The following is a 141,275-nucleotide window of genomic DNA, read 5'->3' as shown; positions in this document are numbered from 1 at the left end:
CTCGCGGCGGGTTCCGTTTCTCGCGGAGGGGTTCCGTTTCTCGCGGCGGCCGGTTAACGTGTCTGGGGTGGGACGCGGAGACAGTTTGTTATGAATGGGGTCCGCAGGTGTCGCTCGTTACATGCGGTTTCCTGTAGAGGTCGCGTTGCTGTTCATACAACAAACATCAAAGAGAGAATTTCTACGCGTTCCGTAACACGCAACGTATCTTTATCTCGAGTGATCCGAGTGCCGTTCCACTATATTCAGCATCGCACAAAAGTGTGGAATTTTCATTTATTTTATTAAGATAGAACCACAAGCACAAATAAAATATATATATATATATATATATTTTTTTATGTTTCAGAAAAGATCCCTTTTATACGACTGATCCAGTTTAAAACACAAGACATTAGGAGGCTCATTCCCTTATATGTAGACAAATTCCTGGTTCCCTGTATAAAACAGAATAAAGGTGGGGGGGCGGGGGTCACAGAAACTTTTTGGGGGGGGGTAGTAAAAATATTAATAAAAAAATTATAATTCATTTTTTACTATTCCATTAGCTTTGCTTTCTAATGAAATGTAAAGCTTCAGAAATATTATATATATATATATTTTTTTTAGCACAGACTGTGTCTGCATGAATCAGTGCCTATTTTTACCACGCAGGAGACGAACGTCTCAATACTCATCAAATGTCACCCAAATGTCACCATATACCAAAAACATCAACTGCTAAAACTTATTTTCGTCTGCTGACATGCGCGTGAGCCCTCGTCGTATGAATACTATATATATAAAGTAATTCCTTGGTACCAACGACGCGTACGTTCTTCATGTTTATATAAAGAACAGTTTTGTACCGTCCCAACATAATCAGCGTTATAATAAAATAAAAATAATAACATTTTATTAAAATAAAAAAATAAAAACAGGAAGCACAAGCTGTGACAAAATGAGGATATCTGTTCATTTATTTTCTAATGATGCCGTTGGAAAGAAATCCTCTCCGTGATGAGTCCTGCAAATGCTTCTCCCACCAAAGAAATGACCCCTGATTAACACTGAAGGGGCAGGTTATTGCATCAGAGAGCAGGTCGTTTCTCCCGTGGTTATGGCGTTGGAGAAGCGAGCGCGTAAGACGTAGAGGGTAAATGTCAGCGCGCTGGTGTGCATGGATCAGTACCGGTGCCTTCGTCCCGGTGAGTCTTATTCCTGTAACGCTTCTCGTCGTTTCCAGGGTGGACCGGAACAAAGACAAACAGATCAGCGCTCAGGAAATGCAGCGCTGGATAATGGAGAAGACCGAGGAACACTTCCAAGAAGCCGTTAAGGAAAATAAGATGCATTTCCGCGCCGTGGATCCGGATGGTGACGGTAAGCAGAGCACCGGTCGTCGTGGACGGAGCGCCGGCGGTCGGGTGTGGGGGTCGTTATTCATTTATCACGCAGGGAGATGTTTTGGGGGGCTGGAATAATATCCCACAAATGTTTTTGGGGGTTTTTGTATAATTTGATGCCGGGGCGAGTGTTGCATCATACGTTCCGAGTGGCCACTCTTTAGGGACCGTTGGAAGCGCCCAGAGATGCTCATGCATGTAAACACCCCTGACTTGGACATCAAACACCTGAACATGGACCCTCTTCCCCCTCTTCCCCCACAGGGCACGTGTCTTGGGACGAATACAAGATCAAGTTCCTGGCCAGCAAAGGCTTCAATGAAAAGGAAGTGGCGGAAAAACTGAAGAACAACGAGGAGCTGAAGATCGACGAAGAAAGTAAGTCCCCAGCGCACAATATTACTGGGCGTTCGCCCGCTGTACGGGTATACGATGGGTCCCCCTAGGGCGAGAACCCGTCCCGTCGTATGCATTAGGCTAGCCTGGTGGTAAGCTCCCGAAGCGCATGCGGATTACCGACAGGTACACCATGTCACCAACTTCTTCCGTGCCCGGATTGAGTGGCGGCAGGAAAACGAAGGTGTATCGCAAAATCTCTGAGTGTCTATTTTAAGAGCGTAAGAAAAAAACTTGCGGTTTTGAGAGAATAGTAAAAAAAAAAAAAAAAAAAAAAGACTAGATGAATTGGTTTCTCGTAGATTCGCCGCTAATGCAAACGGCAGCATTTCTTTTTTTGTCGATAAACGTTTTCTGTGGTTTAAAAACTACAGAAGAGGTGCTTTTTTTTTTTTTTGTAGCTGGGATCCTTAAAGATTACTTTTTTTTTTATATTCACATCCCCAGCTGCGTTCTTAAGACTTTGCAAAGCCTTTCTGTAACAAAATGTGTTCTTTTCAGATGCATTAGCCCAATAATTTTCGTATCTCCTCCGTGTCCATCCCTGCGCCCCCCCAACATTTTTACTGCTTTAACTTAAATTTAGTAAGCATAGTTTTGTTTTTTTACGTTGTGTAATTAATACTTTATCTTCTTTATGCATGCACTGCAAGAATGGCAGTATTGCTTGAAATACAAAAAATAATGGCCAAACGTAGGGGAAAACTTTAAAAGTTTGAGGTCACTAAGCGTTTTGTCAACTAAAATATGAAACGGATCAGAAATACAGCACATGATATTGCGTCAAACCCTGAGCGCTCCTGGGTTATAACCTGATTGGGCTGGAAAAGACGCAATCCCGTCAAGTTCCGTTTAGTCTTTTGAACTTTGCCCCCAAAATTGCGATCAGTAAAAACAGTCCTTTTGGTTTCCATGGTTCTACGTTTAGAACTTTTGCCCCAGAATGGCCCGAAGTAGTTTTGACTCGTAGTCGGTTGCTACGTGGATCTCGTCTGTTGAAATAACACTTTTTTTTTTTTTATCCCTCAGCGCAAGAAGTGTTGGAGAACCTGAAGGACCGATGGTTTCAGGCGGACAACCCCCCAGCGGACCAGCTTCTGAACGAAGATGAGTTTCTGTCCTTCCTGCACCCCGAGCACAGTCGAGGGATGCTCAAGTTCATGGTGAAGGAGATCGTCCGGGACCTGGGTGAGTAAAGAACCGTCCGTCCCCAATAGGGAGAAACATAATGTATTCTTATTTAGTGAGATCAAGAACTTGCATGGTCAATGGATATTCACGATGAAGTGCGGTGCTCCCTCTAAGGCGACTGTCCTCAGCTGGAGTCATTGGCGCATGGCTGGATAAATCAAGAAAGCTACTCCCATAATATATTTAACTTCCAACATGTGCTGCAGCTCTCATATAGATTTTATATATATATCTTACTATTAATGATAATGGGAACCTCGGCGGTCGCTCCCTTCCCTCCATTACTCGGCTCGCTCGCTTCTGAGCGCTTTGAATGAGTCATTTTACTGGAAGCCGAGCGTTTGCCCCGCTGTATGATAAACCCGTACATAAGGTGCATATTACACGCCGCACAGCTGCCGATGTGGTGAATTCACGTACGTCTCTACATACGCCTCGGCTTTCTAGGCTCATGCAAATATGTGACTGTAAAAAAAAAAATAACAATAAAAAAAACAGAAATGGGTTAAAATTGCTGACGCAACAGATGTTTGAAAAGCTCTGGTTTTTATGGCTTGATAGACAAACAAGATAGTTTTAAGAGCTACGTTACTGTATGAAGGTTTATCGGGGATGTTACACCTGCGCTGCAGCTTCCCACCTCGTTTGTGGTCTAAGAAAGAGACTGGGAATAATAACAATCTGCCCTGTGTATTTGTTCATTAAAGCTCCCTCTCTCATATAGAAATATTATATATATATATATTATGTATTTTAAAATATAGATCAGAATGGAGACAAAAAGCTGACGCTTTCCGAGTTCATTTCTCTGCCCGTGGGGACCGTTGAAAACCAGCAGGCCCAAGACATTGACGACGATTGGGTGCGAGACCGCAAGAAGGAGTTTGAAGAAGTTATCGACGCAAATCACGATGGAATTGTAACTATGGACGAGCTGGAGGTGAGGAGGTGGCCGGTGACGTGTGTGCACATAGAACATCACATATATATATGTGTGTGTGTGTGTGTGTGTGTGTGTGTATATATATTACACACACACACACACACACACACAAATATATTAGTATTCAGAAGGCTTCACGTGATCTAAGATGCAAACTCGTCATTTTCTAACGCTTCTGTTAAGCTAGAAACTTTGACCTTTTTCTAGTTGGGCCTTTTCACTGTTTATTGTGATTTGAGCGAGAGGGGTAACTCCACGCGTCCCGAATGAGATATCTTCACCATAAGAGCGGATGAGGCTGTACCCCGGGAGGTCCCTCGGCGAGTCTTGCCTTTTCTAATACGAGCGTTCTTTCGCTTTCTAGGAGTACATGGATCCCATGAATGAATACAACGCTCTGAATGAAGCCAAGCAGATGATTGCCGTGGCGGATGAAAACCAGGACCACCATTTGGGTCAGGATGAAATGCTGAAGTACAGCGAATATTTCACCGGCAGCAAGTTGATGGATTACGCGCGCAACGTCCACGAGGAGTTTTGAGCCCCCCCTGACCGCGCTCCCTAAGAGATGCCCCTCTCTTCCCCGTCCGCTGGAGGAGTCCCGGGAATGTATCGAGGACGACTCCTGTAGCCGATCGGGAAGAGCGATAACACCCGTTTTGCTGCTACTCTGCCTGTGTGTTCTTCGTGTGCGTTATTGAGTGGGACCCTCGCCTTCCCCACCATGGCAGGATTTGCACATAAGTACTGGCTTTTGTTTGCTTCGGCCAATTCCTCCCCTCTGGTCTCCAGCGATACGGGGAGAGCCCGCGGGGGTCCGATCACTCTCCGTTATTCCTACACTCTCAGTGTTCAGAAAGGGTCTTGGATCTCTTATGGAAATGACTTCGGCCGGAGGCTGGTGATTAGGGAGCCGTCCGTGTAACATGTATCACGTTAACGTTCAGTTCCTAACACGGGCTGATCTGTGCGTTTTGCTTTATGTAAAAGATGTCATATTATCCAATGGCTGTGAATGTCAGAGTCCCGAGCGTCCTGCGGGACGCCGTATCCAGATCCTGTAAGGATAAATCTCTATCGATGGAATCTTCGAGGAAAGATTTGCAAGAATTCTAAATTTGGGACAGTCTGCAAAAAAAACAGATTATTCCAGAATCACAGCTGTTCTTATTATCGATTTAAACATTTTCTGGGGCGTAGAAACCAGCGGCGCAACTGTTGGCTGCTTCGCTTTTACGAGTTTGCCACAGGCTTTTTTTTTCCATTAATATAAATATTAATAATCGGTTGTCAGCCGGCTTCTGGCCGTCGGTTACCACAAAGTTTCCGAGCGATACGTACGGATCTTTCCCGTCATCCATTGCCCTTTGTTGCGTAACGTTGAGCTCTGAAGCAAATGTTTTTTTCCCCTCCGATGATCTGACCACATGGGATTTTTTTTCCTGAGATGTGAGTAAAATGGAAGTTTAATATTTTCCCCCCCCTAACTGGTCAGACAGAGGTGGTGATCTGACAGACGGGGGCCGATCGTCTTCATAAAGCTTTGTGTATTAAATGTGTTCACGGGGTATTCACAGGGAAGTCGAATTACAGAACCAAACCTTCGTGCGATATTAGAATTCCGGCAGTTAGCCTTTTAACTGCAAAATAAACTACAAAGGTCCTCGTGAACCAACCGGTGACATCATCACGGAACGAGGAAGTAATCGGAGTTCTACAAAAAGCCGAAAACACAATCATGAACCACGCAATCCTCTCAATATGGAGTTTTTAATCAATGTAGATACTTTTTATTGGACCGATTGTAGGAAAAGATGTCAAATAAGCTTTCAGGGCTTCGGAGGTCTCTTGTTCAGATGGAAAATATTTCTAACCGAAGAAGAGACCTCTGAGGTCCTGGAAACGCACGAGGCTTTCTCTTTTTGACGCTGACTACAGATTCCATCTTGTTTTGGACCAATACCACTCTATACGTCTATTGATAATTAATCCGCCTGATGAGCAGAAATATCAGCTTCTCGAGCAGAAAGAAAATTTGTGGTTTTTGTCCTTTAATTTTATTTTTTTGACTTTTTTTTATGTGTAATATGTCATTCATATTAATAAAAATATATATATTGTATATCTGTGTCTGTGAAAGCAGAAACCTGTATTACCGAGACGTTACGGAGCAGCTGCCGGTACAAACTTTTTTTTTTGTTTGATTTTGTGTGATTTTTATTTTTTATTTTTTTTTAAATTCTTATCTTGATGTGCGTATTGTCGACCTCAAACACTAAATTATATGTAAAAACCCTGTCCAGATTGTGTCCGGATTATTATTGTTGGTTTTTATAGCACCATCATATTCTGCGGCGCTGTACAATTTATCACAGCATCTCTCACGGCAACAGATGCTTCTTAAAAAGATTCTCTGATGTTTTAATGTTTAACCTTTTGTTTACTAAAATCTGTAAAATTTAAAATCAGATTTTTGTCCATCTGTCCCCCCCCAAAAAAAGAGGAAATATTGTCTTTAGGAAGTTTATTTCAATGGAGTTTATTCACTATTCATTATGAAGGATCCGTTCATTTTGCTGCTTTTTACAGATTGAGCCTCAGCCGGCCACTTCTCACAAAATTTTAGATTTTTAAAGAATTGATTTTATTTATTAATAACACCTACTAAAACTTAAGATCATTTAACCAGTCCACTACTATCATTAACCCTATAACTCTAAGCTAATTTTGACCCTCTTTCTACCATCCGTTGGTCTCAAATTCCCTATTCAACTTCTTCTACCCGTTTATTTCTTGTTCCCGTGGCAACCGGACGGACGAAAAATTTAAAATGCTGGGCAAATTCCGCCCGGAGACTGACAGATTTTGGTGAATATAAAGAAAATTTGCCGTAACGCTTTCTTCAAGGAAAATTTTGCAAGAATTCTAGATTTAGGAAAGTCTGCAAAAAAAAAAGCAGAAAAAAAATATATCCCGGAATTACAGCTGTAATTACCAATTAAACATTTTCTGGGGTCTAGCAACCAGCGACCGAGTCTATCATTTTCCGATACTTCTCGTTTCAGGGTTCTTTTCCCGTTTTCTGGGTTTTTTTTAGGGGGGTTAGGAATAATTGGGTTCGGTTGCATGAATGCTGCAAATTACGGCGTGAGAGCTTTGTAAATGACGCTCGCTGCTCCTCATACCGGCTTTACGCTGAGAATCACCGTCTGTCACACCTGGAACCAGATATTAGTAATTTCCTCTCTAACTGCTGAGAAAGCACTTTTGAAATGTCAAGATTTTAACCGCCGTACGGGGCTGCATATTTCTGCAAATACCAGCGGAATGCAAACTATCGCACGTCGACGTCCGTCTTTCCATCGTCTCCGCCGTCCAGCAACATCGTTGCCAATTCTTACAAACGCAGATCGTCTCAAGCAGACGAGAGTCTGAAAGGTGAGCTTTTATGTTAATCAGGAATACCGGGTTTCTACCTTTATGCCTAATTATTCTTTTTATTTCTCGTTGAGTTTAACCTACACTTTATCCTTTGTGTTCCAAACCTCCAGTGACTATGTTGTCATAGACGAAGCCTCCTTAACAATCTGTTTTCCTATAAATAGATACAAGCGTAAGGCTTGATATTTTTTTTCCTTTTATCTCCTTTCTGGCATTTTGATACGATTTATTTCTAAGAATAAAGATTACGTCACTTCTAACGATCCTGACTTTGCTACTTAGTTAACGAACCCCCCCAGTACCCAATAATCTATTCATAAATTTACATTTAATTTATTTTTCTATCCAAGAAATGTTTAAAGAAAAAAATCCCCAAATGCAAATAAGATGAATACGTTGTAAGGAGTCGAGACGTAAAGAAGTATAAATGAACATTGTGGGATTGTAGCACGAAAGCCCTGCCTCCTCATTTGCATATCCCGCAGCCACTCCCCCCCAAAAAGGTTTATGAATGAAATGTCATCGACGTGTCACTTCTGCGATTGTCAGTTCCTCTTCACTAACGAACCTCATCCAACAAGAGAGAGATGCCGGGTATCTACCTGCTATCAACCATCTTGTTGGCCGTCCCGCTCGCCACCTGGGCATCCTGCCCCGGTCACCAATACCCCATACAACGATCCGGGAGAGAGATCTGCTGCGACTACTGCGGTGCAGGTAAGACGGTGATTTTATGGGGAAAAATCATTTTAAAAATATTATTTTAATAAATTTTTTTTAAAAAAGCTTGAAATTTTTTTAAAAAAATTCTGTAGCCTTCTATAGGAGAAAGAGAGGGATGCCGGAATATTTTTCTTCCTATAAATTTATATATAAACCTATGAAGGTTTATTTTTTAAATCGAATATTTTTTGAAGCACTCGATACTTTGTTACCCATCGTTGGTTCTAAAGATGCGGTCAGAAAACCACCAGCGGAACCTTAAAGGAGAAACGGGAGAAAACGTTACTCAACTAGATTTTTAGGCTTTTATATGAGCTTTTAGGTATTGTGTAAAAATTTTATTTTATTTTTTATGCCCATTTTCAATTTGCAATTGGCATAAAGTGGGGGAGGAGATCCTTTGGGGGTAACACCTTTTAATGTGGTCTCCAGCCATCCCAGCCATCCTATGCATGTTTAAATCCCCTCACTGTATTACCCTCTACCACTTCTGCTGGGAGGCTGTGCCACCTATCTACCACTCTCTCATTAAAGTAAAATTTACTTTTATTCCATCTCAGTCTCTGATCCTCTAGTGTTAGATTCCGGTCTCTTGTTGTAATCTTTCTCCTCCTTTGAAATAAACTTCCCTCCCGTACTTTGTTAAATCCCTTTATATATTTAAATGGTTCTCTCCCATCCCCTCTCTCTCTTCTCTCCCCGTCTCTCTCTCCCATCCCTTCTCTCTTTTCTCTCTCATCCCCTGTAGATGATATCATTTCTAACATAACTTTTATTTTTTTCACGAATAATTCGGATTGTTGCAGAGTGGGGAATGTATTTATGAATGTTCCTAATCCACTCATTATTTCAAGATTAATTACGGTAATAAAAAGTGCTACTTTTGATCTATACATTCTGCTGACCAAGTTCTATTTTTATTATGTTAGCGAGCCTTAAGCGCATTGAAAAACCTAGACCTAAAGTTAGTAAAAACCTTAAATATTGAAAAAAAATCTATTAATAATTAAATATATTATATAAATAATTAAAACTCCGATTCCAATCAGAATTTTACTAAAATAACATCTCGAGCCTTGCTTTATGACTTGGCATCTGCAGAGTTTTTGGGAAGAGGATGACGTTTCAGGTCATTCTTGCCCCTCCCCCGCCTCCGGGTATTATTGTACGTTGAATACATAGCGATATAAAATATAATATGAAAATAGCGTTTTTGGAGCATTCGCTAAATTCTGCTCCAAATTTTGGGGAAACTCCATTAGAAAAAATGATGGCGGCGAGCGAGAGAATGAAGGAATTTTGTACCTGCGGCAAAAAACAGCGAAAACGATTTAATCCATCTTAGTAAATGTCTTCTCAGCCCACGAGTTCTTGCTCCTCGACACGTGAATCATTTTAGCCGTTACCGTCGCCCTGGGAAACGCTCCTGCAGATAAAAACCAAAAAGTTCCACTTCCTGCTTACCAGATTCTGTTTCCATAACGTGAAAAAAACCCGCCGTGATACAAGTGATACAACGTTATCAGAAGTCCCGAAAACCCCTTTTTTTAAACTTATTTTATGTTTTAAGATTCAGAATCAGGCAAGTTTTCTCACCACTTTCTCACATTTTTGGGGTTTTTGCACCTTTTTTTAGGGTTTCGCCCATTTTTTAGGTTTTAGCACATTTTTTTAGGTTTTTACATTTTTTTTAGGTTTTCGCACCACTTTCGTGTTTTCGCACCACTTTTGACAAGCAGGAGATGTATTTGGCTGAACGCAGCTCCTGAAGGCCAGCCAGAAGGGGCCGGGGGGCAAGGAATGAGGCAAATGGATAGAGGGGGGGGGATGAAAATGTTTTACATATACTGTAAAGTACATAGGATGGCTGGAGTGTCCCTTTAACATGATGAACAGATCTTGGAACGAAAGGTTTTTACCTCAGTCTCAGGGTCTCGGGGTCTCAGGGTCTCGGGGTGAATGGACGGGTTCTCAGGGTACATCACCATGAGAATATAGCATGTGGCTGCGCATATCCAGCCGCCGGCCACCGGCCTTAAAGTGCCAGGTTAAGATATAACCCAGCTGATTGCGTGAATGATAGCGGCGGGGGATTAGTGATGTCATATGCCTGACGCATCATAACTACCAGTTATAATTATAACTATATTCCAGTTAGATAACTCGCCATTTCTAACCTCACAGATATCAGCGACGGCGACTAACAATATATATATTTGTGTTTTTTTTCATCTCCAGGAGAGTATATTCTCAAGGACTGCACGGAAAAGAACTCAAAGCCCAAGTGTCTTCCTTGTCCTCAGGGGCATTATAACCCCCCCAACACGAGAAACCCATGTCTGCAGTGCTACTACTGTGACGCCGGTAAGCTGGAAGCGATAGATGATCTGCAGCGTGTATCACTTCCGTTCACTTCCACCATTACTGGTATCAGCAAATCTGTTTCCTAAAATATCACGCTGCTGATACACCCTTTATCATACTATCTGCGGTAAGCAATAGAATGACTCAGTCTTAATCACCCAGCCAGAATCTCTGATTTTTATCACCAAAGAATTCCCCGTTTTCTTGCTTTAATAGCCAAGCTGCAGAAGCCTTTTCTTGGGCATCGGTTCTCGCGTTCTCAGTTAAAATGATTTGTTGGCAGGACCTCCAAGGTTTATTCAAAATGTTTTCCAGGTTCGAACTCTGCTTCCGTGTATCATTTCACCGCTACCAGCGTTATGAGCTCTTCTGTTCAAAAACAATGCGATGACATACTGTGTTACCCGGATACTTAGTCACCCAAGTCTGTCTTATTATAGAGATAGATATTTTCATACTTTCAGATCGATGTTGTTGGGGTGCTGGCTGATCGACTACATACAGCCCTGTATCAGTTATATTACTCTATACAGCACTGGGGGTTATATTACTGTATACAGCCCTGTATCAGTTATATTACTCTATACAGTGCTGGGGGTTATATTACTGTATACAGTGCTGGGGGTTATATTACTGTATACAGCGCTGGGGGGTTATATTACTGTATACAGCGCAGGGGGTTATATTACTGTATACAGCGCTGGGGGGTATATTACTGTATGCAGCGCTGGGGGTTATATTACTGTATACAGCGCTGGGGGTTATATTACTGTATACAGCGCTGGAGGTTATATTACTGTATACAGCGCTGGGGGGTTATATTACTGTATACAGTGCTGGGGGTATATTACTGTATACAGCGCTGGGGGTTATTACTGTATACAGCGCTGGGGGGTTATATTACTGTATACAGCGCTGGGGGGTTATATTACTGTACACAGCGCTGGGGGGTTATATTACTGTATACAGCGCTGGGGGTTATATTACTGTATACAGCGCTGGGGGTTATATTACTGTATACAGCGCTGGGGGGTTATTACTGTATACAGCGCTGGGGGTTATATTACTGTATACAGTGCTGGGGGTTATATTACTGTATACAGCGCTGGGGGGTTATATTACTGTATATAGTGCTGGGGGTTATATTACTGTATACAGCGCTGGGGGTTATATTACTGTATACAGCGCTGGGGGTTATATTACTGTATACAGCGCTGGGGGTTATATTACTGTATATAGTGCTGGGGGTTATATTACTGTATACAGCGCTGGGGGTTATATTACTGTATACAGCGCTGGGGGTTATATTACTGTATACAGCGCTGGGGGGTTATATTACTGTATACAGCGCTGGGGGGTTATATTACTGTATACAGCGCTGGGGGTTATATTACTGTATACAGCGCTGGGGGTTATATTACTGTATACAGCGCTGGGGGGTTATTACTGTATCCAGCGCTGGGGGTTTCTATTACTGTATACAGCGCTGGGGGTTATATTACTGTATACAGCGCTGGGGGTTATATTACTGTATACAGCGCTGGGGGGTTATATTACTGTATACAGCGCTGGGGGTTATATTACTGTATACAGCGCTGGGGGTTATATTACTGTATACAGCGCTGGGGGGTTATATTACTGTATACAGCGCTGGGGGTTATATTACTGTATACAGCGCTGGGGGTTATATTACTGTATACAGCGCTGGGGGTTATATTACTGTATACAGTGCTGGGGGGTTATTACTTTATACAGCGCTGGGGGGTTATATTACTGTATACAGCGCTGGGGGTTATATTACTGTATACAGTCCTGGGGGGTATATTACTGTATACAGTGCTGGGGGGGTTTTTACTGTATACAGAATATTTATTTCTGTGGTACTTCCCCTTTAATTTCTCACTTGTAAATATAATATAATAATAATAATAATAATAATAAATATGTTAGTGATGGTGAAACCATTTGGGGAAATATGGAGGTTGTGGCATTTTCACTAAGTTTAAATCCTGGTTCAAAGTCTCCGTTGGTCGCTGAGCGCAGATCTCCGCTGGCGGATCCGATGTTTTCGTGATATTTTATCAGAGACTAAACAGAAAATCTTACAAATAAACATTTTCAAGGACAATAAAATTTGACATGATAAATAAAAAAAATTACCATGTTCCTCCAAGTGATAATGCCGTCTGTATTTGTCGCGGATGTTCTGCAGCGACGGGGAGCATCGAGGAGAAGCCGTGTGACAAAAGCTCCGGGGTGGTGTGTCGCTGCCCAAAGGGAAGCTCCAAGAAGAACGAGAGGGAGACGGCCTGCCGGTGCGCCAGAGGACGGCAACTGGCAGCAAAAGGCAAGTTTGGTGAATCTGGCCACCAACAAGCTGGGCAACAAAGTATCCGCCACCATCCGTGTTACATGTCGTATGTCGCTGTCTTTATTACAGAATGCGTGCCGTGCCCGCAAGGACATTTCTCCAGCCAAGAGAACAGCGTATGTCAGCCGTGGACCAAGTAAGTGTGACGGGAACCGCGGAACCTTCCGATTATCTTTAAACGGAGACAGTTGCCCCCCGCACCTCTGATCTGATTTAAAGTTTTTGAACCTCTGTAGCACGCTTTAGGGCATATGGATTAAAGAGAACCTTCTGTGACATTTACACGCTGACTGGGTCCATTGTGGGCTCCATTCCTTTTCTGTGCGGTCCATTTTGGTGAATGTCTATTGAGCAAGATTGGTTAATGTGAGCTGATTTTTGGGGCCACCCTATTCCTGGGCCATATTGGCTGCCCCCCCCAGTCTAAAGGCTGACAATCCTCCTCTGCAATTATAATTCAGCCAAAAAATATGAAAAAATATAACCCAAAGCTAATGATGAAGATGTTGAGCCATTTGGTTCACGTTTCCCATCAGATAATGGAAACAAAGTTACTAACTGTATCTTAGAACAATCAATTATAAGAATAAATAATGAATTAATAATAAATCAGGATAATAAAATGGAATTGTTTCATTTTTTTAACACAAACTTAACATTATAATTGTATAAAAAAAAAAATCTGCCAAAAAAAATAAAAAGGTAGACAGTTGTGGTTTCGCCCCTCGATTTCCGCGAGACTCCGCCGTTACACGCATCATTTCCCTTTCAATTTTTTTTTCATCCTGTAACAGCTGCAGCGCTGGAGGTGCAGAGATACAGACGCCGGGGACAGACGTTTCAGATGCGATATGTACTAAACCCACCAGCCACCAATGGACCTCCGCGGCCCAGCTCTCCAACCACAGGACCACGGGAACGGCTTCCAGCAGCTCCAAAAGAAACTCTTCCCACGCCAGCGTCCTCAACAAGGAGGACCACACAACCCTCACCAAAAACAATGACGTATCGATTAAGGACGGCAATGTTCCTGGACCATTTATGAATTGGGGTCAGTAAAATCCACAAGAGGTCCTTGGTCTCCACCGGAGATTCCACCAGATGTTTCTAGATGATCGCTCGTTCCTCCAGCAAAGTTCCTCTAATTTGCCATTTAGAACTCCATGATTAGGATCTCTGGACGGACTGCGGGCCGTCAAAACCTAAAAGGGACAAATGTTTTAGATGACAATTTTGTTTCCATTTCTGTTGATAAGGGGGGGGGCGACGACTCTTTCTTTAAACCACGACCCCCTCTTTATTTTGTGTAACTGTTTTTTTATTTTGCCATCACAGGTACCCTGTGGTTAATTCTCGTTGGACTCCTTCTGCTTTTCGTCTCTGGGGGAATCACCATAATGATGGCCATACGGTTAAAACCCAAAAAGGGGAACAGAAGATTGTATGTTAGTAAGTGTAACGTGTAACGTGACCAATGTAATACAGAGGGCCTTGTGTTAGATGCCGGTGGCTGCTCTAAGCTACAATGTGAACTCGATCAATAGAATTATTTAAAAGGTTTTCAGGGTGTAGTCTATTTATTGCCCCTTCCTCGCATTCTCTCTGTGGTAGAGCATAGAGATACAGGGACCTTACACTCCCAACCAAGCAACTCTTACATGCGCCTCTCATTTTTTTCTCTTGAATTTGCTTTGTTGCTTTTTTCCCCCCTTTCCCCCCCTTTTTTCCCCACTCACTCACCCTCTCTACGCTGTAAACCATAGGCTCAGCTTTCTCAGTTGCAACCAATGCGATGCCATACTGTGTTACTCACTTAGTTACCCAAGTCTGTCTTGTCCCTGCGTAACCAGCGGCCTCTAGTGGCTGAAGAATGAATTGCTGCCCTACTGAAGTCTGTCTTATTATAGAGATGCATACATACAAGTGTCTCTTATGGCTCCCTAATGTGCCATATGGAAATCTTTTTCTGTCCAACATACACATTAACAACTCTGCAACATGTTATAGATACAGAACTGTAAGAGGAGATGGTAAAACCCCAGTTTTTCCCAGTTTATGGATTTTAATGGGTTAACTCTATCACACTTGCTTCTAAGACATTTCTTTTTCTCCTCTTTATTAATTCAGGAAGGTGCAGACTCCCTGTACAGGAAGAAAGCTCCAGCTCCGATTCCAGCCTTGCCAAGCAGTGCTCGGTGTGATTGGGAATCTTGCGCATGGATATAATCACTGGTATCCAGTGAGCCTTTATGGACTAAGCAACGCAAAGATCAAGATGACCGCTTTGTGACATGTTCTCCCGGAGTCATCGTTGACACATCGCCATGTTGCAAGCGGTTGCTTTTCTATGATGTTTGCAGCTTCCTTGGCATGTGCCGATGGGTGCAAAAGACTTCAAATCTGTAAAATGGCAATTTTTTAAGGGCATAGAGGAAAAACGATCAAATTAAAGGGCATTATACAAGGAAGGGGCGTCAGACAGTGCTGTCCTGGATCTGGCCTAGGGCAACACCAAAGATAAATATGTCGCTGACTCCACGCGTGTGATTTTCTTGCCTTCTTGGGAATTGCCCAAAATTTCTCTTTTTTTTCTGGTTTTTGATGAGAACTTGAAAAATATTGTAGATATATAAATATATAAGTAGATACTGAATAACTTCCTAGTACACGTAACACGTTTATGACATGTAAAAGGTGCCCGTGTAGATTAGTAAATGCAGCGTCTCTGTCACCAAGACAACCCCAACAACTACCTGTATGATGTCATGTATGACAGATTGACATTTAATCACCAGAATGTGGATGCAGAAATATAACTTTTTTTATATAACTGCCAGCATTTCAAATTACCAAAAAAGGGCACTTTTGTAAAAGGGGTGTGGTTAGGAGAGAGCGTGCAGGGGGAGGGGCTTTACATGACTTTTTATGTGATGTTGTGACCTTTATATTGCTATTTATGCAATAAAAAGTATTAGAAAAATAATGTATCTTATTTTATTTTGCTCTCTGGAATTTTTGATCACTAATGAAAATGTACGAGCTTTGTGTCAGAGCTCCTTCAACAAGAAAAATGTATATTATTATGTATTGATTTATATGGTGCCATCATATTCCGCAGCCTTGTACAAAGAGATATAACCGTATTAGTGCAACACAAAATAGAATAGCTGTCGGGACCTCTGAGGTCGTTCATTACATTTCATGAAGAAACCTCTAAGGTCTCCAAAGCTTATGTGACCACATATTTTCTCAAGATGGTCCAAAAACGGGCAAGAATACAAAACACTAATATAACATCATGTTAAAAAAAAAACGGAATAAGGACAATAGAAATAAGGACAGTATAATAATGGAGTATAATAAAAGCAATTATGTAATTCAGATATGTAATTTGACATAAAAAGACTAGAAAATAAAGGGTGCAGAAAATAATGTATTTATGAAATGTATGATGTATCATCTAATAACATAAATATAGCAGGAGATGTCTGATAAACAGCAATAAATTGATAATAAGCTCTAAAGAGATTTTAGTTAAAATAATTGTCATCACTGTAGGGAATACTATTATGGGGGCTTTGGGTGAGACACAAAAGCTGCCGAAACCCGGGATCGAACCAGGGACCTTTAGATCTTCAGTCTAACGCTCTCCCAACTGAGCTATTTCGGCAGTGATAGGTAAGCTGCAATGTAAGGATGATGTCAATTATGTTATTATAATTGTTAACTTATTGTTAGTAATGCTTTCAGTACATTATCTGATAGTTCGAAGCTTTTTTATCTTATAAGGTTTGTCAAATAAATGAAAAAAAATAAATTCGATCACACCCCAGATGGGACTCGAACCCACAATCCCTGGCTTAGGAGGCCAGTGCCTTATCCATTAGGCCACTGGGGCACATGTTGAAGATGTCTTCTCATCCGTGTTGCATTAACATTCAAACCCTGCCTCCTGAATACAATTAAAACAATATTCTGCTTCGGTTGGATTAGTGTGTAACAGCTCGTGATGTCATTTGTTTAGCGGAAATAAGATAATTATTATAACCTGATTGGTTACTGATTATTACGATTTCAGAATTAATCACACAAGAGACACTCTGCTGATGCAGAATTATTCATTCTACGACGCAAGAACACCACTGGTAGCGTGGCCGAGCGGTCTAAGGCGCTGGATTTAGGCTCCAGTCTCTCTGGAGGCGTGGGTTCGAATCCCACCGCTGCCATTATGCAAACTGCTGCTTTTGCAATGACATCCTATTTCCCATAGATGGCGCTGTCCCCACACCGGCTAACCACTAGCTCAGTAAATAATTGTCAGAGTGTAATTATGAAATAAAACGCTCCAAATTATGAGCTCCAAATTAAATCGTAGAAATTAATTAAACTATGAACAGCTAAGCGCTTCTGTTCTCTCCATTTCCACCCAAAAAGCTGATTTTGACTATTACCAGCCCAGGCAGTGGCGCAACCTTGTATCGCTCATAAACATGACATTATATTTTATATTTCTTGAAAATTGATGTATATTACCTTGCCTTCTTGCTCTAGTGGCGGCGGGTGAGCTTAATTATGCTTTGGCCAATTCATATAACCAAAACCTCTCATTTATATTATGTTTATGTATTTGTTGCCAACTTTATTAGGGTAAGAAGCGCAGACAGTTTTTGTTTCTTGCTCTAGTGCCTACCTCAAGGAGGGTCTTTTTCATACGCACACAGGGCATCCTGTGTTCATTGCTAAAACATGATGTCATATCCTGGCACTTCACAACTGAAAATACCCCCCCAAGTGTCAAAACAGGACATGTGGTTGCACCCCTTCTGGAACCAGTTTCACCACCTGACACCTCCTAAACAGACTGGGTGTAAATGTATTAAAAACCAAGGGCTTAGGTGCGTCTCATGGAAACGCTATGATAGATGAAGATAGATGATGTGATTTGGAGAACATGACTTAACATAGATTGCATTTGGAAATAAAAAGTTCTGGATCACACATCAACATATTTACTAAGAAATCCCTGCTCGGCTATATCTGGAACATTGAAGGGATCCCTACTACCCCCAACTGCCGAAATAGCTCAGTTGGGAGAGCGTTAGACTGAAGATCTAAAGGTCCCTGGTTCGATCCCGGGTTTCGGCAAACATTTTTTACTTTTATTTTTTTCACAGCATATAAGACAATATTTCTTTGTAAATAAAGAATAACATAGGAGATACTACATTTTTATCTGCAGGCAAAGTATGCCTATATTTAAGGGAATTACCTAGAAATGGAAATATCTGAAAAGTTGGTAAGTTGCCATCTAAGTTAGAATAATACCGGTATTTATTTATATAATTATTTTTTTCATTTTTCTTTCTTTCTTTCTTTCTTTCTTTCTTTCTTTCTTTCTTTCTTTCTTTCTTTCTTTCGTTCTTTCTTTCTTACTTTCTTTCTTTCTTTTGAAAGGCTGTATAAAGCTGTATACTGTATATTTTTAGAACAAATCAGTTACACACAAATACTGCCACCTGCTGGCAATATTGCAAGTTTGCAACAGCAGGGATCGAAAGATCAGCAAAAAATACATTTCGATTATTGAAACTGTTATTGAAAGAATAGTTGAAAGTTGAAATGTGTTCTGTTTGTTGTAAACACTGTCTTGCTTTCATATTAATAATTAACTTAAAATATTAATCATACACATTAAAAAAATGATATTCTCTCCCATTCAAACCTGATTTGTCAGTGTTGCATGTATGGGGAGGGGGACTCCTCCAGGACAATATGGCTGAAAAAATACATGTTTCACAGCATTCCACACCTGACACATTTCACAATAATTGTAACCCTTTGAGTCCATCGACCGCACAAGTGCACCCTTTTCACGCTATTAACCCACGCTAGTGTATGAGGTTAGAGAGTGTGTACTAGTGTATGGCATTAGAGTGAGTATTGGATCCACTTTCCCTGGTGAGTAATTTAAGCAGGAATATGGCCCAGAATATGAATTAACCGCGTCCACCACAAAAATCAAATTTGGTTTAGCAACATAATGAGTCAACTTAATATTCATCTGATTTGCATGCATTAGTGCGTGTGATCAGTCTGTTACGTGATGGTGAAGATCCTTCTTCTCAAATCTCCTGTGATGAGGAAGAATCCACCTTTATTGAGAAAGAAAGAAAAAAAAAAAGCAAAAGATTAATTCCCAGGATTCCCAAGAGTCGTTTCACAGTTAAAGGGGCCGTTCCGGTGTCCCAGGCAGCCCTTTAAACAAGGAATGCTGAGAAGTAAAAAGGACCTTCTGGGGGAAGCTGCAGCTTCACATCTCTTCCATGGACCAATGATCTGCCCCACTAATTGGATGGAAGCAGCCAATCAGTTGCAAGAAAGCCTCCCATTGAATTTAAGGTGGGGGGGGCACTTAAAGCCCTGGACAAGAAACGGAATAATCCTAGATAATGTTAGTTTTGACACAAATCTCAGCTTCCCTTAAGTAAAAGAAGCTCTCGTTAAATGGAATCTGGTAATTAGGCATAAAGCTGACACTCTGGCAGTTTCCAGTTAAGCTTTTAGAATGTTAATTGGTTTCGCATACGGCCCCGGTCGCTAGCGATGGTAAGATTTATAATAACAGAGAACGTGTGGACCACCGCCGTATGATTTAATGACAAACCGAAATAGGTGAAGCAAATTTGGTTCATGGGAAAAATCTTCACTCAACAACCCACGGTGTCTGTAATCGCAGAATGCCGCTGGTTTTGGCATTTCTTATGTATTTTCCCCCAACGTGAAGCACAAAGAAAGAACATTTTAATGAGTTTGAGTCGGAATTCTCTCCAAGAACCTTGGGTCACACCTAGATAGAGCTGCCAAACCTTACTGAAACATCTGTCTATCCATCTATCCGACACTTACTCTGTAATTAATGATTACAGAAATACCCAGCCCATATGACCCAATACAATTCATCAATTGTGCTCTTATGATTTTATATTAACAAATAAACACTAAAAAAACTGGGGCATGAATTGTAGGAGCGTTTCTTAACCCGATGCGCCGGAGGGGAAGCAGCTCAATCGGCTGGGCATTGGCTTCCTGCACTGGCTGACCCGATCCTGCATCCAGGTGGGTAACGCCTGCAGTTAGCGGCACAGAGAGTGTAGAGATCATTTCTCGCGCTCTATCCCTGCACGCTGTCTGATCCAGCATGCAGGAACAAACATCACATCCATTCCTTACATGCTGGATCAGTCTGCAAGGAGGGAGAGAGAGAGAGACAGGTAAACTGCTGGGGACACAGATAGCACAGGAAAGCTGTTTGGGGGCTAAGATGGCTCATGCAAGCTGTTTGGGGGCGAGGATGGCACAGACAGGCTGTTTGGGAACAAATATGGCTCAGACAAGCTGGAGACAAAGGTGGCACAGACAGGCTGTCCGGGGGACTAAGATAGCAAAGACCAACTGTTTGAGGACAAAGTTGGCACTGACAAACTGTTTGGTGGCAAACCTGGCACTCTGGGACATGTTGGAGAAGTCGAAGGGGGCCTGGGGGAATTTTTGCACCAGGGCATTATGGTTCTAGCTATGCTGTCTGTCAATGGCTATATGTGAATCCATAGAACATGGACTTTTCTAATGAATCAGAAAATTAAATTTCTGTCTCTCTTTCCTCCTCCCCTACTTTTCTCTACAGGAAGCAGGAAGCATGTATATATATATATATATATATATACGTGGGCCTCCTATATATCGGAGTAGGTGCTTTTAGAACACCGACATTCCGCAAGCTCAGCTCCCATTGACTTAAATAGGATCCATACTTGCTAAAGATGATACCTTTATTGGCTAACTGAATTACTGAATTAGAGCGCAAGCCTGAAGAAGAGAGCCGAGTAGTCCCGTAAGCTTGCAATCCGATGCAATTCAGTCAGTTAATAAACCGTCATCTTCAGGAAACGTCTTTCCACGGCTACCACGATGCATTCTATTCCTGTTCATGCTTTCAAAGGAGACAAACTGGGGGAGCAGAAACCCGAGGCAGAGATCTCATTTTCTGACTCCAATCCAAAAATTACCACCGTTTTGCTTGTAGTAAGATGCATTACAGCCCATGCAAAATGGTTGGTATTTACACCATATCTGGATCCTTTCTATGCTCATATGATGGGACCCTTATGCTTTACAGCCTTCTTTTGATGGCTTCGTCCTGTACCTCATATATGATCTGCTGCGTTAAAGGGACATCCCAGCCATCATTTGCACTTTATGAACGTATATGATAGATGCGTATCGATGCGCTGGTAAGAATCTTCAGACCTCGGAGAAGGAGGACAGTTGCAAAGCTGCAGCTTCTACCTCAGGTAGTTACGTTCAACGGGTAGTTACCTTTTAAAGAATGCATATTAAAGCAGTCACAGTGAGTTGGGGTTATTCACGGAGTACTTTAACATGCGTTCGCCTATAGTAGGGGCATCAGGGGCGGGAAACATTCCGTTTAATGGACCACTTGGCCGGACCTCCCCTGCTGGACAATCAGACCTCCTGGAACGCTGCTGCTGGGATGTCCCTTTACGTGACGGAGGTCTGCATCTGGCCTTACATACCCTCCCGCGCAGGCATAGCCCCGGGCTATGATGTCATCTTAACACAGAGGACGTGCTTCGCGATAGAAGAGACTTCCTACTTGTCTCCGCTTTTATAGGCTGTAATTAGACGGAGCGTATCTGACAATTCCGGGCAGACGAGTCCATCAAACACGTTCTTTGGGAAAACGCTCCTCGCTGCTCGCCGGACCGGAAACCTCTGGCGGGGCAAAAGACATCATTTTGCAACATTGATTTGTTTTATGCTATTATGAAACTGCCGAGCACCCCAAAGCCTGTAAAACCCGTTTTCGTTATTAAATTCTGGTAAGTGTTTCACCATTTCCCCAAAGGTTTGTCGCAAATAGAGTCACAAAGTAACTGGGTGTAGCGTCGGACGGATCACGCAGACGGCAATTACAAGTCTCGCCCTCAGTTTCAAAGCATTTGGAAATAGGAAATTTGCATTCGGGTTCGATGGATTCATGACTGGAATCTGCACATTTATTTACAGATCGATAAGTATTAACCCTTTAATAATCCATCACTGAGATTCTATTGTAGTCGCTAAAGGAGGAAACCGAATAACCAGATATATCGACCCTTGGCGCTCCCCTAGTCCTAAACCAGGGCAGATCACCTTGCCGCCCCCTCCGCATCATGGTCCGTTACTTCAGTATATGACATCATATCCTGGCGCCCAACTTCTAAACCAAGCGTGGTGGGGAAGGACTGTGCTGACTCGGCACAGCCCACCATAGTGAACTCCCTTTTAAGCAGCCCCCCTGAGTGTTAATGTTGCAGGCCACTCGAGGGTCCCTCTATCACTGCTAGTAATGGTCCTACCTTATTAGGAGGTGTTCTGAATTCTATCACCTGTAGTCAAGCAGGCAGGGTTTAAACCGGCCACATTAACCTCCCGGCACCCTGCGCAGACCCAAGATAACTCCCAAAGGAGCCGTAACTCTTCTATTTCCTCCTTATGTTCCACACCAACCTCTTTGTGCAGATCCCAGGAGGAATGGCTGTCCTCATTCGCACGGATTAAGGGGTTCCCGAGCTGTATAGACCATGTTTAGATATTATGAGTGTTAACCGATAGCCCGATCACCCTGCCAGGCTAGATAGCCGGTGGACTTGTTGGGCCGACCGCTTCTTAGTTGTCATCAAACTCTTCTTTTTAAGGCGTTCTGTAGATTTGCTGCCCCGGGGATGTTAATTATAAATTATTACGTGCAGAACATGCTGTGGGAACGATGCTCACATTGACTCCAACCCCAGAGCTACTACACATTATGTACGTCGTTGGACGACCAAGAACGTCTAGCCATATAGCCATGGAAGACCACAGACAATGGTCACGACGACGTTCAACCTTGGGCTTTACAACAACGACAGAGTTGGCCAATAATGACCCCAACATGGACCTTTACTATATTCTCTAAAAGCTCTCCTAGACCAACTTTGGAGGATTAAATCGTAAAGTAGGGCATCGTCGAGCCCGTTGGGAATTGCATTTCTTCGTGTTGCTCAACCTGGAGAAGTCACCGGTAAATCAGCTTCTGCGAGTTTTGTGCAATAAATTTTTTTAGGCTGAATGTGCCAAACCCTTCGATTTGCATGAAGGCTGAGTTGCTCAGAGTTGTAGCCATGATCACCCCGTGCTCATCCTCCTTGTCGCAAGAACTAACAGCCCTTCCCTCCGTGTTCAGAATTCCGTTACAATCAGGGCCATCTGGTACTTGAGGCAAAGGCCCAGCGGGCCACTGGCCAACATTGCCACATGCCAGGGGCTGGATATGGCCGACCGTTTTGGCCCGTCAGAGAAATGGAAATAGTGAAAAAGAGCCGTTCCAGAGGCAAATGAATTAGTGCTGCCGACTTAAAGATGGAGGGGAAGAACTTGGCTTGACGGCCACTAGAAAAGACTTCGGCGCGTTGGGGGCATCAGGCGGCACTGACCTGGGTCAGGCTTAGGGCAACGCCAAAGATAACTACCCCGCTGCTTCTATTTGTGATAAAATATATTATGGATGCCATTTATTAAGATTTCCTTGTAAATAGGGGTTGGGGAATAAAGTGCATGCCCCACATTCATTTAGAAGCCGCAACTAATAAACCCACAGCCATATTCCAGGTTTTACTAAATAGCATAAAATATGAGCATTTCTTTACTGCTAAATATCTAAAAAAAAAAAGTTTTAAAGTGGACTTTTTTCAAACAGTTGCATTGTCACCGCTATAACCGGGTACGAGGTCAGAAACGGGAACAAAGGACTGACACGCAATTCACGATCTCGATCTAATGCGATTAACCTAATTAACGTATTTATGCCTTCGCAGCAAGGGGCTATATCGTGTTACATCACAATACCTCACACAAATCAACACATTTATCCGTCCCGGACTGCGGCCGGTTGGTTTAATTTGTCCCGCAGCTTCAAAATAGAGGAAATGAATTCATGACCAACAGTTTGTGCTTTTTGTTTGGCAATCAGTCTAATTGGAGAAATTCACATTAATCGAGGAGATTGGCAGATTTATGTCTCACAACGACGGAGCCAGAATTATCTAATCAGTTTCGTGGCCTTCATGTCTCTCCATCTCTTCCTCGAGCTTTATAAGGGTTTTTCTCAGCATCTTCACAAAAGACCCCATGGCATACATATTAAGTGGATTATATATATATATATATATATATATATATATATATATATATGTGTGTGTGTGTGAGTGTGTTATATTAAATTATGTTATTATTGTATATTTTATAATAATATAATTTAATAATAATATATTACATAATATTATGAAAAATATAATATGAAATAAATGAAATATCAATAAATCAATAAATGCAATAAATCAAATATCTTTATATTATTTAATATTATATATATGTGTGTGTGTGTATTATATTGTATAATTATTATATTATATATTATAAAATAAATGAAATAAAATGCAATAAATCAAATATCTTTATATTATTTAATATTATATATATATATATGTGTGTATTATATTATATAATTATTATATTATATATTACAAAATAAATGAAATAAAATGCAATAAATCAAATATCTTTATATTATTTAATATCATATATATATATATATATATATATATATATAATGTCTGTTTTAACTATTACATATGATTTGTTTTTACTGTATACAACTGTAAAGTGTAGAATACGGAAAAGGGAACAACCCATTTTTAAAAAGTAAAACACATAAAAGAATCTTAGTAATTCACATATGGAATTGTTAAAACAATAAAAAAAAGGTTAAAACATCAGATTGCGTGTTTTTAATGCATTATCTCAATATCTCCTTAAAACAGATGATTTTTGGATGTTTAAAAAATTATATTTAGAATAAATTATTATTGAGGGGTAACTTTTTGTACCTAAGCTTACAAATCCTAAAAAATAAATGTAAAAAAAAATATATTATTATTATTTATATATCAATTATTGCCTAACTATTTCAAGGTAACATTAGTATCACGCGCTGATGTCAATATGTCGCTGCTGGCTGGATCCAGTCGGCGGCCCCACTTACATCATTTGGTGGCTGATGGCCTTAAAGTGCCAGGGCCGGCTAGTTTTCCCCAGTCCTCCTCTGCATGTATATCTTTTTTGCCCCTTTCCAAGTAATTATATTAATTCACCCTTTGACACTGTATCCAAATATATGATATATGTAGCCCTGTAGATAGTTTTGACCCTTTCTTAGATGGAATGTAAGGAGGTTTTACTTTACTGAGAGGGTGGTAGATAAGTGGAACAGCTTCCAGGCAGAAGTGGTAGAGGCTAATACAGCGAGGGGATTTAAACGTGCATGAGGTAGGCATACGGCTCCTGAATCTAAGACGAGAATAATGACCGATTAAGGCTTGAGTCTTTGCAGCAGGAGAAATGGGCGACTAGACGGGGGCCGAATGGGGCCGATCTGCAGGCAAATTGTATGTTTCTGTGTTACTATTGTCTAGTAAATTAGGCATACACACAGATACTGGCTGCATTATTTCCATGCACCCCGGTGGTTAATTTGATGAGATTAACTATTTTATCGCACTGCAATTCATGGTTTAGTGAATAAACTTAATATTATTAGACTATGAACTCCATCAGGAGCCGGTATGTGTGATGTCCCTCATAGCACCACCTGCTGGTCAGAGTCTGCAACTGCCACTCTTTTCCTCTATAGGGCAAACCTTGCCTTTGGGTCAATGAGATCTTGTAATTCTGTCTACATTGTTAACTGGCAGATAATGACATCTCTTTAAATTAACATATTTTCTTTAGTATACAATGAACTAAATGGCACGCCTTTGTGTTCCTGAGGTGCTTTTGTTAGGTAATAGCGTACAAGCCCTTCCCATTCCTGTGACAGGTAAGATATAAATACCTAGGACATGAGAAGGATGCACATAGGACGAGGACCTGGCCTTCGGAGTCATGGACACCTTCAGTAAGCAATTTTATTCATTTTTCTTTATTCTTTTTTTTTTTTTTTTGTTAACTTGGTCATGGACGGCTTCACTATGTGGTTTCATTGGGTTTTTTTCAATTTAGATTTCATCGTGTTTATTATTAATATTGTTATTTTTGTTATAATTGTTGTTATTAACCTGGTCATGGACACCATCATTAGGTATTTTTTATTTTGTATTTATATGTTATTAGTATTGTGAACTTGGTCATGGACACTTTTATTAAGTATTTTTTTATTTTTATATAATTATTGCCAGAAGCTTTTCCTGCAAAACTGCAGCTTTCTTGCAGAGAGACGTTGTATGTTATTAGTCCTTGAACTTCTAGTTATTTCCGCTATGCTTGCTCTTAGCTGGTCTTAGACTAACCAGCAAGCAGAAGCCGGCAGATCAGACCCATCAAGTACATCAAACGTTTGGGGTCACTTTCCTTGTTTACGAAAGAAACCCACTTTTTTCTAATAAAATGACATGAAATGGATCAGAAATCCAGCGCAGACGGGGTTAATGTTGTAAATGACTATTGTAGCTGGAAGCGACTGATTTTTAATGGAATCTCTTCATAGGCGTACAGAGGCCCTTTATCACTCCCATCACTCCTATGTTCCAATGGCCCTTTATCACTCCCATCACTCCTATGTTCCAATGGCCCTTTATCACTCCCATCACTCCTATGTTCCAATGGCCCTTTATCACTCCCATCACTCCTATGTTCCAATGGCCCTTTATCACTCCCATCACTCCTATGTTCCAATGGCCCTTTATCACTCCCATCACTCCTGTGTTCCAATGGCCCTTTATCACTCCCATCACTCCTGTGTTCCAATGGCCCTTTATCACTCCCATCACTCCTGTGTCCCAATGGCCCTTTATCACTCCCATCACTCCTGTGTCCCAATGGCCCTTTATCACTCCCATCACTCCTGTGTTCCAATGGCCCTTTATCACTCCCATCACTCCTGTGTTCCAATGGCCCTTTATCACTCCCATCACTCCTGTGTTCCAATGGCCCTTTATCACTCCCATCACTCCTGTCTTCCAATGGCCCTTTATCACTCCCATCACTCCTGTGTTCCAATAAACATTCTAGACTTCTCTGAGTCATGGACACATTGAAGGTAGTGGATGAGTAGAACAGCCTTTCAACAGAAATGGTAGCGGTAAATACATTAAGGGGACTTCTTAAACGTATGTGCCACCGGATCCTGTTTGTATAAAATGTACTCACGGTTTTGTGTTCCTTTGGCAGGATATCTCTCGCTCATCCTTTTAGCCGCAATATGCCAAGTAAAAGGGGATTTAAGTGAACTGGAGGAATGCTTTGAAGACCCTGAGTATGAAGAGTTATTTAATATTGCCAAGTATGGCCTCCCCAGGAGCAAGACGGTTCGCCATAAGAAAAGCATTATTATCGTCGGCGCAGGAATGGCCGGGCTGAGCGCGGCGAAAGCGTTGCAGGACGCCGGTCACACGGTAAGTACCGCCGGGTCAGTCCCACCGCCTGCCTGTCCTGATACATTTATAAGGAGTCATGTTCTTTGCATCAGAAGCTGCTTAGAAATAAGAGAATTATAAATAATTATAAATTTCCTAAATAATTATTAAAAAAATAAATGCATAAAAACAGAAGAATCCAAATCCAAAGAAACGGCTCCGTTTTTCAAGACCCAGTTACTCTGCGTTCTCTGCGGTTTCGCTCTGAGAAGACGAGCGAGGTTCACTTTGCTTTGTTTAAAAAAAAAATTTTTTTATAAAAAAATCCCTATTTTAAACGTGAAAATGAAGGGATTAGGAGGTTGTCCCGCGAGTCCTCTGCTCACCGTAAACCACGTTCTCTTTACTTAGGTGACGGTGTTGGAGGCCAGTAACCGCATCGGAGGTCGGGTGGAGACATACAGAGATCCAGAAGGATGGTACGCCGAACTGGGACCCATGCGTCTGCCCACCCCACACAGGTACCGGTATAAACCATTTGGTTGCCCATCTCTTTTTACAACTCCTTTCCATCCCTTTCTGGTCCAAGAGGAGATCTCTACGGGCTTTATGGTGGACATTTGACCCCAAAGTCCCATGGTCTTCCATAAGAATTGCTGTGGACCCTGGTGCCCCTGTCACCTCTTTCTCTACCCCTGATTCCTTGAAGTCCCTCTTTCATGCAATTCTTCGTTGGTTATTCTATTCATTAAATGCTTCCTCTTACAGGATCGTGCGGGAATACATTCAGCAACTTGGACTAAAACTCAATCCCTTTATTACGTCGGACGTGGACAACCTGTATTTGTTTAACAACATAAGGAGGACCCAGAAGCAAGTCATGGACAGGCCGAACGAGTTTCAGTTTGATCTCACGCCCGCAGAAGAACAAAAATCGGTTGCCGCGTTGTATGCAGAATCAGTAGAAAGGGTGAGTGACATCATACTTTAACTCACTAGAAATGCCAAAAAAAAAAAATCTTTAAACTTTTGGGAACCCTTGGGCTGAAAAGCAAGTTGGGCTTCATGGGACGCAAATCCGTATTTTGGCAAAAAGTTGAAATATCGCTAAAGAGTAAGGTTGGGGCAGACGTCCGTGGCCAATATTACCTTATATGGAGCTGCTGGCCGGACTCCGCAGCGCCTGATCTGCTGCAGGTCGCCTGAGTGTACGGGATTCTAATTACTGCAATTACTTTGCTTGCCGTGAGAAAGTAGGTCTTTATTATACAATCCTTGCGCAACATCGCATTTGCGCAATAGCATCACACCCAACGTTTCAAATTGCCAATCGATACTTTTGTTTTGGGGGGTGTGGTTAGAGGTGTGTCCAGGGGTGGGGCTTTACAGATGCTCTAAATAAAGATTTATGACCCATTGTCTAATGACTGATTGATACTTTTACTGGTTAAAGTACTTAAAGTATTCAGAAGAAGAATAATGGGGTTTATTTACCCCGTTTAATTTATAAACCCATTTCCTGCTGTTTCTATACACATTATCGGGGCTTTTAGGGCTGTAGAACCCTGCGATCCCCTCATACCCAGCAAACATTCCGAGCTCCTAGAAAAGAGAGGGGCATCAGGGGAGGAAAGGGGGGCATCAGGGTTTGGGGATTCTTGTGGAAAATTAGCCATGCCCAGGCCCGGACTAGCCATCTGACACACTGGGCAAGCGGCCACATGCTACGTGAGCACAAAAACGTTAAGTTTGGGCCGTCGTATGCGGCCAACACCTGCGCTCTCGCCATGAGACAGCCGCCGGCCTTAAAGTGCCAGCACTGCCTCATTATCCCCAGTCCGACCCTGACCACGCCATAAAAATACACGACATTAACACAATCACCCAGAATAGTCGTACATTTAGTCTCCTTGCCCAAGTATCTAATAACGCTTATTTTTCTATCACTCAGCTTCTCAATCAGATGAATGGAAAAGATTGCTCTGAAATACTGGACAGATTTGATGAAACTTCCAAACAGGTAACGTACCTACCTGAGTGCGACGTATGGGATTTATATGCTGGGAAATTCTATGGTTCTGTTAATATTTTAGATTAATGGTAACTTTGACCCTGATTTGATGATTTTTTTTTTGGTAAAACAGGGATTTCTGGTCGAAGAAGGGAGTCTAAGCAGGGGCGCAATCCAAATGCTGGGAAATTACATGAATATGAACGGTCAATATTACGTCTCATTCATCGAATCGATTATGGGAGAAATCATTTTCAACAACAGCAGGTAGAGTAAAGAACAGGACGTCGATGGACTGGAAATGATCTATGAATTGAAATTGAAATGATCTCAATGCTTCCGCGTGTTTAGTAGTCATTACCATATCTACCTGACGGCTTTGAGGTTCTGCTGGCTTCCTCTTTATAAAGATAAGAGAGCCGAGATGGACTGGAAAGTACTGAATACAGTTGGGCGCTTCCATAGACCTGAGCTAGAATGTCACCCACCAGGACATAGACTCATTCTGCCCGTCTAGTCGCCCGTTTCTCCTGCTGTAAAGACTCAAACCTTAATCAGTCGTCGGTCTCGTCTTAGATTCAGGAGCCGTATGTCTATCCCGCGCATGTTTAATTCCCTCGCTGTATTAGCCTCACTGTGTTACTGGAACGCATTGCACATTCCAAGCCGCCATTATAGAAGGACAGCGAGGTCGGAGAAAGGACCTAAGGGGCTTGTTGCCAAAAGATCAACAACTTTGAGTTATGATGTTTTTCAGTAGAATTACCGTATTGTTGAGTTTTTTGGTTTTTTTTTAATATGTCAATTTCCTACGCAGATTCGATGAAATCACCGGCGGTTTCGATCAGCTGCCCTTGGAGCTGTACCGCCGCCTTGGCCAAAACGTCGTTCATCTGAACGCCACGGTGGAGAGAATCACGCAAAGGCAGAAAACGGTCATCGTCCAGTATCGCAAAAACAATTCCTCCTTCCTCACAAGTTTAGCCGCTGACTATGTGATCGTCACCGCCACGGCAAAAGCCGCAAGACGGATCAATTTCACCCCACCTCTCAGTCACAGCAAGAACGACGCTATGAGCTTCGTCCACTACGTCAGCGCCACAAAAATCTTACTCGTTTGCAACGAGCGATTTTGGGAGCGGGATGAAATAGTCGGTGGAAGGTCCTCCACTGACCGTCCCGCGCGATACGTCTTTTACCCAAGTCACAACTTCACCGGTGGAAAAGACGTCCTGCTGGCTTCCTATACTTTAGCAGACGATTCCATGTACTTTGCGTCTCTCAGTGATGAAGAATGTTTCAAGGAGATGCTTGAAGACTTGGAGGCTCTCCACAAAATACCTAAAGAAGAAATCAGAAAAATGTGTCCAAGGGTCCTGGTCAAGAAATGGAGTCTGGACCCTTATTCCATGGGTGGCTTTGCCTACTTCACTCCTTACCAGTTTGGTGACCTTTATGACGCATTATCAAAGCCCGAGGGTAGAATATTTTTTGGCGGGGAACATGCATCCATTCCTCATGGCTGGATAGACACAGCTATAAAAAGTGGCTTGAAAGCCGCCAGGGAAATCCACAAAGATGCTAATATGATGTTCCATGGGTAAATTCAGAAGGATATGATGAGGTATCTTGGGATTCAAGTCATTTTTATGCAAAGTAGCCCTGCAATTATAACCCCCCTCTTAAGATCACTCTAATCAGGGCCGGGCTGGGGGTAACAAGACACTTTAAGGCCAGCGGCCACCTAATGACGTAAGCTCAACTGTCCGCTGGATATGACCGGCCACACGGTATGCTCATGTACCGTGCAGCCAGCCATATCCAGCCAATGGCCACCCAATCTGCTGCTGGAGCGGCAGGTCGGGGGCAAATGGAGCAATGCAGGGCAGTGGCCCACTGGGTGTTTGCCCTTTGTGCCAGATGGCCAACATACCTGGGAACTTTTTAAGTGAGCTGACCCTAAGGCTCTTACAATATTAACCCTCTAATAGCCTATTGGGAAGATTGTGTGGCCCTAGTAAAGGTCCTCATGGAAACCTTGACTTGTCATTACTTAAAGAGACACTTGATTCACCTGCAATCAAGCAGGAATATCAACCATAACGTACTGGGAGTCTTATATAGGATCACAGCAGGGTGGAATAGGAAAACGTCAGCTATAGACTGTATGACCCTGAGAATTTGCCTCTTCACCCTGAGACTGGGGCAAAAGAGTTTCCAGGTATGATGGTCGGTCCAAGCCTGCCTCTAATGCTCTGTTACTCATAAAGGACTACTTCAGTGTACATTTCCCTATCACATTTAACATGGTTAACATAGATATCCCAATAAAATGGTAAATCGGTCCACTCTTACACATTTTAGATACATTTATAGTTCTCCTTCAAATTTTATCCAATGAAAAGTCAGTTAATATCTATGTTTAATTTTTCATGTTTTTGTTTATTTTAAATGCTACATATTTCTAAATTGGAAATGTATTGACCAAGAGAATATGTGCTTTTGAAACTAATCTATGTACAAAAGAACAAATTGTCCATTCTTAGTCTTATTTTTTTAAAGAAATATCATGTTTGGCTATTCTTGTATTAAAAAGAGTTATAGAAAAACATTAAACCTGTATGTATGTATGAGTAATTCTGCACGGGTTATAGGCATAGTCCATGTTTTTAAATATATATATATATTCTGCACAGAGTTGTTTTATCTGAAAAATATTAAAAAATATTAAAAAGAACCACATGTTGTGCCTTACATGTTGTTAAATGTTACAAATATGATACGGTATGGTACATGGATATATGCTTTTGTTTTATACAGTTTTAATTTACAAGATATATAAAGTGATATTTTATGAGTTTCTATTATTCTCTAATATTTCTTTATTATAAAAGAAAATATTAAAACATTAATATTTTTAAATTTATTTTTAATGCAATTTATATGATTTTTTTACATAAATATATTTATTTTGTTTTACATTTTCATACAGATACAGCGAAATATAAAATTACATTACATTTTATTGAGACATCATGGAGCAATCTGATTATCAGGCAGCAGGGGGCACCGCATACCTGCTCAGGTCTTTTGCTTTTTTTTGTAGATCCCATACCTTGAAGCTACTGATCATCAGACCAGACACTATACCGGTATTTTATTATAATAATAATAATGGACGATGCGTAGTTAAGAATTACACATTTATGACCTCATTTGTTTCCTGTGCATTTGTAAATTAAGGAAGTAAAAAAAAAAAATAACCATGCACCCCAGATGGGACTCGAACCCACAATCCCTGGCTTAGGAGGCCAGTGCCTTATCCATTAGGCCACTGGGGCTTGTGTGTATTAAATGCATTGGTGACTCAGTACTATCTGTATAGGGAAGGTTTTGGTTTTTTTTTTTTCATAAAAATAATAAAAATCTGTAGTTAATATGATATACTAACTTTATGAAAGCTACAAATATGTGTTGAGGATCAGGAAATTACGTCATATTCTTATAGTATTATTTTCCTACAACAGGAGCACAAATTAGCAGTGTCATATCGAAAACATGTTATAAAATTGGCATCACATATAATTACAGCCTATGACGTCACAGGATGTTCATGTAAGATTGTTGACAAATTTGGTACAAATACAGCATGTAAGTCAGGATGGCCGAGCGGTCTAAGGCGCTGCGTTCAGGTCGCAGTCTCCTCTGGAGGCGTGGGTTCGAATCCCACTTCTGACAACACTGTTTTTTTCCCCTTTATATTTATTTTGGGCGTTTAGCATGGACACAGAAAACGTGGAGCTGTCACCATGACAACCCACAGAATGTTCTTCCTTATTCCCCAGTTCAGGGTTTGTATTGCCTTTTTAATACATAAACCACAATGGGTTTTATATTAAAAAAAAAAAAAAACAAGATTCCAATGTAATAAAATTGCAACAAAGTAATAACTTAAGGCAAAGTTTCCAACATAATGTAATGTTAATTATATACATTAGAGACATAATTTATATGGTATATTGTACAAAGATTTCTAAATCACAGGAAAATTCCACATTGTAGATCGGGGGAGTGTGTGGCATTTGCCTGGTGTGCCAGTCTGGGTCAGATTATTACTATGAATAATAATTGTATTGTAGTCAAGCTTGAGAATTAACCCTTTTGATGCCCCTTACTCTGTACTGCCCAATGGTTGTCCTGTAAGCAGCGGAGAGTGGGTTTGGGAACGAGAGAACAAAACCTCGTTCTATTCCCAGTGCCCCCCCCCCCCCCCGGGACAGTGGGAGATGTACACAGAGAGGGCTATTGTGTGCTCATTGCCCCACCCAAAGTATGTGGGTGCTTCGCCAAAGTGGTCTACTGGTATACAGCACACAGTCTGTAGGTTCTGTCCAGGCCCTGAATGGCCATCTGGCCCGGTGGGCCATTGGCCAACAGCAACACACACTGACCAGATCCGCCACTCCAGCAGCAGGTTGGGTGTTACAGCGTACATATCCATCCATCAGCCGCACCGCCGCCATCAGGCAGACGCTGGTCGTAAAGTGCCAGGGCTGCACCGTCATCCCCAGTCCGGCCCTGATCTCTCTGTTAAATATCTGCCACCATTAAAGTGTCCTAAAGCATATTAACAACCTCTACGAGAGACAACATGTAAGGAAGAAATCAGATAGATGGAATTTCCAACAGTCCCGGTGCTCCTGAACGTGGTTCCAACCACTGGCTGAACTGCTGCCAACAAAGAGTATGGTACCATAACCGATCAAAGTGCTGGGGGTTATTAATGTATACAGAGCCGGGGGTTATTACTGTATACAGCGCTGGGGGTTATTACTGTATACAGAGCTGGGGGTTATTACTGTATACAGTGCTGGGGGTTATATTACTGTATACAGTGCTGGGGGTTATATTACTTTATACAGTGCCAGGGGTTATTACTGTATACAGCGCTGGAGGTTATTACTGTATACAGCGCTGGGGGTTATATTACTGTATACAGTGCTGGGGTTATATTACTGTATACAGCGCTGGGGGTTATTTTACTGTATACAGCGCTGGGGGTATTACTGTATACAGTGCTGGGGGTTATATTACTGTATACAGCGCTGGGGGTTATATTACTGTATACAGTGCTGGGGGTTATATTACTGTATACAGCGCTGGGGGTTATATTACTGTATACAGCACTGAAGGTTATTACTGTATACAGCGCTGGGGGTTATATTACTGTATACAACGCTGGGGGTTATATTACTGTATACAGCGCTGGGGGTTACATTACTGTATACAGCGCTGGGGGTTATATTACTGTATACAGTGCTGGGGGTTATTATTACTGTATACAGTGCTGGGGGGTTATATTACTGTATACAGCACTGGGGGTTATATTACTGTATACAGCACTGAAGGTTATTACTGTATACAGCGCTGGGGGTTATATTACTGTATACAACGCTGGGGGTTATATTACTGTATACAGCGCTGGGGGTTACATTACTGTATACAGCGCTGGGGGTTATATTACTGTATACAGTGCTGGGGGTTATTATTACTATATACAGTGCTGGGGGGTTATATTACTGTATACAGCGCTGCGGGTTATATTACTGTATACAGCGTTGGGGGCTATATTATTGTATACAGCGCTGGGGGTTATATTACTGTATACAGCGCTGGGGGTTATATTACTGTATACAGCGCTAGCTTAATTATTGTTAATTACATAAATGTCAGTTTGGCGTTTAATGAAGTAGGCTGTAGAATGTTTTTACAAGTGAATGAGGTTTACGCACATATTGTTTCTAAATTGATGGAATAGTGATAATGTATGCGGATAAACGTAAATGAAGACAGTAAGCTCTTTTGCTCAGGCCCCCGGGCCTTTTTTATTACTATACATTAGGTACATAGCGCTTCGCAGAGAATGAGCTGGGCCTGCAGCCATCTTCCCAGCATCCCTGTCGGCAGGCCCTGTGGCTGCCATGTTGTCATAGGAACTAGACTCTCCCCTTGTTACCAGGCGGCCCCCACCATTCTCTGCCGTTTCTGACGGCAGCACCTAGTCCCACCCCTGCCCGCTTGTAGTCACGCCCTACGAGTGCGTTGATTGGTCCGTTTTCTCGATCTGTGTCTAGGCCTTCCTGATGTCACGTGAGCACTTTCCCAAGATGGCCGCCCGGTTGTTTTGATGAATAATCCTGTGTGAGGCGGCAGGTTTCGGGCAGGCTCCGGTTTACTCGCTGTGAGGCTCGGTGTGTATCGGGTTTACGTTTTTGCCGGTGTTCCTGTGAGTGCTGGAGAAGCGGGCCGGTCGCAGGAAGTTCTTTGTGTCGTTTCTCACGGGCTATCATTACAGACAATGCAGCTGTGAGCCCCGAGGCCCCTGTCTGTCCCTGACCGCCCCCCTGTCGCCCCCTGTCCCGTGTACGGACCCCTCGCTTCTGCCACCATTAAAAGAAAAAATATGGAGGAGCTGAGCGCTGACGAGGTGAGCATTGGGAGTATTAAGTCGTTTGCACCCCATCTTAATGTCTTCTGATCCATCTATCGTAACCCCACAGTAACCTTTATAAGCCCTAGCCACCCAGGCTTTGTGCTTGCCAGTCATTAATATCCTTAAGAGTTGCATCTTGAGCTCCAACTCCCATAATCCGCAGGCAGCAGCCCCTTGCTTGTGCTCCTGCTTAGTCATCATTAATGCCTTTGTAACAGGAGGTAAGTCTGCTGCTGAAACTCTCATAAATCGCAGGCAGCCCCTGGCCCCTCTTCTATGTACATATCGTTAAAAAAGCTAAACTCTAGATGTGTTACTGCATCTCCTATTACTGTGAGGCAGCCACGTACTACGTACACCCCTGCTTACACATCGCAGGTACATCACCCTTTTACCAGAGGGAGATCATCTGCTACTCACATAATACTCAGCCAGTCAATGGCTATCTGAATCTCATCTTCATTACCGCTCGTAATTACCCATGCCCCTAAGCGAGGGCTTCCTCGTTGCCCCGCTACCCCCATGATGAGTTAATATTAGTGCCGTTGACCTAGTTTTGGGTTTGTAGCTTTATTTTTGCTCTCCAGCTAAGCAGTCAAATGTTACGTGATGACCGCGTCACGCCGATCCTCGTTAGTAACTCATTGCTCTAAAGAGGTAATTAGATGTCCCGCATCTGCCCGGAATTTGGCTGCGCAGGAAAAGTGGAGGTTTGTTGAGCGGATCTCTGGGAATCCGTCAAGAAGGTTCTGAGAATCCCGGACAGAGCGCCAGAGTATAATATCCCGGAGGGCTGCGTGGGGAAGCTCCGTAACCGTCGGTGTAATCAAATGTAATTATTCCTCTGCGGACGCCGTCGCCCTGATTTTCAATAAGTGTAATAACTTAGAACCTGCCGGCAGATCGGCCCCATCCGGCCCCCGTCTAGTCGCCCGTTTCTCCTGCTGTAAAGACTCAAACCTTAATCAGTCATTGTTGTCGTCTTAAATTCAGAAGCCACATGTCTATCCCATGCATGTTTAATACCCTCACTGTATTACCCTCTACCACCTCTGCTGGGACGCTGTTCCACTAACCTGCCAACCTAATATATATATATTTATACTTCTTGAGTAGTGACAAGTTCATCTTGGATTGCTTTTCTGTTCTTTAAGCAAACGAGGTACCAGGACGAGGTATCAGAATCTATACGGGACGATATAGGCGATGCGTTCCTCGTGCTCTCTAAATGTCCGAGATCTGCCACACGTTAACAGGACTTCTTGTCTCGTAACCAGCGGTGCTGCTTGAGATGAGGAAGGATCCTTTGTGTGTCGGTGCCTGATGAGGTTTCTGTAAGCAGAGTACCTGCTGTGATGTCGGATCTTTTCCGCTTCTCCCTGTCCTACTTTTCTCTTTCTCTGCTTCTTACGTGTCCTAATTTTCAGGGACCGGGACACAGAGTCCTATATAGGACGTGGAACGCGTCGGTATCATGCGGCTGTGCCGGCGCTGTACATCACAACGTGTGCCACACAATAGACTATCTATAAAGAAGCGGAGTCTTATTGACATAATAGGCAAACCGCTGTTAGAGAGACATAACCAATGTACTTCGATGACCCCGTCTCGCTGCAGTCGCCACCTAAATAATTGTATGGATTCCTTAATTTGTGTGCCGTCTTTCCAAAAAAAAATAAATAAATCCCTGTTAGATCTTTGTCTTTTTAGGCCGTTACCCAAAGAAACCATTAAAATGTTATCACATTTAAACAATAGCAAGTTGGTGGGTCCTATCACCCTGTCTGTTTGATACATTGTGTGTGGGTCTCCTATACCATGAACCTCTGCAGGAGCCAAACCATAAAATTGGGGGTCTTAGATGACTATTGTAGCTGGAAATGGCTGATTTTTTATGGAATCTCTTCATAGGCGTACAGAGGCCCTTTATCACTCCCATCACTCCTGGGTTCCAATGGCCCTTTATCACTCCTGGGTTCCAATGGCCCTTTATCACTCCCATCACTCCTTTGTTCCAGTGGCCCTTTATCACTCCCATCACTCCTGTGTTCCAATGGCACGTTGTGTTAGCTGATCTGAGTTTAAGTTTACAAGGCTAATTGATGGTTAGACCCTTTTGTCATTTGGTTACAGTTAGAAACGTCCTTGTTTTCCATGAAAACAGCTGAGTGACCCCAAACCTTTGAGCGGTAGTGTAATTTATACTGGTCATGATAAATGCTCTAAAAGTTACAATTTCCTTTAAAAGGAGTTAAAAATCACTACTTTTATTTACTTCATCTTTTTTGAGTCTCCCTCATTAAACGGACAGTCTGTCAATGACTCCCTTTAGAAAAAACACATATTAACCCCCCCCATGTATTTGCAGAACGCACCACATGACAATTTAAAGGGACCCCTCAGCCATCACATTCCTTAAAGTGTCTTGCGATGGCTGCTGTGTCCCTTTAGTATTTGAATTATCCGATGACGGCGCTCGAGCCGTATGAACTCGTTCGCTTGAACGTTAAGTGACAGCTTGTTTATCCCAAAATATAAATAGTTTAACGGATCCTACGCGCCGGTCACATGTTTTTCCGTGGAACTCGGGCCTGAGGTCCCGGCTATACCTCTTGTGCAACCCAGCAGCTGACTGTATGGTGAATGCTGTTTACAGTAACGTTGGACTATAGAAAAGATTTCAATAAAAATGCATTTGTAGCGGTTTTTTTTCATTCCAGAAGCAATTCGCTGTTAGTCTATACGCTAAGAATGTCCTGTTACTGGCAACGTACATTGATCTGGAATTTCTCACTCTTTTCCCTAAAATTAACCCTTCTCGTTCCAGAATCTATAGGGTGTAGTGTTCATGTTTCGATGGCCTGAAGGTACATCAAAGATAAGATCTTTTTGTCATTTCATGTAAAACGTAACGTAATTTCCTGATTAATGGTAAATTTTGGCCAAACTCATCTATATATTTAATATGCAGCCCTCGTTCATTAAAGGAAGAATATGCATGAGAAATCAGATGCATTTATCAATTAGAAATCTGAAATCTCAAATGACAATTTATACTACTTTAATACAGTGATTGGTAGTACCCCTAACGTTCTGGAAGTGGATGTAACCTTGTCCTACTTTGTAAATGAGCGGAGTCTGAGACTTTTTAAATATTAACCCTTTAATGGCCCACCATGCAGATTCTATGTAGCGACTCGTCAGATGTGTTACCCGAATGCCTGTAATGCCCGTCCTCATGGAAATATTGACTTGCCATTATATGAAGGGATATCCGCCATAACATAATAGGAGCGTTGCATATGATGGCAGTGGTGTGCTATAGGAAGGAGGTGGCTGCGGTCTGTATGACCCTGACAATCTACCCCTTCACCCTGAGAGTTCCCAGGTGTGCCCGTTGTAAATTATATTGTGCCGGATTAGCGTCCTTGGATAGCTGGCCCGTTCTACCCAAGCCAGTCAAGGGCTGTGAGATTAAAGGAGGGCCTTGCCGCTTAGTTTAACCACGCTTACCATCTTCTCTTTGCCTCTTATTAAAAATACTACAAATTCTAGACCGAAGCTATGTACGCGGAACCTATTCACTAAGCTAGGATATGAACATAACCATTCGCGTGGATGTCCCTTAGTTCCTGTTGTGCCATTTGTACCTCCAGTAAATCCATTTTTCCCAGCTGGACTTTGGACGCACACTGGGACGCTGTCCTGTGAAGTATTGATAGACGGACAATAGAAAGCTAGAAATCGATTGCGTTTGTACCATCTCAAAACTTACATGGAGGTGAAAAGAACTGATGTGTCGTTTCCGGTAAAAGTTTCTGGAGGAGAAGATTAGAATAGAACGAGGGATCTGTTGAGATTCGTTTGCTTAACATACTCGATATTGCGATTCATAGTTTGGTTAACGATGCTGTTCCACTTAGACAAACTGTGCGGTTTGGGCAGTTCATGGTATTGCTTTCCTGTGTGTTTTCCCCTTCCTGTGTTTTTGGCACCCATCTCCTGCATTGCGCAATATAAATTATATGTTTTTAAATGCAGCGCCCCTTTCCATTTTTTTTTATATGGTCCCCCCCCCCCCATTTTTTTTACAAATATAAGTCCTTGCAGAGTTGAAAACAGTTTCAAGTCCTTGAAAATAACACAGACCCTTGGATGAAATGTTCCAGAAGGGAGCTGGAATGTATTCCCGAGCTGAGCCGTGGCCGCCCTGTTCACAGCGTTTGCAGCAACCCAAGAACTCTTGACTATTGTAAAATCATAACTCCCTTTACATTCGTCCATGCTGTTGGGGAGGAAAAAAGGCTTAATATGTAACTTTACCTCTTCCTGAGCCTGTGGTTGAGCCGTGCGCTTTAAATAAAATGTATCGCACTTCGGTGTTTTTTAAACTGAGCCCTCGAAGCCAAACCACTGAATTTATACCGAGGTTTCGGAAGCACCTTGCTGTCCTGCGTCTCTGCCACCCAAAACCATTTTGTGGAGCAAATCTAGGAGGAGGTCCACCAAGCCGGTGAAACTCTCTGCGAGTTATGAATATGAAGAAGTGTTTTTATTGTAGTAGTTACGTTTTTCAGCCTTGGGCGTATAGAAAGGGCTTTTCCGAGACTTTCTTTGAACCATGGATAATGGCGCTTGGCTCCTTGCCGCTGCAGCCCTGTTTCAGGGCACCATTATTATTGAGCTGCCTTGCTGAGGTCAGTCAGCCCCCCTGGGATGTGATGTAGAGTACTGGAAATTTCCAGTTAGAAGAAAAAAAAACCCCAGCAAATATTACATCAGGAAAACCTATAATCCGCTCGTTCGGCAGTATTCAGAAGAACGCGTATCGGGTGACCTGCTCTGCAGACGCTGGGTAGGGAAATGGTTTAGAAGAGTTCCTTTTTTGCCTCCGGGGTTTTTAAATGCACCCCCTACTGTGTAAATACAATATTCCAAATATTTCAAAGAGTTCTTTCATGGTTTCATTTTTCATAAAGGTATACTTTTTATTAGTTTTGCGTTTACATACAAGGTCTCTTCTTATTGATTCATATTCTATGTGGTTTCCACCAAACTCCACTGTGCCCAAACCTTAAGTGTAAGTGTATATTTTGATTTTTTTTCATTTTATTTTTCAGATTAGGAGACGGCGCCTTGCTCGGCTAGCTGGTGGGCCGTCCTCGCAGCCTACAACTCCGCTTACTTCACCACAAAGAGAGAATCCCCCTGGACCACCAGCAGCAGCCGCCCCGGGCACATCCCAACAACTTGGCTTGAATGTTCAGGGAGTAACCCCTGCTACCTCACCCATAGGGGCATCAGGTAGGGATTAATCTATGCCGTGAGCCAGATCTTTCATGGTGCCAAGATTTCTGGGTCTATCACTGGTGGGTTTCTCCAGCAAGAAACTGAAACGCTGCTCTCCCTTTGTGAAAAGTGTTTTGTGTGCATTGGATTTAAATGTGCATGGGTCAGGGTAAGTATAGTGCACAACAAGACTATGGTTATATCAGGTTGTGCTGTATATAAGACGCAACCAAGAAAAAGAAATGAGGCTTCTGCAACAAGAAAGGACATGGGAAAAACGAGAGTGAGTCCTTTGAGTATTTGCAATCGGTTAGTTTGTAAGGTTTTAATTCTTTTTGTAGCTTTTTCTGTATATCCTCCTCCGTTTTTGGTGCAAATACCTTAACGTTAAGAGAGCGGTTTGTTCCGCCTTCCACCCTTTGGAGACGTCGAGGTCTCTGCTGGGTGTTACGCAGCCCGGCGACATAAACAAAAGCGTGTTTCGTAAGTCAGATGTTCAGAGAAATCGCAGGTCGGGAAATGTTTTTTTTTTTTTCCTGTCTGGTTCAGATTTGATTAGACCGCCTCGGCTAATTTACATCTCATAAGGATTTCACCGTTCCTCTTAATGACTCCAATTGAATTAAACAGGCTCCTCCGCTCCGACGTGACGTAGAACGCCCTGTAACCATTTAACCAGATTCTTCTCGCCGGTTCAGTCTACGTTCCTGCTAATCTAATTGCTACGCGTTTGTTTATCCGCGGGAAAGCTGATTGCCTGTGACACAGATGTGTAACCTAAATGTCCCTATAGTTTTTAACCCACATTCCTGCTTATTTTATGCATCACCCAGTCTTTAATCGATTGCCATCTGCAGGGTAATCTCTCCAGGTATGCCTGTAATTATTGGGAGTGCCAGACAAGCAAGCAGATCCTGCTTCAAAGGGTTAAACTGCGATAATTGTAAAGGCAGCTAGTGTTTTTCTTTAGTAGATCATAGGGTGTGTTTATAGGGAATGCCGATGAGGTGAGTTTGGGAACCCGAGCTGTCAGTCACCGTTCATTTTCCTGTATAATGTGACAGATACAGTATCTCGGTTGGGCGACCGGTCCTTTTCTCGCGCTGCTCTGGGCATCGTTGGCCCCCATTGCAGAGCGTCGGCGAGCGGTGTGCATCAACCGTATAAGCGAGCTGTAAATCTTGTTTTATTGGGCTGCCTAAATAGAGGAAAGTGCGCTGGTGGACGTGCCTGTTCTGGATTCCCGTGCCAAGAAGGCAACCCTTCCGGCTTCACAGGGAACATTTTACCTCTCGATAAGAAAAGGGTTAGTCCAGGGATCTAGTCCCCCAATAACCTAGCATCGCCGCCATCCTATCTTAGCTTTTGGGGGACATTAAACCTAACTTTTTTTTTAAAGTGTGCAAGAGTGTAAATCACCCCCCAAAAAACCTGATTTAAATGTTTGTCTGTTATATTTTGATGTTGCAGTCCGGCGCTATGCGCAGGTTAAATATGCGTTGAAGGAGCTCGTTTAAATAACATTTAGCCAACAAATCTTACACATTTTATTCGTACAGTTGGAATATTTCTGCTCGTGTTTGATAACCGAAGGCTGTTTGGTTTATTTTCTTTCTGTGTTTTTCCGCAGGGGTGGCTCATGGAAGTCAGAGTAGTGAAGGCGTCAGCTCGCTCAGCAGTTCCCCATCGAATAGCCTTGAAACGCAATCTCAGTCTCTTTCTCGCTCCCAAAGCATGGACATTGACAGTGTAGCTTGTGAAAAAAGGTAACGCTTCCAAGGCAAAACTGCAAAGAGTTAACGGGTACGGGGGGGGGGTTTATCATATCAGATGTAGGAGATCGGCTTATTGAAATGTAGTTTAAAAGTGTATGAGACAATCACTGCTGATTAATTTAAAGGTAGTAAACCCAGCGTACTTTGATTTAGGTGTTTTTAACCAATATGTTACTTACAGCATGTCCCAGGTGGATGTGGACTCGGGAATTGAGAACATGGAAGTAGATGAAAATGATCGCAGGGAAAAAAGAAGCCTCACAGATAAGGTATCTGTAACGTGTTTTTTTTTGGGGGGGGTAATCATTTGGTTTGTGCACCGACTTGGAGCTCACTAAATCATTTCCCACTTAGGGAGGAATGCTCAAGACTGTTGTGAAAAGATTAGTGTCGGGAAATGTCATTCATCCAATATTTTCTGGGGGTTTCAGGAACCGTCCGCCGGATCCGAGGTTTCTGAGGAACAGTCTTTGCAGCTGGTCTGTAAAATCTTCAGAGTTTCCTGGAAGGACCGGGATAGAGATGTTATTTTCCTGAGGTCGCTGTCGGCTCAGTTTAGACAGAATCCAAAAGAAGGTGATTTTTTTCCACTCGCTCTCTCACGCTTCTGTGGAGGTTATCTGCATGATGTGTATTATGATTATTATTATTATTATTTGAACTCTTCCTCTTTTCTCCATTTTTCAGTGTACTCCAATTTTAAAGACTTAATTGGGCAGATTTTGATGGAAGTCTTGATGATGTCCACTCAGACAAAAGACGATAACCCGTTTGCCAGCCTCACCGCCACGTCGCAGCCCATTGCAGCCACTCGGCTACCTGAGCGGACTCTCGTGCTGAATTCTGCATCGAATCCTGGCACCAGCCCCATGTTCTGCAACGCCGGCTCCTTCAGTGCCAGCTCGGCGTCCAGGCAAGTCTTTTGCTTAGCGTGCTAAATGTTTGTCCTTGTTGAGGAACACTTTAAAAGAAAAAAGCTGTAGACCATTTCTGTTTAAATATCAGCGCTGTTGTCCTCTGTAGACCTTTTACCTGATACTGGGCTGTGAGTAAGACTTTCACTGACTTTACCACCAACCGGATATACTGAATGTCGCTGGGGGGCACTTCCCTGTGATGTTGGATATTGAGGAGAAGCTCTAAGTCTTAAGTCTGTTTTTTGTCGCACGCGGTATACTCTGAGTTCCTGCCTCTCTGTTTTTTTTCTTCTAATTTCCTGTTTTATTCTTCTTTCTTTTTCTCTACGATCTAGTCTGTATGGTTCTAGTCCAGATGTTATCCCCAGGTTTCCCGCTGGTATACCACTGGCTGTTTCACCCATCCTCCCAATCCCCACTTCCAGTCCGTCCACAGCGAGGCAATCTCTGCCCAGTGGCATTCGGCTCATTCAGTCAAGCCCACCAGAAGCTCAGACGTCCTCTCCACCCAACAGCCCGTGTACGCTCTCCCGATCAAGGCCCTTGCCCATTCCTGCCAGACAAAGATCGCCCAACGTCTCTCCTGTGGCTTATCTGTCACCGAGCCCTCGAGTGCTGTCTCCCAGCGCTCAATCTTTTCCACCCTCCTCTCCTAGACAGCGAGCCTCAGGCATCCGTCTTTACTCGTTATCTCCTAGACTGTCCCCGAGGCAGGCGAGGATTCCTGTTAGGTATTTCATGCATGGTGTGATTCCTTTACTGATCTGTTTTTAGCAGCATGCTTACTAGATCCCATAACAGATCACTTCTTTGGGCATTGGCTGCGGGGTTTTGATGTTAGAAGACCACGTAACATCCACACCTTCTTTCTTGAGTTGTAGAATATTCCGCTTTGGCTTTTGTCTTTGCTCACTGATTTATAAATGTATACTCCGTAGAGTAAGGGTGAGTATCGGTTCATACTGATAGACATGAAGCCTTTATTAAAGACTTGCTATGCCCGTTTCTCTGTAGTTCTCCTGGGTTTTGAGTTCTGATACTGAATCTATAGATATTCCGCCGTTCCTACCATTTCAACCCTTGAACCATTTTACTTTAACAATTAACTTTTAAGCCCAGCTGTTTTGGGTGAAGTGGGCCGCTTATTAGTCGCGTGAAAGTAGTAATAATTTGTACACGAGTCGTAGAAGCTAGCAGTGATCACCCACCATGATTGTACGGGGTGAAGGACCAGCCATTTGTGCTGCTGGGGTATAAGCTGAGCAGTAACTAGAGGTTATTTCTGACCCAGGGGCTTGCCTGCCAGCGTCCCGCGTCCTTACGTATCGCATGCTATTACGTCTTTGTATAGCGCCGTCATATTCCGCCTGTTGTGCTCTTAAGAACCGTTCCAATTGTGTGTGGAGTGTTTTGTGGGTCAGGAGTGACTATTCACGGCAAATAGGGCTTTATTCATAAACGTGTCTTTCTAACTCTGTTCTTTTGAATGTGTTTCTGTAACCTACTTCTGCAATTGAGGCGCCCACCATGTGTCCCCCTAACTCATCCCTTCTTTACGTTTTCTTTATATGTAACAAATATTTGTTATATTTTAATTATAGACAGAAATACACATTTGTGAAGCTGTGTCCACTGCCCTCTTTTTTTTTTTTTTTTTTTGACCCAATTATACCTTTTCCATGTTAACCCTTTGTTCTTATGTTGTGGTAGTATGTACGACAACCCTCTGTCCCTCCTTCCCGCCCGTTCTGATGAGGGTGAGGACAGCAGCGATGATGAAAACGAAGAGGATTTTGCTAGCGTCCAGTTTGGGGGCAGGTATTGGTGGAACGCAGTGATTATGGCACGCTTCAACGCTCGGCCTTGAAACTAGATCTTTAACCCGCTGAATAAAAATGCATTGGAGATTTACCCAACACTTAAGCCTCCGCTCCGCCACTTCACTCTTTTACTTGGTCCGTTAGTGTCGCTGAGAGCTTTACGGAGCTACACGCTTGTGTTGGTTAAATGGCGGATACTTGGGGTGACCCTGATGGCAGCGGGTACCCTGTTGGTACCGACCCGTGCTGTGGGCATTTGCTGCATCGGTTTTTGTGTGTCGGACGTTACGACGCATGTTCTGCTTTTCTTGTTGTTGACTAACCCGCGAGTTCCGTAAGGAAAATAAAAATCACAGGATACCCTTGGAGATGTCTCTCAAGATGGCGCATGTGGTGGGTGCGTTGAATGAATGGTCGTATATTAAACTGTTTCTCATGTGCTGTGTGGTAGGAATGTACTAATCGGATGCTCTGATGACCAGGGATTTCAGCACTACGTGTAAATCGGTACTTTCAGTGAACTGTATGACACGGTCACTAAATTGCAATTAAGAAGAAATAACTAACTTGTGGCGTTGCGATCCATAGATGGTTAAAGGAGATATTTTAATAATATGCGTTATTACTCCCGTCCGCTACCACACACTAAATGCAGTTTCCTTGTGCCGCTGTTTTGTGATGATTTGGATAATCCTAGAGGTCCGGCTGCAATGACCTCCAGCACAACCCACGATTTAAATCCTAACTCTGGATGCTGATTGGTTGTTTTCCGCACACCAATTGTCTATTAATCGCCCTGACGTTTTGTGGACTGCTCACCAACTAACCCGTTTGCTTTTTTCTTGCATATTTTTTTAATACACACATGTATATATTTAATGTTCCCGTAGTGGAGCCAGCAGCATGGAATCCTGCAGTGACCATTTCACGATTGACACGTGCAAAGAAACCGAGATGCTCAACTACCTCATCGAGTGCTTTGACAGAGTGGGGATAGAGGAGCGGAAAGCACCGAAGGTAAGCGCTTGCCCTCTCACTCCCCCAGCTGATGAAACGCCGGATACGTGTACGGATATATACGTCGTGTGTTTGCGGTGTGTATGTTTGCTGGGCATTGGTGCGCTGCCTGCATTGTCTCCAGAAATATAACACAAGCGCTTACTTTGCAGCTGTGCAGCCAGCCAGATGTGAGCCTGCTCCTGAGCAACCTCCGATCGCAGTGCATCTGCCATGCTGCCCTGGTGTTACAGGGTGCGCTGACACAGCCAAGGTAATTCGGCCCCATTCCTGCTGCCATGGCAGACGTGCCATTATTCTGTGTTATGTTACTGTTTGTTAATTTGCCTGCCGACCCACAGGATCAGGTTTAAGTAAAAAAATGGACACAATGCCCTTGCTCCTAATTGTTCTGATGCCAAGGTTTTGGGAAAGTGGCTTTTCCACTTTGCCCCGGTTCTTTGAGTCCCGTTTATCACAGTTTCTCTTTTATTATGTTTTTAATACTTCTCATTTTCATAATTTGTTTTATTAATACTGGAGATGCACCAGAAGTCTGCAGAAGCCGATGTCCATATATTTCATTTTATACAAAATCAAATTGTTTGTGTAACTATGGTTATGTCCTATAACGCCCCATAAAGGGCCATCAGTGACACCCTTGGACGGCCGCAGTTTTTTCTCCACTCAGTGCATTTCGTGTTTCTCCCCCTCTTCCGTAGGCCTGCGCAGCAACCCTCTCTCCTGGTGCCCTACATGCTCTGCCGAAACCTGCCGTTTGGGTTCATCCAAGAACTTGTGAGGTCCACGTATCAGGATGAAGAGGTCTTCAAACAGGTGCAGACCAGACTTTGGCTCTTTATTATGCTTTAGAAAAACAGACATTCTCTATGTGAAAATATTTCACTGAGCGGTGGCTGCATATCAGATACACCTAAATGTTATAGTTTAGATATTTAAGAGCACAGGTGAAAGATTTAGGAAATGTTTAGCATTAAAGTTTTCTTTTTTTCCCCTTTCATACAGATTTTTATCCCCGTTCTTCAAGGATTAGCTCAGGCTGCAAAAGAGTGTTCTCTGGACAGCGACAACTTCAAATACCCTCTCATGGTGAGCGTCCCACGTTTTGCAAGTTAAACTGTTAAATCCCATTTAAATCTGTCCCACGCCAGGCCTGGATCTCTCCACACATTTGATTTAATGATGGAGAGCTCTAATTTTACCAATAAAGAGATTGTGGATATCATTTTATTGTGATTCCAGCCAGTAATGATAACATTAGCCGGCCACTGCGTCATTGGGTAGGCTGTGGTATAAATGGGTATAATCCCAAAATATATTGGCACTTAAAATAACATGAAGCAGTTTATATAATAGTTACACATACATTACGTTAACTTAATCTCTTGTATTTTATCATGACGAAAGGTCTAATTTTGATCAGCACGATTACGAGCTGTTTTATCGGTATATCTGTTACTTAAAGGAACATTTTATTGTCCCCGACACTCCTTCTAAAGAATAATGTATATTAAAGTACTCTGAGTAACCCTAACGTTACTTTAAAATGCATTTGTCCAAAATAAAAAATAAAATCAAAGCTTTTATCTGACACAGAAGTCGTGCAGCAGCCCTCATACATGCATAGGGGTGGGGGTTCTGCAAAATGATCCGCATGTCTGTGTCTGTGTGTGTATATATATATATATATATATATATATATATATATATATATATATATATATATATATATATATAAACACACTAATGCCAGTGTACATATTAAGAAATGATTTCAATTTCCTTGTAACTTCTAGGCTTTAGGTGAACTCTGTGAAATGAAGTTTGGGAAGACGCACCCTGTTTGCAGCTTGGTAAGCTAAACGGCACTGTACAGATCTAAGAGTTTCTTTTTTGCACGGTCTGGCTCTCGGCTCCCAAATCTTAAATTTTTTTAATGTTTTGGGCACTAAACCAATTCATGTGATGATGAATATGTGTTCTAGAATCGCATTGTGCGATCAGTCATGTCCTGGTTTTGGAATCTTCGTGGTCGTTTCTCTCCGTTAAGTTCCCCATCCTCTGTAAAGTTGCTGATTGTTTCAGCAGCTCCTGTAAGGGCATTCATTGAATGTTTTCCTTTTTCTTTGCTATTTTAGGTAGCCTCGCTTCCATTCTGGTTGCCCAAATCTCTAAGCCCTGCCACAGGACGGGAGCTTCAGCGGCTTTCGTATCTTGGTTCCTTTTTCAGCCTTTCTGTTTTTGCCGAGGACGACGTAAGTCTTTAGTTGAAGTCGTCTTTGGTGCTTTCTAGCAAACCTATACTGTTTGTTTTCCTAATTAGTTTTTTTTATCATCTCTCCAGAATAAAGTTGTAGAGAAATATTTCTCTGGGCCGGCTATAACTCTAGAAAACACAAGAGTGGTCAACCAGTCATTACAGCATTATTTGGAGTCCGCACGGGTACGTCACCTCCCAAAGCTGCTTTTAATAGAAGAAGATATAGAGCAATGTTACTGTGACAAAAGTGATCTAATATCTATGTTTGAAAACTTTATTTTCTTAACAGCAAGACTTATTCAAGATTCTGCACAGTATCCTACTGAATGGAGAGACCAGAGAAGCTGCTCTTAACTACATGGCTGCCATAGTGACTGGTAACATGAAGAAAGCACAGATGCAGGTAACCTCCTTCCCCAGAGAGATCTTCATATCAACAAAAAATGGACAACTTTTTAAAACACACATTTTATTCTTAACCAGCTATGTATTTGCAAGGGCCGTTGCGGCACCCCTAGTCCTACTTTTCCAAGAGTCCCCCCACCTGTTGATATAAATAGGGTTTGTTGGAAAAGATGATCTCTGAACAAACGTTTCTTTTTATTTCTTTCGTATTGCAGACGGACGACAGGCTTGTTTCCACAGATGGGTTCATGCTAAATTTCCTTTGGGTGCTTCAGCAACTCAGCACCAAGATCAAGCTAGAGACTGTGGATCCCATGTACATTTTCCACCCCAAATGTCGCATAGCACTGCCGACCGATGAGACTCGTATCAAAGCCTCGATGGAAGAAGTGAGCAGCTGGATATCCGAACTGAGTATGTGTTTCTATATACAAAGCGTCCGATATAAAAGGGCTCTAAAAATGTATATCCTGTTAACATCTGACATGTCTAGAGGGATTTCTGAGGCATGGAATATACTTTAGCTATATATTCATTATATTCATAATCAATGTCTTCTGTAGATCAAGACCCATCTTTATTTTCCGAGCCTAAATTCCCAACTGAATGCTTCTTCCTGACCCTGCACGCCCACCATCTTGCCATTCTCCCGAGCTGCAGGCGATACGTCCGTCGCCTGAGAGCCATACGAGAGCTGAACAGGTGAGTGGCACGGCTCCCGCGCCATGTTTAATCTCAGGCCGGTAAAGCTGTGCGGTGGGTGAGAAAAGGCGCATGGAAGTTGAGGGTGCGCTTGCATTTGGACAGCATTACAACATTTTAAAACTTTTTCTTTTCCTTTTCAGGACCGTGGAAGAGCTAAAGAACAACGAGAGTCAGTGGAAAGATTCCCCTCTAGCGGCTCGGCACAGAGAGATGTTAAAACGCTGCAAAACACAACTTAAGGTCGGTGCGGATATCAGCCTGTTTTGTGAATATCATTTTTTGGTTGAAGATTTTTACGTTCATGATGAACTTCATTTAATTTTTTTGTATTTGTGTCCGTTGTTACCAATTTGCTTACATGGCTACATGGCATATTGCAGAAGCTGGTGCGCTGCAAGGCCTGTGCCGATGCTGGTTTGTTGGATGAAAACTTCCTTAGAAGATGTCTCAATTTCTATGGAATGGTGATCCAACTGATACTGCGCATCATGGATCCTTCCTTCCCAAAGTGAGCCCTGCTTTTTCTACTTAATGCCTATTTCATTTATTTTGTTCTGATCATGCATCGTGTCTCAACCACAGTTCATTTAGTGATTGTGTAGCTCATTGCCAACCCAGCAATCTGTAATCCAAATCTCCCACTGGAAGCCAGATCCTACTGTGTTCTTTACATTAATACAAATCATTTCTTAGTTTTTTAATTCTGCCTTATGTTAACATAATGTTTTTCCTTCCTTTAGTACGACGTTGCCTTTAAACCCAGAGGTCCCCAAAATGTTTGCAGCCTTGCCAGAGTTTTATGTAGAAGATGTAGCGGAGTTTCTCTTTTTTATTGTGCAGTAAGTAAACCATATGTTTTATATATATATATATATATATATATATATATATATATATATATATATATATTATAATATATATATATATTATAATATATATATATATTATAATATATATATATTATAATATATATATATATATTATAATATATATATATATATATATATATATATATATATTATAATATATATATATATATATTATAATATAATATATTATATTAAAAAAATCAATTGCATGAGACCTTTCCCAGGAACACTGATGACAAAGCTCCACTTTGTGTTTGCCTCTCCTCTCAGATATGCTCCTCAGGTTCTCTTTGAGCCCTGTACACAAGATGTTGCGACGTTCTTGGTTGTGCTGCTGTGCAGCCAGAATTATGTCCGGAATCCTTACCTTGTGGCCAAGTTGGTGGAGGTCATGTACGTTACCAACCCCGCCATCCAGCATAGAACTCAGAAGTTCTTCGAAATGATTGAAGGACACCCTTTGTCCATAAAACTCCTTGTACCATCGCTGATGAAATTCTACACTGGTACGTAGCAAAATGTGGGGTAACAAACACAAAAATTACTTGTTTTTCCGGAACAATTCTGTGAGCTTCCCTTTTAAAATCAAGTGGTGAGACTAAGCAGATGGTGTTGCTAAAAAAAAAATGAAACGCTGGTTGCGTCCAAGTTGATTATAATTATTATAACTGCTGTTCCACTTGGGAAGCCATGGGCTGTACTTGGGTATGTTAAGTAAACCTTGGCCTGTCTTTTTATTCTTTCCTTTGAATTTTCTATCGCATAAAACACACACGTTTTTTAGTTTCTACGGTAACATCCTATCAGTAGCTGCTTTTGCTTGTCATTGCAATTCAAACTGAATAGGCCAATTTTTACTGATCAAAATAACTATTTCTGGGATGGCTTTTGGCATTTAATTTGGCGTTTAGTTACAAAAGTGTTAAATTCACCAGAGGTGGAACAACATCTTTAAAACATCAAAATGTTCCCAGGTTTCTTTTTTTTCTCGTTAAGCACTGAAAGCTCGTCGTCGGGATAACATTCCTTTTGATTGTGGCGTTTGGTAACTCATTTCTAGACTTTTTTTTTTAATATTTCAAAAGATTGTTCTTGGAAATGCATCTGAGAGAAAGTAACTCCTTTGTCCGAACCAATAAGTTCAAATCTGTGCGAGGAAATCTTGAAAGTCTGCTTTTTACAGAGAGTGGGTAAATAACGTGACCTCGTGTCGCGAGCAAGCATTGCTTGCAGGTCTTCTGCAGCAGCGATTGCTTTCATTAATTACGCCACGTCGAGTTGTGTAAAATCAGATGATCGCTCGGTCAGAGGGTTGCCAGTTTCTCGCGTTTCTGGAGCCGGATAAAACTGCCGCCGGGGGAAATCCGTGTATTTTTACTGAACGTCGGACTCGCTCGTCTTCGCTTACCGGGCAGATCGTTAAGAGGCCGCCGTTTTCTCTTCCGCAGACGTTGAACACACCGGTGCCACCAGCGAGTTCTACGATAAGTTCACCATTCGCTACCACATCAGCACAATTTTCAAGAACCTTTGGCAGAATCCGGCTCATCACGGCACGTTTATGGAAGAATTTAAGTGAGTTATAAATAATTTCAGTCGAATGGAGAATCCGCTCTAGATTACAAATTAGGAAAGTGTGTGTCTGCCCATCGTAAATCTCAATTAAAGGACAAACATTGCGATACATGCATGTCTCTATATGCACATATATGTGTAAAGGCACAAAAAAAACTTAAACTGTACTTTCTATAAAGACTTCACGTGGACTGATGTTCCCATCTGTGTGTTTGCAGCTCGGGGAAGCAATTTGTGCGCTACATAAACATGCTGATTAATGACACCACGTTCCTGTTGGATGAGAGTTTGGAGTCTCTGAAACGGATCCATGAGATACAGGAGGAGATGAGGAATAAGGATCACTGGGATCAGCTTCCTCGGGTGAGATACCTTGACTCAAACCCCGGTGGGATCCTTGGGGAAGCTGCCCGCGACATCACAATTAAACATTAAAATGTGGCTGAATTTATCAGCTGAGACTTGATTTACAGATTATGTCCTCAAGTGGGGCGGGCTTACTTTTTTTTCCTTTCCTGGTTCCAATGTGTAGAAAAATTACATGACTGTTTAAAAGCAAAGACACTCTCTCTCTCCATCACCAAAATACGTGCCACAGACACTCCCAAGTTACCGCACTGAAAGTGCTTTAGGGTCTGTTTATAAACAACTGAGTCGGTTTCTGTCCGGTCGAGCTGCATGCTGCTTGTTAGCGAAATTCTGTCTATCGTCATTAGGATCAGCAGCAAACTCGACAGTCCCAGCTGGCGCAGGACGAACGCGTGTCCCGCTCTTACCTCGCACTGGCTACTGAAACCGTGGAAATGTTCCATATCCTTACCAAGCAAGTGCAGAAGCCGTTCCTGCGGCCCGTGAGTACCCGGTTACCTTTTGTTTCCCGGTGGAAGGCCTTCTTGCTATGTTCTGTTCTGACCGTGGCGGGTTTTCTTTTTCTTTCTTGCAGGAGCTGGGCCCTCGGCTGGCAGCCATGCTCAACTTCAACCTGCAGCAGTTGTGTGGCCCCAAGTGCAGAGACCTGAAGGTGGAGAACCCAGAAAAATACGGGTTTGAACCAAAAAAACTTCTGGACCAGCTCACAGACATTTACCTACAGCTAGACTGCGCCCGGTTCGCAAAAGCAATCGCAGACGATCAGGTTTGTCATCCACCCCCCAAAAAAAATGAATGGATAACAACAAATAATTAAATTTGATCGTTTCAATCTTTGATCACTTCCAGAGGTCCTACAGCAAAGAACTTTTTGAGGAAGTCATTACCAAAATGAAGAAAGCTGGAATCAAGTCTACGATTGCCATTGAGAAGTTCAAGCTTCTGGCGGAAAAGGTGGAGGAAATTGTGGCTCGAAATGCTCGGGCAGAAATAGATTACAGCGATGCTCCAGATGAATTCAGAGGTACAATGCCCGACGTTATTTCATGCGTCAATGAATGGGTTCCTTGAACACCCATCTAATTGACAAGCCATAGAGCGTGTAGTAATATTACAGCAGCTTCTTGCTAATTAAGGGTCTCCACCTATTGTGTTTTTTTTTTTTTCGTTTTTTTTTTGTTGTGCCACTCAGATCCACTGATGGACACATTGATGACGGAGCCAGTGAGACTTCCTTCTGGAACGATCATGGACAGATCCATTATTCTGCGGCATCTTCTGAATTCTTCCACCGATCCCTTTAACAGACAAACGCTCACGGAGAGCATGCTCGAGCCAGGTATACCCCAAACGCAGGCGTACAGGCACCGATTACGAGTGTCATCTATTGCTTATCCAGCATATGTATTTGAATCCGTGATCGGACCGTAGGAATACTTTTCCCACGTTTTTCATTGTACTGTCCCTTTAATTGCCTTTCGTGTCTGTTACATTAACAGGATTGTATAAGTTTTGAAGGCATTCGGCCCCTAGCAGGCTCTTTCCTGTGTACTGGTTAAAAGCGAAGCCGTTTTATCTTATTCCTTGTGTTTTTTCTTCTTTTAGTGCCAGAATTAAAGGAAAAGATTCAGGCGTGGATGCGCGACAAGCAAAACACGGATCCTTGAACGGGTTAATCGTCTTGGGCTGCCCACTCTGGAAGAAGAGGAACCCTGTACATATATTTAAATAATACAAGAAATTACGCGATCACTTAAAAGATGGAGGAGGGTATATTTTCTTAAATTGGGGCCAGCACTACAGTTCCGTAAGCAGAAACCATTTTTTTTCTGTGCGTTAAAAGGACAAAAAAAACACAAAAAAAACATCAACAAACTGATCACGAGCCAAACCGCACCGAGGTGTCAGTTATCTGTTATCCTAAGAGTTCCCCCTTTTCCTCCGTCATGCTGCGGCAAGCTTGGCTCTCCTTTCATTATTGCGTCCCCCCCTGTTTTGTTTTTTTTTGTCCTTCTCTTAACCCTTTATTAGATTTGGAAAGTTTTTGAAAACATAATAATGAGTTGAAATCACCTTTTTTCCACCCATCCGTAGGACATGGCAGTCACTGTACACATGGCAGTACACAATTGAGATTCTGGATATATATATATATATATATATATATATATTACACACATTTCTCTGTGTTCAGTGAGAGAAAATAGTATACAACACTATAGCACGGGGCTTGCTTGTATACTTTTTTATTTTTCTAGACGATATACAGATTTTTTTTTTTTTATTTGTCTTGAAAGTTTTTTTCTTTTTACGCTTCTGGCTCATTGTGGTTTGGTAAGTAATCGGACCCGCCAAGCAGAATTACCCCCTCACAGCTACAAGTACCCCGGTCTGTCTGGATGAAGACAATATCTGGCCTCCGGCGTACGGAGTATTATCGGCTTGCAATCCATTCGTTTAGCCTTACCAAAGCAAATGTTGGTGCCGGGCGGCCCGGCACGCGCAAAGATGCTTTTTGCTTTTTTTACGACACCTTTTTTTGTATTACTGCCCTCCACGTCATACTTGAATTCCTGCGCTATCCTTATGTGGAAAGGCAGGAGGTTTTAAAATTAAGTCTGTTTAAAAAAAATAAAAAATGAAATAAATAAATAAAAGAAGTGTTCTTGCCCCCTCCCGATATTTCCAGCTCCTCGCAGAGTTCACCCTCTTCATTTTCTGTTCCAGGCTCTGGAAATACAATAAATGATGACAACAAAAAACTGCATTTTATTTATTTTTGTTCTTTAAGGGCATTAATTACTGTAGGTTAAGACATTCCGCTCTTTGAAAGTTATCTCTTCCTATTATGTCACTGATTGCTCCTAAACGATATATAGTAAGCGTGCGCGTCTATGTGTTATTCCCTGTTTTGGGTCCGTCTGGGTTTGGTGGGCACCTGATCCTCCTCAGGTTAAGGTAGAGGTGGGACATGGTACACCCGTCAGCACGTTAAGGGGAGAGGCAGGCATGGGAGTGTACAGGGTGTTAATGGAGAGGTGGGAAGGGGCTGTTGGCAAGATGGTGAAGTAGGGATGGGGGTAAATAAGTGGGGAAAGACGTAGGGAAGGGGGCAGGCATGGACAGGTGGGCTGTTGGAGGTGAGGTATAGTGGGAAGGAGAAAATAGGAAAAGGAGATGAAGGTTGGGAGGAAAAGTGGGAAGAAGAGGAAAAGGTAGGCGAAGAAGAGAAATAAGGGAGGAGGCAGAGGGTGGGCATGGAAAAGTGGGGGGTTAAGAAAGGTGAGGGAGGAATAGATGGATTTTAAGAAAAGGTTTTTTGGCCGCCTAACAATGGGCCCCATACACGAGTTAATAAATACATTTTTGGTGTTTTTGTGGCTGAATAGTTCAAATTCCACTCTTTTAAGCCCTTAAGGACCATGGACTGTCCTTAAAACCATAAAAAACAATGCATTGTGAGCCCGTACATATACGCGCTTTGTCATGAAGGGGTTCAATTTCCATTTTCACTTTATTCTCTTGTGAAGTTAATACTTTAAGTTTTAACCCAATTGAAAGTTTACCTTGTTTGTTAGATGTTAAATTCGTTGTGGAAACGCCTCTGTCCTGGTTAGGAAAACCTGTAGCTTAATGCGGGCGACAAAATGAGGTGAGACCGCGAAGGATTCTGATTTACTCGGAGCTGTGGAACATAAGTAATTCCCCGTGAAAACCGATTAAATGTATCTCCACGCCAGAGGGGGGTGTAATCCCTGTTAATGGCTCCTGGTCGTAACAAACATAATCTGCTCAGCCGGCGCAGGGCAGACTCTTATTCCATTTAGTCTCTGGCTCTTTCGAGGGTTTGCCAGTGAACGCTCCAGCCAGAGGACCCTTCACTAAAAATACATGCGTCCGTTCTGTGTCCTTCTGTGACCTCTAAAAATGTGATCCCAGTAGCTTGTTCAGGAGCACGCTGGTACTCTGTGCTCTGATACGCTAGGAGTGTAAGTGTACACAGGTGTATGGTGTATAATTATTGCTGCTTAGACTACAATCTTGGGACCGGTTTCCTCGGCTCGCGCAAGTCTAGAAATTCTCAGGATATAGCGAGAGAGAGGGAAGGGAGGAAAACATAAGAAAAAAAAAAGTAACCGTTATTTATATAATTCTATCTAGTTCAATCCTACCGATCCTTCCTGCTTTTGATCCAAAAGAAGGCAAAACAAAACCCTAATTAACCCTAATTTTTTTTTTTTTAATTTTGGGGAAAATATTCATTCTTGACTCCAAAAGGTAATCTGATTTCTCCTATGATCAAGAAGCTCTAAAATATGAATGTTTTTTCTATCGTTTATATCCCTGTATGTTGTTGAAGGCATCCGATGTATCTGATAGAACCTCCTCTGTTTGCAGTGGATTCCGTACCATTACTGCCCTCACTGTAAAGAATCCCTTTCTTTGTTGCGTCTGAAATCTCCGCTCTTCCCGTCTCAGGGGCCAACCTCTTGTTCATTTCTGTTAATGAACCGGTCTCTGGTCTGGAGAGCTCTTTATTTCGTCCTGCATGTATTTATACGTTATAATTATCCCCTCTAAGACTGTTTTTTTTTTTATCAGAAAACCTTCTTGGCCTTTGCAGCTGCTGACTGGCATTGAGAACCGTTGTGAAGTCTGTTGTTTTTCTTTCTCCTTAGTAGTTTTTCCTAGGAGAGTAACTATTTATATGTTGCATTGTTATTGTTCCCATAATGCATAACCTTATATTTGTCTGTACTGAACCTCATTTCCCATGCGCCTGCCTGCCCCCCCCCCCCGATTCAAGATGTATTCTTGAATGTATAACTTTAACGACCCTTCAAATAATTTTCCTACTACAGATGTCAAGCTCACTGGCCTGTAGTTGCCTGGCTGGGATTTTGATCCCTTTTTAAGCATTGGCGCCACATCTTCCCCACACCAGTCTATTGGAAACAATGGTCTGGCCAGAATTGGGCTTCGCTCCGTCCCTCCGACCCTGGGGTCTTGTCTACCTTAACTGCGTTTAATTAATTAAGCACTTTTTCTTTTGTCAGCCAATCCCAAGTTCCTTAAAATCAACCAGCAGTTCAGCCGCTTTCTCTTGGTCATCAATAACCAAATTTCCCATTTCTGATAGGAAAAAAACTAGCCCCCCCCCATTTACATACTTCAAAATTAAAAGAAAAAAAAACACCAATTCTCCTTAGCAACCAGTTTCTCGTTTTCCAATTTAGCCATTTTTAATCGCTTTTTTTTTTCCAGGCTTTGTTGGCATCTTTGTACTCTATAAAGGATGCTGCTGCTGATCGCTCGCTTTTATAATGTTTGAATGTAAATTATATTTATGGTTATCTTGTTAACCCTTTGCTGGCTCTCCAGGGGGAAACCTGCCTGCTAGGGAAATGGACGTTTGTCTAAGGGGAGAAGTTGAGCCACCAAGGAAGTCTCGAATTATTTTGAATGACTTTGAGTCAATAAATATTTAATAAAAATTGTAAATTAGTGCATTGTCATTGGTTTAGCAAAATAAGAAGGAATGGGGGAGGGGTAAACTGTAAAGTAAAAAAAAAAGAGTAAGGACTGCTTCTGGAAGGCGAAGACAGTTGGCAGCAATGCTTTTTTTAGGAGTCAAAATAAAGACGTGATGTTTTCAGTACAAGGTGCTTATTATGGTATATAATTAGCGTTTAATATAAAACAATAATAATAGTTTTATTGGGAATGCACGAGTGGTTGCTATGGCATCACCGACTCATTTGGGAAGCGCAGACGCCGGCTACGCAGAGCCGATTGTGGGAATTGAGTCACGGCGTGACGTCAGCTGCAGCCGACAGACTTTATTAAAAGAAATGTCTAACGTCAGTAATAAGTAATTACCAGAAGTGCAGCTCCGTCCATCGCTCGTCAGGATTTTAGACCTACGCTCTAAATATACCGTCTTTCCTTTAGAATCTTGCCTGTTACTTTTCCCTTTTGTACATCGCTGTGGCATTTGTTGTTGCTATATGTATATATTGACTAGAGAGAGAGTATAGATGGATATGATATGATATATATATATATATAATGTGTACCACGGTAGAGTGGAGGTGAAACGTTGATATTTCTAATGGATTCCGCGTTGGGAGGTGAATCCGGGATTTTGTTTTTAGTTACTCCTCGGAGCGGCAGCCGCCGGGTGTCATACAGACCGCCGGCTATTTATGGCCCACCAGCTGTTAAAGCGGATTTAAACGGCCCTTGTGCTATTCCGGTGTTTCCAGGTTTCTATAGATATTTTCACAGCTCGCTCTCTCATCTGGGAAACACAAACTGCTTGGTCAGTAAAAGGGATTTCGTTTCACATCCCTGCCCCAAAGTACAGCAGGGGCCACGCGTTACTTTCTAGGCAGCGAAGATGTTACCTGGGATGACTACAGCTCACGGGGTTCTAGAGAAATAACCAAAGCTGCGTAAAATATAAATTTAAATAAAAACGGGGTTTTATCTCATTCCCCCTCCATAAACTCCCTTTATTTGCAGACCTGGGGGCCGCCATTGTGGGCAGTAATGTCATTATTTTGGGTGATACTTTATGCTAATAAAGTTCTTTTTCTAATGAAGTCCTTTCCTCCATAGACTTTAATGAGCTATAGAGTCCCTTTGGGTTATTGAGACTGTGCCATTCTATTGTTTAACTCACAGCAGTAGGATACCGAGGCTTTGTGTTTGCTTAGTAGATCGAGCACAAATATGCAGCTGTCTAAAAACATATGGAAATAAAAATGTTTTTTTTGTATTTATTGGTCGTTATTATTAGAGCAGTGACCTGGGGATCCGAATATCTATGCCTTTTAGGTTTTACGCTCCCCTATTTTTGTATTTTTTTTTCGCTGTGCATATCTGCAGGTTCTGAGCCAACCTCGTCCCCTCCCGTCACGCAGATCCTCGTTAACGGAGTCCGGGGACGGCGTTACTTCATGTCTAGTCTGCAGAAAAAAAAAATCAAAACTATAAATCAACAAAATGGTTAAAAAGTATCAACGCCCTAAAATGATACTTTTTAATACAATCTATCGGGAACTTGTTTATCTTTCATTAAATGCTACACGCAATCCGTTGACTATTTATTCTCTTGATTACCCCCTGAATCCGCTCACCGTTGTCATTCCTTTACTCTCTGCTTCACATCCATCGTCCCGTCGCCTACCAGGAGGGAATACGACGTCCGATTAGACCAAACACTGGATATATGATCCGGGAACATCGATTCAATCAAAAAACATGGTCACAAAAACAATCTGGAACCGGGACCCCCCCCACACACACACACGGAACAGCCAGATCTAGAACGTAGAAAGCATGCGCAAGGTGACTGCACTAAATTTACAAGGAAAATAAGTGATGAGAATATCGCGTTATAGAGACAGTCAGAGGTAAACGGGCCCAAAATAATAAAAAAGGTGCGGATCAGGCGGTTTTATTGGCTGCATGGTGATGAGCTACTCTTTAAACGCCACGTAGTTATCGTTGCAAGAAAAAAAAATGCAGATTCATATTTTTGGCAACTTTCTCCCGACCTTTGTGTATCTGCGCCCCCCCCTCCGCGGAAGACTGCGTCACTTAAACTTTATTTCATCTCGTCCCACGTCAGCCGACAGCTCTCTGATTTCACGGGGTTAATACTGATCCCAGGGTCAGGTGACCTCCATGCAATGACACCGACGGGGGACGTAAGAGCGTGCCGGTGATGTCATATTCCCACCTACAGTAAATCACATAGGATGATGTCATATACACCGTAATACTAATGTATAGAGGATGCTACGTGACCCAATCCCAGAACGGTCGATGACGTCGCCCTGCTATAGGCGGGGAAGCATTAGAGTGTTACGCATGCCGTTTTATGATTCTATTTACAAACCGCAAAACGAATGCAGGCAGAGGTCGGTTACTGGAGACCGGCAGCCATGGGCTTATTATAATCCTTATGTTTGGACGCCAGCCCAGGCCCTCCATGTTTATTCTAGAATAACCCAGTAATTTGCACCTTTTATGAGGAGACACAAAAACTACCCCCCCCCCATGTGTGATACAAACTCCTCTTGTCTGTTTATTCATTGAAACAACTCCCAGCACGTTTAGCCAGCCACAGACTGGCTGAGCACACTAGAGGTTGTAGTTCGCAGTTATCCGGCATCAGATTGCTCTTTCTCGGTGGAGCGTGGAGGGGGAAGCCGGGAAGCTGCAGCCTCGGCCATAGACGCCCTTATCCCAGCCCTGGGGTCCATGGTGCTGATGCTGCAGCTGAGGCCTCAAACTGCGCGTGCACATCACCTCGTGAACACTAGGGGGAGCCAATCACAGCTCGTCATTCGCAATCCCTAATCTCCTCAACTCATCCTTCAATCCCCGCCCACCTCAACCTCTGCATCTCGGATTGGTTTAGGATTTCTTGTGCGAAGCCGCCATTGGCCGGCAGTGCTGCCGTTCTGTAGTGACGCACGACGTGGGAGCCGGCGCAGGCTGCGCTAGGTTGTGTGGACTCAGACTGAGACAGACGGCGGAGGAGGCAGCATCAGCCCAACAGCGCAGCGCACCCACCCGGCCACCCTTCCTCACACGACCGCCAGCCCGCACTCCGCACAACTCCATGGCGGGGCTTCCCTCCGCTGGTTAACCTGGCCACCCGCCACTGCGCAAGGTAAGGCTTCCTAGCCTGTCGCGATATGGAGAGGGCGGGGCTTCGTATCGGGACAGTGGATGGGTGTGGCGTAAATCGCAGTGACATCAGATTACATCATCGCCCCTCCTGGGTGAGATGAATAGTGATAAATATTAGTACATGTCGGTATGGATAGCGCTCGCACTGCGATCAGCTGTTTAGGTAAATCCCCGCAGGAAGATCAGCAGATGAAAAAAGTATATTCTTATATGGTGCGTCCCTATATATATAAATAAAGAAATTGTACTAGTGTGCATATAGTCATGAGTTATGTGTTTATGTGTGTGTGATATATGTGTTTGTGTTTCTATGTGTATATATTTATATATTTATAGTATATGTGTGTATATAATATATAATGTGTGTGTGTGCTTCTATGGATGTATGTATGTATATATATATATATATATATATATAATATAGTATGTGTATATACCATACATATAATATGTAGACAAATATATGACTGTTTGGAAATCTATGTGACGGTTTTGCGGTTTTATTAGAAATGCCCATAAATATTGTCATCTCCCTGATCCATTAATCCGGCCTCATCCTCACTGCCTATTTAACCCTTTAGACCCTCTGGACAATCAGTGTTGTTGCATATGACGCTATGGCCTAGTATAAAGGGGGGGGGTCAGCATTCAGTGCAGCAAACCCCGGGACGGTTCCTAGAATTAATAAATCACTGCGCTCCTCCTCAGAGGGTTTGCTCGTTGTGATTCGGTTCCGCCGGAGACTTGCTCTGGAAAATATGTGTTTAATTAAGTGCAGTCGCCCAGGGTGACGGCTCGGCATGCACTGTGGTCAGGCTGCAGACACGACAGGGCGTGAGCGAAGCTGCAGTCCTGTCTTGAATTTATTAACAATGCTGCTCTGGAGGTCTGTTTTCTCCTTTTTCGCGGTGGAATTCTCCGCGCTCTCCCCCGCCCCAATTATTTCTGCCTTCTCGGGAAGCGATGGCTTTTCCGGCCGCTCTGTCCGTAGAAAGATCCATAACTTCGTTTCATCTATCGGAGGCGCTGCAAACTATTTTATTCGACAGCCGCTGCGTTTTCCGCTTCTGGATGAGACTCCTGCCCCCCCCCCTTTTTTCCATATCTATATTTTATTCCGTCATAAGCGGATATTTGATCCCGTGTTCCGTGTCCAGATGAGCGTTCCAGATGTTTGCCGGCTTCACTAGCTGTAGCAGCCATATTAAGTGAAAGCCCAAGATGGCAGCACACAGCATCTCCCTGGCCTAGCCGCCTCCAGCACATATACGCTCGCAATTATTTATTACCCGAGAAACCTCGCGTCGTAGCACAGATTCTCACTTTGCTTTGCCGTCAAAATCCACAATATCTTACAGTCATACGTGTCAGAATGATTACTAGCATTAAAAATCTTTTTATTATGCAAATATATATATTTTTTATATTTATGCATTTAATATATTGGGTTAATCAGCCTTTGTGACGCTGCGTATATTTTGCTATAGGTGATTGCTGCGGGTTTTCTTAAGAGTTAAAATGTTAACGACATTTACCAAAGCATAAAATAAACCCAAAGTTTATTACGCTATAAGGTACACTTGACAGGTCTTACGTGATTAAATGAGGACCCCCATTGTGGTGGCAGCCATGTAAGCAGGTAACACCTTCCTGTATGTCATAGTCCTGGTCGGTGGTCCGACTTGCCTAACCGGGCAGGTGTGCATTTGTAATTTGGTTAAAACAGGTGTTTTTTTGCAAATAAATATATTTTAGCTCGAGGTCCTCGGGCTGTAGGTGGCTCGGAGCTACTTCCCAGTGTGTGGATCACCCCGATACTGGTTTAAGTCCAGCTGGTGATGACATCTTATGGGAAAATGTCAAAAGTGTTACTTTTGGTTCTTGAGATGGTCTGGGTTCTTGATTGTTTTCCAGCTGTGCACCTCTGTGTAGGAACAGATTCCTTGAAATATCATTAAGAACTGATTAAACTGGAAAAGAAGTTCCACAGACGATGCCAAAAGTACCCATACACATCTACGGCTAAGAGGGACGGCGGCAGAGGATGATGCGAGCATCCCCGATATTCCTGCCACAAAAATGAATCAGCAGCCAGCCGTGGGCGGGGATATGCAAATCAGCGCTTGTCCTTCATGGTGGCCACACCCGTTTATTGATTAAAATCTGCGGGCTTTAAAACATGACATTATAGTGTTTTGCATGCGCGGATTATGATTTATTGCCCACCCGGGGGGGGAAAATGTTGACACCGCTGACCCAAGGCACATGCTGCTTTCAGATTAGTTGATTAGTGCTTTTAAAGTGCAGAGGAGTCACCCTCCGGTACACCTGTCTGTCAGGCAGGTGCTTTAAACGCACAGCCTCCTCGGCGTGAGATCCGGCCGAAGCATTTGCCTCTATGCGGGGTGGGCTGTGCCATAAAGCACTGCATTCTATTATCATATTCGAGTATTAAATGATATGACATCATTTAATAACGTACCACACTCACCAATGGATTCTTGGCATTAATGGCCATGTCTCATTGTGCTGGCAACTCTTATCTCCCCGGCTTGCTCTAATTGTCCTTTAATTACCCAGCGGCGCTATTGTGCAGACTTATGGAGCAAGTAGTGGCATTTGGACAACAGAATAGGCCTCCCGCTACCTGTATAGGTGTGCACAGCAGCCCAAAGATGTTAATGATTACCGTTTAGCGGGCCAGTACCCTTAATTGAAGATGACGAGCCAAATTTATACATTACTGGCCCTTGTACTTTTCAGGGTATGGACAGCTTATGTGAAACGCTTACTATAGGACTGCTGGGTCCCTAAAGGTTATCGCAAACTTCTTTGTATTGGTCCATTACCATTCCAGCAGTTTTATGGTTAATGGAGGTGACATCGGGTCCCGGAGGAGATGCACAAGGGACAGTTTGGGAGTTGAGGACACATTTAGGTAATAAGTTAGGAACCAGACAAATATTGCTATTTTATTTTTTTTGTTTTGAGATGGAAAAGAGGTGCACCCAAAAATGCGAGAGCCGGATCGGGAAATCTAGGAGCCACGGCTAACTGGCTTCTGGGATTTGCCAAGCCCTGTAGTACACATCACATGACCGGGGTGAACAGTAATTGGGTAATATGTAAGGATTATTCTCCGGAGGCAGCCAATGAACTACAGCCTCATGTCTCTTCATACAACACAAGAAACAATGTATCCCCCATCATACAATTTATAAAGGGGGGATACATTGTTTCCAGTTGATTAGGGAAATATTTGGCCTTCTCATCTTATTTTTGTAGCTAAAGCAAACTGTTATAACCGGTAGCTCAGTGTAAGGGGGATGTGCAGCTAGTATGCAGCTGTTTATTAGATATTTAGAAATGAGACTCGTGTGTCACTTGGTAATGAGTCAGCCTGGAACTGCATACCCCAGTTAAGAGCTACTTTCTAAAAAAGAATTAAATAAAATCAATATTTGGGCTTGTAACTAGGGATAAATGCAGAATCCTTACATATCGCATAGCTTATGTATAGCGATGCTACAGGTTTTTGACTAACACAAGGTGACTAAAGGGTTAATGCTAGTTATATATAAGGTCGGCATTTATTATATTTGAAATGTTTTTATTTAATGTATATTTAGGGATTTGGAATGCGAGACGTTAAGTGATCCTGGTAGGGGGAAAAAAAGTGGAAGTGTCTAAATTTGTCTGGGACTCATAGGAAATGCGTTGTGTGATGTCACAGGCGAATGGTGCTGGTTGCCATGGAGACCCCGTGACAGAAAAGGGAAATCTGACGCTTCAATTAAAAAAGGATCATGAGAAATAGTGCTTACCCATGAGAAAGCATTAATAAAAGATAACTTTACCTTGTCCCTGCGCCTGAAGGTGACCTAATCACGTCATCGGCACAGAGCCAACGTCTTTAACCCAACGTGGGCTAGATATGTAACCAAGGATTTACTGCTTTCAAGTGACTGGCAGCCAGAAAGCGTCATTAAGAAATCAGCTGTGACCAGTCAACGCCAGCAGTTTAATTGGTAATAAAATCATCCAAGCAGTGTTTCAACTTTTTTTTTAATTAAGCCTAGCCATTCTATCAGTATGCAGAAAAAATACACTGCTGCAGAATATGATGGCGCTATATAAATCAGAAGTGTTACTCTTACGAGGGCTGTAACGAACCTGCTTTGACAGGTCAGGAATAATCTGTTGCCAATATTGATTTCTATAGCGCCATCATATTCCGCAGCGCCAGGCCTGTCTGTCCTAAGCGGCAAGCTGCAGGGTTCAGCTGAATCTCGTAGAGCCACTGCTGAGTTTAGCCAAAGTCAGTGAGGTCTCTACTCAGCGATGTCTATAGCCCTGAAATCCCTGAATTTGCGGAGTTCAGGTGGGGAAGTTGATTTTTTAGCTGCATCTAAACCAGAGCTGTTTTCTTGCACCTAAAGGGACACGTTACTGCTTATGATAGCAAGGAGGGTCCTTTAAATTTTCATGGTGGCCCCCCATTGCAGATGCAATGCAATCCCACCCCAGCTATTTTCTATGCAGGAGATGTGTGATATACTTGTTATACTGCAGCTTCTCCCTAAAGTCTCCCATTATTACTTTGTAGGTTAAATGGATGCATATTAAAATAATTGCAAAGTACCCTGGGATACTGGTGTTAAGTAAAGCGTTTCAAACAGATTTTGCAACAGATGTTTCAAGTAGTTCTTAACGTTTTGGTGAATTTTGCCAACAATGTATCAAGCCTTGAAAGAAAAAAGAAACTACAGCTAACCAGGATAGTATATTGTACTTTTAGAGGACAGTTTGGACTGGGTTATGTTGGGGACCAGCGCAGGCAAACATGCAACTGGAAGAGGGGAAGTCCGAGGAGAAATTACTTAAATCTAATGATCATATTTATCTGCCCACCCAACCACTACACTGAATTAGTCCTAGCAACAATCCTGCTTAAAACACAAAACCACAACACCTGAACTAAAGCAGGAGGGCAAACAACAAGGCGCTTACCAGCAGGGGATGGAGGTGCAACTGAGCAAGCAGAGCAACCGGGCAGGGTGGGTTAAATAGCACTGGGTCAGGTACAGCAATAGAACACTGATCACTCAAACCAGAACAAAGCAGATGAGCACAGATAAATGGATTCACACCACTGCTGCATCATACATAGCAAGGCCTGTAGCCCAGCCAGGTGCTCCAGTAGAACACTGATCACCTGAACTACACTAAAGCAGATGAGCACAGATAAATGGATGCACTCCACTCTTGCAGCATACATAACAAAGGGTGTAGCCCAGCCAGGTACTGGGGTAGAACACTGATCACCTGAACTAGAGAAAAGCAGATGAGCACAGATCGCTGGATTTACACCACCATTGTAGCATACATAGGGATGCCTGTAGCCAGGCCCTGAACATATAGCATTGGCTGTTGTAATGGTTTGTCCCCGGTGAGCTGACGGGTTTTTCTAATAATGGCCCTTCACACTCGTCCAAATCTAGATGATTCCTGATATCTGGAGGTATTTAAGATGTGGGATGAGGCTGGGTTGGGTAGTGACCTCTGCTGTGGGAAATAAGCTGATTATTTGCTGACCTGAGATTACACGCACACACACTTACTTGCCCTCAGTTTTTCTGCTTGCTCAATAAACGTTTTGAACAAACAAATCCTAGATACTTAATAAGAATGTGTTTTTATGGACTAGTTGGAAAGCTAGTAATATTGAGTTATTGGGGTCATTTTATCTCTGTGACACCCACCCCACGTGGGGTCTGCACTTAGGCAGAGGTCATCAATTCAAACCAGTTCTTTTAAGAGCATCTGACAGAACCTGAACAGCTGGCCCGGTAGGTGGTTTGAATGTCTACATGAATGTTAAGGGAGTTTTGGTTACCCTTTGTGTCCCAGAGCCTTTGAGATCAGACTATAGGTATAATTGGTGTCGGCTATTGGCTGTGTTCCAGCGTGTTTATGACCGACAGGATCCCTTTATATAAGGACTCCAAGACAGGCAGCAGGAAGGAGCCCAGCCTGTATATCCGTAAACACATCGGAAAACCAAAGAAAAGAAGCCCAGGCCCCTGGATAAAAGACTCACCCGGTGTTTGTAGGCAGCATACGCCCTCTGTTAGAAAGCACTGAAAACAAGCATATAATATGGATTGTGCTAAATGATTAAAACGAACTCTAATCGTGGACTAAATACAACACGGGATGGCTTTCCTCCCCTAGATTTCTTCTATATTCAGGGATCCTTATCGGCTAATGGTAGCCCCCCGAACTGTTGAGTAGTATTACATTTCATTAAATAAAAAAAAAAACATTTAGTTTTCTTAGCCAGGCAGTTCGTACATTCCTGCATGAGCACAGGTGAATACGCCATTCATGTTTCCAGAGATCCGGTAATATATAATATGTATAGAAACCAAAAATGTAAAAACTGTTAAAGGACGGCATTTAGTCTTTTTTTATTTGACCACTTTGTTGAGTTTGTCTGATCCCCAAGAGGTTCTGTAGCAGGCGCCAATCTTAATACCGGTGATACCAGTTTCCTTGTGAAGAGCAAATTCGTTTTATGCGGAAATGATGATATTTAGAACACATTCCTTTGGGTCCAGCGATTCTAGGGTAGAAGGGCTGCGAGTGGTTTTCCCCCAGGTTTTTACCCAATTCCACATTTTTGTTGAGAAAATCCGCAGTCACTGAGGGTTTATTCACTAAAGGGAGAGTTAGCAGGAGAGTTCGGCTTTCATCTCATGGCCTTTATTTTACGTTATTAAGGGCCAACCCCAGCGAGCTTCACTTCAAGCAACAGCTTGTCCGGCCCTGCATAAAGCATATTTAAATCAATGAGATTTCTTGAAAGCCACAACAGTGATTGAACTATGCATTATGCAGGGCCAGCTCAACCCTGCCAAGGATGGCCCTGTATAATGCATAGTGAAACCATAGTTCTCTTGCCAATTCCCAGACTTTTAAATAAAAGTTTGGGGAAAATAATAAACTGGGTATTTGGTTGCATCATTCAAAGATAATAGACTGAGTTCAGGGTTCAGCGTGTGATCCCCGAGTTGCCACCAGCAGGAAGTTGATGGCGTCCAACAGGAAGTGTAGGGACCCAACTGTGTCCAGCGTCGCAACTTTGTGTCCCAAGTTGGTCGCATGTTGCATGCTGTACCTCCGAGTTGGTGATCGTGTCCGGCCGCTTGTTCCGAGTCCCCTTAACTTGTATCTTCCCCACAAGCTCGACATTTTTTATGCTTAGTGGGTTTTTTATAATATTTTTCCATAGGGAAACCATCGCAAGAATAGATCAAGCAACGAGTGTGTTCTGTATGCCGGAGCCTGGAAAAATGATTCATCCTGGGAGAGCGGGTGTATGAGATCATCCCATAATGCTTTCCTGGGAAAGGTGGCTGCTTCTTTGTCTAGTCGATCCCCTCCCTGCCGGAGCCTCCCTGCAGGTTCATATTTTGCACGAGGCCGGAGTCTTTATGGGCAAAAAAAATACCACGTCAGTAAAATTAATAACAAGCGGTTATCGCCAACATATTGCGCGATATATGTCTCTCTGCACCTTCCTGCGGCACTCAACTGGTTAACAGGAGTTTATAACAACAGATTTTTCATAAAAGAGCAAAAAATCGAATGTTACTGATATGTATTCTGCAAGCAAAATATATATTTTTTATTCTAGCCTAAAACATTTCTTTATTTTTGATTTAGAATTAGTCTAATAGAATCCAAGATTTATTTATTTACATATTTTTTATATATTGTTTTATTATTATAAAGGCTTAAGAGCAGTCTGTATAATGTAGGTCAGCGGAGCGGCAGATCTCTTGAATCCAGACAATGAAGTCTCTTGCAGCAGGAAAACAGTTCAATTAAGAGACAAACATTTTTCATCTTGCGAATCGTTTTGAGAAAAAACAAAAACAGGAGAGAATTGTTATTAGAATTACAAAACGTTTATAAATTCCAGTTTTCAGAAGAGTAAACAAGGAGTCTGACAGATCTGTTAATCCCGAGTGCGCCTTCTCCCAGAGAAAGCAGAGCTCTGTTCAAATTTGCTATAAAATGAATATATATATTTCATGAAATTTCCATGTTTTTGAAATAAAAGGACATTTTTACCCATTAAAATAATATGAAATAGATCAGAAATCCAGCACAGACGGGGTTAATGTTGTAAACGACTATTGTAGCTAGAAAACTGGATGATTTTTTATGGAATATCTTCATAGGCGTACAGAGGCCCTTTATCACTCCCATCACTCCTGTGTTCCAATGGCCCTTTATCACTCCCATCACTCCTGTGTTCCAATGGCCCTTTATCACTCCCATCACTCCTGTGTTCCAATGGCCCTTTATCACTCCCATCACTCCTGTGTTCCAATGGCCCTTTATCACTCCCATCACTCCTGTGTTCCAATGGCCCTTCATCACTCCCATCACTCCTGTGTTCCAATGGCCCTTTATCACTCCTGTGTTCCAATGGCCCTTTATCACTCCCATCACTCCTGTGTTCCAATGGCCCTTTATCACTCCCATCGCTCCTGTGTTCCAGTGGCCCTTTATCACTCCCATCACTCCCATCACTCCTGTGTTCCAATGGCCCTTTATCACTCCCATCACTCCTGTGTTCCAATGGCCCTTTATCACTCCCATCACTCCTGTGTTCCAATGGCACGTTGTGTTAGCTGATCCAAGTGTAAGTTTAAAAGGCTAATTGATTGTTAGAAAACTTTTGCGATTATTTAACAGCTAGACATTTTCTGTGTTTTCCATGAAAACAGCTCAGTGACCCCAAACTTTTGAAATGTATATATATATATATATAATCGTATATATTCATTGCATCTGCAAGTTTTGAGCTCACAATGCTATCTATTGGCAGGAAGTACAGAAATACATCCTTTGTCCTTTTTTCGTTCAAAACTTTCTTTAATGTTTTTGTGTAGTGTGGATGTTTTAGAGGAAAAGGGAAGTTCTGTCCCGCTCTAGCTGTCTGGATGCACGGTTTGGAAAGTGATTTATTTCCATCAAGCTTACTGCTAGGAAGGCAGGATTCTACCCAACGTGTGTCTGTGTTCTAGAGGTTCCGTACCTTGAATGCTCGCCGTGGGCTGCCACACATTGCACTAAACCAATCAAAAACGTGCTCCTGGAGCCCAGAATATTTTGGAAATCAGGGCTACGTTCCGTGTGTGAGACCCGGCCCTTTGTTACTTTCTATGGGATGCAAATCATGACAATGTAGAGTCATCACGCAGGAACCTCTCCTCCCCACGCTCTCTTTCATCACTGTGAGGATGCGTGAATTAAAGTAGTGACATCATAACTTGCCGTTATGCTTTCACCATTCTAGACTTCTTATCTGCGCAGGGACCCTGTCACATCTTATGATGAAGGCACCAAAAAAATAATATTAACTGATTAAGGTTTTAAGTCTTTACAGCAGTAGAAACGCACAGACTAGACGGGGGCCGAATGGGGCCGATCTGCCGGCAGACTCTGTGCTTTATGAATGTATAGACTGCCGCGCCCTGGCCCCGGAATCGCAGCCTGATGTACATTATGTGACTGATGCTTTACGTGATTCCATCGCAGCGATCTATAATCCGGTAATAAAGTGTAAATGGGCGTTGGTAGCGCAGTTGAAATGGTTTTATGTTGCGCTCTCTTTCTTTCATACCGGAAAGGGCTCCGGTTATAAAACACTCCCTTTATTATAGATCTTCTCTTTGATTTGCAGGAAGAGGACCTAAAGTCTACAGCCTCTACGCGAGAACACCTATCTAAATTGTTACCGCTCAACCCTTCCCCCCTCCACGGATCAAGATGTCGGGTGCCTCTGTGAAAGTGGCGGTCCGGGTTCGCCCCTTCAATTCCAGGGAGCTTAGCAAAGATTCGAAGTGCATCATTCAGATGCAGGGCAACTCTACCAGTAAGTAGACGCCGCGCACGCACCATTTCTGGATGCTGGTTTCCATGGGAACTGAGATGACATCATCTGCAGAGCCTCTCGGGAGGCAGAACGCCGGGTGGTTTGCAGCTCCCCGCTATGTATTATTCAGCTGATCGAGCAGCGAGTCAGGGGTCTCCTCTGGGGTCCTTACTTACGTCAGGGGCCAAACACCTGTCTACTGGCATGAGTAAAAAAAATATGTTATTTAAAGGCTGTCAGAGGACCACGATCTGTCACTTGCACACGTCGTGGTCTCATTTCCCCGTTCTCTGGCTCAGTCTCATCTTGCCTGCTTTGTCCTTGAATCTGTCACTTTGCAGCCTTATAATAAGATCGGTCTCTCTATCTATAAAAAAAAATGTATTTGTATATCTAAAAAGAAAAAAAAATGTCTCTTTTGCTGCTCAGTTTTCATTTTTATTTCTTACGGAGGCTAAAATATTTAAATTTCCACAACTTTTTTTTTTAATTTCCAGATTATATTAATAATAATAATATATTTTATTTATATGGCGCCAGCAATTTACGCAGCTTCACAAATGCATTAAAATGTATTAAAAATAACGATATTAACCATTTTAAAAGTTGGGCTATTGTTTTTATTTTATAAAGATAATTATTAGGAAATGGATTTTTTAATCTCATTATGTTCAGAAATATAAATTGTTTTTAACCCTAAAACTAACTATTCAAGATTTAGATTTCTGAACCTACTGAGTCCATAAAACCCATTTCCTAATGAATATCTTTCTAAAATAAAGCAGAATAAAAATTCAGACTTTTAAAATTGTTAATAAAAAATAACTGAACATGACATCACTGAGTGGGCGGAATTCTGTTCTACAACTTGCTTTCTATTGGTCAGATTTGAGCTCTTAAGGCGCAGTTTGCTTTTGGGCTCACATTACAAATATATAGAGCAAATCAGAGAAAGGTTTTCAATTTCAGTCAAACACAAGAAGAATTGGGTTCCCCAAAACTATATTGAATTCTCGTATTTCAAAATGTAATTTATTTTGTAGAATGGCTTTATAATGTTTTTTTATGTATGTTTTTTGTATATATATTTGGATTAGGTGCGTAGAAATGCCAGCTTTATTGATTATTGATTACTGATCCCAATGTGTTTATTTAGTCGTCAGTCTATCGATGAAAAGGATCAATAAAACATTATCCGATGTATCAGTTGAATGATGTTTATCAGATCGTCCCATTGTCTTGTTACCCAGTAAAGAGAATCTGATGTGCTGGGGAGATAAGGGAACGATTGTGAAAATAGTTGTCATAGAATAGCTTAGTGATGTCATTATAGTGTGAATTGCATTCATCGTGTCCCACCGTGACCTGTGACTGCTACCTCTGCTAAACCAATATATATAACTTTGTTTCATTTGTGGCTTTGGCTCTGCATTGTTTTTACACAGAGGTCGGGGGGGGGGGGGGGGCTACGCCAACAAACCCTGTGGCTTTGCTGATGAGATGCTATCTGTCTGTCTGTCTGTTAGATGAGAATACAAACCAATGGCTGGTTTATGGTCTATAAGAGATATCTGCATTTATTTTAATAAACATTTTACGAGTGGTGCTTCTTTAAAGAGACTCTCCAGGCATTGTATGAACTTTAACGCTGTGTGATCCCTTTAAAATTGTTGTGGTGTTGCTTTCGCAACTGCATTGGGGAGGAATCAGCAGTATCTGCCCACATGATTTTGCCCTGTTCCTCGCCACCCAGCACCCCGGAGCACTTTTCCTGTCACTGATTGGCTTGAAGCCAAGAGGGTTGGGGTTACCCACAGAGTACTGTAGTACGCCCTATTCCTTAATGAGGGTGTCAGGGGCATTAAACTTTTAAATGGTTCCTGCAAAAAATGGAATTTCTGGATGTTGGGAACACCGGAACGTTTCAATCAGCATGTGATTCTTACTGTGTTTTGTGGCTATTTTGGGATCATAGCGAAGTAAGGAAAGAATGCAGTAGCGAGGCCGACGCCGAGCGTGGCCAGAACAATGACTTGGGGTTTGAAGCTGACGTATTTCTGCTCCGATTCTAGGGTATTTAGCGGTGGGCAGAGAAGGGGTAATGAGTATTACTGAAAAAATCACTGCCCGTCCTCCCGATGATCAGGAAAAGTAAACTAAAAAAAAGCCAAATCATCATTTAGTGAATACCATGACCCTGGTCCCGGTATATTGGGGGGGGGCACTACCTTGTGTTCCGGGTCCCCATTAGCGAGAGATTAGCCACCTGGGCAGGAAACTCTCACGTTTCGTTTTTCTCTGCATTGTGACCTTGAGCTCGTTCCCGCTGGTTTTCTATTGTAACCAAAGCTTTGCTGATCTGCGCTTTGACCCTGCATTGTGCGGACCCCCGGCAGAGGTGGCGGGGGGGGTGAGCCGTAGCCAAAACAAGATAAGTCCGTGGACAGCAGAGATAAAGTATTGCTGCGTCCATGTATTATATATTTACGGTCTGTAAGAGTACAGAGAATGACCTTGGAGACAGTGGAGAAGGTGTCCAGTTTTCCTTTGAATTCAGCTTTTATTGCGGCGTCTTACCTCAACCTCCTTCCCAGGGTCTGAAGAGGAAGGAATATCGAACCCCACCACTGTATATTAAATATATTGCATTTATATGAAGTTCTGTATGAATATCGTACAAAATAACCTTTCAAAGGGCAAGCTTGGGTCTTTCTATTCCTACTCCTTCTAAATCATCCTTTTTTTGGTAGAGGTGCCTTTTTTTGCCCCCTTGGTCCCTACCCTAGAAGTTTTCCATATGCTTCATTCTGTTCTCATTTCTTAATAGCCCCGTCTCGGCAGATCGCTTCTGCCTTTTGTTTGTCTGCGAAATGCGCTGGGGATTGAAAGACGGGTGCGCCGCTCTATAAAGTACAAGAAACGTAAAAGCATTAAAGGCATCATAAGCCTAGTCGCCTCTTCAGCAGATCCAAGAGGTCTGATACAACTCGGCAAATCAAAACAGACAATCTCCAGCTTAAGTTATTTCCCTTTTATTGAGTCTTTCTTACGCTAATTGCACAAATGATGTGTTATCTATAGAGGAAGGGGGTATTTATATCTAGTCGCTAGCCTCGGAGGGTATAGATGGTCTGAGGTCCGAGTAAATCATTCCATACTCCGGACACGCACTGGTAACATTATTACTGAGTTGGTCGTCTGCACCCCCTTCCTTTAACCATTTGTCGGAAGCTTTGCAGCCGATCCCTTAATGAGAGTCCCCGGGACCCAGTACCAGGAGTCAGATGCTCGCGCTGCACGCTGCTATGCGGTCTCGGACGCTCTCACATTTCCATTGCCTAGAGACGGCAGTGTTTTTGCGGGGAGGAGGCCGCGTAGCCGTCCAGCTGCTGTCACATGAGCTCTCGCCATTAAAGGCTGGTATGTTGGCAGCAAGCCCACCCCAGGCTGCGCGTTCAGGGGCCGGGTGCGGATGGTATGTGTTTGAAGGGCTTGAGCATTAGGGTGTGATTGAAGTCAGAGAGGTTGAGCTGAGAATTGAACATTTATCTGCACAGCTACCAGCTAGGCCTGAATTATAATTACATTTTTCCAGCGCTGTTGGGAATTGTCCTTTTTTTTTGTTCATTCCTCGCTACGTAACCCGACTCGTTATTGTTTAAGCAGAACACGTATGAAGCCTGGCGGCAGGTCTTGCACACGAGGAGGAACATGCATGTAAAGAAAACCCGTTGGTCTGGGCTTTTTTTGAGTAGCAGGACATTGATTAGAAAGACTGAGGGTTTCGTCAGGTTTGTAGAGAGTCGCTACGATATTTTGGACCCGACTGTCGTGATAAACAAGAAAGAGGTAGAGAAAATGTAGGTGACCACTTAGGAGTCACCTCCACCACGGTCACCTACTCTCATGTATGAGATCCTGAAAATGATGGGCCTGAAGGAACGGCTTTGAGAACTTGTGATACATAGTGACCCAGTCCTATAAAAGAATAAACGCTAGTCTGTGAAAACAAGGAAATGTAGCACATGACATCATAACTCTTGGGTTTCTTCTGATGAAGTCATTGGTGTGAAACGCCTCGGCGAATGTTTTTATGAGTTCCCAAAGTCAACAGCCAGGCTTGGAATGCACTTGGCACGTGGCTCCACCACAGATACAAGAGCTGCGGGGTCCTCCAAACACTTACAAACATTTTACGTGAGCCGTGGGGGGTCATTAATTTAACAGGAGAAGACCCCGTAACGGGCTTTTCATTGACTGCCCTCCTGTACCGGCTGTCGCTGGAGTCAGGGAAGAGTTTTCGCCGGTGGAAGTTGGTCCTTCACGTGGATTACTCCTTCCTTTTCCTTTTGCCCTCTGCCTGCTGACCGGGACAAAATCAGTCGTAATAAATTCATCTTCCTAACAATTTCCCGATGTAGAAAGGATTAGGAGATGAATGTATAGGAGGTAGGATGCGTGTTTTCAATGGATAGGCCACCTACAACCCTTAATCTGTGTATTATTAAAAATACCTATAATTTATCGGTGCCGTTTAGAGAAATCTGCATTTTTTTATTAAATTGAAACCATGAAGCAGATATTTTTCCGTATGTGCGAGATCATCCCACTCCTTCTGATGATCCCCGCAAACCACGTTCAGAGCCCCGGACCTGCAGGCTTTATTTACAGCATCCTACAGGACATATGGCTCAGCCTCTACGGGGGATCCGCGCATGCATAACAACATGTTAAAGGGGGACACCGATCCATCTTTTATTACTAATATCAGATAAAAACGAGTTTCCAAAGATATGGCACTATTTTCTTTTTTTTTTTAAACGTAGTTTTATCCCCATAATATAACATTTTCAGGGCTAGGGGTTATTACTGTATACAGCGCTGGGGGAGGGGTTATATTACTGTATACAGCGCTGGGGGGGTATATTACTGTATACAGCGCTGGGGAAGGGGTTATATTACTGTATACAGCGCTGGGGGAGGGGTTATATTACTGCATACAGCGCTGGGGGAGGGGTTATATTACTGTATACAGCGCCGGGGGTAATGCAGAAGGAGATAAATATTTATATAGCACCCAACGTGTCCGTCTCTCGCAGAGCGAGTTGAAATGATATCTGCTCTGGATCCCTGTGGAGTGGAAGATTGTGGATAATTCTCTCTCTCCTGCGCGGCCTCAGCGAGGATCCTCTAATATTCCAATCAAAGCAATCAATAGCACTAAGCAGAGGGAACGGCCATTCCGAGAAGGAACGCCGGCGTTTTGTTCTGTTGCGGTTTTAATAATGGCCATAGTGAGCGCATGCATTCTCCGGGGCTCGGCGCTGTTAATCGGCTTCCGTCTGCTTTTCTGTGTTCAGGATGTTTTTTAGTTGAATCCCTGAAACCATCGGCTCATCATCACACAACCTTATTACCCACGGCGTGAACAGAGCAATCTAAAGCCGTAAGCGAGGACAACGCCGTCCGAGAATCTACGCTATCGCCCCGGTCTTTCCTTAACCTTTAAATAGTGGATTGTCTGCTGCTATAGCAACAAAACATTGTATCCAACGGTGCTTCCTTGTTTATATGTCAGTTTTTTTTTTGTTTTGTTTTTTTTTACCACCAGTCCTGGGCAGATTCTCAGGGTCACACGGTCTGGAGCAGAGTCCTCCTTATTCTACTTTGACATACCTCCCAACTGTCCTGCTTTGCCCGGAACAGTCCTGATTTTGCCACTGTCCCATCGAGCGCTACCACTGTGCATTAATGCATAGTGTGCATGCGCAGAATCATGCGCGGTAGCGCTGCCAGTTTGAGTGACACCCTACCTCCCAAGCACGGCTCCCCGGGGAGAAGTTGGGAGATACGTAGTGTGCTATTCTCACAGCTGATATTACTGCTTGAGCACAGGTGACCTCAATGAGAACATCACATGCACCATTATAAGAAGTCACTATTGTAGGCGAACCTTCATGATGATCTAGTAGAAGATGTTCGACGAGCCTTGGGGGCAGTTTAGGTATCCTGCCCCGATACGGCATGACTATAGGCTAAAATTCATCAGACTTTATAATTGGGGCAGAAATGTAGATGAAAAATGATTTTTTTTTTGAAAGATGGTATTCCTGGTAAACTAAATATTCACAATAGGTGGAAAAGCCGCGGCGACCCCCGTTTCTCTCTGGGTCTGATGTGCCTGCGCGTGTGGCTGCTGTCCCCCCTAGACGGGCTCGTCGGGGCACTTTATCCACCCGAGTCATTGGGGACAGCTGCTTGTTGGCGTGGCAACGGTTTTAGAATTCTATTTGCATTCCGTAAATATGTAAAATGCTGTTGAGGATTACCGGGGAAGCTGCCTGTTCCGTATTTACGTTGCGGTGAGGAACTCTGCCCCTCGCCGGCTGCCAAGGGAGCAAAAAAAACATTTTACTGATTTTAGGCATTTTAATAGTTTCCCCAAAAACAAGAAAAACGGACCTTAAAGCGAATCTTTAGCTTTTCCCGAACCCCCTGTTACTCTTCAGCGGCTCATCCAATGGCGATATCTATTTATTGGGACCAGTCCTGTATTATTGTCTGCTAATACCCTAAGCCTGACCCTGGGCAATGCCCCCCAGCCACCGTCTTTACTGCTGAGGTATGACATCATATCGCAGAGCGCTGAGGTTTTTCACGTGACAACTTGTTGAATTATGTGACCTCTGACCCGTTTTTATTCCCTTCCATTGATCGCATTGTGAGTCTCGCCTGCTCAGCTGCAGTGTTTGTGTTTTAAATGTCCGGGATAATCCAGCATCCCCCAACCGCCCGCAGTGCCACCGATAATCCGGCTGCTGGAAAGCTTTACGACGCTACTGGGTTGGAGGGGCTTCAGGGCTCCTCTGCCGGGTTACAGGGGCTTCAGGACTCCTCTGCCGGGTTGGAGGGGCTTCAGGACTCCTCTGCCGGGTTGGAGGGGCTTCAGGGCTCCTCTGCCGGGTTGGAGGGGCTTCAGGGCTCCTCTGCCGGGTTACAGGGGCTTCAGGGCTCCTCTGCCGGGTTGGAGCGGCTTCAGGGCTCCTCTGCCGGGTTACAGGGGCTTCAGGGCTCCTCTGCCGGGTTGGAGGGGCTTCAGGGCTCCTCTGCCGGGTTACAGGGGCTTCAGGGCTCCTCTGCCGGGTTGGAGGGGCTTTAGGGCTCCTCTGCCGGGTTACAGGGGCTTCAGGGCTCCTCTGCCAGGTTGGAGTGGGAATTTATGTACAGCGTACAAAATCCCTTTGGCACTCATATGGTTAAATCATCCCTGCTATATGAAATCATTCGTTTGCCAGTTAAAAATCATCATGTCATTTTTCTTCCGTGGCCTTTTAGTTTTTAACCACTTAACCCGGACTTGGGGCACAAATAGGTAAAATGTTTCACAGATGAGTCACTGTTTCTGCAGAAATCAGTATTTTTCACCTTCTGGTGGAGTTTTGTCGACCCCCCCCTCCCCCTTTTCCTTAGTTAATGGTTAGATGGATTACTTGGGCAGAGTAACCTTCAGCAAAGTGCATCCATTATTGACTGGGGAGATACATCGCAGTATGTGTGTGTGTATGAATGCGTGCGTGTGCATGTGTGTTACGTATGTGTGTGTGTGTGTGTATGTACAATATGTATATGTGTGTGTGTGTAATGTATGTCTGTGTGTATGTACCGTATGTCTGTGTGTATGCGTCTGTGTGTGTAATGTATGTATGTCTGTTTGTGTGTGTGTGTATGTATGTGTGTATGTATATGTGTGTGTGTATGTGAATGCTGTGTATTTCATACTAGAATACAGGACAGTTCCTATTGGCTGCGGGTCCAATAAGGCTATGTTTCCATTGGCTACAGTGATACCATAGTTACCAAAGTACCTCTCATAGCCATCAGTGGAAAGAGGGACTGGGCAAACTAAACAGGGCCATTCTGCACTCACTGAACACGGGCTGTTTTGCTGTTTCTCGGTAGGCATGTCTCAGGGGCCACACGGCCATAGGAAGCGTGAAGAATGCAAGTAAAGACCCTTTTATCTCTTTTGCATTGTTCTCCACCAATGGCTGCAGGAAGAGTCAGTGTGTGCACGTATAATGTCTGCCCCCCCCACCACCAACTGCGGCGCTTGTATTTATAGCAACTGAATCCTCCGGAACAGCCAGAGAGGGGGATTGTTCTAGCAGTTTCTGCCGCTCTCAGTGCATTCCTCTGCCTCGGATGCCGCATCGGGCTGACTCCTCCTGCTTCTTCCATCAGATCCCCAGAACCCCGCACTTTGGCTTCACTTTCTGGCGTTTTGTAGAGAGGAGGTTATTTATTCTGCAGGGGGGGTGGCAGGGCATTAAGAAGAATGAGAAAGTATAGGAATTAAGACGCTGTCTGTATCGCTAAACATGCGCGGCCTTTAGCAGATTAGCTTTGAAGCTTTCTGAAGTAGAATAAATGTGCATTAGCTTCGAAGCTTTCTATCTACTACCCTCCATTGTACCTTCAGAATCCGCACAGAGCGGTGTTTGTTTGGAATGTAACCAAAATATTATTAATTATTATTATTTTATTTATATAGCAGCAACAATTCCCGCAGCGCTTCGTACAGTCTGTACATTCAAAGGATCTGACAAAACTAGTACCGACAGACCAATACGACCCCATACTTTATGTACAGAGGGCCCGGCTCGCAAGAGCTTACAATCTAGAGTATTATATATCACATGACTGCATATAATGGAGGTGTGATTTCTGCAGAGAATATAATTTGACTCCCCATTTAATGAACTCGTTGTCCTCGGATTCTTCTTGTTTATTAGTCGGTGAGAAAAATGTTAAACATTTAGAACCGAGGTACAAATTCTCTTCTCCGCAGCCTGGGGCTGCTGGTAAACCCCGCAAACCTCTGATCCTCCAAAAAGCGGAGCCCGAGCCTTCTAAGAATATTTCTATTTACACCACCGTTCAAACGATTGCGGTCACTCAGCTGTTTCTATGGCAAACAAGGAAATTGTTGTGACATAATTACAAAAGGGGTTTCTAACCATCAGTTAGCCATTGTGATAAAGGGCCGTTGGAACACAGGAGTGATGGGAGTGATAAAGGCCTATTGGAAGACAGGAGTGATGGGAGTGATAAAGGCCCATTGTAAGACAGGAGTGATGGGAGTGATAAAGGGCCATTGGAACACAGGAGTGATGGGAGCGATAAAGGGCCATTGGAAGACAGGAGTGATGGGAGTGATAAAGGCCCATTGTAAGACAGGAGTGATGGGAGTGATAAAGGCCCATTGGAAGACAGGAGTGATGGGAGTGATAAAGGGCCATTGTAAGACAGGAGTGATGGGAGTGATAAAGGGCCATTGGAACCCAGGAGTGATGGGAGCGATAAAGGGCCATTGGAACACAGGGGTGATGGGAGTGATAAAGGGTCTCTGTACGCCTATGAAGAGATTCCATTAAAAAATCGTCAGTTTCCAGCTACAATAGTCATTTACAAGATTAACCCCGTCTGTGCTGGATTTCTGATGGTGCATCAGAACATTATTTTAATGCTGGTGAAGCCTTATCGGCGGGTAACCGTCGTGCTTGTGCCTCATCGCAGATGCTAAAATAATCATAGCTATTTCTATAGTTTCCAAATACTTGGGGGCAATTATATCTACAAGCACCCCCCACACACACTGGAAATGACGTATGTGTTCTGAATACCTTGTATAACGTCTTCTCCCTGATCGTCGCAGCTATGATGGCTTCTAAGCCGCCGTGGCTCTCCCTGGTATTAAATCAAGGCCCCGCGCTTGTTGATGGAGCGGTATCTTTCCAAGGGTTTTGTGCGTCATCAGCGATATCCCCAGGGATCCGATCCTCGCTTCACCTGCCATCAAAATCTCATCCAACTTCAAACGCTGTCCCGGTTTCCCGCAGCCCGGCGCTCTCTTAATCTCCGCTAATTAGCCAAAGTCTTGCCTGGATCTACGCATCGGGGTTGATGTCTGCGGCACAAAAAATCTACAAGTGGAACCTTTATGGAAAGAAGGCTTTAATTCGTATTATTCCAAGCAGCACCTGCCTGTAAGGTGCTTATCTGATCGTTCCCTGGTGATTCGCCCCGTGTGCCACAGCCTGCCAGCTTCAGAAAAGAAAAATAAACCTTTATATACATCAGACACGTCGCTTCCTATTATAAAAGGTGTAAGAATTGTTACATTATTCCAGGGATACATTTACAAAAGTATTACAATATTTCTCTAAATATAATTTACACGCCTGTCCTGCATATTAGCGGTGGGGGGGGGGTTGTAGCACAGACATAGTGTGGGGGGTCCTTCTTCGCAGGACAAGCCGCTTTGTACCCTGTTTCTCAGCTGGGATTATAATTAATCCTCTTTGCTGGTAATTTATACGAATCGGTTGGTGGCTCACCGGTATTTTCATTTCTATTTATTTGACGCGGTGTTATTAGGTTTATTGTAGCGCTGTATTTGGAGCTTTTCTGGGTTATTATTTAAACAAAAGATGTAGCCATTTTTGTCAAGGAATTTATCGGAGTAACACACAGCGAGACTTGGCACGGGGAGTTTGGTTACCCCGGGGTCTCCGGGAGCAGTGGGACTCGGGGTCTCCGGGAGCAGTGGGACTCGGGGTCTCCGGGAGCAGTGGGACTCAGGGTCTCCGGGAGCAGGAGGACTCGGGGTCTCCGGGAGCAGCGGGACTCGGGGTCTCCGGGAGCAGCGGGACTCGGGGTCTCCGGGAGCAGTGGGACTCGGGGTCTCCGGGAGCAGAGGGACTCGGGGTTTCTGGGAGCAGTGGGACTCGGGGTCTCTGGGAGCAGTGGGACTCAGGGTCTCCGGGAGCAGTGGGACTTGGGGTCTCCGGGAGCAGTGGGACACGGGGTCTCCGGAAGCAGTGGGACTCGGGGTCTCTGGGAGCAGTGGGACTTGGGGTCTCCGGGAGCAGTGGGACTCAGGGTCTCCGGGAGCAGTGGGACTCGGGGTCTCCAGCAATTATTATATTATATTATTATTATTTTTTGCAAAGGTTTTTTTTGTGTGTTTTTTTTTGGCCACAAAATAAAGTTTATCTCTAAAACTGAGGGAGCTTTTAGCTAAATATGTATAAACACTGATCAGCGCTGCTATGCAAACAATACAAGCACTTTCACAGTTACACATTCCCCGTGTCATCTCGCACATAACTAACATGCCAAGCCTGCTCTGCCCCGGCGTTTTGACCCCTTCTGCAAACAGCTAACAAAATATTTCATCGCTTTGCCGGTTATTGCAAATCGGAAAGCCTTACTTTACCTCTTTCACGGCTTCTACGCAACACCTGCGTATCGTTTGCCCTCCTCTCTGGCAGACAAAGGGTTAGGGGACTCTACCTGGGTCAGTTAGCCAGCCTTTCTTACTGCCCTTTACCCCCCCACCTACCCTACCAGAGTTTGCCCTGCGTGACCTCCGGAGTTAGATCGCACGCTTTTGTTTAACCCTCTAAACACCAGGGTGGGTTGAAGCCATTGAGCGGACGCAGCGAGTCGGGTTTAGTCGCCCAGTCCCGTGGTATCAGCCGGCGATGCCGTTAAATGCGCAGCCCCTCTCGCTGCCGCTGAGAACTTAATTACAGCCGAGGTGGCAGCGTCAGGAAAGTTTCAGCCCTTGTTTGCAAACAGAGTTTTTAATTACAGCCCAACTAATAAAGAAGCTGCTGAAGCGGACGCCGCCGGATGCGAGTCTTTTCTGCATCCCGTGTTTTTTTTTCTGTGGCTCCGTGCCGTGAGAACTTAAACGCCACGGCCGGGAGCGCCACGGATCTCGGACACTTTCTGGATCAGGACAAGGCAACCGCTAGCACTTTTCATTGTGCTTGACTTGAATCCTAGCATCCTCAGGCGTCCCCTGACAACTCAGGGTCTTCAGGGCTAGGCTGCTGATTTTCAGGGCGATTTTCATTGCTGCCCTGCATGATGCATATATATATCTATCATATGCTTGCATGTGTGCCGTTAAAGGGGTCGTGACAGCGTCATGTAACGTGTAGAAGGCAGATTCATTTGTCTGCAGCGGGAAGCGTGAATCACCCGTGTCAGTCTAAGCGTTGCGCGCAGGTGTTTAATAGTTTAGCTTTCTGTGGCCGTCACCGGGTGTCCGAGTGAATCAGATGTCAGTGGAAGGCATAAGGTCTCGGCGGGCGGTGTGTGATGGGGAAGCGTGGCGCACCTCGGACATTTAAAACAGAAGTGAGTCACCGCGATTCTAATCCCCTTCCAACCCGGCTCCTCGCAGCTGCTGCCGCCATCTCCACGAGAGGAAAGATTGTTCTCTGCAAAAACGTTGCCTGGTGACTGCGTTCCAAAACGGAGCCTGCAACAGCCTATTTATATCACACGTGTGCCACAGCGCGCTTCTCCACTTTGACGTGCCACGGCGCGCTTCTCCACTTTGCCGTGCCACAGTGCGCTTCTCCACTTTGTCATGCCACGGCGCGCTTCTCCACTTTGTCGTGCCACGGTGCGCTTCTCCACTTTGTCGTGCCACGGCGCGCTTCTCCACTTTGTTGTGCCAAGGACGCGCTTCTCCACTTTGTCGTGCCACGGCGCGCTTCTCCACTTCTAAGGGTCCTTGTCTGTTTTACTCCAATATTTGTTATCAGTGATCAAGAGGTGTCCTCTTCTGTGGATGTAGCGTGGCTCGTCCACGGTTGGATTATGACCCCTTGATCTCAAACAGAAATATGACCTACACTGTACAGAATAAACCCAGAAAAGGGGGATATGTTATTAACAAATATTTGCATAGAGGGAGAGGTCTACCTCGCTGGTAACACCCGTCCTGTGTCCCCTTGGACCCCTCTTAAAAACCGCTCCATTCTCTCCGTATATTGGGGTAATCTATCATATTGTTGCCCTGTCTGAGTCTCTTGGAGGCGGCAGGTAAGTCTGTAACGCAGCGCTGTTAGCTCCTGGGGCAGTATTGCGGGGGGGGGTAAAGCGGGCAGTTAAATTGGATTTGGTTCTCTCGTATCGTCTTTCTGACTCTATTGCTGCATCATTTATTATTTCCAAAGAAGCCGTATTAAAAGCACCGAGGAAAGTGAATAATGACCTTACTTGAAGCCTGATATATGGCAGCCGCACGCTGCTGACCTGCACCGACTCACAAACAGCATCTCCCCTGCGTCTTCCCGTCAGCTGCCTCTCGCATTGATTGTTTGAGTGATGGCAGACGGCCGTCTAAACCTGCCTGTCGGTGGGTGAGGGTTAGAGCCATCTAACTGGAAACAGGACGGATCATCCTGCGGTATCACCATTCAGGGCCAGTACTGGGGGTGACCGTCTCGAGCACATATTTCTAATTAAAATCTTGAAACGACAAGGAAACGGTACATTATGGATGTTTCACGCTGCGCCTTCGCAGTTAGCGTTTAATGCTCACGTTTTAAGGGAGCGTATGATGCCCCCTGGTGGCGGGGAAGAAAAGTCACGTAAAAAGTACAAAAATTCTTCAGCATGCGCTGCATAGTCTCCCGAGACTCTGGGCGAAATGAAGCGTTATTGGGGGTCCAGTAATAATTTCCTCCGATGAAAAGGTCAGGGTGGTGATTACATTATAAAAAGTCTCACCCTGCCTACAAATGCCACCGGCATGCCGTGGGTTAACCCCTATAGTACCAGTGTTATTTAGTGCATTGGTGAGCGTCTGAAACAGTTAATGCTAACCAGACTTCAGCTGGTATTTCCCGGGAATTGTAAGGGTGCAGCCGAGACACTCGGCACATACTGGGGTTTTGGAAAGCCTTCCAGCTGTCTGTCCGTCTCGCTCTTCGTCTCGCCGTCACTCCGCTGCAGACATGGCACAGATTTGAACCAATTCCTTGTTTTTTATGTATTTTTACATAATAAATAAATTAGCTACATTATTTTTCCAGCACTAAAAACCAATTTCCTCACCGCTGGCCCAATTCTCTTTGATCTCTTTGCAGATGTCTTATGATGTTTATAATAATAATAATAATATAATACGGCTTATAATGTTTATAATAATATAATACGGCTTATAATGTTTATAATAATAGTATTATTTTTTATGCATATCCTGTTTATTCTAATGCCTTCTTCTATACTCCGCACAGCAGCTTTGAGTGACATCTCTTCTGTTTTCTCCTTGCCTCGCAGGTATTATTAATCCAAAGAATCCTAAGGAACCAGCCAAAAGTTTTAGCTTTGACTACTCTTACTGGTCACACACCTCGGTAAGCGTCCCCGGGGGAGGATTTTATGGGTTAACGTCTACCGCTTGCGGCTTAGCGTCATGAGAACTGTCGCCTGCGGCAGCTGAAGGACTGGAGGTTGCCTTTCCATGGAAATTCTGGCCGGAGCATGAATTCATTTTGATTCAGTGAATCTCTGAACCCCGTTTATTATATCAGATAGGTCTGCGGGGTTCCGTCTGTTAGTTAATAGATAGGTAAAGCTCTACACCGTGCTCTTGATATGAATACTTGGGCTACCGTGACAAATACAGACGGGCAGCGGCGGGTTTTCCACGCCTGTTATTGCATGTAGGAGCCTTAAAGTATGTTCTATTTCTTTTTATTTAAGCAACAAAGTATCATTCCCATAGATCCACCCCAAACGCTGTATAGATACAATTAAAGAATATTATTGAGCTGCTCCAGGATGAGGTGCCCTCCCCAACCCCATCACTGTCCAGGCTTTTTGGGGTTTTTTTTGTATCCAAAAGCTCAATTTATCAGAATTTTTTCCATGCATGTCTTATTTCTATCTATGCAGCCGGATGACCCGAGCTTCGCGTCCCAGAATCGCGTCTACAATGATATCGGGAAGGAGATGTTGGAACATGCCTTTGAAGGCTACAACGTGTGCATTTTTGCCTATGGGCAGACAGGAGCTGGGAAATCCTACACCATGATGGGAAAACAAGAGGAGTCCCAGGCTGGCATCATCCCTCAGGTACCGGCGCGACGGGACGGGCGCCATGGGAGTTATCACCCAACACAAACCTGCAGATATTGCCGAGATGCTGTTACCTCCCGCTTACCTCTCTCTCTGTCTCCTTTCTTCAGCTCTGCGAGGATCTATTTGAGAAAATAAATGATAATCATAACGATGAAGTTTCCTTCTCTGTCGAGGTGAGTTCCGAAGATTAATCCGGTGTTTTGTGTTCCTTGCATGAAGTCCGTGACCTGCAGTGTTTGAGTCCACGCACAATTAAGCGAATAAACCACAATATTTTAGTTTCTGAATGATCACAATCTGCGTGTGGAATGTTCATATATTTTAGGTGTATTTTGGGTGTATTTTAGGTGTATCTATTTTGATTGCGATTGTAACAGAGTAGCTTATCTAGTTAGCGGCCGGTGACGTATTTATCTTTATTTACCACTAAGGTAAATAAATGGCGTCGTATCTTGGTCTCCTATTCTGTGTCTTATAGAGGCAAAGCCTCCATAGTGTAGATAGACTGGTTGGGGAGATCAGCGTAACTTGCCCATTCGGCACGGCACACCGGGGACCTGTCGCCCGAGAGGCAGAGGGACTGCCACCCCTTGGCCCTGCCACCCTGGAATAGCGTTGCCTCTAGTAATACACAAGAGTTATGGAAGGTCGGGCAGGCTGTGGGCATTGGAGTTAAGGTTTTGTTGGCAGTGTGTCAGATTCTCGGTGCATTAAGCCCAAATGGCAGCATCCGTCGCTGGCCCTGCGCGGAGCCCGGGTAATCGCAGGTTGCCTACATTATTGATGTGAAGTTAATGCTGCCGTGAGTTTTTTTTTTATTGGGTACTATTATAAAGCTTTTAAAGAAAGATAAACCTCTTAAACTCTATAAATACATCTCGCCAGATCACTGGATACATTACGATGGGCATGGCCCCAAGAACTTCACAATAATCGCGATACATTTGGCCCCGTAATGCAGAGGCATTCGTTACTGGATGCAGCGGAGCGAAGTTTAAGGTCTAGAGGATCCCGGCTCACATTCTCTTTTAATATGAAAGTGAATAATTCATGATTTCCTTTTAACATTTTAAAGCCGTGTTTTTCCTGAGAGCCAAGCCGCGTGTTCCCCGGGATATGAAGAAATATTCAAAAGCAAGTCTTCGCTGCCGAGCCTTTGAGCAACGGCCTCGGTATATGTTACCGACATAGTGACGCCTTGTTCATCTATATCATTCTTTCTCTGCAGGTCAGCTATATGGAAATATACTGTGAGCGCGTCAGGGATCTGCTGAACCCTAAAAACAAAGGAAACCTCCGTGTGAGAGAGCACCCGCTCCTCGGCCCCTATGTTGAAGACTTGTCCAAGTTAGCAGTCACTTCGTACACGGATATTGCCGACCTGATGGATGCCGGCAACAAGGCCAGGTAAGAGTTTAGTGAGGAACTGATTCTCTGGGGGGGCCTGCTGATCGACAAGGACAAAGTTTGGGCTCACTTAGAAATCACTCCCATCACTCCTGTGTTCCAGTGGCCCTTTATCACTCCCATCACTCCTGGGTTCCAATGGCTCTTTATCACTCCCATCACTCCTGTGTTCCAATGGCCCTTTATCACTCCCATCACTCCTGGGTTTTAATGGCCCTTTATCACTCCCATCACTCCTGGGTTTTAATGGCACGTTTTGTTTGCTGATCCAAGTTTAGGTGAAAACCCTTTTGCCAGAAATTTCCTTTCATGCTGCTGTAAAGTTCAGGAAATATTGGGGGAATTCATAAGCAATTAAATATTTTAGGTGCAGGATGGAGATTTGGAATCTAATTTTCTTAAAGTTTTTACCATATTCCTCCTCAGAACCGTGGCCGCCACAAACATGAATGAGACCAGTAGCCGCTCCCACGCCGTATTCACCATCGTCTTCACCCAAAAGAGACTTGACATCGAAACCGATCTCTCCACCGAAAAGGTAAGAGAAACAAATCGTAATAACCTAAGAGAATACCGAGTCTGTAGCCGAAGCCGATTCCTTTTACTGGGCCGAAAAAAGATGTAAAGTTATATTGGCTTTCGGGACCTTGGGGGGTCTCTTCATCAGATAGAAAGCTCATGTAACTTCACATTTAAAGTCCAGTTATATAGTATTTGTGTCACCACATCGAAATAATCCTCTTTCTCCTTCCTAGGTCAGCAAAATCAGCTTGGTAGACTTGGCAGGCAGCGAGAGAGCCGATTCCACAGGCGCGAAGGGAACCCGATTAAAAGTGAGTGCTTGTGGGGTGATCAGGGTGCATGGTAACGGTCCGGCAACCGGCAGACTGCAGAGCCGCATGCGGATAAGTAATAATGTATAGGTTTTTAACAATAAGCGGCGTCCGCCAGGACTCCTTGCGCCGGGAGTACTATGTGCGTATCCAAAGAAGCCTTTATTTCCGGCAGCCATGAAGTTATTGTATGTTTTCCATGCAACCTACTAATTCAGTTATATGTTGCCTGTATTTTTAGGAAGGAGCCAACATCAACAAGTCCCTGACCACTCTGGGGAAAGTCATTTCGGCTCTTGCAGAGGTGGTGAGTCTCGCACACAGTCCTTACGCGCTAACAACGATGATGCCGTTACTTTTAATCGTCTTTGTACCTTGTCTTAATCCACGTAATGGTGCTCAGAGCACACCTATAGCTCTGATAAATCGGGACCTTTTTTTTTTTGCATGTACCAGTGTGATGTCATCACACTTACCTATTACCAGTATGACATTGTATACTAATTCACTGTCCAATGAGGTCACATGAATGACATCACATGTGGGGACTGGAGAAATCACTGTCCATAAGTTACTATAAGCTTGGTGGCCCACTATATATATATATATATATATATATATAGTTATTTATTTATAATATACATATTGTTCTGCTCATGCCTTTCTAGTGACAGTTTAAACGGACGACCCATTTATATGGAGTATCCAGATTGCTGTGAGATGCGGCCCCCATTTATCTTCTTTATGGATCCAAAACCTTTATATTTGCAAGGATTGTCTCCTTTTTTTGGCTAGTTTTTTAGCATTCCCTCAAGTAAAGCATTCCCCACTTTCCTTTCAAGCAGAGAACTTGGTAACATATTGTGTGTTTATTCCTCCCCATCTCTTTCATGCTTTCATATTAGGACAACTGCCCCAGTAAGGTATGCTTTGCTCCAGAACGTTGCATGGTTTAGCAGAGCCGTGAGTGTAATTGTATGAACTCGGATATGTATTTTTTACGTCGTTTTATTCCTAGATAAGGTCGTAGCTCCGTTGTTTTTGTGCATGCGCTGATTTTCTATTGTTTGTGTTTTTTAGAGCAAAAAGAAGAAAAAGACCGACTTCATTCCCTATCGGGACTCTGTGTTAACTTGGCTGCTCCGTGAAAACCTGGGTGAGTGCGGCTCACGTTCTGTTTGTAGCGGCGGGTTCCCAGGGGTCCGAGGCAAAGAGTCTAATGTCTGGGTTTTTTGGCGCAGGTGGAAATTCCCGGACCGCGATGGTTGCAGCTCTGAGCCCAGCAGATATAAACTATGATGAAACACTAAGTACCTTAAGGTAAAACCTGAACCGGCTGCGTTTAATACAGCGTAAAGGAAAAGGCGGGGTATTAACACAGTTTCCACCGCTGAAGCTCATCATCGAGATGTTAATGAAGCCCGTATTTAAAGGGGCTGTTATGGCACGTTATAGGTTAATAATCCTTGGCAGGTCTCGCAGTCTTATTTTTTCCTCTGATGGTTTAATCTCATAAAAAAAAAAACTACAAGAAAACATTTAAAGCCTTTTCAGTTTCTATGGCAACAACCTGTCAGCGAATGGATGCAGCTTTTTGGTCCTAAATGTAACAGTTATCATGCGTTATTGTTCCACTCTCGATCACTCTTCGTCTCCACGTAGTCCGCGTATAAAGCAGATCGTAGAGAATGTTGTCTTGTCCGCCTTGTGAAATTATTTTGGGGTCTTTTGTCTCTGTGCAGATACGCTGATCGCGCTAAACAGATCAAGTGTAATGCTATTATCAACGAAGACCCCAACGCCAAACTGGTGCGCGAGCTGAAGGATGAAGTCACTCGTCTGAAGGATCTCCTGCGCGCTCAGGGCTTGGGCGACATTATTGACAGTGAGTAGAACCTGGCGTTATGGGGTCCGCCAAAAAAATCTTGAAGCCTAACGTTTCTTTATTCCTGAACTCTCAGTCAGTGGGCTCTCTCGGCCCCTTACCGTACGTCACAGTTTCATTGGGGGCTTCGCCGGTCTGCGTGATCAGGAGGACACACGGAGACCTCGTTGGTGTGGCTCAAAACAAAGAACATGGCCGAGGCGCGTAGTCCTGGCCTCCACTGCCTCGTTCAGTCCGTAGTTTACGTGCGCTCATCTCAGTCTGGTTTTAAGATAGGGAGCAGTTTCTTAGTGTTACAGTCGTACATGATTAACCCTTTTGGGACCAGGACGATTATTTACCCCCCAGCCTTCCATATGAGGTGTAAGTGGCAATAATATTAAACAGAGACTGGGTCCTCTAATCATTAAGGTGTCTAGCGAGCACAGGTCTTCTTTTAAGTCCTACGAACAGCGTAACGGTGCATGTGGATTTACTAAAGTCACTGCTCTTTCTATGAACACCTAGAAGAGGCTTCTTTTGAGGCATCCGCCTGCCAAAATATTGACCTCCCGTCTTGTTTCCCTTCCGCCTGCGTTCAGTTGATACTATTGAGGACAATTACCCTGGACTCAAATGTGTGTATAACGTAATTTTTCATCGGTCTTGCTTTACGGCCCGGCTGGCGGCTTCGTACTGGAATCTGCATGTCCGCAGAGTCTGCAGGAAACCTCAGACAGAAGTAGCCGATATCGGAGTAATCTGTAATAGATTAATAATGCTTGGCACCGCCCACAATGCCCAGACTCTTATAAAAACCTCAGTTATCCTTCTGTAACAGATGGCGTCGCTGGGTCGATGTGTCTATATGAGCATTTTAAGTGGTCGTTACCCCTGCCTGGGGCAGTTACCGTTTAAGTTACTGCAGGCCCAATTAGCTCGTACCCCCCTTTAATACAGCGTGGGCAATAATCTGTCTGAGATCTCCTGGCAGTGGATCAGCCCCACCGGGTGCTCTCGGTGCTTTGAGGGGGTCCTTTTGCTGTAAGTTTGACAAACCCCCCAACTCTGCATGCGCTGCCTAAGGTTCCTTTGCAAGCAGCGGTGTTATGTTTATGACAGCAAGGCAATCTTATCATTTTGGATTTGTAAATCGTACCAATTAGATATCCTCAGTCTGCCTGAACCCCGCGCTGCCAATTATATGCTTGAATTATTATTATTATTATTAATTTATTTCTAAGAAAATTATATCCACAAGCTAAACGAGCATCGATTAACGTTCATATCCCCCCCCCGCTTCTTTCTAATATGCCCGGGTGCAATAATGCGATGTTATATGAGACAGGATAATATTCTGGTATTATATTTATTAAAATTAGATTGCTCGGCCATATTATTTTACTTTTGTAGCAGATATTAAGTGCAGTTTTTAACTTAATAAATTGATATTATTAGTATTTTATTTTTTTCAAGTCCAGGACTGGACACTCTACCCATTTTGTGATATTCTTTAAACTTCTTTTTGGGGGATATAATTTCCTTGAAATAATTCAGAGTGTAATTGCTGATCTTAACAACATTTTTTTTTTATCTTTTATTGTTTCCTTTTCTAACATGCATTTTTTTTTATAATTAACCACTTATTTAATATGACATCAGCCGTATTTAACGTATAGAATTATATTAAACTGTTTTTTTCTTTTTAATTTGGAACTACGCAAAAAGTTGTGCCGTGAACCAAAAATAAATGTGAAAGCGATTGTATAATTCTTACTTAAAGCGGACCTGTCACTTTCCGTGGATCAGAACAATTATTCCTCGTTATTAAGTTACTCCCCCCCTGTGAAGTTGCTGGTTATTGATGATTGGTTCAGACAACCTTGGTCAGGGTGGGTGGGAGGAAGAGATCTTTGGGAAAAGAAACTGATCACGATAATGGTGGTTTAACAAAAACAAAACAAAATGTACCACCTGCGGGTAAATCTGATTGGTTATGACATCATGAAAGTGACGGCTCCCCTTTAAGGTTATCGCTGAGGTCACGGAACGCGTAACAATGTAACATTTGCTCCAGTTGTTTCCTGCGCTGTCCTCCCGCTCGCCTCTTTACTTGTCCCTTTTTCTTGCCGCTGTACGTGAGCCTCCGTCTTGCTGTACGCAGCGTATAAGTAAGGCTTCCCGTCCCGTCTCTCACTGCCTTTTTTCCTTCTCTCTCTCCTTGTCGTCTTTCTCGGCTTCCCATGTTTTTCTCCTGTATTTAGCTCTCCCGTCTGTGGCCTGCCTTCCTCTCTCAGATGTGAATGATAACCAGAACCTTAAGAATAAATACTTATTAGCGAATGACAACCAACGCCCTGGCAATTTCTCTACAGCCTCCATGAGCTCCCTTGCCTCTTCCCCATCTTCATGTTCACTCAGTAGTCAAGTGGGCTTGACGTCTGTGACCAGCATACAGGAGAGGATCATGTCCACGCCGGGAGGAGAGGAGGCTATAGAGCGTCTTAAGGTGAGCAAAGGGTTACACGACGATGCCAGCTAAACCCGGCAGTTTGCTGCTTCCGAAAATGTTATTGCCCCCTAAGGACAGAGCACAATTTTTGATCTGTATGAAAGTTGGTAAAAGTTGCATCTCGGCGAAAGATTCCTCTAAATTCAGTAAAAATGCTATTAACTGTTTGAGTGCAGCGGCACACACTTACATGGAGTCAGTTATTTCTAAGGGGGGGTTGGGATAAGATAGAAACCAAGGAAGTCTTTTAGCAAACTCAGATTGTTAACTTTAGCTCCAAATCACTAAAGATCTTTCCAGCGCAGAGTCCATTGTCAGCGATACACAATAACAAAAAGTACACCCGCAGGTTCTGTCTGTGGACTCCCATAGGGCAGCTTTGTGTGCAACAAGAAAAATGTTATCAATGTACCTATCACACGTCAGCACCCATAACTGCTTGGCTTTGAGTTTTTCGCATAGGAATGTGATGTAATTGTGAAAAAACAATGATGTCATTGAGTTTATGAAAAGATACCGCAGACAGGGGGTAAAACCTCGGAGAGCACCGGGAAGGAGGATCCTGAGAGCCACTTCCCCTCCTCCAAAGCCGCACACTCCGGTGGTACAAGACAAGCGGCTTTTCAGCCCAACTCGGAACAGTTCTTCCATTGTGCTGCATATAAGCTGCCCTGGATGCTGCTCGTTGCATTCATACGCAGGGGGACAAAGAGAGACATGGAATGGACAAAGAGAGACCTGTTCTCGCCCATCGGGTTCTCTGCATGGCTGGATCACAACCACCGCAGTACCAGAGGCAGACAGGGGCATTATGCATAGAAAGCGGGCAGATTCTGTTAATGGGATTCTGCACCTTTGTAAAACATGTGTACACCTGTTGTGGTCTTTATGGTAAATAAAGAGGGTTCATCCAGCTTTTGAGGGCATCTGGCCTGAGGACTACTGTCCACCTGAAGGGCCACCCCGCTGAAACGGTTACACAAAGACAGCGTGTTATTTTTAAGAAAGGATACAGGTTTTATTGGGTTCAGTCTTTTAATTTCCTCAGTCCTGGACACTCATTACCACTGTATGCACGCTGGGTTTAATTCTAGGAAACCTGACACAAAAAAATACATGGGTGCAAAATGTTTGATCTACACAGAGGCTAACCAATGGGCCCATAGGCTTCACAATTTCTGCCAAGCCCTATGGGATGCAAACTGATTTCTCCATTTGGACAGAAAACGGGTTCCTTGTTCCTTAATAACCACCATTTTCTATATAGTTCTGAAAGTCATCGCTCACGGCTTTATTTTTTACTTTCCAGGAATCCGAGAAGATCATTGCTGAGCTGAATGAAACTTGGGAAGAGAAACTTAGGAAAACAGAAGCCATCCGCATGGAGAGGTGAGGGGGGTGTTGGGCGGCACGCTGGGTCTGTATTAATGACGTTCCCGTCCCCTTCTGTGCAGTTTGTTCTCTGGGTTGACATGATGAAGCTGGGATAATAAACCCCGCTCCCCTTTTCCATTTTTTTCCAGGGAAGCCTTGCTCGCTGAAATGGGAGTTGCCATTCGGGAAGATGGCGGCACTCTGGGGGTATTCTCACCCAAAAAGGTATCGTGTCAGTTTCCTGCATTCCGGGAGCCTAGAACGTTGCGCGTGTCACCCCGTTACATTTCTTATCTTAACATTAAAGAGATAAACGTTCCCCGTCCTCCTGTTTGTCTTTATGTCCAGCAATACATCATCGATCGGTAGTTTATATGCCGCTGATCACTTCATGATTCATGCCGCGTGACATTGGCATGGCCCCCACTTCCACCAAAGTGAGATTTCATGCCGGATCCCTGCATTCTCTACAGATTGTCTGTTTTTCCTCCCCACAATGCTGAGTGCCTTATGTGATGTGGTTTCTCACTGCTGATTTGCCCCCAGATACCCTCCATGCGTTTTGATGAATTTTTTGATGCACTTTCTACAGATCAGGTCTGTTCGCGAAGCAGATTCATGAGCCGCGGCCGACACAATCGATTTTCCTTACCGTTACAGAGCCGCGAAACTTAGATACAAAGTATTTTCTCGTGATTCCTCGTTACTTGCAATGTCAAGCGTGGACTCTTGAAATTGCAAGCTTTTTTAATCTCCCTATCCTCCTGCCCACCTAAAACGTGAAAGGAGGGTGTTCATTAGAGGGGCTTCCATCAGATGTGGCCCCTTATCCAGCCTCAGACTCGTTCTAGAAGATCCTAATTAGATTCCCCAATTCAGTTCTCTTACTAAACACCTCTACAGGATCAGCCGGGAAAAAGTCATCTGCCGAGCGGAATCTCTTCCATCAGCAGAAGAGGCAGATGATAGCGAGTACCGTTCAAGTCGAGGGCTATTTTTATGCCAAAGACGTTTTAAAATAACTTCTACGAAGTGAGCGAAGTTATTTTTGAAGTTTTACGGCTCCGTAACTGTAAGACATTTCCTTTTGTATCCCCTTTCGGCGTCGGGTATACTTTGGGTTCTTGTCAGCGAAGGGCGAAGCGTTTGTGCCATTAGAGAATATATTATTGTATAGAGCAAGCCGGGCCACTCATGAATCACTGCTTTGTGTAAGGTCGTTTAGCTTCGTGTTGTCTATCCTTGGCCTAAGCAATAAATATTCTGGATTCTAGAATGCTAGATGCGTAGTGCAGCTAATCGGGTCCGTTATACACGGAAAGTCTAGCCCTGCACCCCCTGTGATGATAATTTGTGTTCTTTGTGTAGCGTAGACTGTATGACCGTATTATTAGCCTAGTTTCCCTGAAAAGAGCGGCGTTGGGGATTTTTTGACCTGGCAGGCTATATACGTATATTTATCCACTCAATTATTTCTTTTTCTAGTATGTTAAAATACAGGTAGAGGTGAGCCGGTCTATACGCCACTGAAAAAATCATTTACAAGAGGCACCTGTAATTATAAAGTCATTATTATCAGCGGTTTATATCGAAAGCCTAAATCTGTTCCTACCTGCCCCTTATATATCCGAGGGCCACGTGTCCCCCCAGCGAGTGGCTCCTGTGTGTGTTGGTGCCATGCGTGGATGCCGTTTATTTGCAAAGATCAGGTTGACCGCCCCGTACACATTCTGTTTCCTTCTGTTTTTCACTTCTCCATCTTGTTCCTCTTTGTTTTCGCTCTTTTCGCTGTTTGCTGACTGTTGTCACCCAGGTTTTGTCACCTAGTCCTTGTGATCTCTTTGCGGATTCTTATGGGGTCTTTTCCCCGAAGAAGGTTTGTTGGCTGCAGCGTTGCGCTCTTAGAGTAGACATTGCAGATAGTATGTGGGGTCCGGGGCGCGCTTCATCCAGTAGTCTGTGATTGACTCCTTTCCACGTAGAGCTGTTGAGGTTCCTTGTAGGCACAGAATACATTTGATATAACCTTTAATACTGGGGTTGCCACCTCAAAAATGGCGGGAGGGGCTTGATGTGTTCTCTTGGGGCATAATGATGCGTTACAATGGGGTATCTACCCAACCACCCACGAGGTCATGGAGAATATACATGAATATGTAATGTATGTAAAAAAAACCTCTACTAATTGCTTGTCTCATTCTTACAGACGCCTCACCTTGTTAACCTTAATGAAGATCCCTTGATGTCCGAGTGCCTTCTGTATTACATTAAAGATGGGATTACCAGGTAAGGGCTGAAAAGAGTACAAACGCCTCTCCTTTCCCTGTATATATATATGTGGGGTCCTTAGCTGTCCCCTTTCTCTGCTTAGGGTGGGACAGGCTGATGCCGAGAGTCGTCAAGACATCGTTCTGAGCGGAGCTCACATAAGAGAGGAGCACTGCGTCTTCCGTAGCGAAAGGAACCCCAATGGAGAAGGTGAGTCCCCGGACCGGTGGGAATTGTAGTTCATTGACGGTCAAAGCTGCCATCAGGACTTTAAATCTGGAATTTGGATGTAAGAAGCCGCCTCTGTGTGTCTTTCAGTAATCGTTACCCTAGAACCTTGTGAGAGGTCCGAGACGTACGTGAATGGGAAGAGGGTGGTCTTGCCTGTTCAACTACGCTCTGGTAAGTAAAATGGCGGCGGACGACCTGTTTTAAGATGTTATTGATGAAGGCCAACAGAGATTGGTACAATTTAGATGCTTCCTCTCGCCATGTAATGTATGTATTTGTTTGCATTCTATACGTTATTCTCCTTCTGACATTAAATATTGTGTTTACTCCTTCCAGGAAATCGTATAATTATGGGGAAGAACCACGTCTTCCGCTTCAACCACCCTGAGCAGGCCCGTGCGGAGCGCGAGAAGACCCCATCGGCAGAAACGCCGTCAGAACCAGTGGACTGGACCTTTGCTCAGCGCGAGCTCCTGGAGAAACAAGGCATCGATATGAAACACGAAATGGAAAAAAGGTAACGGGAAGGAACTTTAGGAACCCGGCTTCCAAACCTTCGGATACATCGTAGAAACGGTGTTATTTCCGCCACGAGGAGGACTTAGTAAAAGAACAATGGATCACAGAACAAACGATTGTCACGCACAATGCCCGCCTTTCTGCATTCCAGATGACCAATTAGGGACCCCTTTGTATGTGTAGGTGTGGTTAGAGGCGTGGCAGGGCTTTTTAAGTGACATGTTGAGATCTATAACTAATACATTTAGAAGAATAAAAATTAACGAGTTAATTAAAAAAGCCTTTTCCTGCTGTTTCTATACACATTATCGGGGCTTTTAGGGCTGTGATACCCTCCTACCCAGCAGACATTCTGAGCGCCTACAAAACAGGGGCATCAGGGCATAATAGAGGGGCACAGGGGAGGAAAGAGGACCAGAGGCGTTTGAAGGGATTGACCGTCCTAGATAGGGACACTCGGGTGGTATGAAGAAGCAGTATGTTTGTGAGATATGGATGTACTTGTTGTTCATGCCGTTAACTGCCCCTTTACACCCCAGGCTTCAAGAGATGGAAATCCTGTACAAGAAGGAGAAGGAGGAGGCAGATCTGCTTTTGGAGCAGCAGAGACTGGTAAGCGTCTCCTTCGTCCGCCTCTTCTTTCAACAGACAGGGCAGATAAGATAGTTTCAGCTCTTCTGCACGATGCTTTTCTGCTGTTTGCAAACCTTAAACATGTCACCGGTGTATCTGGCTGCACTCCGCTCTCTGTCTCCTACGTGTGAAACACCAACGCATGATGCGTGCGGCGCGCTGCCCTTTAACCCTAGCAAATACCCTCTCCCGGGGCATAACGTTTATCCCCGAAACAAGAGCAGACAGACTCTGGCCATACTGCTGGTGTAGAAGTACAACTCCCATTACCCTAAACCAGCCTCGTTAACTGTCCAGGGATCTGCAGAGATCTGATTTCCCATCCTCCTAACCTGATATACAGGAGCCCCTGAGCCTTGCAGTGACAGTGTTCTCGGTGCTTGCTCTGCATGCGTTTTCTCTCCCTTTCTCTGCATGCGGTTTAATTTTTGTCTGACTTGTACCCAACAACCTTTATCTCGCTGTACGAGGGGGTTTTAACCCTGTAGCTTCTCTACCTTCATATAACCCGACTGCTGAAAATGAACTTGGGACCGAGCGCCCCAGGGGCTATATTATAACTTAAGGGACGCTCAGCCGCAAGCTACTTTACAGCAGTCGTAAGATATACCGATATATATATATATATAAATATATATATATATATATATATATATATATATATACACATACATATAGATATATATTATAATATATATAGATATATATCTATATATATCTCCCAGGGAGCTTTTAGTGTCCGATTATAGTTTGCTCTGTGTAATTTAAGTTTTTTAGATATTTTTATAGTACCAAAAGTAATCAGGAGTTTTTTGTAGTAGAATTTATTGACTGTAGAAAAAATCATCTTCCTAAATCAGAACATACGACAGCCTCTGTTTCCGAAACGTCACTAATTATTATCACAAAAAGCCTTAGAGAATCAAACAGCAAATTTGTGGGTTAATAATTTTTGTTTTTAGTACTTTTAGGATTTATTTATTTATTGGTCTCCAGTTTCTTCCCTTTTACCCGATCCTTGTTAGCGTTGCTCTAGAATAAGATTATAAACTCCCGTTCTGTTAACCTGAGTTTAGATGACAATGTGTTTATTTCACGTTTATTGCGGTGCTTTTATTCATACATACTGGGCCTAGAATAGTTTAAGTCTTATTAAGATTATTTTTGCTCTTCACCTTTGATATACGGCAAAGACGCAAGGTGAGGTCACATTAAATTAGAGAGAAAAAAAGCAAGAATAAAATAATAAATGATAACCGGTAAATCGCGTTGGCCTCTCGATGACACGTATTGTGTCCCTTTAAACTCCGCGATGACTTCACGGCGCTTCCGGTGTCTTCGCGTTCTTCTTCGTCTCCACGCGGGGCTCTTTCACGGTTGGCGTCTGCGATGAAAGGCTTTGTAACACCTTGTTCTCTCTCTTGAGCATATAACACATCTACCAACGGTCTATAAAGCAAAAGACTATAAAACAGCATCCGAAACCTGCATCTACTAACCAGCGTTCACTCACCTTCTGTTGGCTGTTCTTGTCCACCCTGTCCTCTTGCGTCTCGGAGTGGTGGTTTTGCTGTGCGCGGCTACACAGAATTTGGCCAGTGTGTCGTGGGCATGCTAATGACTCTCTTTACACCCCTGTCTCTGTGCTCTCTAAATGAAGGCTGAGTGTCTCTTCTTCTTCTTCCAACTTTACACTCGCACTAGGTGAGGACTTAATCATTCACCTTATCATTCATATTCTTTGCACATTTTTATTTTCCTCATCTTTTTTTTTCTGTATATATTTTACTTTTTTCTGTTTGTCCATAGTTTTGCCGTACTTTTTTTTTTTTTAATATATATTTATTTTTCATTGTTTTTTTTTTGTTTGTTTTTTTTTTAAGTATTTCCATATTTTTGGTTTCTTTTGGGGCCATTTTGATTTTTTTTCTTTCTCAAGGATGCGGACTCCGATAGCGGGGACGACTCCGAGAAGCGTTCATGCGAAGAGAGCTGGCGTTTAATCACCTCGCTGCGAGAGAAGCTTCCGCCCAGCAAAGTGCAGAGCATTGTCAAGAAGTGCGGCCTTCCCAGCAGCGGCAAGAGACGCGAGCCGAACAAAATGTACCAGATACCTCAGCGCCGCCGGCTAAGCAAAGATTCCAAGTGGGTGACCATCTCCGATCTGAAGATCCAGGCTGTGAAGGAGATATGCTACGAGGTGGCGCTCAACGACTTCCAACACAGTCGCCAGGAGATCGAAGCTCTTGCCATAGTCAAGATGAAAGAGCTTTGCGCCATGTACGGCAAAAAGGACCCTAACGAACGGGACTCGTGGCGGGCGGTGGCTCGTGATGTGTGGGACACGGTAGGCGTCGGAGACGAGAGAATCGAGGACGTGGTCGCTGTCGGGAAGGGGCCGCCGGATGTGGACGATCTGAAGGTCCACGTTGATAAGCTCGAGGACATATTGCAGGAGGTGAAGAATCAGAATAACATGAAGGACGAGGAGATAAGAGCCTTGAGGAACAAAATGCTGAAAATGGAGAAAGTCCTACCTTTGATAGGATCACAGGGGGAGCGCAGAGCGAGAGATGGCAGCACCGAAGGCGAGAGAAGATTATCAGAAGGTGATAAATGTCGGGGTGAATCGAACGGAAAGGAAGAGCAGGTGGCAAACCAGCTGGAGAGCGATCCTTTGTTCCGCCGAGGACGCTCGCAGTGGATGAGACAGGAGCAGATCAAGTTTAAGAACCTTCAGCAGCAGGAGATCGCCAAGCAGCTACGACGCAATAACGGCCCTCATCGTTTTATCCCACCGGAGAACCGAAAGCCTCGCTTCCCCTTCAAAAGCAACCCCAGCCACAGGAGCTCCTGGAGCCCCGGCACCCACATTATCATCACAGATAAGAAAGTCATCGAGGTAAAAATCCCCAAAGAGGCCGAGATCAAAGAACAAGAAGAGGTGGAACCAGAAAAGGAAATATGGAGCCCGTACAGCCAGTCTCGTAACCAGCAATGGATACAACAGCAACAGCAATACAGGAATTATAGCAACAACCACAATCCCGCCTCTGGACGCTGGAGAAGTAACTCTTTAAATGGCCATCAGAAGGGACTCCGACGACAAGCGTCCGGCTCCTCGGAGTCCCTGCAGTCCTGCGATTCCCAGCCGGCCGAATCCCATCACCATCATCAGGCGTACCAGCAACCGCCGCAGGATTGGAGCACTTACGACTCCATGGAGAGCGGAGTGAACAACGCTTACCACAAGCAGCCTGACCGACCCCACCACTACAACCAGTTTGTCACCCCGCCGCGCATGAGACGCCAGTATTCAGCTCCCAACCTAAAGTCAGGCCGTGAAACTACTGTCTGAACAGCTGTCTGCCGCCACAGCTAGCACAGAACGGCGGGCCGAGCGGCTCCATGTGCAATGTGACCCACTAAGTTCTCCAATCGGTTTTTTATGTATATTTTTGACAGTCGGTTGATCAGCCATAGCAGTGTTGGGTGTATCACCACTCTCTCATTCATTAAGTTACATTTTTTGTGTATGCCTGTAGTGTGCACCCCGGTGAGAGGCGGTGGACTGGTTGACGATGTGTCTACCTGTGCCATGGAGTCTTGTTTTGCTTCTTCTAACTGGTAACCAGTGGGAACCCCTCCGTCCGTGTCCTGAAGGCACATCTACCTCTCCCACCTCTCCCTGCGCAGTATTAACATTCTCTATGTCTCTTCCTTCTACATACATTATACTCTTCTTAACATTTAACTAAAGGTGCTTTTTTATCCGGGGGGAACCACTTTATTTTTTTGCCCACTGACAACCTTTTTTACCCAAAACAAAAGATTACCTCTCACTACATCTCACTACAAACCACTAAACAACCCTGAAGGCGGCAGAGCGGCTCGCGGTCCTCAAAGGAAAACGCAATCGATGTTAAATATTCAACCAGGGGCGGCTAGCTTGTAGTGGGAGATCTCGCAGTCCAAGGGGGCCACCATGGGCTCATGTGCTTTAGTCTTCCGCTTTAACCCGAGCTTGAGGACCCTGTCCTGCTAGAAACGAGATAGAAACGATGTAATACTACAAAAAGTATCAGAATCCTCTCTTCGCTCTCTATCATGCCGTTTAAAGGGGCGATAGAGCGAAAACTGTAGAGACTTTTTTAGGGGGGGTTAATATAGTTTAGTAATATTTTTTTTATGTTTATATGATAAGCTTGTGTTTAATGAACTTGCTTTCTACTTGATCTTTGTCCGTGAGAGGACACCAAAGTTTGTAGAAATGTATATTAATTACACTGGAATAATCAAGAAAAAAGTACGTCTGATAAATGTCCGCGGTGCCGATGATGGGGCCGAGCCCCGGGGCAGACTCGGATATTTCTCTGCTATTTACACAATGTGTGAAAGCGACACACATCGCATTTCTTTCACAGCACTGTCTATCTAACCACTTCTTTTTATAACGTAGATAAAATGCATGAAACATAGAAATGTAAAATTTGATGGTAGATAAGATCCTCTTCGACCCTTACATATATAAATATAAATACCCTCACTATACTAACCTGTAGCACTTCTGCCGGAAGGCTGTTCCACGTATCCACCACCCCCTCGGGTGAAAGGGATTACTTCTTACACTACAGCCAAGCCTTCCACCCTGTAGATATGGATTATTTTGCTTGCAGTTCCTGCACCTTTACCGTTTACCGCCATATAAAATAGGAATCATTGACAGGGTATTCACAGAGGGTGGTAGCAAGTAGGTTATTACCGTCTTCGCTGGTTGTCGGATAGTTCTTCATACGGCTTGCGAGAAGGAAGGAAAGCCTCGCGCTGCGCTGATTGATAGGAGTTATCATTTTAAAGATACAGTAAGTGATGCAGAAACTTTTGGTACAGTTTGGGTGCTTTAGGTGGAAATAAACTCTTATTTTTTAACGCTTGAGGAAAATCCCAGCTAAAAGCTTAAAGAACAAACAAAACGTTGGGTTATCTGCGGCTGCCGGCGCTCGTTACTCTGTATCGCCTGATTCAGGCGGCAGATCTAGAATAATAGATAATGAAGGAATAGCATGAAACGTATAAAACATTTGGAATATTGATACAGACTGGATCCACGGATCAGGGATGGTCTCCGTGCGGTGTTTGAGGATATCTATAGACAGGGTAATAGCTTTAGTGTAATTCTCATAAAATATGCTGTGAAAGAGTTAAAAAAAAGTTATATGACATAAACTACTGTAAAAAAAAGAAAAACACTAGCTCCTCTGTAGAGCGTTTTCCGTGGTGGGACAGACCCCCGGTGGTGGGACAGACCCCTGGTGGTGGGACAGACCCCTGGTGGTGGGACAGACCCCGGGAAGGTCTCCGAGGTCTCTCGTACCGGAGTGACGGACGGCTGCCTTTTGGGAAACCTACCCCAGGCTGTCGTCTGCGTTGTGATCCGTGACGCTCTTTGTCGGCCACTAATCTGCTTTTGTGTCCGGTCACCGGCGCTGTCTTTCCATTCTTCTCCCTGTCCCTTTAACCTCGTTAAATACCCGCCAGTCCTGGGGATATCTCGAGGGGTATTCGTTATAAGGTGCTAGGTCTCATATTGTGGTTCTCGGAAGCCGCCTAAAGCTCGCCATTTACCTATAGAGTATTAAACGAGAAGACCCCGCAGAAGAGCCGGGTTATGTTATGGGGGGAGGCGGGGGGGGGCTCATATTCCACCCAACACTGAATGGTTTGATTAACTCCATGCCGAGAGCCGTCCCTGACCGTGTTCTGCCTCCACCTGGTGACGGTCCGGGATGGATCTCTCTTTGTGCCCCGTTTGGCGCCCTGCTTCCCGCGCGCTGCCGGCGTCGGCTGTACGTCTGGCTACGAGCGCCGGGAGTATTCTCCTTTTACGCGGGAAGCGGCCATAGTGAAACTGCCGATGAGGACGGTCTGCTTTGGTTTTCGTTTCTTGGTTTTGAACCCGTTGTTGTTTTTGTAAATGGTCTGTCGTCTGTTTAAAGGCTGCTGATTAAACATGGAAAAGTTCTGGAAACCTCTATTTTGTGTTCTTTTTTTTTTTTTGTTTCCTCTCGGCCGTAAGCAATATCAGATCTCGTTAATCTAGACGTCAGAATTACAGCATTCCCATAAACCTAATGAAAAAACAAATGACAAAGGGCTGTTTTCCTGATAAATACTTATTTTCGAATGATTTGGGTAAAAAAACAACAAAAAAAACACTTCTTCCCCACCCTTCAGTCCGGCATCAATCTGAAGCTACGGTCCGATTCTCTTGGGTTTTTCGCTCCGCTGTAAAATCGCTTCGACTTCTTCCACATAAAGGGGAACTTCCCATAAAACAAGCATAACCCCTAGCGCTGTATACATTAATAACCCCCAGCACTGTATACATTAATAACCCCCAACGCTGTATACATTAATAACCCCCAGCGCTGTATACAGTAATATAACCCTCAGCACTGTATACATTAATAACCCCCAGCACTGTATACATTAATAACCCCCAGTGTTGTATACATTAATAACCCCCAGCGCTGTATACAGTAATATAACCCCCAGCACTGTATACAGTAATATAACCCCCAGCGCTGTATACAGTAATATAACCCCAGCGCTGTATACAGTAATATAACCCCCAGCGCTGTATACAGTAATATAACCCCCAGCGCTGTATACAGTAATATAACCCCCAGCGCTGTATACAGTAATATAACCCCAGCGCTGTATACAGCAATATAACCCCCCCAGTGCTGTATACAGTAATATAACCCCCAGCGCTGTATACAGTAATATAACCCCCAGCGCTGTATACAGTAATATAACCCCCCAGCGCTGTATACAGTAATATAACCCCCGGCGCTGTATACAGTAATATAACCCCCAGCGCTGTATACAGTAATAACCCCTTCATTAGTCAGAGACCTTCATTAGTCAGAGAGTCCAGCTGGGTGATTAAGACTGAGCCAATCTATTGTTTCCCACAGGCAGTATGATAAGGATAAGGTTAGATAACAGAGCGAGAACTCAAATGGCTAAAATGCAGCTCCCTGAAAACATTATATTATATTATGGGGGGAAAACTATAAAAAAAAATAAAATAAAAAAATTGCACAATATTTTGGAAAACTATTTTTAATCTCATATTAATAATAAACAAATCTGGTGGTCGATCGCCTTTAAAAAATAATGTAATTTTTATAAGATTATTATTAAGAGTCATTTTTTATGGCTATTTGGTTGAAAGAACGGTCTCTGGAAGAGACATCAAAGTTTCGGGTCCCTGATTCTCACTCCTCCCGTTACTTCTCATGCTTCATACGGAAAGTCTGTTGGCTGGAACGAGAGATGCCCCGGGATCGTTCCGGACGGGGAAACGTTGCTATGGTCCTTCTTCCAGCGATGGAATTATATCTCAGATGAAATGAATATGTGTTGCTTTGTGTGCAGATAGAGCAACCGATAACACAAAGCTGCCAATACGGGCCAGGCAGGCGAATAATCGATTCTCTACAAAGACGATCCGTGCAGAATTCATGGGCGCCCATTCCAGAGAACCAGGGTGAAGCGTTCGGGGTGAAAACAAAGACTGTTGCCATAGCAGCGGATTCTTACTACACACATGTTCTGGTTTTGTGTTCTCGAAATAAAGCGTTACCGTCGTCTTGCAGATGTTTTGAAGGATCTTCAAACATCATCCTCATAGACTATCACCTGCTTGTCGGGGGTACTCCCGGCTCGGGTGGGTTTAATGGCCTTATTCCAATGGCAAGCACCTTTGCGTGAGACGTTTATAACCAACCCATGGTCAGGGCGGGAAGGATAAATACAATTTACACCAAAAACATTTGGAACACACTTTTTCCGATAAATGAATCTTCCCACCTCCCTTCCGTTCCTCCCGTCTCACACCATCGGCCCTCCGAGCAGACTCTCCATTCCCACGCTTATAACCTTTATACTTAGATTGAAACGAGAAACGTTGGCTCCATAAGTTACAGTAACGCCGAGCCAAATCCTTAAACAGCTCATCCTCGCCTCGATTCCGGTTTTTAGAGGCCGGTACTGCGTTGTCGAAGGGCTGAGCAGAGTTGCTGGTTTTAAGGGACGCCTGTGAAGTCCAAACTTGTTTTGATTTCCTTCATATCATCCTGTGTTACGGTTTGCCTGCGTTAACCATGATTTTGGACACGCTAACAGCCAGAAAGCCAGGTTTCAGTCTATTGTTAGGATAATAATTTAGGGGTAACTATTACTGCCCCTTTGAGGAGCTAATCGCCCAACGTCTTGTCTCCCTGCCTGCATGTAATGCTCTGTCTTCACGTTCTGCACGTCTGCTCTTTTCTCTCCATCCTCAGGATTATGAAAGTAAACTCGAAGCCCTCCAGAAGCAGGTGGAGACCCGTTCGCTGGCAGCAGAGAACACGGAGGAAGAAGAAGAGGAGGAGGAAGAGGGTAAGAGCTCATATAACAAGGCATTGATGGCCAACATGGCCTAGAACTGCCGTAACTATAAATCAGATAAGGATTAGCCGGGATGATGGGAATTATAGACCAGGAAGAACTACCTACAAGCACCCTTGCTCCATAAAGTTGTTCTTGGGGATCTATGTAACAGGAAATGGTTCACTTATCTCTGTGAGGTCGTAAGCTGGAAGGAAGTGAGGTCATTGTGGACCTGCCCCTCACTGCAGACCACACCGCTTCCTACAGATCTGCGGAAATGTCATAGAAGGACCCCATTTGTTTAAATTTAACCTGTGCCAAATGATTCCATCCCAGATTTGCCCCCGCGTTCTGATCCCGTGTGCCTCAGCCTGTTGGCGTGTGGCAGTCGGTTGTGTCTACACGTCTTAATGCTGTTGTCTCCTTTCTTGCAGTTCCTTGGACCCAACATGAGTTTGAGTTGGCACAGTGGGCATATAAGAAGTGGAGACATCACCAGTTCACGTCATTACGGGACTTACTGTGGGGCAATGCCATGTACCTGAAGGAAGCCAATGCCATCAGTGTGGAGCTGAAGAAGAAGGTAACATGAAATGCGTTGATAAAAACACTACATGAAGCTTACGTATAGAGTGCTAGCGGATTCCGTAGCGCCATCACCATAGGGGGCCTGTGAAAATTAACAATATACAGTTTGACAATAAGAGTAACATATTAATGTGTTGTCATTCTGTTAAATTACGGTTGAGGACAGTTCATGTTGACCTCGAATGCCTTCACCTGTAACTTGTAGGACCTTGCAAGCCCTGGAATCAAGGAATCTGCAGGTTGTTTTGCAGGTGTTAGCAGCCGAGGGAATGCAAGTGAAGTCTAGTCAGGTTAACCAAATAGACCCATTGTGCTCGTGTCTTGAAATGGGTGTATTTTATTTGCTAAACATGAAAAAATAAGCTTGTTAACATCTAACCAGGTTAATTGAGTGCTCTGCTTGTTCTCTCTCCTTCCACAGGTGCAGTTCCAGTTTGTGCTGCTGACAGACACCCTGTACTCACCCCTACCTCCTGAACTGCTCCCTCCTGACGCTGAGAAGATCCCTGAAGACCAGCCGTTCCCCCGCACGGTGGTGGCTGTAGAAGTGCAGGATCTGAAGAATGGAGCCACCCATTACTGGTCTCTGGAAAAGCTCCGGTACGTTTCCCCACCAGTATGCCCAGTACCTCCCTGTTACCTGCAACAGTTTCAACTAAAGATAGTACAACCGTCAGAGTATTATACGTCTCACAAATGTCCTCTCCAGCTGCTTGGTCATATTCACCAAGGTTCTTAGAGCCTTAGACCTTTCCACCAAACAACCAGGGAGAAGCCGACCATTTGGATCAGGCGGGAACTTTGCTTTCCTGTTTATTCCTTACTCAAGTTTTACAATTCTCTCCCCCCCCCCCCAGGCTACGGCTGGAACAGATGCGAGAGATGTACGATCGGGCCGGGGAAATGGCCTCCAACGTGGCAGACGAGAGCGACACTGTGATAAACGGCAGCGACCCATTTTACGATCGGTTCCACTGGTTCAAGCTAGTTGGAAGGTAAACCCCGAACGTTATGTTGAGCGACCCTTCGTAGAGTGGCAGTTTGAGCATGCGCGTGTTCTAGCCAAAAGCTATATTGTGCCTTCAGGAATAGTCCTGCGCCATAAAACCAATCATAGGAGATCGCTCAAAGGAGCTGCTTAAGGTTAACCTCTAAGCGCAGCGTTGATCTCGTCCTCATACATTCTAAACTGGTTACGCACACACTCAACTTCTTCGTGGAAGGAGAACGTTTGCGATTGTTCCGTCATCCATTTTATTCTCTCACGGTTTAAGTACTTTTATGCTGTAGCCGATGGGAAAGTTGCCATCATTTTTTTTATCTTTTATTATGTTTTTTTATTTTTTCTTATTTTGATGGTTTCTTTTTTAATTATTTTGTTTTAAGCCCAACATTTCTGCATTTTACGCTTCTGTGTTCCAAATATTAACCCAAAATATACCCTCACACTGACAGTCACAAGGTCACCTCTACAACTCGGACGTGTTCTTTGATATTTAAAATAAAAAAGTAAGAAAGACATTTTTTATTCTTATATGTTGGCAACGAGCTGATCTCCTGCTGGCCTCGAATGGTTATTAACTGCGTTCCATTTGGTGCTATTATCACGCGCCGCAAAAGTTCTTGAATTTTTATGTTTTTTGAAGGTTTTGACCTGCTAGGGAAAGACAAAAACTCATCACACGCTAACATTCATATTGAAGATGCTAGAAACATAACTTGTATCTCATTTATCGGGTCTGCGTCCTATTTGCCCATGTAATTAGGTGCCATGTTTTCTCCCGGGGCAATCTAATCCTCCGGCACGATTCTCATGGGGGAGAAATGTAATTAATGCCGTGTTTTATACTGGTGGTAATATAATCCTTGCCGGTTATGGCATTCTGGGCCATGTTTTGCATTGGGGGCAGGATAATGAGGTACCAGATCTCACTGTGCCGGTGGCATTAATCTGGAATAGCCTCAGCTTCCCTGTGACGCATCTTTATTGTAGAACCTGCTGGCTACGCATGGTCCACTTGGTCCATTGTAACGCCTTATCTGTCCTTTGTGGACCCTGAAACAAAGTTATTCTAACAGGTCCTGCCTTAAAGAGCAGAATATTTACCAGGCTTCAGGTCCCCGGGATTAATTCACGTTTCTAACGATGGGTGACTCGGAAGCTGAAGGTTCTTTTTGAGCCCCAGAAGCAGCAGAAATGCAGACTCTTTCCATACATCTTAATTTTTGTTTTCTGTTGCTTCCCGCTGTGCTCGGCTTTTAATCTTCCCCCCGTTTCCTTTATCCTGCCAATACTTTGCTGCCCCCCCCAGCCCTCCTTGGCTCGCTTGCGTTTCATGAATTTTTGGTTTTGCCGGTTTTGGCGTACGACCCCCCCCCCCCATCCCTTCCCTCTGCCGCTGGGATGTGATAACGACTCTAACGTTACAAATGTTTAGTTCTCCTATATTCCACGGGTGCGTGAACGAAAGGCTGGCGGATCGCACCCCGTCCCCCACCTTCTCAACGGCAGACTCCGACATCACCGAACTCGCCGACGAGCAGCAGGACCAGATGGAAGACTTCGACGACGACCCTTTCGTAGACGACACCAGCTCCGATGTTGGAACCGAGGAGGGATCTGATCTCTTCAGCGACGGCCAAGACCCTTTTTACGACCGCTCCCCATGGTTCATTTTAGTAGGAAGGTTGGTGAGGTTGTGGTAAGGAGGAGAAGGACAAGCTCTCTCAGAACCCACATCAAGAGCGTGCGGTCCTCATGTATAAAATAGTCATGGAGACACAAAGCAAAGATCGGAGATCGGCCCCATTCGGCCCCCGTCTAGTCTCCCATTTCTCCTGCTGTAAAGACTCAAACCTTAATCAGTCGTTGGTCTCGTCTTAGATTCAGGAGCCGTATGCCGATCCCATGCATGTTTAATACCCTCACTGTATTACCCTCTACCACTTCTGCTGGGAGGCTGTTCCACTTAGGTACCACTATTCTAGACACACACACATTACATTGAGATTGTATCATGGTGAGACAATTGTCGGCGTTCTCGAGGCTCCCTGGGCTGGAAGTTCTCGCAGGGAAGTGAAGGGTTTGTTGGCCGTTCCACCGGCATCTTTATAAAAGCAAAAAGTGGCCGAGCCTCAGCCTCTCGGGGCTTCCTTTTTTTTTGCCCGGTGACTCCTAAGGCTGGTGGGTTGCATAAGAAAGTTTGCGGATTGTTTATGGAAGTTCTGATCCAATTTATATCCACCGGTCAGCTTCATTGAGTCTGACATTTTTAAGTACCTTGCGTTTAAAGGCCACCCGGCAAATTATCCCGAGCCGCTGCCAGACGCAGCCCCCCTGTTATAACCCTTTTCTGCCCCCTGCTTGTTTCTGCCCCGGGGTCCCTCTGCGGTGGAGGAAGGTGAGAGCTTGTCCTTCCCTCTTACACTATGTGGGCAGTCAGTAAAGGCAGGGATCTCGCGTGACACTCGGACCCTCATCCTAATGCTCGTTAGCGGCGCGTCCGTTTGGTTTTCTCGCATTTCGTTAATAAACGAATATCATTTATATTTGATATGTGTTTCTTTTTGTTTGTTGAGTTGTTTTTGCCATTTCATCTCACCGACCTCGCTGCTAACGCCGTCTCTTTCCTCTGTCTCCTGGCCGTGGGGTGGATGCTGCCCGCAGGGTACATTTGGCTCAGTCCTTCCCGGATATTTCTCCATGCGCTGCTACCTGCTGTATGGAAACTCTCTGACTTCTCCTCTTTTCTAATGGGGCCAGCAGATACACCACCGTCCAAAAGTTTGGGGTCACTCAGCTGTTCTCATGGAAAACAAGACTTTTATGGCTGTAACATAATTACAAAAGGGGTTTCTAACGATCAATTATCCTTTTAAACTTGGATCAGCGAACACAACGTGCCATTGGGACACAGGAGTGATGGGAGTGATAAAGGGCCTTTGGAACACAGGAGTGATGGGAGTGATAAAGGGCCATTGGAACACAGGAGTGATGGGAGTGATAAAGGGCCATTAGGACACAGGAGTGATGGGAGTGATAAAGGGCCATTGGGACACAGGAGTGATGGGAGTGATAAAGAGCCATTGGAACACAGGAGTGATGGGAGTGATAAAGGGCCTTTGGAACACAGGAGTGATGGGAGTGATAAAGGGCCATTGGAACACAGGAGTGATGGGAGTGATAAAGGACCTCTCAAACGCCTATGAAGATATTCCATTAAAAATCAGCCATTTCTAGCTACAATAGTTATTTACAACATTAACCCCGTCTGCACTGGATTTCTGATCCATTTCATGTTATTTTAATGGACCTTAAACTTTTGAACGGTGGTGTAACTGCTATTTAGTGCCTCTCCTGCCCCTCAGGCAGAATAAAAGCCCCCCACACCAAATGCCCTTTTCTCTCTTTGATGAACATTAGGCAGCCATTACAAACCTAACTGGGCACCCCCCCCCTCCATGAGACATTTAACCCTTTGGATTGTGCCTTCCGCCTGGCTCTCAAGGGGTTAAACTGAGGTCCAAAGCCTAGTTTGACATTTTAATTTTTAGTTTTCCTTTGCAGCTACTAAATATTTCTTTTGTCCCCATTTTCGTGTTGTTTATAATATGATAACTTGGCTTATTAATCCCATTTTTTTCTGTTTGCATTTATTTGTTTTTTTTTATGTTGCTCGTATTTTATATTCTGTTTTGTATATTTGGGTTGTTTTTTCTCAATTGCCTGCAAATTTGATTTTTACAAAAGGGGGGGTTTACCAAGTAGGAAGGGGTTTTCTTACTCAAAAATCCCAGCATCTAGGTGTTATCACGCACAGGTCCCCTCGTCAGCTGTGCATGCGTAGCGTGGTCCGTCATAGCATTCCAGTTCATCCGTGTGGCCTGTTGGAGGCGCTCTCCTTTGTTCCGGTGCCGGGCAATAATCCTATGAAGGGGGTATACTAATGGCCTGGACCCCCCCAAGTTGAATTCCAAAATCCTACCTGCCTTAAATGAAACGTCTTCTTTCTTTGTTGCAGAGCGTTTGTATATCTGAGTAACCTGCTCTTCCCGGTCCCGCTGGTCCACCGCGTGGCTGTAGTCAGCGAAAAGGGCGACGTACGCGGCTTCCTGCGTGTCGCGGTGCAAGCGATCGCTGGTGAGTTTATTCTCCTCTTGTTTTGACCTCTCGTCGTTAAGAAATCCCCTCACTGTATTACCCTCTACCACTTCTGCTGGGAGACTGTTCTACTTATCTACCTCCCTATCATTAAAGGCGGTGCACGCTGTACGCTCTATGTGTGTCCTTGTTAAAGAACCGAATCATCCACCGCTTGCGTTTTCTCCATAGGCGATGAGGAAGCCCCAGATTACGGATCTGGCATTCGACAGTCCGGAACCGCCAAGATCTCATTTGACAACGACTACTTCAACAAGGTGACTGATTGGTGTCTGCCTGATTCTAATCTAGAGAATTCTATTAGATATATTATATTTTATATATTTCCTTATTGGGGGTAAAATTTATTTGCTCTTTTTTTGGCCCATGAGGACCTTAGAGGGCATCTGTTGAATAGTCTCAGATCGTGTAAGAAAATAAATCCGTTATCCGGCGGAGTCTGGGCAGCGATTTCTTGGATCAGGATGATTTTTCTGAGTTGAAGCTGTGATTACAAGCCGTGGATTCTGTATTTTCTGTCGACAGAATGACTTCTCGTCCACGGTTCTCACCCGCTCCGGACTGTCCCAGGAAGAGCTGCGTATCGTGGAAGGACAGGGTCAGAGCTCGGAAATCATCACCCCGATGGAAGAGATCAACCACAAGGCAGAGCTGGGTAATAGCAGCGGATCCCGGGGCTGTAAATAATAAAATCATTGTATGTTCTAAATGACTGCACTGAGTGAATCCGATGAGAGGGATCCGCCGGCTGCACAGGATCCTTATCGATCGGTCGATCTGCTCTCACGGACGATCTCTGTTAATAGTCTTTATCACCGGCATCGCAGTCGCCATCGAGTCACCGCTGTCGTTCTTTGTAGACATGAAGTCCGGCAGCCTGCTGGATGGGAAGATGATGATGGAAGGGTTTTCTGAAGACGTCGGAGAACACCTGAAGATCGGCAGCGTCTTCACTTTCCGGGTCACGGTGCTTCAAGCGAGCGGCATCCTTCCTGAATACGCAGACATCTTCTGCCAGTTTAAGTGAGTCTTTTTTCGGGTATCACAGGTTCTTCTCGCTTGGTGCGTGAAAGGGATTACGGGGGGGACACAATCATCAGCGACGAGACTTACGGCTAATCGCATGCTTCCCGCTTGTCACATTGTTACTACCGGACAACCCTTTTATAATATTCACATAGGTGTGTGCTTGTGTGTGTATGTGTGCTTGTGGGTATTGGATATGGTAAATATCGCACCCCGGCCAACGTCTTTGCCAAAAACAGATGTTCTATAAATATGCAGAATTTTTTTAAATGTTTTTCTGTGTTTTTTGCAGCTTTTTACACCGACACGACGAGGCTTTTTCAACAGAGCCGCTGAAAAACAACGGGAGAGGAAACCCGCTGGGCTTTTACCACGTCCAAAATGTAAGCTGCGCGGTTCCGTTACCCACATGCCAAGAATTATTAGAATCATTTGGCTACTTGACGGCCTTAACATTTAATCATTAAAATCCTTTTGATTTCTCGCTGACCTTCCCTCTCAGATCGCGGTCGAGGTCACTGAATCCTTCATTGAATACATCAAGACCAAGCCCATTGTGTTTGAAGTGTTCGGGCATTATCAGCAGCACCCCCTGCAGGGCCAGGACCTCAGGTAAGGAAGCACAAAGGGTTCACTGTCACGGTGGGTCGGGGGGCGCCATTGGGAGAACCCCATCGAGTTCTAACCAGGGTCTCCTCTGGCTTCCTCCTAACAGCCCACCCCAACAATGCAGACGCTACTTCCCTCCTCCGATGCCCCTTTCTAAGCCGGGTAAGTTGTACTCGCCGTCTGTTCGTGCCTTTTGTTTACTCGATCGCATGTTTGTCCCGCGCCTTAACGGAAACCGACCCAGAAACCGAGGTGCGTGTCGCTGAACCACGTTACACACATTTCCCCCGCTGAGCTGAAGATGTTTAATCATTATTTTGCATGTGAATTTTACCATTTTTCTTTCTCTTTTACCCTCCCCCCGCACTCTGCATGGCGATATCACTCCTTTCCCTCCCCAAAATGCCTTTATTTGTTCCTTTCATGCCCCCCCTACCCCGGGGCACTATGCTCAGCCGGGGAGAGGAGGATAACCCTGGTGCGGCACCTGATATCTAGCTATGTCAGTGTGCCCGTGCTGGACGCCCTCTCGGAGCACGCCTATGTGCTCTCCGCCACGCTGCAGGACAGGGCCGACCACCTGCCATCTTTTCACTCCCTGCCGGTACCAAACTGCCAGCCGGAAAGGGCTCCCAAACACGATGGTTAGTAGCCTCCTCGTTACGAGCCTCTAGCAGTGATATGTGGTCCGCTAGCCGATCCCCCCCTTAGATGGTGAGTACACCCCGGGCCCGGGTTCATGTATTTTACAATATTTTTAACATTTTTCATTCCAGTTCCGGCCACCAAACTGAATCCGCTGAGCAAGCCGAGCCTGGGACAGAGCGTCAGCAAATACGATCTGCTGGTTTGGTTTGAAATCAGTGAATTGGAGCCGACCGGGGAGTAAGTGACGAGCGGGTGGCACGCGGGTGTTGGCGCGTATGGGGCAGGTACTTACTGTTACGTTATCTGCCCCTAGGTACATACCTGCTGTTGTTGATCACTCTGGAGGTCTCTCCTGCCAGGGAACATTCCTGCTACACCAGGTGAGATACGTCCAGACGTCCGTCTTTCCTACCTGTGGGCCTCGTCTGCTTTATTTTACCCCAAAAACGACCAAGAACAGCCACGGAAATGCAGTCGCCTTCCGCAGTCTCTCCGGGATATACAATGTTTCCCCAACGTCAAAAGCAATATGCTCACGATCCATTTTTCTGTTATTATGTCAGAAAACACATTTTATAGCGAGAAATGCAGTGATGGGGAAATGAGTTACTTAGAATTCCATGGAATGTTCTGTAAGCGGCTTTTCTCTCCCTAAAATGATTTGAATATGTAACTTAAACGCCTTTTACAGAGAAGGTAAGCTGTACGGTCTAAACCAACCATTAAACCATTTACTAAGCTGCCGTTAATATCCACAGGGCATCCAGCGCAGGATCACGGTCACCATTATCCACGAAAAAGGGAACGAGTTACACTGGAAAGACGTCAGGGAGCTGGTGGTGGGTGAGTGACACGCGATCCGCCGCTGGAGTTTGGAATTTTCTGCAAGTGAGACTCGTAGCCAACGCTCGGCCCTCTGTGATTTGTCTTCCTCCACAGGGAGAGTTCGCAATAAAGCCGAAGTGGACGAGGCGGCCGCGGAAGCCGTCCTTTCCTTGAACATCATCTCCGCAAAATACCTCAAGTCGTCTCATAGCTCCAGCAGGTAATCCTCGAGTGCAGGCGGACGGTCGGAGAGAACGCTAACGACGTCGGGGCGTTCAGGGATTTAACTAAAACGGGGGATGTCCTCATGGGGTGGGAGTAAACGCGAGAAACCAGGACCCTACGGTGTCTCTACCCCGGGGAGATGATGATTCCCGCCATTCCGCCCTCAAAGAGCTAGCACTCCAGCCAAACCGCACAGATTGGGGGAATTTAATAGGTTTCTGGTTAAAACGATACGTTGCTTTGCTGTATTTTTTTTATTACATTTGAGTTGCTTTTCATTTTCTCGTTTTTGTTTTTTTTCTCTGCTCGTTGCGTTCTCTGTCCGTCTGCGGCCCCCCTCCGTTCTGTTACCCCCGTCTGTCTCTGTCACTAATGGCAGCTTCTTCTTCTGTGTCTTGCAGGCTGTTTCTTGATAAGGATATGCCTAGGTATTCTTCCGCTTTGCTTTTTTTCTTTTCCGCACACATAAAGATTCTCGCGCGGAATGCTTTATGTCTCCTGCCTCTCCGCGCTTCCGTACCCCCGACCTCTGCGCTCTCAGGGGGTTCCGCTTTACGTTTATGTCTCTGTCTTTAGGGAGACTTCGTATGAGGAGGCTATTTTATGGACATTAAACGGCACAGGCCAGCCAGCTACAAACCAATAAGTAGAGTGTAAAAGCATTTCTCTAACAGTTCCAGCTTGGGGGATAAGAGATCGGGTAAAGAAGCCGAGCGAACGACTTCGATTCTTTCATTTGGGTTTTAGCGTCACATTTAGAGAATAGACAGAGAAAGACTTCATGCTAGAAACGGAGAGTTGGGATAATAAGTAGACAAAGTCCTCTGTTTAGTAAGTTTGTAAGATATGGTGTATTATGAGGCTACGCCGTCTCACGACCTCGGGGTGATGCTCTTCGCCCCGTTTCGGACCGGGGCCGGCTTGTGGTTGAGTCTCGTCGGATCCTGTAGCCTGCGTTAGATTTCCGCGTAGTCTTTTGTGTAGAGCCGTCTTTGTGTCGTTGTGTATGTAGATATCTGTAGCCCGCGTTCCTGGAAGACCCGTCACGTAACACACACGCCGGCTGTTTACATGCGAACCCTCTCTCTCTCTCCGTAGGACGTTCTACCGGTTTGAGGCCGTGTGGGACAGCTCTCTGCACAACTCCCTGCTCCTGAACAGGGTCACCCCCTACGGCGAGAGGATCTACATGACTCTGTCGGCGTATCTGGAGGTAAGTTCCAGCGTGTATGGATCGCGCTGCATTATTTTTGGGTTAGATTGGGGAGCTGGATGAGTCTAAATGCCCCTCTGTGTTTAATAAGCGTGTCTTGGGGATACCGGCCCCTTTGCTGGGACTTGGTAAACGCCTCCACTGCCTTTCCGTCCACATAGAAAGCACCCCACGGGGTATTAATGACGATGCAGTGTGAGCCCGTCCGTGAAGGGGTTAAGTTCCTGATTGTTGCTCTGATCTCCCCAGCTCGATCACTGTATCCAGCCCGCGGTGATCACAAAGGACGTGTGTATGATCTTCTACTCCCGCGACGCCAAAATCTCCCCTCCGCGGTCCCTGCGCAGTCTGTTCGGGAGCGGATACTCCAAGTCTCCTGATTGGTAAGCGTGGGATTTATCATTATTATTATTTATTATTGATTATTATATGATTTATTATTTCTAATATGCCGTGAACACCCGATCATCTCTTGTCTCTTCCAAACAGTAACCGCGTGACCGGGATCTACGAGCTCAGCTTGTGCAAGATGGCAGATACCGGGAGCCCAGGTGAGCGCGGCACCCCCGACACGTGTGTGTATAGAATGCGTGTCCCAATCCACGGGTCGGCGACCGCGGGGTCGGGGATACCGTATGTGCGAGAGGTCTTTCACCTGGAAATTCCTTTACATTCAGCAGGTTACATTACAGTACATGGCCAATAATAACTCACAGAATAAACCCAATCTGTGTACATTTTATGCATGTTTTAGTATAATATATTTATATATTTTAATGACACGGTTGTGCTTTTATTATGTTTTATGTGGACTTAGTACCTATAGTTATAGTTAGTAATAACCCATTACTTGTTATTTAATATAGGAAGCTGACCAGCGATACTGCAAAATACCCAATACCTTAGGAAAACTAAGATATTTACTAACAAATATAAAAGGAAAATACATGTAACTCCAGAAGTTCTTCATATTGGAAGATATTGGGTTCATGTAATGTGAGGAAGTTTTACTTCCTCACTGAGAGGGTGGTAGATAAGTGGAACAGCCTCCCAGCAGAAGTGGTAGAGGGTAATACAGTGAGGGTATTAAACATGCATGGGGTAGACATACGGCTCCTGAATCTAAGACGAGACCAACGACTGATTAAGGTTTGAGTCTTTACAGCAGGAGAAACGGGCGACTAGACAGGGGCCGGATGGGGCCGATCTGCCGGCAGGTTCTATGTTTCTGTAGTGAAGCTGTTCATTGGGTATGTTGTGTAAACCCTTTGGGGGAATCTGGTCCTGGCTTCTTGGAGCAAATTAGACCTTTTCGTTCCCGGAACCCAGTCTGGACGTTGCCTCCTGATCGTGCGACTTTAGGAGGAGGAGGAAGAGGAGGAGGCTTTGTTTTGTTTTTTTTTAAATTGGATTATTTGTGATTATTCTTTAGGAATGCAGCGAAGAAGGCGAAAGATCCTGGATACGTCTGTGGCTTATGTCCGCGGGGAAGAAAACCTGGCCGGCTGGAGACCTCGCGGGGACAGCCTGATTTTGGAGCATCAGTGGGAACTTGAGAAGATGGAACAGCTGCATGAGGTGCGGTCATTGGGATTATCGGAAGGCCGATCCCCAGTTGGGGTGAATGTGTCTTCAGTGGGTGTTTGACATGTTTGAGAATTTCTGCGACCTCCATCTGCTCAGCGCTGGTAGAGAAACATCCCGCCGCTTCTATATCAATCTTACCTGTGCCGCACGTTGAACACCGAGTTTTCTGTACTTTTATTTTTCAGGTGGAGAAGACAAGGCACCTCCTGTTGCTGAGGGAGAAGTTGGGTGACAGCATTCCCAAATCCCTAAGCGAATCTATTTCTCCGAGCCTCAGCAGCGGCACCCTCAGCACCTCCACCAGCATCTCCTCCCAGATATCCACCACCACCTTCGAGAGCGCCATTACCCCGAGCGAGAGCAGCGGGTACGACTCCACTGACGTGGAGAGCCTTGTGGACCGTGAGAAGGAGCTGGCAACCAAGGTAACCGGCGCGGGCAGCGGCTGCCGCCATTCACTGCTGCCCTGTCCCATCATGAAGTCACGGGGGCCTCGTGAGTCTCTAACCTTCTGTCCCATTTCTTCCCAGTGTTTGCGGCTCCTTACACACACCTTCAACAGGGAGCTGACCCAGGTGTGCAACAGCATCAGTGATTGTAAGGTGCGTGGGGCGCGGTCCCTGAAAACTGCTTAAAAAATGCTATTTTAGGGGCATCATGGCAGAGTGTAAAGACAGAGCGCGCCATCTTGTTTTACGTGGCACGACCAATAAAATCTAGACTGGCGTTTGATCCGAAGGCTCCTGCTGGCTGTCTGATAATCTCTCTTCTTTCGATGCAGCTGTCTGATATCTCGCCCATCGGCCGCGACCCGTCCGTTTCCAGCTTAAGCAGCGCGACGCTTACGCCCTCCTCCACCTGCCCGTCTCTGGCGGACTCCAGATGCAGCTCCGCCGATCAAAAGTGAGCCGCAAAATACGTGCAAAAAGCGATCGCGTTCTCCATTCTCACTCAGAAACTCAACTAACGGACCGGGGCTTGTTTTTTTTTTCCCCCCAGGACTCCCGAAGCCAATTCTCGTGCGTCCAGCCCCTGCGCGGACTTTGAGCCGTTCCACATGGTGCCGCCGGTCCAGTCGTCGTACTTGGCCCGCGCTGGGAAGCACGAGTTTCTCAATCTGGTACCGGACATCGAAGAAATGAGGCCTGGGTGAGATCGAGCTCCCTGTTGTGTTTGCCGGCGTCTGTGTAATGCTGGCCGTAAGGGGGCGAAAAAACTGCTTTAACAGCTTTATAATAGTCAGCATTTTTAGATCAAAAATTAGAATAGTTTACATTTTTTATTTTTTTTTAAATGCTGTCATTTTTTTAGAATTATTTATTTTTAAAAAATGTAATAATATTTAAACATTTTCCAAACTTTCAGTTTTCACCATACTGGTCTTATAACATATTCCTTTTTTATTTTTATTTTTATTTTTTTTTTAATCCTTTATATGTTTATTTATGAATTTTTTCATACACATAATAAATATAATAGACACAAATACATAAAAACCATACAAAGAAAAGGAAAAAAGAAAAACTCTGTTCCATTATATACTGATACATTGTTGAAGAGAAAAAAAAAAGAAAAAAAAACATATTCCTTTTTTATTGTGTTGAAAAAAAGTGGTTTTTATCTAACTGTACGATGACTACACGGAGAGACTGCCTGGGTTACACGCAGGCGAAGCGTTAATATTCTACACTCCGGCCCTTTGGAACGCAGTAAAAGAATAGTTCACGCGTGTTACGCAGTCACGTGAGTTTTCTTTAACCCTTTTGGATACAAACTAACAAACTCTTGTCTTTCTCAGATCTGTGGTGTCCAAGAAAGGCTACTTAAACTTCAAGGAGCCTCTGTCACACTCATGGGCCAAGCACTTCGTGGTGGTACGTCGACCCTACGTCTTCATCTACAACAGTGACAAGGACCCGGTGGAGAGAGGACTCATTAACCTGTCCACCGCCCAGGTGGAGTATAGCGAAGACCAACAAGCCATGGTCAAGGTCAGTACGAGCCGCTGACGTCCGTGTTCACCGATGCATTCGCTTTCATGCATTCGCCTGATATTCCTCATTCATTTGTTTTTTTCCCCCCACGCTTCAGAGTCCTAACACTTTTGCCGTATGCACCAAGTACCGCGGGATTCTGCTGCAGGCCATTAACGATAAGGATATGAACGACTGGCTATACGCCTTTAACCCCTTGCTTGCTGGCACAATACGGTAAGTCAGGGTCAAAGGATTTTCTGCGCACAATATACTCATTCATTCGCAGAGGATCATCAAGGAATTAAAAAATAATAATACTTATTAAATATTGCTTCCCAAGAAAATCCATTTGTTCGATGCCTACGCGTGAATGATCGCTGTAACCGTCGCTCACTCCTCGTTCCGTCTCCCCGCAGGTCGAAGCTGGCAAGACGCCGCTCTCTCTCCATGAAGTACTGAGCTGCTCCGTCGCCTTCAGATAGGAAGTGTTACCTCCCTTTACTCCTTTTTGTGATTCTTGACAATTTCTCTTTGTCTGTAAACCTGTGGCTTTTCCCCCCAGCGCCTTTTCCCTTCTGTGCTGAAGAAACAAAATAACCCAACTCGTCGCATGTGGCCTAACAGATCAAAGAAAAGACAAAGGGGGTCCGGAATCCCGCGATTCCTCGCTTCTCTGGATGTGTTTAACCCCCTTCCCGAGCAGTTTCTAGTGTCCGTAGCGTAACGCGTCTGTCACCATGTGCATTTTGTTTTCACTTTTTTGCCCCCTTATTTTCCGGGAACCTCCGGCTCCCCCTGTTGGCCATTTCGGGATCCCCCTTCGATGCGCTGCTAACACTGCAAGGGGCGAGCAGGAGTCTCCGTACTGCCGCGGGTCGTCTGTTCTCCCCCAGGTTAGGGCACATATTTGCCCGACGACTGCACTGTGACAATACCAGAGTCGGGGTTCCTACCGGGGCATGAATTTTGGGGCATTCCGCTGAAAATGGTCTCTGCTGCTCACTGTAACAGAAACGGTGCAGAACGGTGCCGCTGTTACGCCGCTTCGTGTCTGTGTACGTCGGCATCCACGGAGCCTCGTGTCTGGAGACGGACCCAAAGGACCACTGCGTGCCCCGCTACAGGCAACGTTATTAATGGATGGGGGGGAGGAGGATGCTGCCGCTTGTCCGTAGTTTTTGTTTTAATGTAAATTAACGTTTTTAATTAGGCTTCATCTCATATTTTTTTTTAAATAAATAAACATCTGACGGTTTCAGAGACCGTGGGAAATAAAGTGGATCTGCATTAACCCCTTAGGTGCCGGATCAGGGAAGCAAGGGGATGCGGTAGTAAGTACCCCTTCTGCCCCCCCTACATAAAAAAATGCAATTTCACCAATCTCTGCCGTTCATAACCTGAGAGGATTTCATGGCTGGTGGTGTAAAGGGGGTTAATGTTATCGGAGGGGGTGATATTAGGACAAGTCGAAGGCTTCTGGATCCTATGATCAGATTAAGAAGGCAGAAAGAACAAAATGTTTTTTTTTGTTACTGTACCCAGTCTGCCCGGTGGCAGTGCCGTCAGATACATGCCCTTCTGGCAGACAGGGGGTTAAGGTGTACCCACCAATGCTTTCAAAGGTCTTTGCTTTGGGGGGGGATCGGGCCAAGCTGTATCCGTTAACCCTTTCCTTTATCAAACATTTTTTGCACAATAATATTGTCCTGTGGCTGTTACCGTTGTCGTGATTGTAGGTATTTTTGTATTGATTGATGTTTTAATTAATTAGCTTCACATTCCTCGTATAAAAATCTTATCGATGATCTTGGTGCTGGTGACGTTAGCTAAATTACTCATAACGATGGACCAAAGAGTTGGCCACGGGGGCCGGGAGATTAGGTGAGGGCGGACACCCCGTGCGATACGTGCTCTGGAACTGGATTGATGGCTAAGCGGGACTGAAGCTCTCTGAGCCGACCAGCTCTGAGACCCCCGCCGACGGGGCATGCCAGGGGCCAGCCAACCTACTGCGCATGGACCAAACCCAGTCGTCAACATCAACCCACCTCCAAAGCACCGAGTATTCAGACGGCACGTGTTCAGGCCATGTATTAGCTAATGCTGCCGGGATTCAGCAGTATCCTCATCAGTGGATCCGGACTGGCTGTCTGGGCAAATGCCCGGCGGGCCGGCGATCGATAGTACCCAATACTTACCGATACTGCTGCTGCGTGAGTGGAAGTCGCACGTATCCGGCGAGTAGCCACACTTACACCATTTGGAGCTGCTGTTCTTAAATTGCCAGGGCCACTTAGTGATCCCCAGTCCTGGCTCTGCTTCACCAGACTCACCTGTACTCAAGCAGAGATTTCTTCTGTGATGTCGTTAAAGTTTACATACAGAATCTGCCCGTTCGCCCGGAGATAATGAAAATGGACGGAAAACCTTTACTTGTAAATAGATTCTTTTTATGTTTAGCTCGCATTCATATCAAGCACCTTGTGACCGACGCACCGGGACGCACACCCTTTAACTCCCATAGGCTTTAAATAGCAACCTATGCACTTTATTTTTCTTGCTGTTACAAAAGTTGATAAAGGGAATTTTAAGTTATTTTTCAGTTTTTGCAGCCCGCGGGTTCCTCCCAAGGCAAAGACCTCTCTTATTAGAGCTTGTTTACAGACTCCATGTTTATTTGGTTATTGATCGTACTGTATTTGCAGGTAATTGCACAGAAAGAGCGCTCGATGGTTGTAGCACCTTTTGTGGTCCCAGGCATTCGATGTCATCTATGCATCATGTTCAATTTTTTTTCTTGGTTTCAGAAGGTTTTGGGTTTTTTTGGGGGGGGGGTTGATTTTTTTGGGGTGCCGCGCGCTGGGTTGGGCCACAAACCCAGATCGGCCTCAGTCGGGACGCAGACTTTGATGTGTATCTGTCGCTTATTATTCGGGTTTAAGGATTTGCTTGAATGTATTTTAGACTGGATTTGGAACCCCACGGATTTTACTATTCCCCGATACTTTGTTTCCTGAAACAATTACTCAGTTGTTTAGAACTGGAATGTATCCATATCTGTGCTTCCTCATCTCCCGAAAGAGCTGGAAAAAATGTCAAATAAAAACCATTTGCTTTGTTGAGCTCACAAGTTTCACGTCTGAGAATAAATTCACTGCGGGTTCCTTTAAGATTTGTCTGCAATCTAATCTCTGAGCGCATGAATGAACCCAGGGTGGTGAATATCATTCATTATCAGCTCCGTAAACTGAGATACTCTGCTTCCACCTCCACGCAAGCAAATGATGAGATGTATGGGTACCTGGGAACTTTCTTATCAGGCTGACCCTGAGATTCATTAACTATTAACACTTTAATAGCCCATTGGGAAGATATTATATAGCGCCTCGCCAAATGTGTCAGTGAAACGACTCGAAAAAAGACTTAAGATACTTAGCTGAGTCACCTGCATTCAAGCAGGTGTATCAATCCTAACATACTGGTGGCAGCCCTGAGCGTTCCCAGGTATGGACATATGGAAGCTATATTACCCTTCGCGTTCTTCCATGTTGCTTTCGTAAGGTTGATCATTGATTAAAATATATTTTAACGCGCTGCTTCGTTGTAGTTATCGCTTAGAGGATGAACAAAAACTTACAGTAATCAAAGTCGGGGATTAAAGGGAAAAACTAAACTAACATTACAAGCCACACGAAAACAGCTTAAAACGGGGTGAATACCGCCTGTAACGGTTAAAAGAATATACACCATTTTTTTCTTCGTTTTACTAGTAACCAGGGTGACAGGTGAAGATTAAAATAGAGTATTAATCCTTCCATGGCGGGGATTTACACCAAACTAACCTTCTTTTCCTGGTAATGTTAGGGTTAACAGCATGATCATTTAACGGACTTAACGAAAATTGAAAGAGGCACAAAAAAAAAACACGTTTTTGGTGCTTTTATCTATTCAGTATTTTTGTTTGACTTTGCAAAAAAATAAACATTTACTTTTTTTTTTGTGTTTCTTGTCGGTGCGTTAAATTTGGGTTTAAAGGGTTACGAGTGTTGGTACGATAGAGTCTGATGTCAGCGAAATCATCCCGTTCTTACATCATTCCGGAAGATTCCAAATGGAAATCACTTTAAAAAAAATATGAAAAGGGGTTATTTATAACGATGTCTCGGGCCGCAAAGTAGAAAAATGGAGATACAAATATTCCGGAATCTAAGAAAAAATAAGCCTGTGAATGAAAGAGCGTGATCAAAAGCCGAGCGCCCCGTATATATATATATATATATATATATATATATATATATATATATACTCATTGTACAGCGCTGTGGAATATGATGGCGCTATATAAACCAATAAACAATTTATATATATAAATATAATTATATATATTTCTAAATTTTGATCCAAAACAACTACTTGATACCATCGCTCGATAAAAATGATCAATTTGGTTCCTATATATATTGTATATTTATACATTCTACTTAAGCTTGTGACATCGTTATAAATCGGCCCCTCTGGGTTATGAGACCCGTGTCTCGTCTCCGGCTGGCACGTTACTGTCCTCTCCCTGTAACATTAATATAGATAATACATAGGAACCCCAGAATGTGGGGGGCGGCATGGCGGACGGATTAAACGGGCTTGTGTAGTCCTGACGCGCTCTCGGACGCTCTACGAAAGAGACCCCCCCATGGCGTTTTTCTTTCTTTCTGTGTTTTATTTTGTAAATATAATTGGATGTGTGAGCTTGAGTATACAATATGTAAATATTTCATGTATTTGTACTACTACTGATCCATTTGCTGTATAGCCTAGGTGTTCGATGCAGATATATTTAACTGTTTATGGTAATCCTGCACCACTGGAACTGTTAGTGAAGCAGACTGAACAATAAAAAATACATGCAGTGCATCAGCGTCTCGTCTGTGGCATTTATTACGCTTATTATCTCATCTACGATATTACCAAAACATTGCAAATATAGACCGTAAAGTGATGTATGGATCAATACGAGGGGTCTTAACGAATGTGACTGCGCGCGATGCGGGGAATCCTGCTCTATACATTGTGCTGCTAGGTCACTAACGCCAATCTATACACACGCTGTTTATATATATATATATATATATATATAGTCCATAAACTGATATTAGTTGATCCAGAAGCCCCGCTGAGACAGTAAGGTCATCTCAAAGGGAAGAAAATTCCTTCTTGGCTCCCAGGCAGTCGGACTCTCCCTGGATCAACATTTCCTTATCTCCTTTCACTCGTGATAACCCCGCATGCGCTTCATATCTAGAAAAACATCCAAATGATTTTTTTGTGTGTGGAATATATTGATAGAATTGGCCAAAATGACTTCACGTGGCAGTCTATTGCACAATTAGACTGCCATAACAGTAATGAAACCTTCTGTGTATTTAGGAAGGTGTGATCTCCAAAAAGATCTTTGTATTGGAGTTGAATGTACTTGTATTAGCCTTTTACCACTTCTGCTTGTAGGCTGTTCCACTCATCTACCACCCTCTCAGTAAAGTAAAAATTCCATCCATTCCATCTCAGTCTCTGACCGTCTAGTGTTAGATTCTGGTCTCTTGTTGTAACTTTTCTCCTCTCTTGAAATAAACGTCCCTCCCGTACTTTGTTAAATCCCTTTATGTATTTAAATGTCTCTCTCACATCACTTCTGTCTCTCTTCTCTCCCCGTCTCTCGCTCTCTCTATCTCCCGTTACTCCTCTCTCTTCTCTCCCCCATGCCGGACATATTGAGATCCTTTAATCTTTCTTGATCATTTATCCTGCGAAGTTTTAGTTGCCCTCCAATGTGGCAGCATCCTGGCACACACCGGGTTAAGAGGCGTTCACTGTTGGATTAGTGGCTATCCAAACATTAAACCGTGCCAGCTTCACGCGGCTTAGAGACAGGGGCCGGTTACTGTGCCGAGACGTATCCAGCTCGTTTAATAAGTCACGTTGACTCAGCACATTCTAACTGATCCTTTCTCTAGAACCTGATGTACTAAAGTAATGAAGTATAATGAATACCCCGGCCCTGCGAGTCCCGTCCCACCCTGACTGCCCTGCACATCAGCAAGGGGCAAGAGTTTCACGTCATTCCTAGTGTTAAATGCATTGCTGGGGTATTTGCCCCAGTCTCAGGGTAACAGGACAGATTCTTGCCTCGCCGTGATTATAGTACCGCTGGTGCTTTTTGCTCCCAGTACGTTATGGTTGATATCCCTGCTTGAATGCAGGTGACTTGAGTGTATCCTTAAATAATGACAAGTCAAGGTTTCCATGACGCCCGGTATTAGAGCCATTAAGCTCACACATTGCGAATCATTACATAGAATCTTCACTGTGGACTATTAAAGGGTTAATATGTTCCCAGGTACGGTTATATGAAGAACGTGGCGTGTTTTCGGTTACACGTCATCTTACACTAAATATTCATTTTAATTTCATTTTCACTATAAGATATATAAAAAAACAATAAAACCCAGCAATCGAAATACATTATTCTCTATTAAAGTTCCTGACTAAATACCATATACGGCTAAATCATTAATTCTACTCAATAATTTGGGGCTTTTGGGGTTTTTCACTGTCACAATGATGATGCATTACACACCCCTCTAGCGCTGAGAGGGTTAATCACAGCCACACGCAATCGCACAGGAGTGAAAGGAGAGGTTCTTCAGCTCCGCGCTCGATTGCTCTGGTCTCATTTAGTGGGGCCACTGCCTGCCGAGCAGCCTTCAGAAGGGATAGGCAGAGTGACAGCTACACCACGCCCTGTGGATAAAGGCCAGCCAATTGGAGAGAAGCAAGAGGGTGATGTCAGGTGGTTTGAGTGTACTTCTCTGGTTGAGAATCGGGTGACTGGCACAGAGCGCTTAAAGGGCAACGAACGCTTAGCATCCGGGCACCTGGGAGCAGTGACATCATCAAGGCACCCCTAAATCTGTCACCATGGCTGAGTAAGTAGCCCCTGGGTACTCCATGTACCCCCTGGCATAGTGGGAGAGGGGGCTGTGGGCATAGTGGGCGTCGCGCTCATTAATCATTGCATGAGCGCGACATATTTATCTGGTAAACTTTATTGATATCAAACAGAATAAAGTCCTGACAGAAACCCCCCCATTTGCCCCTGTAAATTGCCCCGTAATGATAAGAATATGCCGCGGCAGCCCTCACAGCTCCATCCTCACCCGCCGGGCCTGTGAAATCCCTCAATAGCCCGGAGGTTGTTGCAGGAAATTCTGGGCTGCAGCAGTTGATCTGACAGAAGTAGTAGATACCTGCCTGCTACACCTGGAAGGTGTGACAGCCGCCCTGCCCTGTCAGTCACCACTGTGCACTTGGTTTAAACATGAATGAATCGGTTAACCCCTTTATAGCCAGAGATCAGTTCTGTGATTCTGTATTAAATAATAAAGACTGAGCTGTTTTTGCTTTTATTTAGAGGTAATGTAAGGAAATTTCCCTTCACTGAGAGGGTGGTAGATAAATGGAACAGCCTCCCAGCAGAAGTGGTAGAGGGTAATACAGTGAGGGTGTTAAACACGCATGGGATAGACACACGGCTCCTGAATCTAAGACGAGACCAACGACTGATTAAGGTTTGAGTCTTTACAGCAGGAGAAGCGGGCGACTAGCCGGGGGCCGGCGGGGTGTTATTATGTAACGGCTGAGACCCGACGTGTCGCGGGTTCATCGCTGTCGCTCGCCGTTCTGGCCGGATTAGGACTTTCCCAGAAAAGCAATAATTCCTTCCTGTAAGCTGATCACGGCGGGACTTATCTCTCGTCGTCTTCTGTCACTTGGCGCTGGTTCTGATTTTCTATATAGTTTTTTGGGGGATTTATTAGTTCCTTGGCACAATGAATCGTTGAAATAGTGTTACCTGTAACCACTACTCCTTTAGAACCCGACAGAAACACGCCGATCCGGACCTTCCAATAACTGATGCTTCGGTCTCTGCGCTTCATACGTGGGACCTAAAGTCAGGGCTGTCCTTTGCTTGAACACAGGTGACTTAGTCAGGGACTCTCTTCCTTGTACAGCGTTTCCCTGTGACTCACAGCCGAGACGAGGAAGCCGGAGAAGTATTTTGTGGAGGGACTGCATGGGTTAGCGTGACGGGTGTGGTAGACGGCGCCTATAGCGTGATTATCCGGGGACTTTCATTAAAAAGTTTAAATCCCCCAAATCGTCCCGCGCAGAGTCACCGGCCAAATGTCAGTCACCATGTGAAGTCCCTCTCGCTCCATCAGATTATCTGTTCTCCTAGGTATCCCTATGTTAGATGTAAGGTAGCTTTATTTTACTGAGAGGGTGGTAGATAAGTGGAACAGCCTCCCAGCAGAAGTGGTAGAGGGTAATATAGTGAGGGTATTAAACATGCATGGGATAGACATACGGCTCCTGAATCTAAGACGAGACCAACGACTGATTAAGGTCTGAGTCTCTACAGGAAAACGGGGGGCCGAATGGGGCCGATCTGCTGGCAGGTTCTAGGTTTTTTTTAACCCCGTCTTGTGTCTTAATGTGTGACAACTTGCATTAACCTCTTGCGTGTTGTATGAATGAAGCATTGTCCGGCAGTGAATAGGTTTCTGTTACCGCCGCTGCCTGCCGGGTGATTCAGCGGATGCTGTGACTTTTGGCTGTTAGTCGGTTCCACTGGATCCTTTCATGACGGAATCTGCTGGGATTGGTTGGAATCTGCTGGGATTGGTTGGAATCGGCTGGGATCGGTTGGAATCGGCGGGTCGGCGTGTCGGGACTCGCGTGTGTTGGATACTTTTATGTCCTGGAATGAACTTCGTATCCATCGAGTTACAAGAGACGGGATGGGAGAGAAACATTTAATACATAAAGGACTGGAGGGACGTTAATGTCAAAGGAGGAGAAACAAGAGACCAGAATCTAACACTAGAGGATCCGAGGCTGAGATGGGATGGAATGGAAGTTTTACAGAGAGGGTTGTAGATAAGTGGAACAGTCTCCCAGCAGAAGTGGTAGAGGGTAATACAGTGAGGGTATTAAACATGCATGGGATCTAAGATGAGAACAACGACTGATTAAGGTTTGAGTCTTTACAGCAGGAGAAACGGGGGCCGAATGGGGCCGATGTGCCGGCAGGTTTCTGTGTACAGTGAATACTAAACAATAGGATATTCTCTTGTGTTTTAACAGAGCTGATATCGCCCTCATCGGTCTGGCTGTTATGGGCCAGAACCTGGTTTTGAACATGAACGATCACGGCTTCGTGGTGAGTGCTGGGAGTGGGGACACCGCGTTGGGTAATCGGCCCGTTGGGTAATCGCCGCGTTTTGTAACTTCCTTGGTTGTCAAATCTTAAGAATTAACAAATAATGCCCCCGAATCTGTGACTTCTCTCTGCGATTCCTTTCCGTAGCTTCGGCCCCCGAGCTGCCCTGAGGCCGCCGTCACGTGACGCTCGCAGTTCTGCACGGCGACCGCGTTTCTGTAGTTTTACTTATTGATCAGCGATGTCGTTGGCGCGTCCGAAAGGCTTAGAAAAGTCACATAAAAGACAAAAAAATAAATCTTTGCTAATAATGCATTTTTCCCACGTATTAATTTGCCCCCAAGGTCTGCGCGTATAACCGGACCGTGTCGAAGGTGGATCAATTCCTGGCCAACGAAGCCAAAGGCACCAAAATCATCGGCGCCCGTTCCCTGGAGGAGATGGTGTCCAAGCTGAAGAAGCCGCGTCGGATCATCATGCTGGTGAAAGCCGGACAGGCCGTGGACGACTTCATTAAAAGTCTCGTAAGTGGCGTTTGCTGCCGGGCTGCCTTATGATTTATACATCGTGCTGGCAACACGTCGGCTGCAGGCTTATATTTTGCTATACGCTGGGTTGGAGACGCATGTTGATTAACACTTTGTGCTTCAGAGACCATTACTGGTTGCATTAAGGGGTTAATTGAAAGCCATGCCGCTCCCGCTCTTCTGTTTAGAGACTTTTGTGTTGTTTCTTGTTGACTTTGGTTTGACTTTGTATGGATCTGTCTTTTTGGTGCCAAACTTAATACGCGCCGATTGCTTATTCACTAAAGGGAGAGTTTGTGGTTTCAAATGACAAACGCTGAGTTTTCTTCAGAGCTGGCCCTGTATAATGTATAACTCAATTTGTAAGGAGACTTTAGAAGAATCTGAGTGATTTAAATACACAGTGCCCCCCTCTCCCCGAGCTCTGCCGGCGGCGATAGTCGGACCTTCATAATGTTTAGTGAGGGCAAGGAGCTGAATCGCGGCTCTCCTGCCGGGTCTGCTGCCAGCTCTCCGTTTAGTGAATGGACCCCTTTCTGGTATTCTTACAAATCACTGGGGAGGAAGAACTAATTTGTGTTTCTTCTTTTATGGTTCTAGGTTCCTCTTCTGGAAGCTGGTGATATTATAATCGACGGAGGGAATTCTGAGTACAGGGACAGTACAGTAAGTTTGGTTCACCCCGGTACTTACCTGCCAATCACCGGCTCGTTTCTCCCGGTTACGTCTCTACGACACCTTCGGCAATAAAATGTTCTTTAAAACTTAGGACCAATCTTTTTTTTTTTTTTTTTTTTTTCCCCATTATATATATATTTCTAATTTTGTATTTTTTTAACCAGAGGCGGTGTAAAGAGTTAAAGGCCAAGGGGATCTTGTTTGTTGGGAGCGGCGTTAGCGGAGGAGAGGATGGAGCAAGATACGGACCGTCTCTCATGCCTGGAGGAGACCAAGCCGCCTGGTGAGACCCAAATCCTACGCGGGAGAAATAAAATAGGAAGACCTTCCCTTCGCGTGTATTTATTTATTTATTTTTTTGTTCTGTCTGATTTCAGTTATTAACGTGATTGCTGTAAATGTGTTTTGCGCTCGAGTCATTAGATCTCTCTCACCTAACTAATTCCGACTGTTTCATCCCGATTACTCGGCGGGTCCCGACCACCAATGCCGTTTCCTCTGTCTCTTCCAGGCCCCACATTAAAGACATTTTCCAGAGCATCGCTGCTAAGGTGGAAGATGAGCCGTGCTGTGACTGGGTAAGCGACCCTTCAGAAAGGGTTCATATGTCATGTCTTACCTTGTCTCCACTACTCCTGTGCGTGGAAATTGCACACCTTTCTTTTTATTTTTTTACCTGAATACCGTTGCTTTGCTGCATCCATTTATTAAAACATAAATTACAGTTATGTAAAGTAGCAGAGATTACCCAGAGCAGGGGTCAATAACCCACGGCTCTCCAATTGTTCCACACACTACATTTCCCAATATCCCCCAGCCGCTGGGAAGCTTTAAATCTACAAGATTCCACCCAAAGGACCACAGGGTCATAGTTAATCCTGCAGATTGTCAGCCTCGGGGTCTGGTCTTTAGCACAGACGTTAAGCTTGTGTTGTGGGTTGCGCGTTGTCGCGTCTGCCCCGGCTAAACACGTTTAGAGATCGATGTAAATAATGTGTTATTCCGGGGCAGGTGGGAGAAGAAGGCGCCGGGCACTTCGTGAAAATGGTACACAACGGGATTGAGTACGGAGACATGCAGCTGATCTGTGAAGCCTACCACCTGATGAAAGATATTTTAGGGATGGAGCACGATCAGATGGCAAAGGTAACTGAGTTAAATCCCCACATTTCTCAAATAGGCAGATATACACCCAAAAGAAGAGTGAGTGAATGAATCAATGAATGAATGTAACCGGTGTCGGTGATTCTTTTTGATTGGATCTCGTGCAATCTCTACCCAAGGCTTTTGAAGACTGGAACAAGACAGAGCTGGATTCGTTCCTCATCGAGATCACCGCTGACATCCTGAAGTTCCGGGACGCCGACGGCAAGCACCTGCTCCCCAAAATCCAGGACACCGCAGGACAGAAGGGAACGGGAAAATGGACGGCCATCTCCGCCCTGGAATTTGGCGTCCCGGTCACACTCATCGGTGAGTGTGTGTAAATAATTCCGGCACCTGACACCTTAATCAGTAGGTGAATGAGAGTTTCTCGTAGGTTCGCGTTTCATTTTACCGCACAGTTTAGTCAATAAGCCAAATACTAGCGCTATAGCTAAGAAACAACAACTGCGTCTTTGCAAAATGTAAAACAATAAGTACCGACAGACGGGCAACAGAAAGAAGCGGTCTCATATTGTTTTTCTCATTTGTTAGTGTAGGAGAGAGCAACTTCCCTGTTCTGGGGGGGGGGCGATTGCACTGGAAGAGAAGAGGAAGCTGATTTTCCAATTGTTTATCTGCTTTTCTCAGAGTGGATGTATTGTAACTCTGTATTGTAACGCAAGCGTGCGGTCGGAGGACGCCTCTTGCAGTAACTCGGCTACTCTGTGTAGTTTTGCTGCATTGCACCCCCTTCCTCCTAAGGAAGTTGCGACTTCACGGCCATTATTGGGTCATCTATGAATCCGGCGGTGCAGGCGGCTTCCGTATAACCGCACTCCAGCTTCGTACGGGTTGCGCTCTATGAAGGTCATACTGCGCCCGACTTAAGGTCACTTGGGAGGTTACTTGTTTCCTGATTTCAGGTGAAGCCGTGTTCGCACGCTGTCTGTCTTCCCTGAAGAATGAAAGAATAACGGCAAGCAAGGAGTTAAGCGGCCCCAAAAAGGCTCCTTTTACCGGCGACAAGAAGGCGTTCCTGGAAGACATCCGCAAGGTAACCGACCGTCTGCCTGATGCGTGGATCTGCCGCCAGCCTCGGATTCTGCTGCTTTAGGTTTAACAACGCCAATCGTGTTACATTACTCGCACTCTCATTCATGCGCTCTTGCTCATGCTTTCTCTCCATGTCAATAATATTGCAGAGAGATATTCCTTGATATTCCTCAGCTGTTTGGAGAGGGAACGGAATCATTAAACTCGCGTGCCAGGTATTCCGTCTAATTCTCACCCTAATATCTTTTCTGCTCGCTCTCAGGCTCTTTATGCATCCAAGATCATCTCCTACGCCCAAGGCTTCATCCTCTTCCGGCAGGCAGCCCAGGAGTTTGGTTGGAAGCTCAATTATGGTGGCATCGCCATGATGTGGAGAGGAGGCTGCATCATCCGCAGGTGGGGTAGAAGTTGTAGTACGCGCAGGGAGCTGCGTCCCGCTCCGTGACCGTTTGGCGGAGCTGAACCCTTATCTATTAATTTTTTTCTAGTGTTTTTTTGGGAAAAATCAAAGAAGCTTTTGACAGGAATCCAGATCTGCAGAACCTGCTGCTGGATGACTTCTTCAAGAAAGAGATTGAAAACTGCCAGGTGAGACCTCCGTACTCTGCGGCATGTCTGGGGCAAGAGGGGCACTCCTGGTTTAGGGCTTTGCGGGGGCATTAAGAAGATGTTTATGTAAATCACGGATGCACTGACTCCACCGGTTTTGCAAATAAACCATTTTTATTTTATTTATTTTTATAGGATTCCTGGCGCCGGGTGGTGAGCGTCGGGGTCCAGGCCGGCATCCCCATGCCTTGTTTCACCACCGCTCTGTCTTTCTACGACGGTTACAGACATGAGATGCTGCCAGCGAACCTAATCCAGGTATGATTGTGGGGTAAATGGGGGGGGGGGTTAAACACTATTGTTCAAAAGTTTGGGGGTCACTTTTTTTGTTTTTTTTTTTATCCATTAAAATAACATGATTGTTTTTGGGGTCAAATAAATAAATTTCCCATTCTGGTAATATTATTTGTCTGATCAGCAGGATTATTTGTGTATCGCGGGGCGGTCAGAGACTTTACTTGTTGTTATTATTAATAATTATTATTACCTTTCAGGCCCAAAGGGATTATTTCGGGGCGCACACCTACGAGCTTCTATCAAAACCAGGACAGTTTATTCACACCAACTGGACCGGGCACGGTGGGAACGTGTCCTCCTCCTCCTACAATGTGTGATTTCCCCCAAATGCCCCCCCCGAGCCGCGGGGGTCTCCCCGTCTCTCCCCGCGGGGGTCTCCGTGCCGCGGCCGACCAGCGCTTTTCTGTGTAGTGAGAAAATAAATGTTCTTTTTATATCAGGACTCGTGTGATTCTGATTTTAATATATTTATTAAATAATAACACTAAGCGCGTACGGAGGGGATCGTGGGAGCCGCGCGGCCGCAGGCGAGGAGTTTAGAGTCTGGATCGGTCACCGGGCGAAGGCGTTCCAAAGGCAAGAGGCAGATCTAGATCTAAAGAATAGAATATTACTGGGAAATATTGGTGTCTAATATTAGCCGTGGGAAAAACTCACTGAAAGCCTTAATCGGTGCCGAGCCAGACCACAATCCAAATCTCCTAACTGTCCCGCTTTGCGTGGGACAGTCTCGCTTTTACATTCCAAGGGAAAGGGAAAATCTCAGATTCAATTGGATCTTTTCTATGCGGTAAGAAAGAAAACAAGTCGCTTTATCACCATGGCAACCACCGTAATGACACCGTTGATTGGCTCGGGGGGTCGTTGTCTCGGGCTGAGGAGGAACGGCAGCTTCTCCCAGAAACACCAGAGCCGAGCTTCCGGATACCGATGACTCTTGGGGGTTCGAGGCGATGACGGGGACCCTAGTAAAAGCTATAAACTGATCATTAAATGGGGGGCTCGGCTATCGCATGCAGTGAAACCCGCTGGGCAGCCTTCTGCGAGCTGTTAAGGGGTCAGATACCAACCAAAAGTCTTCAGGCAGGGGCACCAGTCACGGGGATTTATATGGCTCCTGGTCTTCCAAACACTGGTGCGGTTATTATCTCCGTCTAACCTTCATTACATGAAAGCACAAAGTGAAACACAATAATACAGGAGGCCTGGCTCTATGGCTGACTGGGCATGATGGGAGTTGTAGCGCATCAAACGCGGTGTTCGGGAGATCCGCGCATCAAACGGGCCGCACCGGCGCGTAAGGGGTTAATTACGCTGCAGACGCGTCCTGGGACCGGAGTGCGTCACGTGACCGCCGCGCACAGGCTGTTTGGCTTTCGCGGGGCACCGTAGCTGGGAACTGGCGGTAAATTTCACGCATTGTGCGGGTAGACGGAACCGGTGGCATGGCGGAGGAGGCCGAGGAGCAGCTCTCCCGCACGCAGGTCAGTGCGAGCAAAATCGGCATTCACTAAACCGCCCTGTGTCTCGGAAATACAGCACGTCCCGGTAACTCAGCGCGTATATACGGCGCCCCCTGCCGGCCGCCCAGCGAGGATATACGCCCCCCCCCCGCCGGCCGCTCAGTGTGTGTAGTCTGCTACCCCCTAGTGGCGATCGTGGTGACTGCACGCAAAGCCTGCAAACATCTCCCTTTCCAGTAAATATTATGTTACATTATTCCACGTGATATAGCGCCAGCAGGTTCCCTACAGAAAGGGAAAGTAATAAGTAAAAAAAAAAAAATCTAATTAATACCAATAACAATAAAATGTACCGAATTAAACAGAAGCCGCCATTAACACACAGAGAGCCCTGCTACAACAATTCATAATCCACAGTGCTGGGTAAAATAACAGGAACTAGACCATGACTGGAAACTGGAAATGGCTGATCACTCCCATAACTCCTGTGTTCCAATGGCCCTTTATCACTCCCATAACTCCTGTGTTCCAATGGCCCTTTATCACTCCCATCACTCCTGGGTTCCAATGGCCCTTTATCACTCCCATCACTCCTGGGTTCCAATGGCCCTTTATCACTCCCATCACTCCTGTGTCCCAATGGCCCTTTATCACTCCCATCACTCCTGTGCTCCAATGGCCCTTTATCACTCCCATCACTCCTGTGCTCCAATGGCCCTTTATCACTCCCATCACTCCTGTGTTCCAACGGCCCTTTATCACTCCCATCACTCCTGTGTTCCAATGGCCCTTTATCACTCCCATCACTCCTGTGTTCCAACGGCCCTTTATCACTCCCATCACTCCTGTGTCCCAATGGCCCTTTATCACTCCCATCACTCCTGTGTTCCAATGGCCCTTTATCACTCCCATCACTCCTGTGTTCCAATGGCCCTTTATCACTCCCATTACTCCTGTGCTCCAATGGCCCTTTATCACTCCCATCACTCCTGTGTCCCAATGGCCCTTTATCACTCCCATCACTCCTGTGCTCCAATGGCCCTTTATCACTCCCATCACTCCTGTGCTCCAATGGCCCTTTATCACTCCCATCACTCCTGTGTCCCAATGGCCCTTTATCACTCCCATCACTCCTGTGCTCCAATGGCCCTTTATCACTCCCATCACTCCTGTGTTCCAATGGCCCTTTATCACTCCCAGTTTGAATATAATGTAACAAATTAATAATTAAGAACCAGAGTAATTTTTATGAAAGGCCCCATTAGACTCGGAGTTAACCCTTTCTTCCCATCTTGCCGTTGGTTCTCGCAGCGGCTGAAGGCTGCGGTTCATTACACCGTAGGATGCCTGTGCCAAGAGGTCGCCGACGATAAGGAAACCCAGTTCAGTAAACAGGCGATCGCCGCGATTTCAGAAATCACTTTCAGGCAATGTGGTGAGTTCATAAAGAAGTTTTTAATAACATTGTAAACAGCCTCCCAGCAGAAGTGGTAGAGGGTAATACAGTGAGGGTATTAAACATGCATGGGATAGGCGTACGGCTCCTGAATCTAAGACGAGACTAATGACTGATTAAGGTTTGAGTCTTTACAGCAGGAGAAATGGGCGACTAGACGGGGGCCGGATGGGGCCGACCTGCCGGCGGGTTCTTTGCTTCTAAACCATATTTAATGTGTTGGGTTTAAATCCCGGCTTTAAAGGATATTCTGTTTTTTCCCCCCGCTTTACAGAAACGTTTGCGAAGGATCTGGAGCTGTTTGCACGGTGGGTTTTGGAGCCGCTGTCTCCGCCGGAGTCTCTCTGTGTGACTTAGATTTAGCGTTCAGCAGGACGGGCATTTTATTCGGGATGGGAAATCCTTTATAGCAGGGCACGGCCGGGGCTTATGGCTGAACCCGAGGCACCCCTTCTGTGCCAAGGAGCATAGTCCGGTCAGACAGGCCGGGGATGTTAGCTTTATTATTATTTTTCTCACCCAAGAAAATGCCTGGTAGAATGACCACGTGGCCCATTAGCCGTATAGAATGACCATGTGGCCCATTAGCCAGGAGTGTGTGGGAAAAATAAGTATTCCAAGCCTACATGTAACAATTCTTTAACTAGCTAAAAGGGGGTCATCGCCGTGTAAATGAATCCAGGACAAACATGTCGGACACGGCGTTCCTTCCTGTATGCGCTCCGTCCAGCATCACGTGTAATGTGTGTATGTCCTGGAAAACATGTCACCCCATCCCGAATCCCCTCCCCCGCTTCGTACATCTTGATTGCTTTTGTGGCTTCTTAGATTTTATAGAAAACGAAGAAAAGAAATTAGAGTTAAGACGACGTTCGTGCCGCGTGAAGCCCGCAGCGTGACTTTCCGGCCGCGTTGGGTGTAATTATGTGCAGGTGTGAGGATTAAGGCGACGGTAATTGCCGCTCTGCGCTCGTTTGTTCCGTTCCCCCAGACTCCGCGCACCTCCTCGCCGAAGGAAAAGGTATTCTTTGAACTTTTAAAAGCCCCAGTCCTCGCAGGTGCTCCGCGTTCAATGAAAGCCTCGGGTAATGGGACGTGATTGCTTTAGAGCCGGCAAATTGCCTTCCTCGCGGGGCTCTTTCTTCTCCGTCCTCGGCGAGAGGTCACATGAAAGAGCGCTCTGCGCGGCGGGCGTGAAGTCCTACGCCGTTCACTCGGCAAAATGCGGAGGATTCTTCAGGGTTCTGTCTTCTGGGGAAATGTCTTTTTTTATTAATATTTTAATATTAAAGTGGGGTTGGACAGATTAAGAACAAAAACCCAAAGTATTTAACACAAAACAAAGTAGTCATAAAATAAGCATTAACCCCTTAGAAACTAAAAGGGTCTGCCCTCTAAGCTGTTGGCCATGTCTCTAGTACCTAAAGGGTTAACAGTAAGAATGTTACCCAGTTGTACTAATTGGCACTATCCAGATTACCTGGCCTTGGCATCAGGGGCAGGATCTCAAGGGGCAAAATGCAACGACCCCAGAGCTCCTCCACTTTGATTTCATTTCACTTGCAATTATGGGTGTAGCCACAGGGGGGCGCAGCGTCAAATACAGCGGGGATGATAAGACTTGTCGTCGTTACCGGATTCCGTACGCCAAAAAAAAAACACATTTACCGGTCATCGCCTCGGGCAAATAATTCACCTTTTTTAAATGCAAGGAAGTGTTAAAAATTGAAAAAAATCAGGTTTTATTTTGGGTAGAAAGTTCAGCTTTTTCACAGCTGCTGCGGGATATTTTTCTGAATGAATGGGATTGTTGTGAATATATATATATAAAGACTGTTTTTTTTTGCGCAGGCACGCCAAACGAAGCACAATCAACATGGAAGACGTGAAACTTCTGGCCAGACGCAGCCGCTCGCTGGTAACAATTCTATTTATTATATTATATTCTGGCGCCGAATCCCAACTAGTGCTATTTAGAACCCAAAAATATTTGGTGACCTTTGGGGTCTGAGCACCGTTTAGCAGCTCGGTCCCTTGAAGTTGGCCGAAAGTATTATAGGCCAGAGATGCGTCCGTCGGAACTTTCCCCAAACCGTTTCCCGCTAGATTGCTTGTAACCCAAGCAATTAAAAGCTCCCGTATAAATTAATAACTCATCATTCCGCGCCGACACGGACTCCGCGGACTAGCGTTGAATCCCCCTCCCCGTTAATGCGCCGTCTATTTATTGTCCTGCAGCACGAGCACGTCTGTAAATGCGGCGATGACATTGCTTCCAATAACCAGGAGCAGAAAGAGAAGAAGAAGAAGAAATCCACGAGTGCCGCAAAGGGCCGGAGAAGCTCCGACGGGGACCCGGCCGCGGCCGACGGGGAGGACCAGGCGATGGAGTGAGCGACGCCACCCGCTCCGGGCCGTCATTCTCACCCTGCAATGAGAGCCAAAGTAGTGTTTTCACCCCAAACTGCAGAAAAAACAATCACAAATTGTAAATATTTTGGTTTTGTTTTCGGATTAATGCAAAATGTATATATTTCTGTCTCTTTTGGGAATAATTTTGCTTTTTTTTCACAAACTGCTGGCCGTAGGCAATAAACGTATACTTTGTACATTATATTTCCTTTTTATGTCATTTTATTTGGGTCGCCAAAAAAGTAAAAGGTAAAAAGTTATAGAACTTCCGCTTTTAAACTTAATTCCCCTCTCGGGGTCTCTCGCCTTTCCTCCTCCGTCTTCTGTACCAACGCAAGAATCCCTCTCCGGCCTCAAGTACTCTCCCGCTCCGCTCCCCCGCCGCCGCGTTCTGAATAGGCACTCGTGTGAATAAAGCGCCCGCTCTCCACTACGCCAAAGAAGCTTTAATTACGGAGTTCGGACTCTCAGCAATTAGCCGTCTAATTACTCTCATTGACGCGGCGCGGCGGGCGGCTCGGCAGATACTGTATAAAAAAACGCTGCGGTATTTTGGAGAATAAACCAAAAACGGTGAGAAAGAGGCGAACGTTCTTCCTGCGATCAGATATGAGCCGCGCCGTCTCCCTCATGCATCTGCTCGTCTTCCTGCTGGCCACGTCCTGCGCGGTCAGGTCTGCCGCCCCGCTGAGTCGGTACAAGCCAAGTGACGCTCAGGTAAGTGCACGGCGCGGGGTTTGTGTTTCCAGCTCCAATAGTCATTTACGACATTAACCCCGCCTGCGCTGGATTTCTGGTCCATTCCATGTTATTTTAATGGACAAAATGTGCTTTTCTTTCACAAACATGGAAATTTCTAAGCGACCCCAACCTTTGAAGTTTCGCGTATATATGGGGGGGGGGGGGGAGTGTATAAAGATATATAATTATGTTTTTGGAGTATAGATTCATATTATTAATTAAATATATTTAGGGTGAGACTTTTGTATTTAGGATGAAGGATTTGGCGTCACTTTTTTTTTTTTACATAAATACGTGTTTTTGAGGATTATTCACGATAAATGAATCTTTTGTGCAGCAGAAATTGAAGCTGATTTCTGTCGGGGACTTTAATCGAATTATTACTCGCTTCCCGTTACTTATTGCTTTCAATTGATCCATTTGCATGAAGAACAAAACCAAAGGAAACCCGCGGCGGGCGCCTTCAGTCCGGGGTCATTTAGATAAATAATATAATAAGCTTTTTTTTAAAATGGAAAAATTAAGTTTTTTTTCATTTCTTTTTTTGTTGTTAATGTTTTGTTTTGTCTAAACAGCCCAGAAAGTTCCGCAGGAGTTTTTTTCCAGAGAAATGATGATGAAGCAAATTGTGACATTAACTTATTAACGACCCTGTAAACTATTGCACGCAAAAGCATTAAAAAAAAAGCATAAAACATTTGGGCATTTTGGGCACTCTTCATGCATTCAGCAAATATGTTTTTTTGCATATAGATTTATATATATTACCTACACTTTTATTATAAAGATATAATATATAATAAGTATTATTTGTGTTATTATTATTGCTTTAGGGAGCTGGATTTTCATTTCAGATACCTGGAAAATGTTTAAAGGAAATAGGGGAAGATAAACGGAGCAGCCTCCCAGCAGAAGTGGTAGAGGGTAATATAGTGAGGGTATTAAACATGCATGGGATAGACATACGGCTCCTGAATCTAAGACGAGACCAACGACTGATTAAGGTTTGCGTCTTTACAGCAGGAGAAACGGGCGACTAGACGGGGGCCGGATGGGGGCCGATCTGCCGGCAGGTTCTGTTTCTATGGTTATCACTAAAAATTGGATCACAGAAAATGCCATTTTAGCCTCTGAAATGTGGAACAAACAGAGCTCAGTGAGATGTTCGAAGCTCCAGCAGCCTGTTCTGAAGAGCTTGCAATCTGCAATACGGCGACATTCCTCCTTTAACCGCAAAAGACA

At 44.4% G+C, this 141,275-nt stretch overlaps 7 protein-coding genes and 6 non-coding genes across 24 annotated transcripts in view; 10 read left to right on the top strand and 3 right to left on the bottom strand.

Annotated features, from left to right (window-relative positions):
* Positions 1-5,168, top strand: part of SDF4 (stromal cell derived factor 4) — an 8,318-nt gene extending 3,150 nt beyond the window's left edge. The window contains exons 3-7 of the mRNA XM_053452076.1: positions 1,226-1,362; positions 1,650-1,763; positions 2,811-2,969; positions 3,737-3,912; positions 4,280-5,168. Of these exons, the coding sequence (XP_053308051.1) occupies positions 1,226-1,362; positions 1,650-1,763; positions 2,811-2,969; positions 3,737-3,912; positions 4,280-4,456 (763 nt within the window). The 3' untranslated portion in view covers positions 4,457-5,168. The remainder of the gene's footprint in view (positions 1-1,225; positions 1,363-1,649; positions 1,764-2,810; positions 2,970-3,736; positions 3,913-4,279) is intronic.
* Positions 5,169-7,077: 1,909 nt separating this feature from the next.
* TNFRSF4 (TNF receptor superfamily member 4) lies at positions 7,078-15,108 on the top strand. The gene is made up of 7 exons (XM_053452388.1): positions 7,078-7,149; positions 7,239-7,353; positions 12,656-12,790; positions 12,884-12,950; positions 13,609-13,865; positions 14,150-14,263; positions 14,942-15,108. The coding sequence occupies exons 1-7, from the start codon at positions 7,078-7,080 to the stop codon at positions 15,013-15,015; spliced, it is 834 nt and encodes a 277-aa protein (XP_053308363.1). The 3' UTR covers positions 15,016-15,108.
* A 1,303-nt stretch (positions 15,109-16,411) lies between these two features.
* TRNAF-GAA (transfer RNA phenylalanine (anticodon GAA)) lies at positions 16,412-16,484 on the bottom strand. Its single transcript has one exon. It is a non-coding gene; the product is annotated as a tRNA-Phe (tRNA).
* A 155-nt stretch (positions 16,485-16,639) lies between these two features.
* On the bottom strand, positions 16,640-16,712 carry TRNAR-CCU (transfer RNA arginine (anticodon CCU)). Its single transcript has one exon. It is a non-coding gene; the product is annotated as a tRNA-Arg (tRNA).
* A 246-nt stretch (positions 16,713-16,958) lies between these two features.
* On the top strand, positions 16,959-17,040 carry TRNAL-UAG (transfer RNA leucine (anticodon UAG)). The gene has a single exon. It is a non-coding gene; the product is annotated as a tRNA-Leu (tRNA).
* Positions 17,041-17,886: 846 nt separating this feature from the next.
* TRNAF-GAA (transfer RNA phenylalanine (anticodon GAA)) lies at positions 17,887-17,959 on the top strand. The gene has a single exon. It is a non-coding gene; the product is annotated as a tRNA-Phe (tRNA).
* A 7,879-nt stretch (positions 17,960-25,838) lies between these two features.
* Positions 25,839-31,270, top strand: IL4I1 (interleukin 4 induced 1). Its single transcript, XM_053452096.1, has 7 exons — positions 25,839-25,868; positions 27,140-27,363; positions 27,736-27,845; positions 28,093-28,294; positions 29,276-29,344; positions 29,469-29,602; positions 30,153-31,270. The coding sequence occupies exons 1-7, from the start codon at positions 25,856-25,858 to the stop codon at positions 30,937-30,939; spliced, it is 1,539 nt and encodes a 512-aa protein (XP_053308071.1). The 5' UTR covers positions 25,839-25,855; the 3' UTR covers positions 30,940-31,270.
* Positions 31,271-32,603: 1,333 nt separating this feature from the next.
* On the bottom strand, positions 32,604-32,676 carry TRNAR-CCU (transfer RNA arginine (anticodon CCU)). The gene has a single exon. It is a non-coding gene; the product is annotated as a tRNA-Arg (tRNA).
* A 314-nt stretch (positions 32,677-32,990) lies between these two features.
* Positions 32,991-33,073, top strand: TRNAL-CAG (transfer RNA leucine (anticodon CAG)). The gene has a single exon. It is a non-coding gene; the product is annotated as a tRNA-Leu (tRNA).
* Positions 33,074-35,472: 2,399 nt separating this feature from the next.
* UBE4B (ubiquitination factor E4B) lies at positions 35,473-54,671 on the top strand. 2 transcript variants are annotated; one of them, XM_053452145.1, is made up of 29 exons: positions 35,473-35,822; positions 40,949-41,132; positions 42,748-42,883; positions 43,074-43,161; positions 43,324-43,468; positions 43,580-43,805; positions 44,145-44,540; positions 45,520-45,627; positions 46,520-46,646; positions 46,799-46,899; positions 47,348-47,462; positions 47,652-47,735; positions 48,443-48,499; positions 48,785-48,901; positions 48,991-49,089; positions 49,196-49,309; positions 49,527-49,725; positions 49,875-50,013; positions 50,157-50,256; positions 50,397-50,524; positions 50,757-50,855; positions 51,156-51,391; positions 52,334-52,460; positions 52,679-52,823; positions 53,177-53,311; positions 53,404-53,595; positions 53,679-53,853; positions 54,022-54,168; positions 54,435-54,671. In XM_053452145.1, the coding sequence occupies exons 1-29, from the start codon at positions 35,799-35,801 to the stop codon at positions 54,494-54,496; spliced, it is 4,005 nt and encodes a 1,334-aa protein (XP_053308120.1). In that variant the 5' UTR covers positions 35,473-35,798; the 3' UTR covers positions 54,497-54,671. The 2 variants fall into 2 exon arrangements, with proteins under 2 accessions (XP_053308120.1, XP_053308121.1); XM_053452146.1 differs by lacking the exons at positions 44,145-44,540; positions 45,520-45,627 and having other exon boundaries at positions 35,475-35,822.
* A 6,682-nt stretch (positions 54,672-61,353) lies between these two features.
* On the top strand, positions 61,354-121,386 carry KIF1B (kinesin family member 1B). 11 transcript variants are annotated; one of them, XM_053451994.1, is made up of 49 exons: positions 61,354-61,515; positions 71,296-71,487; positions 85,633-85,709; positions 86,251-86,430; positions 86,544-86,609; positions 87,665-87,843; positions 88,270-88,381; positions 88,599-88,676; positions 88,918-88,983; positions 89,582-89,599; positions 89,757-89,832; positions 89,918-89,996; positions 90,419-90,561; positions 91,143-91,178; positions 92,805-93,049; positions 94,362-94,441; positions 94,576-94,651; positions 96,633-96,712; positions 96,798-96,904; positions 97,013-97,096; positions 97,262-97,442; positions 97,984-98,056; positions 106,429-106,525; positions 106,951-107,099; positions 107,526-107,704; positions 107,962-108,099; positions 109,543-109,791; positions 112,126-112,244; positions 112,437-112,522; positions 112,791-112,920; positions 113,126-113,288; positions 113,584-113,674; positions 113,794-113,903; positions 114,007-114,062; positions 114,677-114,785; positions 114,862-114,928; positions 115,307-115,391; positions 115,488-115,593; positions 116,697-116,811; positions 117,061-117,194; positions 117,301-117,362; positions 118,244-118,389; positions 118,584-118,823; positions 118,929-119,000; positions 119,180-119,301; positions 119,398-119,547; positions 120,197-120,389; positions 120,490-120,608; positions 120,791-121,386. In XM_053451994.1, exons 2-49 carry the CDS (start codon positions 71,382-71,384, stop codon positions 120,831-120,833), a joined length of 5,472 nt encoding a protein of 1,823 aa, XP_053307969.1. In that variant the 5' UTR covers positions 61,354-61,515; positions 71,296-71,381; the 3' UTR covers positions 120,834-121,386. The 11 variants fall into 11 exon arrangements, with proteins under 11 accessions (XP_053307969.1, XP_053307970.1, XP_053307973.1 ...); XM_053451995.1 differs by lacking the exon at positions 89,582-89,599; XM_053451998.1 differs by lacking the exon at positions 91,143-91,178 and having other exon boundaries at positions 92,916-93,049.
* Positions 121,387-127,203: 5,817 nt separating this feature from the next.
* PGD (phosphogluconate dehydrogenase) lies at positions 127,204-134,403 on the top strand. The gene is made up of 13 exons (XM_053452005.1): positions 127,204-127,354; positions 129,576-129,651; positions 129,996-130,175; positions 130,779-130,844; positions 131,021-131,139; positions 131,368-131,434; positions 131,868-132,002; positions 132,140-132,329; positions 132,926-133,056; positions 133,318-133,451; positions 133,544-133,643; positions 133,800-133,922; positions 134,159-134,403. The coding sequence occupies exons 1-13, from the start codon at positions 127,347-127,349 to the stop codon at positions 134,276-134,278; spliced, it is 1,449 nt and encodes a 482-aa protein (XP_053307980.1). The 5' UTR covers positions 127,204-127,346; the 3' UTR covers positions 134,279-134,403.
* Positions 134,404-135,302: 899 nt separating this feature from the next.
* On the top strand, positions 135,303-139,494 carry CENPS (centromere protein S). Its single transcript, XM_053452007.1, has 5 exons — positions 135,303-135,445; positions 136,736-136,859; positions 137,155-137,188; positions 138,732-138,798; positions 139,119-139,494. The coding sequence occupies exons 1-5, from the start codon at positions 135,407-135,409 to the stop codon at positions 139,272-139,274; spliced, it is 420 nt and encodes a 139-aa protein (XP_053307982.1). The 5' UTR covers positions 135,303-135,406; the 3' UTR covers positions 139,275-139,494.
* The last annotated feature ends 1,781 nt before the right edge of the window (positions 139,495-141,275 follow it).

This window comes from Spea bombifrons, chromosome 12, assembly GCF_027358695.1.
Source record: "Spea bombifrons isolate aSpeBom1 chromosome 12, aSpeBom1.2.pri, whole genome shotgun sequence".
NCBI classification, from domain to species: domain Eukaryota; kingdom Metazoa; phylum Chordata; class Amphibia; order Anura; family Pelobatidae; genus Spea; species Spea bombifrons.
Note: the sequence above shows the minus strand (reverse complement) of the source record. Positions and strands in the feature narration are given on the sequence as shown.

What these genes read in the sequence shown, in the direction of transcription:
- TNFRSF4 (XM_053452388.1), top strand. Translation starts at nt 7,078, where the DNA reads ATGACGCTCGCTGCTCCTCATACCGGCTTTACGCTGAGAATCACCGTC. An exon ending in TGGACCATTTATGAATTGGG is followed by an intron (nt 13,866 to 14,149) that starts GTCAGTAAAATC and finishes TTGCCATCACAG; the next exon opens with GTACCCTGTGGTTAATTCTC. An exon ending in GAACAGAAGATTGTATGTTA is followed by an intron (nt 14,264 to 14,941) that starts GTAAGTGTAACG and finishes TTATTAATTCAG; the next exon opens with GAAGGTGCAGACTCCCTGTA.
- IL4I1 (XM_053452096.1), top strand. An exon ending in TTGATGAAACTTCCAAACAG is followed by an intron (nt 29,345 to 29,468) that starts GTAACGTACCTA and finishes TTGGTAAAACAG; the next exon opens with GGATTTCTGGTCGAAGAAGG. An exon ending in ATCATTTTCAACAACAGCAG is followed by an intron (nt 29,603 to 30,152) that starts GTAGAGTAAAGA and finishes TTTCCTACGCAG; the next exon opens with ATTCGATGAAATCACCGGCG.
- UBE4B (XM_053452145.1), top strand. Translation starts at nt 35,799, where the DNA reads ATGGAGGAGCTGAGCGCTGACGAG. An exon ending in AGCGTCCAGTTTGGGGGCAG is followed by an intron (nt 45,628 to 46,519) that starts GTATTGGTGGAA and finishes ATGTTCCCGTAG; the next exon opens with TGGAGCCAGCAGCATGGAAT. An exon ending in GCTGCAAAACACAACTTAAG is followed by an intron (nt 50,257 to 50,396) that starts GTCGGTGCGGAT and finishes GGCATATTGCAG; the next exon opens with AAGCTGGTGCGCTGCAAGGC.
- KIF1B (XM_053451994.1), top strand. Translation starts at nt 71,382, where the DNA reads ATGTCGGGTGCCTCTGTGAAAGTGGCGGTCCGGGTTCGCCCCTTCAAT. An exon ending in GTGTGGAGCTGAAGAAGAAG is followed by an intron (nt 107,100 to 107,525) that starts GTAACATGAAAT and finishes CTCCTTCCACAG; the next exon opens with GTGCAGTTCCAGTTTGTGCT. An exon ending in TTGCTTGCTGGCACAATACG is followed by an intron (nt 120,609 to 120,790) that starts GTAAGTCAGGGT and finishes GTCTCCCCGCAG; the next exon opens with GTCGAAGCTGGCAAGACGCC.
- PGD (XM_053452005.1), top strand. An exon ending in TGAACGATCACGGCTTCGTG is followed by an intron (nt 129,652 to 129,995) that starts GTGAGTGCTGGG and finishes TTTGCCCCCAAG; the next exon opens with GTCTGCGCGTATAACCGGAC. An exon ending in TCCTGGAAGACATCCGCAAG is followed by an intron (nt 133,057 to 133,317) that starts GTAACCGACCGT and finishes GCTCGCTCTCAG; the next exon opens with GCTCTTTATGCATCCAAGAT.
- CENPS (XM_053452007.1), top strand. Translation starts at nt 135,407, where the DNA reads ATGGCGGAGGAGGCCGAGGAGCAGCTCTCCCGCACGCAG. An exon ending in AGCAGCTCTCCCGCACGCAG is followed by an intron (nt 135,446 to 136,735) that starts GTCAGTGCGAGC and finishes TGGTTCTCGCAG; the next exon opens with CGGCTGAAGGCTGCGGTTCA. An exon ending in CCAGACGCAGCCGCTCGCTG is followed by an intron (nt 138,799 to 139,118) that starts GTAACAATTCTA and finishes ATTGTCCTGCAG; the next exon opens with CACGAGCACGTCTGTAAATG.